Source organism: Anguilla rostrata, chromosome 3 (assembly GCF_018555375.3).
Source record: "Anguilla rostrata isolate EN2019 chromosome 3, ASM1855537v3, whole genome shotgun sequence".
Taxonomy (NCBI): Eukaryota; Metazoa; Chordata; class Actinopteri; order Anguilliformes; family Anguillidae; genus Anguilla; species Anguilla rostrata.
Window position 1 is genome coordinate 16,822,763 of NC_057935.1, and position 143,228 is coordinate 16,965,990.

General features: G+C 44.9%; 5 protein-coding genes across 10 annotated transcripts; 3 read left to right on the forward strand and 2 right to left on the reverse strand.

Moving 5' to 3' along the window:
- Positions 1-977: 977 nt before the first annotated feature.
- Positions 978-16,500, reverse strand: tgfbrap1 (transforming growth factor, beta receptor associated protein 1). Of its 2 annotated transcripts, none has more exons than XM_064326520.1 (12): positions 16,345-16,500; positions 14,639-15,353; positions 12,998-13,192; positions 10,451-10,605; positions 9,872-9,954; positions 8,685-9,026; positions 8,067-8,124; positions 7,730-7,873; positions 7,384-7,530; positions 7,112-7,271; positions 5,501-5,934; positions 978-5,070 (listed from the first exon to the last, which is right to left on the reverse strand). In XM_064326520.1, the coding sequence occupies exons 2-12, from the start codon at positions 15,324-15,326 to the stop codon at positions 4,882-4,884; spliced, it is 2,595 nt and encodes an 864-aa protein (XP_064182590.1). In that variant the 5' UTR covers positions 15,327-15,353; positions 16,345-16,500; the 3' UTR covers positions 978-4,881. The 2 variants fall into 2 exon arrangements, with proteins under 2 accessions (XP_064182590.1, XP_064182592.1); XM_064326522.1 differs by having other exon boundaries at positions 16,265-16,500.
- A 1,110-nt stretch (positions 16,501-17,610) lies between these two features.
- On the reverse strand, positions 17,611-29,822 carry LOC135250329 (four and a half LIM domains protein 2-like). 2 transcript variants are annotated; one of them, XM_064326523.1, is made up of 6 exons: positions 29,747-29,822; positions 24,415-24,602; positions 21,937-22,111; positions 20,397-20,566; positions 19,655-19,841; positions 17,611-18,209 (listed from the first exon to the last, which is right to left on the reverse strand). In XM_064326523.1, exons 1-6 carry the CDS (start codon positions 29,784-29,786, stop codon positions 18,058-18,060), a joined length of 912 nt encoding a protein of 303 aa, XP_064182593.1. In that variant the 5' UTR covers positions 29,787-29,822; the 3' UTR covers positions 17,611-18,057. The 2 variants fall into 2 exon arrangements, with proteins under 2 accessions (XP_064182593.1, XP_064182594.1); XM_064326524.1 differs by lacking the exon at positions 29,747-29,822 and adding an exon at positions 25,712-26,554.
- A 15,559-nt stretch (positions 29,823-45,381) lies between these two features.
- On the forward strand, positions 45,382-107,658 carry LOC135250330 (cytoplasmic protein NCK2). Of its 3 annotated transcripts, XM_064326527.1 has the most exons (5): positions 45,382-45,569; positions 55,629-55,710; positions 86,468-86,709; positions 103,666-104,411; positions 106,139-107,658. In XM_064326527.1, exons 3-5 carry the CDS (start codon positions 86,484-86,486, stop codon positions 106,331-106,333), a joined length of 1,167 nt encoding a protein of 388 aa, XP_064182597.1. In that variant the 5' UTR covers positions 45,382-45,569; positions 55,629-55,710; positions 86,468-86,483; the 3' UTR covers positions 106,334-107,658. The 3 variants fall into 3 exon arrangements, with proteins under 3 accessions (XP_064182597.1, XP_064182596.1, XP_064182595.1); XM_064326526.1 differs by lacking the exon at positions 55,629-55,710 and having other exon boundaries at positions 45,383-45,569; positions 86,471-86,709; XM_064326525.1 differs by lacking the exon at positions 55,629-55,710 and having other exon boundaries at positions 45,384-45,569.
- Positions 107,659-109,077: 1,419 nt separating this feature from the next.
- otos2 (otospiralin 2) lies at positions 109,078-113,865 on the forward strand. 2 transcript variants are annotated; one of them, XM_064326528.1, is made up of 4 exons: positions 109,078-109,575; positions 110,041-110,117; positions 111,663-111,704; positions 113,248-113,865. In XM_064326528.1, exons 1-4 carry the CDS (start codon positions 109,409-109,411, stop codon positions 113,430-113,432), a joined length of 471 nt encoding a protein of 156 aa, XP_064182598.1. In that variant the 5' UTR covers positions 109,078-109,408; the 3' UTR covers positions 113,433-113,865. The 2 variants fall into 2 exon arrangements, with proteins under 2 accessions (XP_064182598.1, XP_064182599.1); XM_064326529.1 differs by having other exon boundaries at positions 109,231-109,523.
- A 3,647-nt stretch (positions 113,866-117,512) lies between these two features.
- On the forward strand, positions 117,513-121,723 carry LOC135250332 (augurin-A-like). The gene is made up of 4 exons (XM_064326531.1): positions 117,513-117,699; positions 119,246-119,293; positions 119,765-119,931; positions 121,243-121,723. Exons 1-4 carry the CDS (start codon positions 117,543-117,545, stop codon positions 121,390-121,392), a joined length of 522 nt encoding a protein of 173 aa, XP_064182601.1. The 5' UTR covers positions 117,513-117,542; the 3' UTR covers positions 121,393-121,723.
- Positions 121,724-143,228: the final 21,505 nt, after the last annotated feature.

The window sequence follows — 143,228 nt, forward strand, 5'->3', positions numbered from 1 at the left end:
CGGGACAATGGTGGAACTTTTGCGGGAGGCCTTTTTGTATTCCGCTGAAATCTCACACTTCGGCTTTTTTTGGTTATGCGCCAAGCTGTTTGGCACAATGTAATCAGTGCAACACAGCGGTAAAGGGAAACACTAAGAGTTATCACACATGCTTAAGCACCTGAGTTCTTGGCCTAAAGATCATCAATTTGCATTTTGTTTGGAATCTCTGTGCCGTGTATAGTCTGTGACTACATAAATTAGACAATTCTACAAAATTGACAAATAAATGGTTGACACAATATTTATTTGTGGGATTTAATATTGTGCAGCCATATAGATAAAGTAGTTTTAATAAGTTGTATGCGATTATTGAAAAGTTTCACTTCGAAATTATGTGCAGGTCCGGAAGATTAATCCATCCCATCCATCCATTATCTATACACGCTTATCCTGAGCAGGGTCGCGGGGAGGAAAATTAATATTTTTCAAAATGGTGATAAATTGCACACCAAAAAATGTGCTTGATTTCACGCCATTGATGAAGTCTCAATTTACACTGAGGACATGAAACAGTGATGCTGCAGTCAGAGACTCCCTAAGCCATTCCCATTTCTGTCCTCGTCACTCGGTCTCTCTTGACCACTAATTTTTGTCCTACTCAAAAGGCCGATCTCTCCTCCTCTTCCCACACTTCCCACAAAGATATCTTCTGATCCCTGAATTGTTCAGGAGTAGAAGTCGGCAGCACGCAGCAAGGTCAGTAAGAAGGCCCAGCTAGTTAGAACTAAGTTAGTTAAAAATAAAGCCGCAAGCAGCAGTTGGGGGTTTAAGCCTTTAAAGGCCTCAAGCGAAACACCAGGCCTTCTGGCGCTCCATCAAGAACTGCCGTGACTTAAAGCTGTGTAAGGCAACAGGGCAATGCTAACAAAGGCGTTGCGTGCACCTTACGAATACTTGGCGACGCTACAGGTAGACAAAAGTAAGGCGACAAGAAATTAGGTTGGGACAAAATAAACTTTGTCACTTTTATTGAAAATGGACTTTACATTTTGTACATTCCACCTACATTTGTATGGATTTACAAAGCAACACTATGTACTGTATGTCTACCATATGCATGCATGCATAAATGTACAAATATACGGTGTATCTGTACAGATACACATACACACCTACAGATATAAATGTAACTAGTTTAGTGCCACGGGAAGCTGAGGAGCGAGGAGGCATTGACGGTCAGACACACACTTATTAAAAATTGGGAGAATCATCCAAACCCACTGGAAAGGGGGCAGGGGAGTCTCACTGGACTAGAGGAACATTTCTGGGGTGGCAGCTGTACTTTAGAGGGAGGCTTTCTGTTAGGCCTGGGTAACTTCACGGAGGTTGGAGTTAAACTGTAGCACAAGCAGTACACAGACGTGCCGAGCCAGACAACCTCACACAACATGGAGGGGGAAGGAGAGTTATATTTTGGGCATACGTTTATTTTTTTGTTGTGTAGAATTGCGACTGAAGCACTGCTCATCTGGATATTGTAGTTCCTTACTTCAGTACAATTAAATTGGCCAGCAGGGTCTCATTATCCCTGTTATATTAGCCATTACAACACAGGAGTAATCTGCATACAGGATAAGCATAGAAAAGAGGCTGCAAAATGTGGATTAAAATGACAACCATGAAAAAGCCTGGGTAATTTTTTTCTTCCCCCCCCAAAAAAAAAATCACATTTGATGAAAGACAGTATTTCTCTTGCAGAATACTATAGACCAAAATGAGCAGGTTGCCAGGATGAGCAGTTCACAGTACAAGTTTGATACTGTAACACAGACAGGCAGGTCACAACCATTTACACGTGTAACTGTTGAGGAACATCGAGCCTATCAAAAGTAGATAATCTCAGAATTACAGATGATTCTATCTTTCCCCCAGTAAGGACAGGATGCTGTTGTTGACATCTAATAAGAGGAGAGAGATTGGCCTCAAGTTCATTGTGCGCATAAGTGCCACCTTACATTGGCAATTTCTCCTCCTCTCTGGAGATCTACACAGATGAGACTGGCCGTGCCACTGTGGTCATCATACTCCACTTTCAACGGCCTCAGGACATCACAACAAAGAAGAGCCCGTTGTGATCACTCCGACACAGCTGCGTCCCACTCTGGGGACACACGCTTTCCCAGCACAACGCAACCAGCAGCTAACCCTCCCCACCTCATTCCAAGCATAGAGCCAAAACCATCTGCACAATGATTAAATCAACACCTGAGAGAGCTGATGTGTGTCCTAGGCTCTGTACCCAAGAGGGACAATCCGCCAATGAGTTAAATCAGTTTTACTGCTATAATTGTGTGAGGTCACATGACTGTGCTTGATGATCTAGGATCAGTGGACCCCTGGAACTGCTGCCTGGAAGCAGAGATTTCTGTACTGGCAGTGGCTCTGATGTCACAATCCAGCAGACATGTTGAGAACACTGGGGCGTCACCGCTCACTGTAACTGTATTCTGATATTCTGCCCACTCATAGCTTCTAGTGTTAGAAAAAGAACTTAACGCACATGATTAAAAAATATAAAATATGTTCATATATACACATTCAAGTATCTGGGAGCAGTTTTTTCTTACAAAAAAGTTTTAAATGCCAAAGCTTTACACTTAATACATCTCATCCGTATCAAATCACATTACAAGTCTGTTTTTCAATGATAAAGCCCACCATTTAAAAACAGGGTTAAATGTCAGCTATAATGATTAAACCCTTGCATGCAACACAGAACAGCACACCAGAGCACATGGTCTAGGACAGAGATCCGCAACCCTGGCCTTGGAGAGCTTCAGTGTGCTGGTATTTGTAGAGAATTAATTGATCCGTTAAAAGTGGTTGAGTACACGGTTAACTCACCTGGGTTCTTGGGGCTGATTATTAAGTGAAAACAAATACCAGGAGACCCTGCAACTCTTCAGTACCAGGGTTGCAGACCTCTGGTCTCTGACAAATGATATGGAACTGAAGAACAGAACACTGAAAACTGTTCAGACACCATACACTGTAGTGGGGTAAGGCTTTCACACAAAGCGAGGCTTCTTACACTGACCTGTTCAATCTCACGGCGTCATCAATCAGGGAGCCTCCTGAGGCTGGAATACTAGCTACCGCTAAAGCAAAGCTTTACTTCCTGTTCAAGACAGGAAGTAGGAAGGTGCCGGACAGGTACAGCACACACAGCACGCAGCACAATGCGAACCTCATGGGTAATTGAGTAACGCTGGGGTAACCGCTATTCGCTTCCAAACACACCAGCTTTAAAAAGATGCCAATTCTACTGGAAAGGAGGAGGGGTTGCGGAAGAGGGTCGCCAGCTAACAACCAGAGAGAACGGGGCTACAGGTGGAAGATCCAAGTTACAAAAAGAGAAGGGGGCTCTGGGATGTCCATGAATCTTCCCTCATGGGCTTGTGCTCTTCAAATTCCTCCTGGCAGAAACAAGTCCGAGCTGACATACACCATATATCATTTCACACAAATGAGAATTTCATCATTTAGAGGCATGGTTAATTATATCTTTCCATTGCACATTAATAAAATAGAAATAAAACATCTGATAGCCTTGGTATTTTCTAAAAGCTCCAACATAAGAGCTACAGTAGACACTGAAGATATCTGGAAACCGCCTGTGATTTGTAGTTTTCCCTCGTACTGATACCACTATCAAGAACTACATTTCCCTTTTTCTCCTACTGTAAATACAAAATGGCTGCCAATATAAATGTGTGTACTGTAATGTTGTGGTTTGAATCCTGAATGAAAGTCTGTTGTAGGTACAGCTGAAATGGAAAGAATGTATTATTTAAACTAAGCAAGGTGTGGAAAATAGCCTGTTTGCTAAGGAAACAAATACGTTGAAGTTAACCAGGGTGCCTTTCTCAAATACAGCAATAATTACTCGTTTAACTTAAAAATTGCACAAACGTTTGGCACCTCTCTCGTGTGCTTCCCCAAGTGGGGTAAGGAGTGACAGAGATGCGTTCAAAAAGATGGAACTGTCCGAGCCAACCATTCTGACTCCCAGACCAGTAAGGCTAAAATTTAAGGAACATCTCCCCTTTTTCACATCGAGTTCAGCAGACATCCATCCCAGTCCAGTGCATCTGCAATTTCCTGCAACCAAATCATTAACGGGGTGGAAAAAAAAAAAGAAAGAATGCATCGACCTTCTCCCCAATCTGGACGCAGCTCCAGAACCAGTGATAACGGGTATGAGGGAACACGGAAGTGGTTAGGTTTAGGATGAACAGCCGGAGGGATACAGTGGAACCCTCTCCCGAAATCTTGAAGGGAACATACGGGCCTGTAAGCGCTCAGGAGTGGTGCTTTGCCAAAGGTGTCTGTGATTGCAACACAGCCGCGCGAGAGGCTCACTCACTCACTCCGCCAATCCCAAGACAACGGCTGGCGGTACAGCCACGGACAAGAGCTATAAAGGGAAAGACTGAAGTGTAGAACTACCACAGCCCTTTGGGTGCTTAAAAAGCTTTATTTTCAGTTTTTTAAGCTTTACGTTAAAAGTTTGTTTTCTTTGTTTTTCTGCCATTGCGTTTGATGGAGGGTTTTGTTTTTTTTTAAAGAACAGTATTCACAGTTTGTCTTTCGGCCTTAACCATTGCCTGGAGAGATAATGATGGACAAACAGCCCCACACCCTCCTGCACTCACACAGAATGGGGTCTGTGTGTGGGAGGGGACAGCCAGAGCGGCGTTGTGTTTGGCGCTCTGCGGCCGAGAGTCTCTGCTGGGCGGGGCCTATGACGGGCCTGTGCTTATCTTCCCCTCCTCTCACGGCAGTCTGTTCGGCCCTCTCCTGGCGAAGGTGGGCGGAGCACGAAGTGGGGGGCGGGGCTCATGTGTGGTTGCTGGGATTGGCGCTGGGCCTTTTCCTGGGCGAGTCTCTGGCCCTCTGGGCGGCGCAGTGCGTGTGGACGGGCACGCCCCCCGGCAGGCACACGCAGTCCGGCTCGGTGAACGTGTTATGGCACAGCTGGCATCCCTTCTTCTCCGACACGAAGACCGGCCCACCTCGGTATTTCAGCTGCGGCAACACAAAATCAGAAGCCATTTTAGTTTCACAAAAACTATTTTTCATGCAACCCAACAACGGCATCCATTTTAGACTTAATTGGGAAGCTGTAACACATAAAGGCTGCAAGAAGTATAATGGGTAAGGAACTGGTCTTGTAACCTAAAGGTCACAGGTTCGATTCCCGTGTAGGACACTGCTGTTGTACCCTTGAGCAAGGCACTTAACCTGCATCGCTTCAGTATACATCCAGCTGTATAACTGGATACAATGTAAATTCTGTGTGAGTTGCTCTGGATAAGAACGTCTGCTAAATGCCTGTAATGTAATGTAATATGTAATAAGAAAAACCAACTGCAAAAGGATTAAATCAGCTATAAAGTGAAGTGCAGTAACCGGAGGAGAAGACCATCAGGAAAATGGCCGCCGTCCGGGCGCTCACCCTGTCGTGTTTGAGCAGCAGGTTCTCGGCCCGCGCCAGCCCCAGGGCCACCTGGGAGGTGCGGCGGGCGTGCATGGCGCCCCTCAGCGCCCCGCTCAGGAAGGGGCGGAGCAGCTGCAGGGACCAGCCCTCGGGGAGCAGGCGGAGCACCTGCGCGGCGTCGAAGGCGCCTGCGTGGCGGTTGAGCAGGTCCACGGCCGCCACCGTGCGCTCGTCGCCGGGGGCGTCCGGGTCCAGGTACACGCCCAGCAGCAGGTGGAAGAGCCGCCGCCGGTGCTCCTCGTCCCGGGAGGCCGACGCCCACAGGCAGTAGCCCTCGGCGGCGGGGAAGTCTTTCAGCTGGTGCACCAGGATGTGCAGCGCCTTGTCGTGCTCCTCCAGCTTCCCGTGTAGAGTGGCACGCTCCAGCAGCAGCTCTGTGTCCTGCAGCTTACCTGAGAACAGATACAGGACAGGGTTCATCTCCATGACAACACATAGGGCAGGCATCATCTCCGTCACAACACAGGGCAGGGATCATCTCCGTTACAACACACAGGGCAGGGTTCATCTCCGTCACAACACACTATAGAGTACTGGTGATGCACACGCATCATAGCCGATACTGGAGAAAGCATCATCACAACACTGGGGAAAATTTCACAGATCCATACACCGTGGGCAACACATGTACTGGTATATATATATATCAGCGTTTTTGTTTTGTGCCACTTCCTGAAATAGAGAAAAGTGATCGGACTAGTCTAACAGTAGCGAGAGGCTAACTAATGTCATTCTATCGTTTATGTCAACAGTGTTTGTTGATGGAGGTTAGCCGAGCCACCTTTCCTTTTCGCTTGGATACCAACGACTGTCTCCTAATAACTTCAGTCATGCGGGTACAGACAGAAACATATTTTTCCTGTTCCCAACCATGTTTTATATCATCCTATGCATTAAAAATACAGGCCAAAAGAGTCTAATCTAAGACTGGTGGTGTACACACAGCAGGACCTGCTTTTATCTGAGGGAAAATATTTCCCAGCCTGTCTGCCTGTGGGCTCTCGTCTGAATGCCTCATTCTCTGTATCTCTGACAGTAAGAGGCAGTGGTTGTTTGCATTTCATAATAACAGATAAAAGAGCACCGCCTCAATTAACCAAACTGCTGAGTCACAGATAATAAAGGCCAGCAGGAATCTGTCCGTAAACATTTGCATTTCCTCGCGTGCGAGCTTACGCTCAATCTGTGCGAGTGCACCATGACGTTCATTCACACGACACATGGTGTTGTCTTCTAATCAAACATCCAAAACTTGCCATGAAATTAGCTTGCGAATGTCACCTCCAACAAGTGCTGTACCAGGTTCCCTGTCGTTCTAATGATCGAGCACTTTTTGTGCTTCCTAAAATTGGGCTTGATTAATTCTAATGACAAAATAGGGCTGCAACTGGCAGAGCGGGACTGTCACTCACCCAGTAACAGTCGAATCTGGCAGATTGATTGGCTGAGTGTTGACTCCCAAAAACTTTACTGATTTCAGCGAGAGCTTGATTGACTGGGAGTGGCTGTCGCTCACCCAGCAACAGCCGAACCTGGTAAACCGATTGGCCGAACGTGACCAACACTCACCCAGTAGCAGCTGGACTCTGTACAGATTGGACTCCTTTAGCAGCTTCTGGAGCTGTTCCCGAGCCTTGGCCACCTCCTGGGCCGGAGAGGGGCTCTGGGAGAGCAAACCCAGCACTCGATCCAGGTACAGAACAGCCAGGTGTGTGTGGAGTTTCTCTTTCTGCAGGGGAGACAGATATAACACATGTAATATGCATATATACACACCTTCGTACACCCATGTAATAAACGACTGGATGAATTGAGCCCAGCCTCTGCAGCGCAGTCTTCACCTGAACTCTCCTTTCCAGAACAAGGTGCTCCAGATAGAGAAGTGTGGCCTGCTGGTACTTGTGCAGGTACTTGATTATGGAATCTGGGTTCATCTGGCCAGCCTGGTCATCGCTCACTGTTCTCCTTGTGAAGATCTGGACACCCACCTGTACAGAATGACCAAAAGGCAACCATTCCGCCATTTAAAAATATGGGAATTTCTATTCTCTCTTGACTTAAGTTTTGCATTACTTAAATTCAGTGTGAATCAGATTTGGTAACGACATGTTTGTTTACAAGTTAAAACTCAACCTTTGAGTGCAGAGTCAAACCTATCAGAGGTTACACAGTGCGCTGAGTACAGACCTTCTGGTCCTTCTGTAAGGCCCATTCTGCGTATTTCCACACCAGGTCCAGGTTGGGGCAGAAACTCAGGAAGTCCACAACATACTCATAGAGATCGGAGCGGGTCGAGTCCTGAAGGTCTCCATTCACGACCTTCACCCATAGCTGAGGCAGGGAGATAGAGGGAAAGAGAGAGACAGAGAGAAAGAGAAAAAGAAAGAGAGAGAGAGACATATTTTACTTTGCCGAGTAAGTAAACCACACTAAACTCCAGCAGAAAAGAAGAGGCAACAGTACTGTTATTTTCTGAAGCTGAACATAACAGTCCAGACGCACAGTCAGGGAGTAAGTTGCTCACCTGCAATGCAGCATCATCCTGGCCATTATAGCGGTAGAGGAGTCCAAGTGCAAAATACCTGACAAGCACAAAACATAGAAAAATTAAAGTGAATATTAAGGACCAGCGTATTGTTTAGGCACAAGTGTGATAGATCAATTTCTCAGGAGCTACAATTTTTGCCATTATGACAAAAGCTGATAACCAACCCTGAGGAATAACAGAAATAAAAAGTGACCAAATTTGATAGATAAGCTGGACTTCACTGTGGCAAATAAAGTACATTCATTGAGGATATTATATTACAACAGGGCTCTACTCATGAAAACTGATGTGTGCTAACTGGAAAATAACTGGAGCACATTTATTAAGTGAAACGCATTTGTGTGCTCCTAAGGAGCACGTGTTCTTTTGGAAAAACATGTTAGCATACAGCCCTGGATTACAGCTGCGTGCATTAGACATTTACAGTATATAGAGAAGAATAAACAGTAATAAAAAATGGATACGAAAACAGAAAGTAAAACACAAATTAAACGACGAGTGAAACCAAAAGTGAATGAGAAAAAGAAAAAAAAAAACCAGAGCGTGAGCTGGCCGACATCGCCCCCAAACCCCCCAGCCAGCCGCAGTACCCACTTGTGGTGCTTCTCCAGCCAGGGGGCGCTGTCGGCCAGCAGGCAGGCGTTCTCGGAGGCCAGCAGGTCCAGCAGGCTCTCGTGGTCGGCCTCGGCGTACAGCTTGAGCAGCGCCGTGTCCACGTCCTCGCGGCAGCCGTTGGCCACCTCCGTGCTCCGCGCCTCCCGCAGGTAGCTGACGAGGAACAGCTTGCAGCGCCGCACCTTCTCCTGGTCGCCCTGCGCCAGGTGGTTGAGGTCGGCGAACTCGTGGAGCGGCGGGTGGCAGCGCGTGAACGACGACGAGGAGGGCAGCAGCAGCGGGTAGAGGGAGATGAGCTCCCGCACGTCCAGCTGCCCCTTCCTGTCAAAGGGGGCAGGCGGATCAGGAAAGACTGGGGATTGACGGTGAGGTGGAAAAGCTAAGGCCAAACTCGCATCACCGGATTCTCAACCAATCTTGTGGACTTGATTAGCAGCACCTGGTTCTAAGTAACTTCTTAACTGATACAGAAGCAGTAAGGTTTTAACTTTATCACTGACAGCTTCCGCATGTTCTCTTATTTATGTCTGAATAACTATTAAGGTTAAATCTGTTATGTGCTGTTTGTCACAGGAGGTTACATTTATCTACTAGCAGGATTTGCTGAGGACTATATGAGGGTTAGCTATGTTATAATATGTAAACCCCTTGGCTTGAAAGAGAGTAGTTTCTTTTTCACAACACTGAATGAAATGTATTTGGCCACAGATTGTTGTGCTGATAATACACTATACATCTATCAGTACATTGTATGACCAGATCGATTGAAAATTGTTGCTGGTGTGACTTAAGGGGATAAATCTAAATTAAGTCAATTTTTATTTGTATACATCGCCTTTATCTACCTTTGCAGAAATGAAACATACAGCAGTATAAAATAAATGTACTGAATATGTTCTATTGGGTTGATGAAGCCAGTGTGAATGAATGTGTTAGCGTACATGTGGGAGTGAATTAGCACTGTAGCTAAGAGGGGAGGACTACATTTATAAATAGAGCTGATGGATTGAAGCTGACCACTGAGGGTCAGCTGGGTTCAGAAGCCGTGATTAAGAGAATAACTACGCCAGACAGTAATTAGGAACGTTTCAATACAAAGATCAGCGCCTCAATAGCAGTGAGCACGTTTAATCAGAGGATGAAGAAAATCGCCTACGTGGAACTACCTGAAATGCTCTTTCGCTTCTAAAAACTGAAGCTGTCCAAACTGTATGAATCCTGCCTGCTGAAGGATTCTTCTGTGCATGATCTGGAAAACAGAGACAGAAACAAGAGCAGGGGATAAATGAAAAGGGAGGAATGAATGTCAATCTCAAGGAATTCAGCATCACTGCTGGCCTGGGATATGTGCCACTGAAATTCAATATGTAGATCAAAAGAAAGAGTACAACAAGCCAAGCAGGTCTGATTCTCACCCAACAAATGAGTTCCCTGTCAAATCCATAAAAAAAACAGAATTGTCCAATCACATATGAGAGGCGGGGCATGGATACAGGTTTCTGTACTAGCCCAGTGATTCAACAAAACAAGAACACCTGTGACCATATCTGGGGGCTTCTATTAGCCAAAAGGGTAGTAGGAGTATGGGCGAAAGGGACAGGGAAAGCAGAACAGATGATACACTAATGCATTAACAAAGAGACGAATGAACGACTGGAACCGCACGGTTGAGAGGTGAACCACACGGTTGAGAGGTGAACCGCACGGTTGAGAGGTGAACCGCACGGTTGAGAGGTGAACCGCACCTGGAACTTGTCTTTGGGGATGTTTCTCCTCGCACCCTCGGCCAGAGTGAGGGCTTCCTCCACGCGGTGTCCCGCCAGCAGGTCCTGGATCTGTCTCTCCAGGGGCAGGGGCACCAGCACGTACACCGCCTTCGTCGACGCCAGCACCACCTTCCCTAAGGGGGGGCCAACACCCAAAAATGTTCAGCACACAGCAGTTCAACCTGTTCCAGGAGCAAGGCTCAACGCAAGGTGCCGACTCTCACCATGTCAACAGAAGAACAAAATGAGAGCTGCTCCATAATCATAACTCAACCGTTCTACATGAAAAGCTCATTAAAATATAGCATATATGACCAAGTATATATGACCAAAATAAAATGCATTTTCCAGACAGTGCAAAGGTGTGCTTTAGCACAATTTAATCAGACACATCAATTACAACTACAGGATTAGAGAGTCTGAATCATGTTTAGAGTGGTTCTAAATCCACTAACAGCAGTTGAAATGATTCCCTGCCTCCTGTCTCGGTGGTGACAGACTGTGTTTGGACCAGAACCATTTGGAGACAACAAGCGCCATTTTGGAGCACAATTTAGGATGTACTCAACTTCAGCCAGTTTGCTAGAGCATTGTGGGATAGCTCCATCTCATCCCTTTCACTGTGGGACTGGAGCATGACTACGCGTTTGTTACAGCGTCGTTTCGCACAATAACACTTTGTTCCGGTCGCGGTACGGAGGATCACTTTGCCCGCGCCGCTGCTCTGAATGTTCTGACCTGCTCGCTCAGAACACGAGCGTCTGTTAAATGAGCCCAAACTCAATGTAAAATGTTACGCTGACAGTAAAAGTAAAGCCTTTCATCAGTGGAGTACTCATTGGTGGCTGTGATAAGAGCATGTCATTGAGCCTTCATAACTTCATCAGAATTGCATTAGAGCAGAGATGATGCATGCTGCTGTTTTTTGTCCCTGAATAAATCAACAGAATTAGCACAGTACATCCATTTAAGAGATGCTCTTGTGCATAGAGACTTACAATGTAAGGGAACATAAGTGCACTCCTCCAGGTTATATAAACAACAGTGCCAGAGCTAGATAACCACACTCCCAGACCAGTGAATGTAAACGCACATAAAGAACAAAGCACCGCAATGTGGATCCTGAACAAACACACATTATATTCAAAACAAGCCATAAAAACATTTTAAAAATTTTTTTATACTTACTTAAATTACTACCGATTGGAGTTGGGACGTCGCTTTGGGTAAAAAACGTCTGCCAAATAAAATGTAATATAAAAGTGTACAGTGGCAGTGTTCCATTAACTGCCCTGTAGGTTATGATCAAGCTTTAAAACTTTACAGCCGTACAGGAGACTTACAGTGAGATACCGCCTGCAGAACAGGTGAACAGCACCACCACAAGGCCTGCACTGGTAGTGCACACAGAGGTGTGTATGGGGGGGCAGAGCGATAGCTATCAATCATCCTGGGCCTGCTCTTCTGGAGTCCGTCTGGTGCTTTGGCACAGACATTTCCAGACAGTGCCCAAGCACAGTCATAACGGAAATCTCTAGAAACTTCTATCACTGAAATAAAACCCCAAAGTGTTGCAGCAGAGCCCTTTTTTCCGGTTGGTTTCTCAAACGAATGCAAAATGGGGAGGGGGGATTTAATAACATTTTTCTTCCCCGTTTTCCTCCGAGAGTAATTGAATTTTCCCTTAACGGCGCACAAACTCATTTATCATGTACCTGGCCTGGATTCGCGGGGTCCATAAGCGGCACTGTCCGTTTTGATTTGCGCCCGCCCGTACGGTCCTGCACGGCCACGGGCCCCCCCTCCCCCCACCCCCACCTCCCGTTTCAGAAGTTGAGCAGGACCCGTCTCATTATGAACTGACCGGCCGTTTCGTGATGAATTAGATCTGAGCGTGCTCACTTCAGCCCGATCGGACGCCGCCCGCGCTCAGCGGGATCGGGCCGCATCGATTTTCACGCTCTGCAGAAATCCGCCTCAGCACTTTAGCCCGGGATCGATAGCGCGCGTCAGCCCGCCGTTCCGCAGCTGCTCTGGTTCTGTCACCGGCTTAACCGACTCACGCCGGAGCCGCGGAGTACACGCCATCCGACAGACGCGCCTTTTCGGCGACTTTGGCCGCCTTTGGTGTTTTTTGCGAGCCGTTTCCTTCTCTGTTTCGATTTTGACTGGCGTTTCAGTTTCACGTTTCTTTCTATCAAACAAAAACTGCAGCTATTGGTGTTGAGGGCAAATAGACCCTAACATACTACACACTATGAGGCTAAGAGGCTAGGCAAACTCACCACCATCCTTGCAAAACCAGAAAGATTATTAATCTGATGCCAAAAATAAATAAAAACAGGCATTTGAGTTTACCTGGACTAGGCTATGCTGTGATTCAACTTCCTACCAAAATAAGAAAACAATCGATAGCGTGATGGAAACTAGGCCTACTGTAGACCTTGGATGTGGACCAGGAAGGGCCGTGTCCTTAGGCCCAGAGAGAGAGAGAGAGAGAGAGCGGACTGGAGAAGCGGTGGGTACCTTCGAAGTCCTGCAGGATGTGGCCGTCCCTGAAGGACAGCGTCTGCTTGAGCTGCTGGTCCAGCATGCTGTGCACGGTGACGAAGCCCTCATCCAGCGCCACCACGTACGGGAAGCAGACGGCGGCGCCGATCACGCTCTCCGACCAGTTCACCGGGGCGCGCTGCGAGACCCCGTCCGCCGTCGCAAACATCCCTACAGGGGAGGGCGGGACATTTAGGCAGCGTCACGGAGGTTTGCTGTGGTGTTGTCTAGAGCCAGACTGATATATACATATCAGCCAATATTTGCATTTTAACTATAACAGTATTTGCATTTAACCATATCTGTATCATTAACAAAGATGAATTGTGGACAACAGTGCAGTCTGCAAGTACCTGGACAGTGACATATTTTCATCGCTTTGACTCTGTACTCCATACTTGAAATGGAACAATGAAAATTAGGGTAAGGTGAAGACTGTCAGCTTTAATTTGAGTGTACGTAATTCCATGTAGGAATTGCAGCCCAAGAGGAAGATTAACATCCAGCTGGTCTCGACAGTGCTGTGCCATCAAGGCGTGGTAAATACAAATCTTCAAAAAAATGAATGCTGTTCTTAAACTTTTTTGGTGCTATCGAGGTAGGCCTAACTGGCTGAGTTTGTGGTAGACCACTGAATAGCTGCCAGCTGGCTCAATTTGAGAACTCCACCCAATAGCGAGCTAACAGCACTAGCAGAGCAAGTGAGTCACGCCCAAGGTAAAGTTAGCGGCCCTGCTAGCCAAAACGGTCAGCAGTTCACTGACGTTTTTGCTCATCGGTTTTCCAGCGGCTGGCTGGCGGATTCAGAGCGCTTTCAGAAAGACACCCGCTAATTTTCCGCTTCTTTATCACAGATTATAGTCAACAGGCTACGGCTGGACCTCCGCTCATTTTCTCTTATTCACAGCCTATAGTAAACGCATTTCTAAGCATAGAAACAAATACAGTGTTACTTTTGTGAAAATAATTTTTTAGGACAATAGAGAACATCTATGAGGGCAAGAGGCAGATGCTAATACAGAGATTCTATGCTTCTTGCTTTACATTGTGTCACTAATTGACTGGAAATATTGATGCTCAGTAAATTGATTGATGTTCAACACAATGATGTTTACACTCAGGTACCTATATTCAATGTAAAATTGGTTTACATAATGTTAACAATGTTAAAATATTCTTCAATAAAAGTTTTTTGTTTAAGGAAGCAGCCTTCTGATTATCTTTGCATCATCAATGGATATTCTGTGTACAATCCACACAGAAAGTCTTGATTTTGTTTAATCAAGCATCCCAGTACTTCTGACAGCTCGAAGAGCCTAAGTTTTTCAATGGGTAAATCCAATTTCACTGCAAAAAAGCTCCTCAATCCTTAGGCAAGCTGACAGATGTGAAGCCTATTTTAAACCAATGCTTATTTTAGGCTATACCTGTTTACTACAGAGACTAACACTTGACATGTATTGCGATTTTACACATTTTAATACTGGCAATGTTGTGTGATGTGCAAATTAGCACTGTTTTGCAATGAGTCCATATGTGCAGCAAAAAGAAAAAGGATGATAATGTTTTCCATTTCATTCCACTCGGGTCTAATTCCCATGGGCTGTTGGAACTCACCCAGGCCACCAGGGGCGGCTAAGAGGAACTCCTCCCTCCCAATCCTCTTGACGATGGGCTTCTTCTCCTCGCTGTCGTAGGGGAAGAGGTCCTGGGAGGCCCCCGTGTTGTAGTTGAGGATCATGTACTGCGTGGAGAGGGCGAGGCACAGGAAGTAGCCGTCCAGGCAGACGGCGCATGGCTGCTCGGGCGTGGACACCTCCTTGACCATCTGCACCCGGTCCTCGTACACCATGTAGATCTGCACCGTCCGCCGCTTGGTGGCGATCACCCCCAGCTCCACACAGAAGGGGTCACCGTTGACCGGGTTCTCGTTGACGCAGAAGGAGACCACGCCCTTGATCCGGGCCCCGCCCGAGGACACGGCCTCCAGGTTGACCATGTCCACCACGGTGACGGTGTTGTCGCAGAGCACGATGAGGCGCTCCAGGGCCGAGGCGGCCTTCAGCTCGTTGACGGGCTTCTTGAGGCCCAGGCACTTGTGCAGCAGCTTCTGGGCGCAGAAGGCCAGCTTGCCCTTGGGCGTGGTGCGCTCCTCCAGCAGGAAGTGATGTACGAAGCAGTCATTGGTGCCCACGTACAGGTGCTTCCCGCAGCACTCGATGCACTCTATGTTGATCCGAGCCTTGTCTCCCATCAGGAGGTCCCGCTCCACGGCGGGGACCAACTCGAAGGCTTTCACGCTCATGCTGAACTACGGCATCTACTGCAGGGGCTGAGGGACAAAAAGCACACACTTTAAAAAACTCTAAATCTAATCACATTTGAAGCGCTCACTCAGAGGTTTCTGCTTCCCCATGGACTATTATTTTTATTTAATTTATTTTACAGCATGCAAGGAAAAGAAGATTACTTCAGGTCTGAAGAATGCAGATCAATTACATTTAAATTCAAAAATGCCCTTCTCATGTGCTTTCTTGTTATATCTCAAAAATGTATTTCTTTCCAGTGCATCCATCAGATGTGTTACCCATTTGACAGTATAATCTCAACACAAAACAGCAGTCGAGCTCATATTGCTTTCTGAATCGGTAGGTGGGAACTGAGTGTACCTGACAGGTGATACGTGTACCGTTAGCGGTAAACATTGCAACGTTAGAACACTACACTGCGTGGGCAGGCAAATGACAAGCAACAGTCGCTCACTTAAATCACACACAAGTATACCGTTAACGAGCTTAGTGGATCAAAACAGAAATCCTTGCGAGTCAGATACTGTGCAAAATTGGTCCCCTGCCAAAATACTTAACTGACTCAGCGACGTTACTCCATTCAGATGTCTATACATGAAATTGTGGCAGCTAGCTAGCTAAGATTAACTGACAAGACTACTATCGCCATACAGGATACGCTAAAAAAAAAATAGCCGGGTCTTATCAACAGGCGTAGCTAACTATCTCAACGAGCCAACTCTACTAACGTTCAACAACTAGCTGCAATAATATGAACAGGAATAACAAAGTTAGCTGTACGCCAAAACATGTCAGTACCAGGGAGGTAATAATAGTAGTAATCGTTTCCTATACCAGACGTTTGACAGTGGAGCTAGCGAGGTTGCACTGGGCTTGGCTGACTGTATTTATGAAAGAGCCTAGCACACAGCTAGCGTGATGAGTGATAACCGACAGTCACAACTGAGCACTCCTTGCTAATGTTATTCGTTCAGTCCACGGACGAAGATGAAATGTGCTGAAACTGTTTCGTACCCCGGCCAGGCGTCTTGCGATGCGCTTTTCAAGTGTGGTTAGTAATGTTTTTTCGGCCTTTCCTTCCACAAATCCACTCCCCTTTTCCCAAGTTGATACCGCTGCACTTCCTTCTCCAGTGTCTGTGTACATCCGGTCATGTGACTGATCGTGTTCTCCGCTACCATAGATACTTGCGTATGTATTATATTTATGTGTTCCAGGCCCCAGAGGGTCCTGCGTACACGGCCACATTGTCAAGTTAGATTAATTTGGCAATATAAAAGATATAGTCTAATGGTAGCTTCATAAAATAAAAACAATGTATATGCGTACAATTTCTGCTGCATTGAAACACAAATTATGCATCCTCCTTGGCCTTCACATTTGGATTTATCAGCGCCCAGGTCTCATTTTCAGAGTGGATACTAGGGGGTCGCCTACCCCATAGGGAAAAAAATACAGGCGTATAATTTATTTACTTCAACTTCCTGCAGTTATCATTTGCCCCATGGGTCAATAGTTTACTGATACTATTGAGAAAACAAATATCAGAATTGAGGAAGCACACCTGTCAACAATACACGTTTTGAAGGTTTTGAAGGTGAGAGTTATGGAACCGGGCAAATTCCATTAAGGATGATTGCAATCCCTGGAGGTCAAGGTGAGGATCTAACATGAGCTGTTGGCACAATCCATGTGTCTGTTTGACTTCGGATACATAACTTAATATGTGATCATCAACTAAAAGAGCTGGCATCATCCAATAGAGCTCCAATAAAAGTGTGATACCTTCCCTTGGCTGGACTCCTTTGGTCTTCTGGCCAGCGTCTCTTGTTGAGCAGTGCAGTCAATTAAGGTTGTGGTTGGAAACCCAATTAAATACCTATTTCAGGATTATCAGTACTCCTGAAACTCTATTTGTTAACTTTCAAAACTATTTAGACTCTAAGCATCACTGCGCCGTGCTGGTAACCTTATAACCAAAGATATTCGATGTATTGTGTATTCTCAGTGAATCCCCTAGGGGGCGCCAGAGACCAAATGGTTTATAAACCAGGACAAGTTAAGCAGACTGAGGTTAAATCCAGCAATGGAACGTCCACTGGCAGCAAGAATTTCCTTCAACAAAAAAAAAAAAACTGAAATGACATGTTTAATTTAACAATATAAAAGGCATTTGCTATGTGTCTCATTTGAAATGCATGGTAGATGTATAGATTATGCCATCTTCCTAAATCTAAATTAAAAATAAGGATACAAGTAAAGGGAACACAGCACTCGGTAGACTGTCGAGGATTGTTTATTGTTAAAATGTTGATATTTAAAATACAGATACATTACCTCTTATGATGTTAGTCACAATGTGAGTTAGTTCACATAATAAAATATTGTTCATGTGAAACTGGGCATATATGAGCTTTTTTGATCCTTCATAAATGACACCCAGAACATTTTACTTGTTAAAACTATTAAATTCCATCTTTCCATACATTTTATATCATATGTTTGATTCATGATTAACACCTCAAATACATCTTAGCCATGCATGCAGACAGCCATCAGCATTGAAGCTTCATGAAGACGCAAACCTTATTCTTAAAAAATGATACATGGTTCACTGCCATAATATAATTGGTTAGTGGGAACAGCTTTTTGATATTGGCTTTGGCTTTAAAATTCCATCCATGCTAATGTGTGCTCTCAGTTGGTCCCAGATAGGGAATGTACTCCTTATATGTCTTTCCCACATTCAGGACACAGGATGTCATCCCTGTCAGTCAGGAAGCCACGCCCAATCAGTGACATGGCACACTTCTTGCAGTTGAAGCAGTCGTTGTGCCAATGTCGCTCCTCGAACGAGATGTACTTGCTCCCGCCCAGCCCTGCAGGGGGCGCAAATGAACAAGAGAAATTGTTGAGCACCATGGCCACTGGATGTAATAAGAGAGAGTGAGGTATAATGAACCCTGTAATGGGTGAACTTACAGCAGGCATGGCTATACCTGTTTCTTATGGCTTGGGGGTGGGCGGGGGAGTAGACTGCCTACTCCCATGCCACAGACGATCATGGACGTAACACATGGATTTTTATTTTCTTTTTTCCCCTCTGTTTGGCACCCCTCATTTAAATAGTGCCCTAGGAGGTGCCCTTGCTGTTTATGCCTAGGACCAGCCCCGAGCTACAGTAAGCTGTTAGTCATTGACTCATTTTAACCAAACGATTGTTCAACTATGTGAGCAACTGGTATGATATAGGACAGCTCATTTATGGTGTGATAAAACCTCACTCACCCATCATTATTATGTTATGAGCTTAACATAATTAACCATATCAAGTCACGAGAATTGTCATCTGCTGTTTCTGTATTTTTCAGGCAATGTTTTGGGAGAAATATGCAGGCCATATGCATTGAGTAAGGCACAAAGCTCATGACCTCTAGCATGGTTTGAAATCTTACATAGGGAGCTCAGGTTTTGTCCTTGGGCCCAAATTATGAATTCATCCTGAATATGAGAGAACCTGGGTAAGGTTTATTGCTTAGCACATAAATAAAAATCCATTGGGTTTTAAGGAGCACGCGTAGACTTACTCCACTCAAATCTCACCTTAGATACCACAGCTCCTTCCTCTGCTGAATTGCAAAAAGATTTCATTTTTGATATTATGATACACCCTCCTTGGATCAGCCCTACCATATTTCATTAGGACACTTTCTTTCTTTCTTTGCCATGATATCAGGAAGAATGAAGTTCTTAATTTTTAATATTCCTCTGCCAAACCCGGATTCCCAAGTAAGTCCTGAACCTCGCAGTTCAAAGCTAGCAGGAGAAGATGAAATCTGTTTTATTGAACAGGGCTTTAACGGACATGACAGGGACTCTGCATGCATTGCACTTCTGTTGCTGAAGGTGCTCGTATGGGGGACTGAAAAGAGGCTGACAGAAACCGATAGGCAACTCCCTTCAGAAATTCTCATTAGTTCTACTCTCCAGAGGGACCCTACTGGGGAGTGGACAAGTAGAAACAAAAACAAATAGAAAATAACTTTATTATATTTCTATATATGGGGGAGAGCATGTAAACATAAACTGGAGAGCCACAATAATTTCTTAAATAGGAAGGGTGAATTTGAAAGGAAGAAATCATACTTATCAAATCATCTAAAGAGAAAACATTAGCAATGTTTACCAAAGAGTGTTTTGAGCACAGAGGCCGTGCATGAGAACCTCAGCACACCAGGATGGGGGAGTTCCATTGGCTGAATCTCAGATGTACTGCTCACACAGGGCGGGCGTTGTGAGGTGCAGCGAGGGGTCGCGGCCTTACCGCCGATGGGGGTGGAGCAAGAGGTGCACTTCTTGGAGTGCAGGTTGCAGAAGCAGTTGAGGCAGTAGACGAAGTCGTCGCGGGAGGTGAAGCGCTGGCCGGACAGCTGCTGCTTGCAGCCGGTGCAGACGAAGCACTCCCGGTGCCACGGCTGCTCACGGTAGGTCACTCCTCCAGTGGTGATTGGCTACAAGGGTGAGGGAGGAAGGTGGGGCTTCTTCTTTATCACATTACTTAAAACATGTTGTCTAGAAAGACTTTCACAGCCTATTTTTTACATACAATGTATTTATACAGCTGGATACTTAACTGAGGCAATTGAGTAAAAGTTTCAGACTCGAGGGTACAATGACACAATCACAAATGGAGTTTGAACGTGCAACCTTTTGAGTTAAAAGCTCAGTCACCTTGGTATTACACTTTCAAACTCGCAATACAGACACTGCAATCTCTGTTTCCATTGTTGTGAAATCACAGGTGTCTCACAGACTAGATTTCCTTTAATACTCCCTCAGTAACCTCAATATTACTACTGGCTGCTACCTATTGGGTAGCAGACCTTAAAGTCCCACATTGAGACAATGATGAGAAATATGTATATATTCTTATTTTTTACTACTGCCAGGAGCTTCTATTTTTGTGGTGATCCTATCTATAAAATTTATGGCGAAAATCTGTAAGCCATAAATATTAAGGGAACCACACGCGGGATATACTTTTCTGTGCTGTTAGAACGGCTCACCTTCTTGCAGTGCACACACTGCATGGCGAACTGCTTCTCGTAGCACGGCACACAATAGTTGAAATTGTCCTTGGGGATGAAAGTCTTGGTGCCGATTGGTTGCTGGCAGCGTTGGCAGCTGAAGCAGGTCTCATGCCAGCTGTTTCCCTTGTGCTCCATCTTCCTGGAACCTTCCGTATCGAATGGAAGGAGGAGGTGGATGTTTAAAGGTGGAAAGGAAGTTTGGTTTTGGGAAGGAGAGAAAAAATCTTCATGATCACATCACTCCTGTCACAAAAACTTCCACCGAATACATAACGTTCTGCTAATTCAGCTCAGCCATATGTTTTGAAAGAAGAGGAGGAATGCTCTTTCTGTAAATAACCAAAATATGTTCCAGAACATTCTGCAGCTGCACACAAAGCAAAACTGAACATTACACTTAGCATGTTGCTACACACATATACTGTACAAACATAAATGAAGGCAACAAAATCTTATAATCTTAAATATAATTTACTCTAGATATGGGGTGTTTTTCAAGCAAATAAATATTTCCGCTGCATCACAATGGCAGATGCTGGCTCTCATCTTGACACGAAGACCCAGGTTTGCTAAAAGCACAGCAGGGGAAGTATGGATTTTTCTTTTCATTGCCTCAGCATCTGTATGCAAGTAATTTCAGGAGTTCTTAAACAGGGTGACAAATATGAGAACAGTTTATTCAAGTAATTCAAATCATAAACAAAGGAGAAAAAATGAAATGATCAAAACTGCACGTGATATGTTTTTCTGCTGTTTGTAGGTTTAAACTTTGCTTCAAGAAATTCAGACACAGCTGGAAAGACGGTAGAAGATGGTGAACAGGAAGAATTTCTCCTAACTTAATAGCTCTTCTCGAAATGTCAGAAGAACGGATTAAGTCAACACACAGTCGTACGAGCGATGCAATAATCAATTTACTTAGTAAAATAAGAAATGTTCTTGCCTTTAGCCTAGTTACTGCTTTATTTTATTGCTTTATTTTATTTATCTGTTACTGCTTAATTTAATAAGTTCAGATTTATCCATTGCTAAATTCCATGTGATCATCATTGACAAATGAATGAATGAAATCCTCGTTGCCCTGAAGGGAATATGTTTTATGCAAGAACCTGAGCATACAGTTAAGAACATGAATCAAGGCTGAGAATTCAGCACAAAAAATTCAAAATAAGATTAGATAACATATTTTTTAAAAGAAAATAACCTCAACAAAAGTAAATGAAATATTCCTACAATAACAATGTTTAGAATGTTAATCAATTCTTCAGTAACGCAATTCATGGATGAGCTGGATACTGTTAAGAATGAAGAGGTAAGTGTTTGAATTGTCTGTGGCATTTGATGTCTACGACCTAATGGTAGTGGTTTGCTCCCCACCAATAATGAATGGGAACAGAGGTCATTATGAGGAAATAATGATCGCTCACTGACCAATCAGAATCGAGTATCCAGCTAAGTTGTGGTAAACTCCGTATTTCTATCCACCCTTTGCTCATTGAGACCTGGCTTTACCCACCTGGCATGATGGCCTTCTTGCAGTCGTGGCATTTGGAGGAGTACTCGTTGGAATAGCATTCAGTGCACAGCACCTGGTCGTCCTTGGTGGAGAAAGGCATGTCCACCAGGGGCTGCTGGCATTTGAAGCAGTGGAAGCACTCCTCGTGCCAGTGGCGATCCTTATAGGACAGGTCCTGTTAGGGGGGGAGAGAGTCAGCACAAGCAGTTACGGTCAGGATCCATCCGCTACTTGTCTCGTGACCGCAAAGGCCTGGGGGGGGGGGGGGAATGGTCCAGCTCATGACTACATTCAGCAACTGCCTAAATGATGAAATGTGAATATTTGTATATCACATACTACCTTTTTCAGCCTCCATTTTGGCTCCTGCTTGTAAATTGCCTTTAGGTGCCAGAGGTGCTGAAGCCACAACATGAATTACTTTTTGTATCACATCCCATTGAATATCAGTCAACGGTGACACCGCACCTTTGGGCAGAGAGCCGGTGATTCTCTGTGCCGCTCGGTTCCCGTCGCCTGGAGGTGCGGCTGCAGCCGCGATGCGTTCACGGTGCACGGCGGTTAATTATCCTCCACTTCAGATTAATGAGAGCAAGCTGAGCTCTCATTAAAACCCATGACCCCGCGGGCGGGGGTGACGGTCATCCTTTAGATGGCAGAGCCACCGGCGCCAGTGGGGGGGGTTCAGGGGCCCCAGCCGAAGACGGGGGGGGCGGGGAGACGACCCGGCGTCGCGCGGTGCTGTGCGGTGCGGCCGCGGGCGTCCCCGCGGGGCGAGATCCGGATCTCATCACGGGGGCCTAATGACCGTGTAATGCGAGGCTAACCGCCGCGGCGTCGGAGGGGGCCGGTCTAAATGGGAAACAGCCGAGCCGGGGGCCGGCCAGCCGGAGCGCGCGGCGCAGCGGCGGGACGGAGCTCATTACCGGCGCATTCCGCGGCCTCAGAGGAGTCTTTAGACAGACGGGTGCGTCGCTCCATCCATATGGAATGCGATTGCTATACGTTTGTACCCCAAGAACAGCCTGCAGCATCCCCCCCCCCCCCTCCCCAACCCCTACTATCTCCTGAAAGCAAATTCGCTTTCGGCGGCTTTTGGGAAATGGCGACTGTGCCTTCTAAACCATGTCGGCAGTGTCCCTCATTTCGGCGGGCACCGCCACACGCTGCCGCCTATCCGCTGGCTTCGATACGTCTGACACAAAAGGGTTTTTAGAGAATCGCCTAACTGCAGCTCTTTATCCTTCCATCACAGCCGTCTGTCTGTGTGTTTGGCCCGGATTCAAACGAATCCCTTTTTTTTTCGCAGCGTGGTAATTCATTAGCGAGTAATTTCATGCACCAGGAGTCACTCCTTTTTTTTCTTCCCCCCCTCCCCACCCCCTCTCGGAGGAGTCGCTGGGGAAATCTGGCAGCTCTGAGGAGTGTGATAATAACAGCGAAATATGTCTGCCGCAGATCAACTCGTCCCCGACCCCCCCGAGGGGCAGGACCCCTGCTGGGATCATCAGCGTGGCAGGCGAGAGCGGTCGTTCCCCCAGCCAATCACCGCCTCAGGAGCTTCTGACACTGTCGCATTTTCAGGGCCTGAGGTGACCGGGGCTCGTGTCCCCGACAGTCAGCTACCCCGCTCCGCTTATGGCAGCGCCAACGTGAGAAAACGTTAGCGTGTGAAAAGATGTGCTGTTCCCCCATGCCTTATTGTGATGTAGACTAACACATGTTGAAGTAATGAAAGTGTTTTTTGACACGTCAAAACAATTACATGTAACTAGTGCAGTGTTACATTTGACTTACGTGACTTATGCCTGTGGAGTGCATTATTGATATCAATCTAGTGATAGTGATATCAACATTTTTTTTTTTCATCCAAACTTTTTGTCTTGCAACTCAGCTTTGTCTTGTAGCATCTTGTGACCTACCATTAGTTGCTGACCCTCGGTTTTGGAAGTATCAACATAGAGATCCCATATTTGATCCGAATCAATGCATTGACCACAACCCTATCCCTAACACTCCATTGCAGAGCACTGATTGAAGCTCCTCCCCTCCACTTGGCAGATGAACACAGTGAAGGAGAAGAAGCTGGCTGAAACTTTTCTGGTCCGTGATATTTTAACAGTCGACAAACCATAAAACAAAAGCAGAATGACATATTAAGACTTCGATAAATCATATTTTATAATTGCGTTTCTTCAAGTTTTGACTGGTATCGATCAATAAACAAATACATACCACCTTGACAATGAAAACTATATGTTTTCCGCACAATTGTGGTTTTATAAGTTGATTTTGTGACATAAGAAGTATTCAAACTGTTTTCGCAAAGAAAAAGGAACTGTTTTTTTTCACAGAAAATGGATGAAAATTTATGGTGATAGTTGGCTGAATGTAGGCCAAGATGTGTGTAAAACAGGAAGCAGAGAAGAGAGAGATGAAAAACATCTGGCAGCAGTGGCTGATGGGAGGCGGGCTCACCCTGCAGTTGCAGCCAATGGGCTTCTTGCACTCCTCGCAGGTGTAGGAGTAGAGGTTCTCGTAGCACGTGACGCAGTACGGGTTCTCCTCCCGCAGAACGTACTTGCTCCCAAACAGGGACTCCTTGCAGTAGTGGCAGTCATACCGTTCCGCCATCTTGGCTCTCGGAAGATTCTTTCTGCTCGCACCTGTGAGAAGAAGAAGAAGAAAAAAACTTCAAAGAACTCACATATTTTTAATTTTCCCCCACTTCCCTTTTAATAACGTCACATGCGGGATAATGGCTTCACACATTCATTAACTCAAGAGCTCAGGGGAAATCTTCGCACAGCACTTTATGGCTCGATTCAGTTATTGTCCAATGGGCATGACTTGATGTGTTTACTTTTATTAAATCCCACATTGTAAATGCAAATTTCTATGCCTTGTCAAATAGTACTCTGTAACATTGTCAGTATTTCTTCAGCTATCTATATGGTTATTGAATTTATTTTTCCTTTCTGGTCCAGACAAAGTGCAAGATAAGAAGATGAAATTTTCTATGACATATAGAGATGGTGGAAAACAAGTGAGGAACCCATTCACAGTTAACATTTATCACAGTTTTGCAAATATAAAAAACTTATAAATGAGGAAGAATGTCAATTGTAATGAAAAGCTTGTCTTGTCTTGTGTTTCTGAAAAGAATCCAATTATAACAGCATTAGCACAGGTTTACTGAAGTCCCCCATAGACTAAAATAACAGCAAAAAAGTACCCTAATCCTTAGAGAATAAATTGTTTCTGACAATGTAATGCTCTGATTAAAACCACATGTACTTGTGGTCTGATCACATTAGTTTTTGTGTCTAATTACATCAGAAGCATGTGCAATATGAGTTTTTCTGCAACCCCCTGCCCCCAACACGCACAAACACACACACACGCACACACACACACAAACACACACACACGCACACACACACACACACGCACACACATTTCAGCAGTATAGTTCTGAAAACATCCTATAAAACTCCAAGAAACTCCAAGAGCTCTCTGGCATTACCATGTTGGTGACAGCATATCATATCAGACCAGTCAGTAGCATCACTTACACTTATCATCACTGGGATGAAAGCACACGTTCGCTACACCTAAGAGAGATTACAGGCATGCATTCTGGGATCACGCCTGGACCAGTGGCGAGTTCGCTCAGCCTCACGTTCCTAACCATCGCTAAAACAGAAGCAGAAGGTGGCGGAACATTCCAAAAGAGGGAGAAGGTGACGGCGTGCCGTTGCCGTGGGCTACTCACGCGGCGCAGCTCTCCTGTGTCTCCCTGCGCGGCTAAGCCCTGGCGGTCGCACCCGCGAGTCCGACCCAGCGAGGCCAGCCAGCAGGGTGACGGGCCCCCTGCGTGTGTGTCCCCTCGGTCCCCCTCTGCCTCGAGCGCTACGGACAGCAGCTCCGCGGGCTGCAGCTGACTCAATGTGCAGCGCTAGGGCAGCGCGGGGCTCAGTATCCCGTCCATGCTTTTACCATATAAGGAGGCAAAAGAGCTAGGAAACTTCTTTTTTTCCCCTTGTTCTCTCCCTCTTCCTCTCTCACTCGCTCTCTCTCTCTCTTCTGTCTGCTGTTTTTTCTGGCTGTCACTGCCAGCACACTCCAGTTTCTCATTCTTGCTTGGTCATTCTTCCAAATCAACAAATGACTTCCTGTACTATTTTCATCACATTTCTACATTCTTTCTCCCTAACTCTCTCTCTCTCTTATGCTCTCTTTCTGTCTTTAGCATCGTCACCTGACAAACACAATTAGTTCTGTGCCAGGCCTTCCATGCTAAAGGGGTAATATTTATATCTATTTGCCCTCTGTCACACCACTGCTGTCACCACTCCACTCAACTCTACCTAAACGGCAGAACTCCAGTTTTGTTTGGAGTCACATCACACAGTACTGGATTTAGATTTGAGAACTTTTCCCAATGCACTAGTAAGGGGCATTGAAACCACAGAATGTCGCTATGTAATTCAATTGTACTTAAAGAATGTATGCTGTGTAAGTCACTCTGGGTAACAGCAAATGGTCGCTTCTCGGGATCATCCGATGTAGAGTCATACAAGTCAGATGATCTATGCATACACACACACTCACACACATTCACATACTGCACCATTATATCCCAACTATCCTGGATTTTCCATTTCTAGTATTTTCCATGACACCCCCCACCCCCCCCAAACAAACAACAACAACAAAAAAAGATAAACACTTTTGAAAAGTGGCCCACAGCTGTTGGCTGGATGATGTCGTGCCCCTGCTTTGTGGTCCCAGCAGCTGAGGGGTGAAAGTGATTTAGTAAAAGAGTATCAGACACCCCCAAAACCTGCCCCCCAGCCCCCTTCACCTCTTACCTGACCCCCGCTAGTCTCCTACGGTGCAGCAGCACTTACACCGCACCCCTCTCTGTCATGCTCACCCACAAAATAAACCCCCCAAAAGAGGCCACTGACTAAGTATAAGGGAATAATTGACTAAGGCCACTGACTAAATATAAGGGCATAATTGACTAAGGCCACTGAATAAGTATAAGGGAACCATTGCAAGAGTGTGTGGGATAGTGTGCCAGGAAAGATAAATTAGTAGATGAGGAATTCCTGTGAAATGGAGTTAGATTCATTAGATGTTCTATCCCTCTCATCTGCTAGGTTCCGTCAATAATATAATTTAATTATGCTCATTTTTCCATAAACTGTGGTAAACAAACCTAGCAGAAAGAGGGCCCCAGTTTTTTCAGTTTGCTGGTAGCAGAGGAGTCTGTACAGATTTCAACAATATGTGAACTATTCACCTGCTAAAATAAATGTATGTCTTGAGCGCAAAGAAGTATTGAAGAAATGGTTTTAAAAATTCAGACCTGGCCTATAGCTACCACATGTCAGTGTCATCTCAACACTGCAGCTTTCTTGGCCGTATGATTGACATCTGTGAATGGTGTCATGTGCAGGGACAGATCATGTGATCAGCTCACGTGAAGGAATAAATCCTTACAGTGCCCACAGAGAAACAGTCCTCGCGCTACAAACACAACTCTGACACCTGAGCAATACTCTAGATCACTGGCTAACATTGCATTGGAGGATCAATGAGTCACTGAACACCATGTTCAGGCCCATTTATCTGTGATATTTTACTGAGAGGCACTACTGGCTGCATATTACTGAAGCATTTTGTCCTTACTTAGGTCAAGTAATCTCAAGTAAGCTCAGCATTCATTGAAATGAACTTTACCTATCATTAGCTGCAATGAACTGCTAGTTTTGTGATGAGGTTCTGAATGGGCAGGCCTTCAGCACTGAAAGTTTGTGATTTCTGTGTGACTCCAAACCGTGTATCTCCTTTTTATGGCTATAGAGCGCCATGGATTACTGCCGAACACTGCAAATGGAAACTGCATTGAATGGCACCTTAAATGATTCTACCATTACAAGATTTTAACAGGAATCACTGGTTTTACTGAATCCTATACTGGAAATGACTTGTGTGGCTGTGTTGGATTGAATACAGCAGAACTTATTAAGTGCAACAATAATGTTGTAAAACAAACTTGCAGGAATCTTATTATTAGGTATTATTCCAATTTGCTGAATAGTTCCTTTGTTATGTGACCCGACGTGATATCAGAATGTTTATTAGATTAATTCTTTGGGTGTTTCAGATAATGAGATTTGTGAAAAAACACTTCTGGTGTCCTTCTCCTCATGGCAACAATTACCACTCCAGGAATTTGACAATTATCTTGTGCTAATTTTTACAGCTCGTTTAAAAATATCTTCAACACGATGAGCAGCCAAGCCTCAACTAGGTGGCAGACATTTTGATAAATCTCATTAGTTCTTATCAGGCTGTGTTCTGCATTAATCAACTCTCCTCTTTGTGCTCTCCTGAGGTCTGGAGAAATCAGAAAAAACCTAGACTACAGATGCCATTATGTGATTAACAAATACTCCCAAACATTATAGTGCACACTAGTTTGCAAATGCAAATACTTCTCAACTCAAATTCATTCCAGAAAAGTCCTCTCTATCCTGCAAACTTTTTGTTACACCCAAGACACCAAGCACACTACCTGCACCCCCAGCCTTGCCAAAGCACCCCAACCCCAAATCCTGAATTCCCCCTTACATCCATACACTAACACTGTGTGTTGTGCCTTTGTATCTGACTCACCACTGCCAGACACTGATAAAAATAAGACATGTATAAACCTTCTGTCCGTCACTCCCTCGTGTTTCAAACTCCTTTCATCTCTCATGCAAACAACTGTGGTTAGTCTCTGTGCTGCATGGCATTCTCAAAGCAAATTCTTTGGTTTGCTTTGTCCATCAAAGAACATGCAAGCGCAAACAAAAGTTTTTTTTAATAGGAATCAGAGGGCGTATCAGTATAGCTGATTAAATTAAACTGAGAAACTGTCAAAGATGTTCAGAGAAAGAATCATTGCTCAATCAGACGTTTGACCCATCGCGGTCGCTCTGCAGAACGGTTAAAATAAATCCCCGGTCTATTAAAAGCCCCTGAGAGAGCCGTGTTCATTCATTCATTCCTGCCTGAACTGCTGCAAGCGCTGTATTCTATGGAATTATGTGTGAGCGAGGAATGAGAAATGTGCAGGAGAGGTCAAGCTGTTTCTACCAGAAGCATTTCCTTCCTCACTATTCTCATAGCTGCGATATCAAATAAGTAATTCAGAAAGACACTGAATGGCCTTATACAAAATATGGAGTCATACAGCCAGCAATTATATCCGTAAAATGTTTTTAAATGATTTGGAAGTCCATATTAACACTCAAACAATATTCAAAAATGGAATCTTAGTGTAAGCAAAATGATACACACTGAAGACTGAAAATTTGAGGAAATATATATTTTTCATGATAAGGCGATATTTCATTGAATTTTATTAAATTAGAAAAATTAAATCTCAGTGAAACAGCAGAAGAGCAAAACTGCACTTTTTTTGTAATATCAAACATTATTTATCAGCTCTGACCCAAGCAAAATTGCTTTCCATTACTTATTTCTCCAGGCAACTAAAACTCACAAAAGAAAAATAAATGGACATTTATAATGCTGTATCAACATCATTGCATAGGCTGACTGAAACAATGAACTGCGTATTGCTAATGACAAATGGAATGGTATATTACAAAGACCAGTTTACCCATAAAAAAAGTTCTCATCACCAGTTAAGTGAAAGCATGCAGGCACCTGTACAAGGAAGCAGATGGCTAAGAGTGGAGATGAGAGATGGAGAGGGTGGAATCGGGGTAAGGCAAGCTGCACGTACCTTGCTGTTGAGGACTTGACTGAGGGTGGTCCCAAAGCATGAGCTCTCTCCTTTATTGTGTCACTCCGCCGATGACCCGGCTAATTGGAGCGTCTGAGGTGGGACGGTCACTCATTATCTAAAGGGACTATAAATATGGCATTGCCAGGAAGCTATCAGATGCAAGCCGACTTTCAGCCCCCGATGGTGCCCTTTTAAGGCATGATATTGTGTGTATATGTGTGTGAGTGTGGGTATTTGTCTATATGTGTGCATGTGTGTGTGTGTGCATGTATGTGTGCATGTGTGCGTGTGTGTGTGTGTACTGTATATGTGTGTGTGTGTGTGTATGTGTGTGTGTGTGCGCGCGTGTGTGTGCAGTATGTGCGTGCGTGCGTGTGTGTGCACTCGCGTGCGTGTCCCTCACTGTGCTGATTAAGGTCTCATTATCTGCCGCTCTTGGAAAGGGGAGTACGTGGGAGCCAGATAGCAGGAGGCTCCTGTTTCTCACACTTCATCCAGAGAGAGGTGTGAAGATCGGGACTGAGAGCAAAGGGACCGGGCCTGCCTCCTGGAGGGGCCAGAATGTGTGCTAGTATTCTCCCAGTGTCTGTGACAGTTAGCATCTTATAAAGAAGACCTTGGTGTCAGTTTCACAGTTACACCAAGGACAGCACAACAATAGTATGCCATAACAAACTTATTCCACAGGAACACTGAATAATTCAACAGAGTAAACGGACTGACGCTGTGGACCACGGAACATGTTACATTTACTTATGGCCATGCAAAGATTTATGGTCATGCATTTTTTATATAAAAAATCTCACATCCCTCATATGAACAGTAAATGTCACATAACTGAAAGCCTAATAAAGTAAAATTCAAAGTCCCATATGACAGTGCCATGAATGCTCCTGAGAATTCAACTTATTGGTGATAATGACTATTTGTCTGACTCCAATAATGTAATATTTACGATGGTCATAGCCACCACCTTTGTGAAAAGCTATTATCATAAAGAAGACAGTGTGCTGTTTCCACTAGTTCACATCAGGACCTCAAAACTGCACTCACCAGACGTGGCCAGACAGGGGCGCTCTCCTCACTACAGCTCATCTGTCCTCCAAACTTGATCAGTTTCAAAGCTGTAGGCAGAGCATTGTCGTCAGCATTTGAGCTGCGGGATTCGCATCTGTTTCCAATCATACCAACCCACATTCATTCAAACCCCCACACTGCTTCACCATCAAGAAGGTTCCAGATTCCAGAAGATTTTGTGATCAGGGAACTGAATTCGTAACCACAACGACATACGTTCAAATCCAGGGGCAGGCATTGCTGTTATACCCTAGAGCTGGGAACTTTCAACTAAATTGTTTCCAGTGAATATATCCAGCTGAATAAATGGATAAAATGTAAAGGCTTTACAATTCTCCTTAAATACAGGCATTTCTTAAGCAAATAACCCATGTAAAGTAATAACGTTGTGTATATATAGTGTAATACTAAAGAACCCAAGGCAGATCCAGTATCCTTGTAACATTTGGATACAAGATTTCATTTCGAGGAGGGGAGCCCCCCTGCCCATACAATAAATAAATAAATCTGAAGTGCTGAAGTGCTTTCATTGTTTTGATTTGAGTTCTTTCTCGGGGGTTTTGAAGAAAGAAAATGGAGTGCTACGTGTGATAGCAGCACTGAAACAGCAAGGCTTTCACTGACGTAGCCTCCGCTAACTGTTTAATACAGAGACGAGACACAACACACTCAAGGAAAGGGCAAACATTTATTGTCTGCATAGCTTTGTCTAAGCACTGGCCCGGACTGAAGTCTTGGACAAAGAGAGCACTGTTTTCTGCTGTTTGGTTGTATTGACGTATTTTCGTTCATGGTGTTTTGACATTTTTAAAACATCAAAACATTGTGAAACCCCTGTATCTTTTTAGCGCCTGAATGCGCAAAATTACATTCTGCAAACTCGGACTTCAGCTCCTCACCTTGTGTGTGACAGCCATAGAATGCTTTTGAAGACTTCTCAAGGCATCGTTCTGTGCAATTATGTGTTTATAGAACATGCTTCTATTCTGAAAGCCTGGATTCAACCAAGATATGTCCTAAAAATAAAGGCAAGTTTTATCTTTTTTCCTCCACAAATATAGTTTGATCAGGTGATTTCTGAATTCACCAAATGGTGACTGTGAAGAAAAATATTAATCTTTTATTCATTTCTGAGCCAAAGTTAAAGAGAAAACTTTATTGAATCCAGGCCAGAGTGTTTTATTATCTTGACCTCTGACCCAGACATGACTGTGTGCCATAAACATGATAATAGTGCAATAATAAAAGGTTTATATGTTATTCATGATTTGCTGCAAAGCCACCTTGGTTATCCTTCTTTCCTGCAGAATTTGATGTGCGTGAGAGAGTGAGCTCTTTGAACATCCCGTGTGGAAGCAACACACTGGTTGCATTCCTGAATGAAGGCCTTTGCTCTGTAGTGAATGATCGCCTATCCGTCTGGATGCTTCATCCTCCAAAGCTTCCACATTAGATGCAAAGACCAGCCTGTGACTTCCAACCCTATCTGATAGCTGAGTCCATGTAGGGTGGGAGGCCCCTGGGAAGACCAGTTCGTTCCTGGAAGTGGTGGTGATGAAGGAACGCTCTCTTCTCTGGACCAGGCTTTGGTGCAATTGGCGCTGCAGTCCTTCAAATTAAAAGTTAAACAGAGGCGATGGAAGATCACACGATCGCTCCACTCAAGCGACTGCATCACAAAACTGGGAATGTTCTACTCTTGAGGTGCACAATTAGATGTCATGTTGCTTTAATTAACAAATATTTGAGCCACATTCCCGAACTCTTGCCTGAAATAAACGGCTGTTGCAAAAATAAAAAAAATAGAAGAAAAAAAATGTTGCATGGTGCCACCGATGGTAATTGCAGTCAGATGAGATTAGTATCCTTGTTTTCTGGAAAAATGGCTTTCTCTTCTGATGGGATTCAGACCAACAGTAGAAAAATTCCTGGGCCCATTAATCTAATCAGATTTTACTCTCACCAACCTTTCATGCTGATCCCAATAACCCTTCGCCTTCCAACAATCCCACTGTCCAACAGGACCTCAATTGGCGTTCTTTTTAATGAAACAGAAGAGATTAATGAAAGATTGGAGGATTGGTATGGGGGTTTGGCCAAGGGTACATTGTACTGTAAGATTTACATGGTGAAAAAATATTTTAAAAACTATACTCAAAGCATGATAGTACCATACTTACAGGGACTAACAATGATCAGATGAAATAGATATTAAAAACATATAATTTATCATAGAGGTTGAAGATTCACACTTACACCAGGTGCAGTTACTTTCAACATGGATTACTGAATTTCAATAAATATCCCGAATTTACAGAAATTAAATGCATTTGACCAACCCTGATATATTTTATATTGTCCTGTATTTAATATGTACTGTAAGGCAGCAGGGTGCATCATACAGGAAGGAATACAGACACAGACACAGGTAATTGCAGGTAAAATACATTCAGGTGAAAGATCAACAATGGAGCTGTAATTTAATGGGGAAAACCAAACGCCTGTTTCCCAGGCCAAACTAAACTGATGACAACAAGAAAACAGAGAGCATTCAACCTCGTCTGTTCAGTAAGCCCCGCAGTTCCGCAGAGTTTGCTCTTAAATGCTGTTGAATAAGCTGATGACCTTCACCTCTTGGTGGGACATTGCAGCCGGTCAAATTCAAGGAGTCATTTTGTTCTTGGATGTGGATTTGGGTTTTGAGCAGTGGCATCGCCAGTCGCACGTCTCATGGGACTGTGTGTGTGTGTGTGTGTGTGTGTATGGGCACACGTGCATGTGTAAGGAATAAACCACGACAAGCCACGTGGTTCTCTTGATATATACACACTCCCGAGGTGGTAATGTGCTATAATGCATATAGGTCAATGAATCACGTCAGGACTGTAATTTCATGCCTTGGTTCCCTTACGTTCATATCATCTCCCTTTTCCTCATCTCTCCCACACTGAATATCCAGCTCAAAGGCCAAGGCTGGTATGAGGCCAGAGCTGCAGTGCAAGGCCGGGTGGTTTAAACCCATCCAATCGGTGGAGAGAGCGGTTTGGGCAGATTGGCACTGCTGCTGGACGCCACAGAGGCAGAGATGGCTCTCTCAGCCAGCTGATAAGGGCCCTGGATAGGGAGAGCGGCTGTGAAGAACAGAATAAAGGAGGCCTCTGCTCAGGCCGCGGTGCTGCTGACATGGTCACGAGGAAAGGTCAGACCAGGCCGACCTATTTCTTGTTGCCAGGCGATGAATCATTTGTCCTGGTGAGGCCTTTTTGCCAGGCTGGAGAACACAGAGACACCCCGGTCGAAAGAACGCAGCGATAAAGGTGCCAGACCGGGATAAAAGCAGGGAAAGGTGCCACTGCCTGGAAATATGGACCCTAAATAACTCTGAGTACAACAGCATTTTAACTTCACTGGAGACTCAAGCTCTATGGTTTAAACTTCTCTTTACTCATCATTCCACTGCTTTCAAGAGGGTCTTTTGTGCTGACTAATTTACAGCATTAAACTGCTTATCTAACTGGCTATGAAGCCAGCTAAAAAACGAACGATACATGTTTATCTTAATTTGCAACATGGGGCCACACTGCATCTCTTTTCATTTCCCAATCAAAAGCCTGGAAGGGCACAGCGCCATGATCCTCCCACCAATCAGCTCTCAGCAAAGTCCCAGCTTACATCAATGAAGCCACACCGCCAGAGCCTGACCTCACATACCGAGATTCACTGCATTGAGGAGTTACAGGTCGTACCGATGCAATTTAAGGTGATATTTATTGCAGTGAAATTCACTAATCTGTTTTAATGCAAATTAAGAGCCTTGAACTACAGGACTGAATTAAATAATTGCGATGGTTGGGGGGTTTAATTACATACTTTAATCCCATGACCTAAACGCACAACCATGAACCATGTGTGCAACCCCGTGGGATCGGAACACTTAGGTGTAATGAAATGTAATAAGTTAAATTCCAATTATGTGATTACTGAGCTATGAGCTTCAGTACACAGGGGAAGAAACAAGACAGTCCGATCCCCCTACACAGTAATGTCGGTCACAGCCAGTCAGTAACCTGCACTCCCACCTCAACTTTGTTTTAATCCTGCACACATATTTCTTAACCTCAAAAGTTGGCTGTTTCAAGCTAAAAGATACACATGTACTGGATTGTGTTCCTCCTGGTACCTCAAGTATGCATAGCAAAGAAAATTACATGAATGTACAGTAGGCAACTATTGAAGCCAGATAGGTTTGCCAGAGGTTTGGTTAAAATCAAGCTGTGTAACTGGATTGTATGAATGAATGAATGAATAAATGCTCTGCATAAGATGTGTCTGCTAAATACTGAAATGCACAGTAAACATATCACTATATTTTCACAGAGGTCCCCAAACATTACAGGCAATAAGGAACCCTTAGGCCGTGTTGTCTGGTGGTGATAGTGAGCAAACGTATACGTGAAGAGTCACAACATAAACGTGATGATGAGGGAAAACTATGCTGTTTTTCCGCTGTTCATGTGACTAAGTTAAATTCTGGCCTCATGGGTTTAATAGTTACAATCAAGGCCCAATTTTCCAAGAATATGTGCAATAGAGTCTTTTGAAAGCCATAATTTCCAAATGAACTACTGTTGTCTAATATTACTAATTTGGCTGACACTAAACATGAGGCTATTTACACAGCACATATTAACGTATTACCCATTTACAGTGTCTTGCAAAAGGGTTCAGACCCATTTTTATGCAGTCTATGGTTCAGACCCATGGATGGTTTTCACATTTTTCTAGATTTCAAATGATAAATTCACAAATCAAACATTTGAAGGGTGAAATTGGTTATATGTCAGCAAATATATTTTGCCTGCAAGTAAACCAATTCTACCCTGCTTGTTTTATGAACCACTATACAGATGAGAGTTATCTTTCTGTACATTGCAATGGTTGCAAATAATTAATTATCTCATCTTGTGAGTCACACTTATCATTTTATCGGGAGAAGTTAAAGCTGAGGACTCAACTTGAGCATGCCAGTGCAGACAGCTCCTGTTTGTTTCTCTTAATGCCTTGTGCTCTTGTTTCCAAGAATCTATCTACGCTGAATCAGGTTAACTTTGTTAGTAGATGTCTTGTCAACTACTTACAGCATCATAGATTCCAGGAACAAGCCTTGCTACCTCCCTGAATCCCACATATTAATCATTTGGTACACAAAAGACAACATTTTCATCTCATTTTGAACATAAGAACATACGAATGTGTGATGATTAGGATTGGACATTCAGCCTATCCGGATAATACAAATCTAAGAATTTATAATGATGAGAACAGGTAGAGGTATGCAACAGGTATGAGGTATGCACTGCAGAGAAGAGGAATGAGAGGTATGCACTGGAAAGAAGAGGAATGAGAGGTATGCACTGGAGAGAAGAGAAATGAAAGTCAGTCAGAGCAAGACGGAATACATGTGCGTGAACGAGAGGGAGGACAGCGGAATGGCGAGGATGCAAGGAGTAGAGGTGGCGAAGGTGGATGAGTTTAAATACTTGGGGTCAACTGTTCAAAGTAACGAGGAGTGCGGAAGAGAGGTGAAGAAGAGAGTGCAGGCAGGGTGGAGTGGGTGGAGAAGAGTGTCAGGAGTGATTTGCGACAGAAGGGTACCAGCAATAGTGAAAGGGAAGGTTTACAAGAGGGTAGTGAGACCAGCTACGTTGCATGGTTTGGAGACGGTGGCACTGACGAAAAGACAGGAGGCGGAGCTGGAGGTGGCAGAGTTGAAGATTTTCGTTGGGAGCGACGAGGATGGACAGAATTAGCAATTAGTATATTAAAGGGACAGCTCAGGTTAGACGGTTTGGAGACAAAGTGAGAGAGGCGAGATTGAGATGGTTAGGACATGTGCGGAGGAGAGATGCTGGGTATATTGGGAGAAGGATGCTGAAGATGGAGCTGCCAGGCAGGAGGAAAAGAGGAAGGCCAAAGTGGAGGTTTATGGATATGGTGAGGGAGGTGGTTGGTGCGACAGAGGAAGATGCAGAGAACAGGAAGAGATGGAAACGTCTGATCCGCTGTGGTGACCCATAACGGGAACAGCCGAAAGAAGAAGAATAAGAAGAACAGGCAATTCAGCCATCTAAGCTTGGCCTTTACCCACAGACTCCTTGCATAGATGCTGGGTCGAACAGCCTCAAACTGGACCTTCAGAGCTAGCTACCCTCCATAGCACATCTATCTTGCAGCATCTTGCCTAAACTGCTTTGGCACTGTAGTCCCGCATAACAAGGGCTATGGGATCCATGTACTGGACATGGAGAACCCCAGTGTGACAGTTGGGCCTTGGGTTGATTGTAAGGCAGTGTCTGAATTTAAATATTGAGCATAGAATTTAACCAATGAAACAACTTGGTAAATATTGGGTTTTCAGTCTCATTTGCATATTTGGGTAAGGCTGATTGGTAAGACCTTGATCCCAACACAAACGATTTAATTATGTAAAATGGCAACAATTACAAACAGCATGTTCCTACGAATGTCCTTTTCTGCAAACTCACTGTTCCTATGCTGACCAATCAAAGCTGATCCCAGGAACTGATCTGATTTTCTAAGAAATTCTTCATCCTAATTCTTTTAAATTACTACATTTAATTTCACGATAAACCTAATTTTCTTATACTTCTGCAAATTTACAACTCGCAGCATTTCAAATACAAGTAATTGTCAATAGATGGGGTGGCCCTTATCCATATCATTCTTATATATAGCACATATGTGGTAAGAGCAACAGCTCTGAAACCCACACATTCACTTTCCCTTCATAATCCAGTGTTATATAACTCCATGTCTGGCAGCTTTGAACCACCCAAACAGCAATCAGACAGATGACCTTGGGGTCAGCTACAGCAAGTTGCCATACCCATACCTTTCCTGACCCCTGACTTTTCCCATATTTGTTCCTATACAGGGTAAACATGGTTATAAACCACTGGTCTGAGAGCAATGACTAACAATTGAAGTTATTCTATTAAAAACAGAAGACTTTTTGGAGAAGACCCTCCAGGACAGGATAGGAAAACTTGGTCTCACTCTTAAAAAAATAATAACTTAGCAAAACAACAAAAACTTATTTAAACCTTTGCATTACTAACTAGTTCCATCTAATGTCTAACAGTTTCACTACATCCTCAGTGTAGGACTGTAGCAAGCAGTCGTGATATCAAGGCAGCGCACAACTTGGATCACAAAACGTATTAGTATAACTGCTCCCTCTGGCGTTAAGTATTGCAAGTTACCCTGATGTGGGTAATGTGGAAATGGGTTCGAACGACTGGATCGCTGAAGTGATCCAAAGCATGTGAAATTATTCAAAACATCGATAAACTATGACCATTAGATATAAGACTATGACCAAAAACAACGCCCCAACTGTAGAGACCCCTTTGATAGCACTCAGCCATGAGCTCCATAGCCGCTATTTGCTTTAAACAGTACATTTTATTCAACATAATTATGAACATTAGCCAGAAATGTGTATATACGAAATAAACATTTAGCTATAATTAAACTTAAATGTGGGATTATAGCGCCCTAATAAATACAGTATGTACATGCAGTGCACAAACATTAGAGGGAGGCAGAGTTCCAGAAAAAAAGAAAAGAAAAATTAAAACGGCGAAACCTTGGCCACCACCAGTTTTTCCAACTTAGCTTTTTACATCAAATTGGCGGAATCACCGCATAGCTGACGAGTTACATTTAAAAGACAAGTGGTTTCTTTGACGGAAATGTTTTCTATTAAAATACCACAATGATAGGGTATACATAGCCGAGCTTAAATGGTGATATGCTGTATTGTCTTGCTCACACAGGTTAGCCTATTTCCTCGGTTACTCTTTTCCTCAATTGGCGTTATACCCGTACAAACGTCGGTTTAGGTTACATTTGCCAGATTACGCTATGTAATTCAGTTTCAGCATGGCAATCCTGGTTGCTACGGACTTGTGCGCCCTATAATATATTATGTTTATGCTATTATGGAGGAGGCAAAGCTTTCGACTGTTCGCGTGAGGTATAAAGGAAGTATAAAAAACAAGTAACTTCAACAAATTAAGCGCCTTTCAGTAAATACCGAGTCATTTGCCACATAAAAATAAATAATTAACAAATACTATTTTCCACATGCTAGTACATTATTTTATCTATGCCCTTCAGATAGCCACAGGTAATTGTAGGCCCACTCCTATTTTACGGCTCGAGGGTTTCTCTAACAATCTGCTTGGGTGACTGCGCTCCAATCTTGACTAATGGATGTTTTTCCAAATTGGCCTCCTTTTATTCATTAAGAATTTATTCACACAAGAAGATCAACTGGAAAATATTAACTCCGCAAAATACGTCACACAGATGCAAACCGTTCGCCTTTCTCTGCAGTCCATGTTTCGGTCTCACGCAGTACCTCCGAAAATTTTGCTTTCATGCTCCACTTGTATTGTTTTTTGGTAAATTCTTGCTAGGTACGTATGATTAACACCATTGTGATATTTGGAGACAGCTCAGTTGAATTTTGAATGTTGAATTTTTACCAGCAGTGATCTCTAAAGACACACATTTTCAGCTAAGCATGAACCTTCTTTTGGAGTTGTGGTGTCACTCTCCTACTACAGAATTACAGATGCTGGTAAATTATGCCACAGTATGTACAGCCCATGCTGGTGAAAACTTGGTGGCCCAGCACCCAAACAGGTAACTTCACATTGGTGATTCCTTTTTTCGCTCCCTGTATTATATCAAAGTGAGTAGTAGCTCTGCAATCTCTACACAGTCCCTGTAGTAGACCTACACCACCATAAGCTAACTCTTGAATGGAGATATCAAAGAGTCCTGGCTGACCAAGCTACAAAACAAATGGTTTTCAACATAGAAAGTGATTAAACAGCTGATTAATTATCGTTAATGATGAACCCATTAGGCCCGGCATAATTCTGAAAAATGCGCACTGTTCAGATCTGCTAATGGTCCCTTAAATCAATTACTTTTGTCACTGGAAGGTTATTAAGCCTGTGCATAAATCATTCAGAATATTCATTTTTTGAATAAGTGTAGTTTTTCATCATAATCTATTTTTATTATTTTACTCTGGTGGAGTTCAGGTGGTTTTCATTATTGATTTTGTTTTATAATATTAAGTCCTCGTTTTGTTTGTGTCACCATTCTTGGCAAAATAGCCAAGAGCACATCCCCATTCAAAATACCTCCTGGGAATAGAGAATTACCAGCTTCATGTGAATGTAACACCAGTGGGTATGCTTGCACTGTGGTAAGACTGCATTGATGTCATAGAAAGTACATTCAGTACATTGCTGTCCTTGCTGTGCTGACAAATGCCAAATGAGCTCAGAAGCAGGGGTCTCTGTGCCAGGCGTGCTCTCTGAGCAGCTAAAACTTTTGTTTGTGCCTTTTTCTGACACTGGAAATCAGTTCTGTAAAAAAACCCATTAGCAGTTCAATATCAGAAGTGAGATATTCTGGGACCAGTCCAGGCATTGCTGTGGGTGTTACCCAGCATGCATTGTGCCCCTCTGTGTCCTCTGGGTGCCAGCCAGAGTACGGGATTATATCTGCTAACTTGTACAGTATAGTAAGGTATCCTTGGTTTTAATGTGCGTATCTTAGAACCAGAGATATTTTGATATTTTCATTCCTCAGTCAAAGCATAACATCCTGTGGGCAGCTTTCCTTGCAAACTTCAGAGCACTGCCTTGATGTATGACTCTGACTATCCAGTAACAGTCTCAGCAGCAAGAGCTTGCTGACAGCAAAATGGAGACAGCTGTGATGTCTTCTGAACACGAACAGCAAATGTAAACAGGCTCAGGAATTATGCCTGTTATGTGCGGTTCTCACAAAAATTTGGTTACACGAAGAATAAGCAGACACAGCCTCACGTTTGCACGTGCATACAAAAGGGATATTTGTAAATAGGCAGACGGCTTAAAACGTGAACACCTGACACCACTCTGAAGAGGTTTCCTTTAGTCTTTGGTAAATTACAATTAAAGAAAGATTAAATATTTTTATGTTCAAGTCTACAAGACACCATATGTAACCAGCTTTTCAGTTGCTCAGTATTAAAATTAAATAGTTTGGCAAGCTGTTTGCCAGTCTGCAGAGTGGGCGACTCTCAAGCTATATAAGAAACCCCCACTCTCCTCTGAAAAAGAATAGCTTGCCAATTCATATAAGTAGCATAAACAAAATAAGGTAATGTATGTGATCGTGCGTATTCTCCTGGTGAAAAAATAACCTTTACTTTACAAAAATAATTGTCACACATTATTCATGAGATATATTTTGGGTAATGGAGCTGGAGCTCAGAGTTCATTCCTGTATCCTTACGGTTAGCTTCTCTCCATATGACCCAAATTGGCTTTCTCGCTTTGACATTCATTAAGAAAAAGAAACATGGCCACTGTGGACACAGTGCAGGCTGCCAAGAATCCCAGCCCAGCTGAGGTAAGGTCAAAATCAGTGGAACAGATACACCAGGATGGAATTAAGTGCAGTGGGCAGCACTGATACCTCACAGCAAATCCAGCCTGGGCCTTTCTGTGTGGAGTTTCCATGTTCTCCCCGCGACGGCGTGGGTTCCCACAGACCATGGTGAATGAATGATGTGTGTGCCCTGTGATAGACTGGCGGCCTGTCCAGGGTACATTCCTGCCTCTCGCCCAATGCACACTGGGATAGGCTCCAGCACCCCACACAACCCTCCCAGGATAAGCAGGGATAAACAGGCTAACATTGGCAACGTTATGGGTCTAGGTTTACTATTGCCAATTTTTATACACTTCGAAACATATTGTAAACAACAATATTTTCCCAAAAATTTATCAGGGGTGCTAAATGACTGCCAGGTACTGTAACAGCATATCATTTTCCCTAGGGTTGAATCCTCCCCTCCCTAGTTTAGTACATATATGAGGTCACCGATCACATGACTCCACACCCCAGTACCACTGGCAGTTTGGTCCACGTTAATTCCAATACAAGTCCTGGAACACTGTGTTTGCTTGTCTTTCCTCTCTTCATTACAGTATAGTGAATCAGCATGCATCTAGCATGCTTCTCATAGCAAAACATTTATATATTACATATGCAGACCTGCGATAGGTTAGCAGCCTGTCCAGGGTGTATTCCTGCCTCTCACCCAATGCATGCTGGGATAGGTTCCAGCACCCCCCTGCGACCCTGTTCAGGATAAGATAATGGATTGATATTATATATGCATTTACATAGCCAAACCCAGAGCATTGCTCATATTAACGCGAGATTTATAAGTGGGTTGAGATTTAAGATGCAGCCAGCCTGGCAGGACACCATGTGACACATCAATCACATGTATTCTGCTTGGAGGCGATCCAAATCTCTTTGGAACACCCTGCACTCTACTGAAATTTAACAGGACATGACCCAAAACTTCTGTTAACAGAGTTACAGAGGTGAAATTATGTCATCTTTCTGATATCATAACATTAAGATTATCAATGTGATATCATACAGCGCTCCCCTTTGACCTCAAAAATGAGTGTGCATTTTGGGTCTGGCTACCAAAAGGGTATAATCTAATGAATAGGCATGTGTATGTGTATGGACAATGTAATTGAATGAATAGAAACCAAATCATGGGCCAAGTAGCTTCCACTGTCCAAAATGGGACTTGCCATACATATATTCACTAAAACATATAGGCTGGCACTTGTTTGTTTCCTACAATAATACATTTAGCTTTAATTACCCCCTTAAAGTCAAGGAGATAAATGTTCAGATACAGTTCAATTCAGATAAAATGCATAAGAAAAAATAATGCCTTCATACAAATACATATTGTAGTTATAATTTTGTCATGCAGGCGTTTTTAGACCACAGAAGTAAACATTCCTTCGATTTGATTTGCTGGGATTGGACCAGTAGAAATCGATCCACCCCTGAATGCTTAAATTAAGTAAAATGTGTGGTCTGCTGAAGGGCCCAATAACTTACCTCAGAATCAGAACATACAACCATCTGGTTACAGGCCAGTGCATGCAGTATTTGCACTAGATGAAAATGTGAACAGAGCCTGGACCCTGCTATTGTCTTGACCCCTCATGATCTCTAAAGAATCTGTTAATATAAGCTACAGTTGAAAGATTTTATATGATTTTTAGCATGATCAAATCTGATTGGTTCAAGCAAGTGCAAGCTAGAGTGACAGCCTGATCAGATTGATAGCTCGGTAACATTACACTACAGACATTTAGCAAATGCTTGTATCAAGAAAGACTGACACAGCTAGTCTTGTTTACACAGAAGAATATCCATTGATACAGGAGATGTACTGAAGAAATTCAGGTTACGCATTGTGGACATGGGAAGAACAGCTGTGTCCTACAGAGACACTACAAAACTAGTACATTAACCACTTGCTATCACAGTAAGGTCTGAAGGACCCCAGTAATCCTGTGTTGATTCATTACATAAGCAGGGGTGACCTCAGGTGATCAGCATTGGCACACACAGGTACATCCATTTAGAGAGCAGTGGGGGTGAGGCAGAGGGAGAAAGAAATGAATAAAGGGGAGAGGTAGAAACGAAAGCCCCTTTGCCATGAGCCAAATGCCATGACGCAGAGATGGACTCTGACTCATGCCAGTCCCTGGCATCTCTGCATAGGACGTGCTGGTGCCCTTCGGCTGATATTGAGGATCCGGCTCACTTTCATCTGATTTCAGGCTAAACATGGTGAGCGCAGTCAATACCTTTCACTGCACCCAACAAAAACACATACGCACGCACACACACCCACCCACACACACACACACAGCAGCATCACACAGGCATCAGACAGCACCCTTGCAATGAGTGAAACCCCACAGAGAAGACTAACACATCCTGCAAGCATGTGTGTGTGTGTGTGAGAGAGAGAGAAAGAGAGAGAGGGAGAGAGAGAGAGAGAGAGAGAGAGAGAGAGAGAGAGAGAGAGAGAGAGAGAGAGAGAGAGAGATAACGAGCATTTGTGTTGGTATGGGTAAAGCTGTACAAAGAGAGCTTTTTTACAGGCACAGCTGAACTGTAATGTATGTTTTTTTTCTGCCTGCAGTAGCAATGTTATGTTTAGCTGCTCTGCATGATGAGGAGTCAGTCAGTCAGAATCAAACTACAACAATCTACAACTCTGCCCATCCATTTTAGTTTCATTAATTTATCAGCTGATACAACATTCATGTGCATTTAAGATGAACATCGATTTTGATTTAATGGAGTGACTTTTACCATGGGAAGATTTTATACTTGATGTGATATCATTATATGCAGGGCAAATACTGAACATGAAGATTTGTGTCTATTAACTCAAGTAACAGGACAGGCATCTTCGCAACATCTATTCAGGGACACATATTTATTAGTGGCTTCATTACTTTGACCTTACTTTCCTCCCCTGGTTCATGCCCAAGCCTTGATTCAGCCAGGAGCTCCAGGTGTATCACCCAGCCCCTCTAAACTGCACGAAACTGAACTATACAATTTGGACTTCTACCAGTTAGTTCATTACCTTGACTGTAATCTGTTCAACCCATTTTACTTGCTGTGACTGATCCCTTATTACATTTCTGTTACATTCATTCTACTGCTACTTTACACCAGACCAGCAAGCAGAGAATGGGCTCTCTCTATAGCCGGGTTCCTCCCGAGATTTCTTCCCATCAGGGAGTTGTTTTTTTTCTCGCCAACATTTAAAGGTTTTTCTCCACACTGGGAGTTTTTTTTTTTTTTTTTTTTTACCCCATGTGCTTGCTATTTGGGCATTCAGGCCTGGTTTTAGCTCAGGTTTTGCTATTTTTCTGCTACTCTGTACGGCATCTTTGTGGCCATTTTCTGTAAAAAGAGTTATAAAAATAAAGCTGATTTGATTTGACTATTTAAATTTTTACAGAAACTAAATATAAAGCAAAAAGAGCAATAAATAAATAGACATGCAAGCAGTCCCATGCTAAATATTCAAAAACAACCCCCTATTTGTTAATCAAAATGAGACCCTATTTAAACATGTCCCCTGTGCAGTGGTACTGTTCTGGCACCTCCCACTGCAAATACTTATTAGCAAGGCCAGGAACAGTGTACACACCCAGAAATTACACTCCAATGTCCACAGTACTGCATAACAGGGGAAAGGAGAACCTTCAACACATCCTTGTCAACAGGTACTCATTTAGACGCCATGATGCATTGATCTGCCACTTAAGTTTATACTTACTTATGCATCAGTCAAGTCATTTGTGTCCACTCTTAGACTGTACAGACTCAGGTGTAAGTATAAATACAGGGATACAAAAAGCATGTAGAACATTATTAAAAATGTATAAAGCAATACGCATTTATCCAGTTTCATCTCACTTTAGCTCATTTTAATACTGCATTGTACGTAGTGCTTTCAAGAAACACAACACAAACGCACACACACACGTCTCCGGGTCCTGCTTTGGCAGCGATGACGTCACCGAGCAAGCCAGTGGGTTGAGCTGAGGGTAGTGAGAGAGAGAGAGAGAGAGAATCTGGAGTTGAAGGGCCTGCGGAGACAAGGAGCAGAAAGGGAAAAAATCGAAAAGGATTTCTGTGTGTCAAGTGTTTTAATCACAACTCGACTGAACTGCAGACCTTCATTTTGCGTACCCACCCCCCTCCCCGTGCCCGACTCGACCGGAGTTACACCAAGGTAAGAAACTGGGAGAGAGAAAAATGGAACAGATTTGACCGTAAAGTTGGTGCGATCGCGGACGTGGAAATGCATGCGATGCCTAGCTTCACCTTGTTTTTGGGTTCATTCAGAAATAGTCTTCAGCGGATGAAAGATAGCTACATTCGCTTTTAAGATGGGAAATGCATATTGTAAGGAAACAGGGCCCCGAAAAGGCTTGGGGGGTCGGACCCCTGTGCTGTTCTTACCCATGCGGTTGACGGTTTCTCTTGCTGGTCGTTCGGGGCTTTGCTTTTGCTTTGTGTGCCTGTGTGGCTACGGTACTACAATAGATGGGTTTTGATACGATCGCGACGATGGTGTTTCCCTTTCTTACAAGTAAATCGCTCAGACATTTCTGCATGACCTTTGATCGGCTTTAAAATACATATTAATTTTTTTTTTCATTTGTTCTTTTAATATGATCGATAGGCTATCCTCCAGATAAAAGCGCACCAGTTATATGTCACGACGTGCTTGCCAACTACGGCTTTGCACACAATGAAAGCTCAACGAGGCTAAATGAAATTGCACATTTTTACTGTGACCATACGCTGTTGTTATGTTTGATCGATCTGTGATATACTGTTTGTCAATAGCTATTGTTTAGCGCGGTTTTGAAATGATAATAATCAAACTACTGTTGGTATTCTTTACAACTTGAAAGATTTTGTGGTGTAGCCTATGTCCAGCTTTGCATTGTCGTTACCACAGTGCTACAGCTATTAGTTTACGTAGCCTACTTGATAATTAAAAGCAAAGGTCTATACGAACTGAAACCGTACTTAATTGATGTGAATTAGGCTGCCGTGGACTACTTAAAAAAGAAAAACAATAAACAGACATTATTTGTATACCTTAATAGCTTAACACGTATTATCAGTTGCGATCCACTGCCACAGCACCTGCCTGACCCCTTATTATTAATTTAGCGAATTCTTAAACTATATTCTGACACAGTGCCAAGACTTGTATTATTTATGTGACTCCGTGGCGGTTGCATGTGTGTATCTGTACAGGTGACATACTTAATCAACGAAAACCTAAGCTACTCCCACAAAGTGACCGCCAATCGTAGCTTGTTGCGAGGACCACATTTCACAGCAATAATTGTTATGTCTTGACAGCAAAAGCCTATATATTCGTTTATGATTTCAGGTCGACGTTGTGCTTGACTTATAACTGTGATGTGTCGTTAAATGGAGATTGTTTGCCTCGCATGCTTAAGGATATGCTGTGACTTCAGGGGAAAAACAGAACTACAACGGGAACAGCGCATTGAGATTTTGGCTCGTGTAGTCCTGAGCGGAACTTGATAAAATAAATATTAAGTTCAGGTAACATTCATGCATTTCCCATGCAACTTTGCCTTGTACTTGTCACAAGAAATGAAGTGTCTTTCTGAATTCCGAGCTAGATTTGCCTCAAGAGAGTAAAGCAAAGTCGCCAAATGCCTTATTTTTGCAAGATAAGTCTGAAAGTCATTAAGCCTATTATTATTGTTGGTACTGTTGTTGCTGTTGAATGATTGTCTTTATTGTTTTTTATAATGAGTAATATTTTAGTAATATTTCAGTAATATTTACCTTTTCACCTTCTCTTAGGATTTATTTATATTATTTTTGCTCCGCAGAGTAAAGAGTAAGGTTCAACATGATAAATTGCTGTAGAATTTGTTGAGCTGAGGGGTATAGTCTTGCATCCATATAGCTACTGTATGTTTGATTACGATTTGGGATTCTGGGACTGTGTGAGCATTTGGAAAATGGCAGTCACAATGGTTATTTTGTTTGCAGACTTATACAAGTAACATTTTTGACTTTGAACGCTTTAAAGCTCTGGCCTTATCTGATTAAAAAAAAGAAAAAACAGAAACGTGAGCAAAGGTCAACTAAGGGGCTAGGCTATATACCTGGCTAACCAGGTGACTTTAGTGAGCAGCTACTGCTTATCAGAAGCACATCAGTGGGGTCACGCCCACTGCTAACATCTCCATGGGAACACAGAGCACAGTTCAGGATTCGGCTTGCAGTGACACGCATTTGAAATGTGTGGGTTGACATTTTCTCCACTGTGTTTCCTACATGTACAGTAATTTCTCCCATGTCTGTTAAAGGAGCTTTTTTTCCCCAAGTGGTAGTACCTCCCTGCGTACGTAAAAGCTCCCGTGATTTGAGATTTTTCCCCAAATGGTGATGCAGGCTGCCACTTCCTCTCTGGGTGTTTTTGTGTTCCTGTTGGTTTGCTGAGGATGCTACCCTTGCCACCACTGATGCATTCTGCTTGAGCGTGTTATTCTGAAGAGCTAGAATGGAGAGAAGGTCGTTCAAACAGGTGACCAAGGCCTTAATAATGACCATACGTGTTTAGATGTGTTGTCGTGAGTCACCATTGCGGTTTCATCATGGCAACATTTCCCTTCCGTGTCCAACGGAGCAGGTGGACGGACACTTCCTGGCACCTGTGGATTCGGCTGCCCTTTCACAATGCGAGCTTGAACTCAGTGGGTCTTTCCTGGGTGCTGTCCGAAAGCCTTGCTTTGTTTCTCTTATCCACAGTGGTAAAATGGGAGAAGCTCTTCGTTCACAGTGTGTGAAGAAATCTCTGCATTTGTCCTGCCTGTTTTGTCCTATGAGCCAAGTTGATTTGGTCATTCTGTCCGCATGTCGCAGTAGGTAATAGAAATCCAATAAGTGAATGGGTAAAAGAGGACCTGTGTGCGGTGGGTCGAAACAAGGCCACTTAGCAAGTGGTTCTTTCCTGGTCGGCCGCAGTATCGGACTCCGCCGTCCGCCGTCCCATGAGGGCCTCCTCCCGGTGACACTTCTGCATTTATGAAAGGGGAGAGCAAATTGAATGGACCACAAATCGCGAATCTTAGCGGAATCTTAAATAAGTCTTGCGGGCCTCTTAATCCCCAGCATGCTGCCCGTGGCCAAAGGCTACGCCTCGTAACCTCCAGTCCTGCACGGGGACGGAACAGAACGGCATATGGCGCGGCAGTTGAAATGCATCGTGGGAGCTCGTCTCACCTCCGCTGATGCAAACAGCTGTGTTTTCTGTTCAGCCTCCCTGACCCAGAATAACATTCCGACTCCAGGGTTGTGATTCCTCCCTGCGGAGCTTTTGATTGCTTGTAAAACTGTTTGCGGAACTTGGCTTTGATGATCGCAAGTTGTGGCCCTCTGCTTCTGCCTATCAGGCTCCACTCTGGGGTGTTGTTCCAGAGTCCTGTGTCAGCTTATGGCAGCAGCCACCTGTTTCGGAACAAGGTTGGTAGCTTTGCTTTACCTGCTGCACGTTTTTGTGGAGGTCCACATACCCCCAAAAGTGCAGGGTGCTCTGACACTTTCAGCTGACCACCGTGAGAGGTGCTTTCTGAGATAAATATAAATGTAAATATCTGTGCAGTGCCTCCCCTCCCTTTTCTGACTGCATGGAGGTGGAGCTTGCCATGACCCATAGCCAATCAGAGATGATGACAAACTGCTCTTCAGGGAGGGTTAAAAATGCTTTGTTGTCAACTCCAGTCTTCCAACAACCTAGATCATAGAATAGGGAGCTTCAGTCCCACATGACTGAGGATCTGACTCACAAGGGTCACAGTGAGAGAGGAATGAAGGTTTTGAAATGCACTCTCAAATCAGAATGGATTATGCTAACATACAAGAGCAATATTAAATTGCAGGCAGTGTGGCTTTTGCTAGAAACAGGCTAGTTTGCTGAGTGGAAACATTCTTCTTGGTCGTATGCTAACCTGCGTATGGTACAACATGGTCCAGCTCAAACTGATATGCATTAGGAGTGTTATTTAACATCTCACAAATACATTTTTGCTGATGCCATTATCTGTGCATTAACATAATTGACACTTAGACACGCATGCATTTACATGCAGTGTAGGCCCACACACATACATTTATGAGGTGTTGAGGTGGCTGAGTTTATTCTGGAGGTGAAGATTGATCAAGGCTAAAGCAGCAGTGCTCTTCCTCAAAATCAGTTTCAGACATTCTTCTACCCAGGGGTGGGGCTGACTCCTTATGAACCTCTTGTCATCAGTACTAGATATATTTCTGCCCCTGATGACACCGGCAGGTCCTCAGGGAAAATAAATAAAATCAAGCTCATAGCCACTAGCAGCGAGTGTGTGCTGACACGCTCAACTGACACGCTCAACTTCTGCTTTATGTAGCTCATGCCAGCGTCTTTGCCTTGAGTAAGACAATACTTCTCTGTTCACAAACATGAGTTTAGAGCAGCCATTGTAAGGGGTATTTACACTATTATTCTGCACTCTGTCTTTCTGTGTGCATTATTTGAAGCTGTAAACATGACGTTGGCCTAAAACAGAAATGTCGGTGTTATTCTTGGATTTGTGAGCGCAGCCATGGTGGCAGTTCCATGGAAGTTCCTTGTGCTTACTGCTGAATGTAGGCTAGACAGCTGAGGATTTCCCGAACACAACCCATGTTTTGGGACCTCGTCATCCTCAAACACAAGCACGGTACCGCTGATGTTAATCACCACTGTGTAAACCCTTAGCCTATGAAATCCTCAGAGCTTAGAAAGTGGGACTGCATGGCCCTTTGTGTGTACGCATCTTTGTTCACCTTCGCAACAGGGAGATGAGACGGGAGGGCAATGGCGGAGGATCTTGGAAGCGGAAAGATCGTTTATTAACGGTGTAGGATACGGCAGCTACTTAATTTTTCATTAGACCTCTTGCTGCCTGGAGAAGGGCACAAAGGTCTAAAAATACACCATGTTAACAGTGAAAGATCTGCTCATCAGACACATTCACATTCACTTTTCCTCTGAGGCTTTCCCCTCCTGGCTCTCCATAACCTAAAACTTTGTACAGAGACCAATGATGTTTGGTGGCGCGTTAGTTACACAGAGCTGCAGGTCAGACCTGCATGTTTATGCAAGACTCGAAAATAAATGCAAATGCTGAAAGATAATGATAATCAGCCAAAATACCATCCCCCCTCCCAAATCCACAACCAAGCCCAAAAGAACCCCATACTCCTGCAGTGAAGTGGCATGTCAGAAGGATGACGTTCATTTGGCTGCATGTAGGTTTCACCCACATAATAATACAATATACACATATACAATTTTAATGCTCAGAAAATGTGGCTTCTTCACTGAAAACAAAATCACAGCTGTACTGCACCGTTGGCTCTTAAGCAGGTCCTTGCATGGAGACCTCGCATGGTGGTGCACCCAGGGGTGTGATGTTACAGTGAAACAGAAATGTAGGGTACTCCCTCATTTGAAGCCATTGGCCATTGGTGAGGCATTACTCTGCCCACAATCCAAACTGTAGTGGCTAACCAGAGTTTGGGGAAAGAATGTGCTTCATTTGCCTAGTGTTGTAGCAGAGTATCGTAATACATGCTGACTCTTTACATGGTTCAGTTCAAATTTGACTCTTCAAAAATCTCTTGGAGTTGTTTCAGTCTCTAAGATCCTTACTTGGCTCTTTCAGTTGAGACTTAGATGTATTTTAAGGCCTCAATAAAATGGTATAATTATAGTATTTAAAGACTTGGCTGGGTCTTGCATGCGCTCAACGTATCTGCGGTTTTACATTACTTGTCGGCTATTTCTTTATCCCCATAAATGGTTAAGGCTGCTTGTTTTGATCAACCACATCGGTGGTTACAGGAAATGCATTACATGGAACAAATAAAACAATGAACCCCAAAGAATAGTGAAGTAGATACCTTCTGCTCATGACTCTAAACCCCGAAGGCTTTCCGATTGGAGTGCCTACAATTATAGTACTGACATAGGAATGGTAAACATCTCCATCATTATTTTCTCCATGTACCAGAGCAAGACTGAGTTAATCTGCAATTAGGCTAGATGTGGAGGTCGCATGCACTTTTCTGGGTCAGCCAAAATCACAGTAGGGTGTTGATCTCAAATCTGCTCTGCAAAGGTTACCTTTTGAGTTGTTTGAAATGAACTGCCTGTGTGCTCCCTGTGTGCTTGTGTATCATCTTATACAACTTTCATTCATATTTTCTGTATTTTTTCTAATTTTCTGCTAGTCCCTATGACTGTAAAATAAACTTCTTTAACTGTTTACTCAAGGGTAGTTTTAACTAGCCTATCTGCAGCTTGGGAAAGTGAAATCCTTTTTTTTGTTTCTTTGCAAATAAATAAATAAAATAATCTTTTATGGCTTCTAGGAAAAAAAAAAACCTCAAGACTCAATATGCAAAGAAAACAGGAAGTGTTGCTTCAAAATAAACTTTTTTTAGTTTGTGGCTGAAATTACTTTTGTGACCTCTCACCCCTGACGGAATGGAAAAAAAGAAAAAAAGACACAGATCTTTGAAATTTGGGCCCCTCCTACTTAATACAGGCATAAAGAATGGGAACCTTGGAAGATTCGATAGAAATGCTAATTTATCTTGGAATAATTGTTTACCTGTGAGTTCGAGAGCAAGGCCTTCCGTGCAGACGGGACTATACTGCTGCGATTGCTTATCTCCACTGAAGATAAAAGGTTCCAGTTTTTAAACAGAACTTTCTCAGGACTTTTCTCAGTGTGGGAGAATTATGTCCTTAGAATTCGCACCTGAACAGGGAATGGTTTGGGTATGTTGTATCCATTAGAAAGACACATGTTATATATGTCCTTAAAACATATGGATGGAAACGTATATGTTGATGGGAGTTCAGTGGTAAACTTTGGTTAAACCAAGTTGTATTTGTATTTGTGAACTATTTTTCACAAAAAATACAGCCTACAGCCTTATGCATGGAGCAGAGGAGAGGGAGGAAAGGAAAAAATAGAAAGTGGGAAAAATAACAGACATTGGAAGTTGCTACAAATTATGATCGCGAATAAGATTGATGACAAAGTGCACAGCATCCAAACAGTCAGGGTTGCGTGGCTTTCCCTGCGGTATACTGTCCGTGACCTTTCTAAAACCAAAATATCAAGGAAATGGGACAACCAAACTGGATTACAGTCAATAGCGGGCTACAGCTAACCTTTTAAGAAGAGGTCAAGCCTGTCAATAAAAAAAGAAAACCTTTCTGTAAATTCAGTTCTGTATGGTTGTAGAATGCTAACTCCAGGCACGAGGGCACGTCCACACCTAACAGGGAGAGCATCTTGTTTATAAAACAGCTCATAGGCCTTACCTCTAGCTACTACTCCACTGTAGAAATTGAGGTGCCAAGCGTTGTCAAACAGGTGTGCCTTACACAGCTAGTCTGATTTGCAGTGGGAAAAAGAATAGAGATGGACTCCTGTCGCCTACAGGTGTATCATGAAGAGACCCACAGCCCTTCCATGGGTTAACCAGGCAATGAAATTGAGTCAAATATTTTTAGCTAGCTTACAGGTGAATTGAGGCGGATACCTGTAGCTGTTCACGAGTGAATGAGATGGAAACCTTTGGCTACTTTCCAGGAAGAATAAGATAAAATGTGGCTCTTTACAGCTGAGTGAGGCAGAAACCTGTAGCCGATCCGCTAGTAAATGAACTGCACAGCAGGCACAGTAGGTGTTTTACGGGGGAATAATTGAGACGCCTCAGGCTGCTTACAGGCGAACCAGGCCCGGTTCTGAGTACGAGGCACGGGTGAAGGAGGTGGGGGGAGGGGGGGTGACGGCATGTGGTTGTTTGCACCGGAGAATCGCCCTTTCTAACGACGAGTCAGCAATCCCACAATTCCCATGGTGTCATCCCTTGGCGCGACTCCTAATCTCCTTTAAGAGAGGAAGAGCAGATTGCTGGTCTCTGGCCTGGCACGTTCCAGCACGCCTGCTTTAGATCTTCTCTCGCCGGATAGTGACAAGAACTGGTGACACCACTTTCTGTAACCGTCTTCAGTGCCCTTGCACAGGAGCCCAATCCAGACATGTGCAAACTGTGTTACCCTGCTTGGTTACAGTTCCTTCCTTGATTTATGGGGCTCGGTATTAAAAAACGGCGCTGCTTTTGAAATGACGGTAATGAGAGTCTCTCTCAGGAGTGATGGCTGAAGCGACCCGCGCTTCGCGGCGACGTGGTCCGCGGCGTTCTGCGAACCGAGCGGCCCGCGTTGCGTCATCCCCTAACTGCTGACAGTGATGTTCCTCGGGGGAAGCTGAGCCATGTCCTGCCCTGCTAAGTGAATTGTCTGAACGCGCAGCCGGCTACTGCGCCCTCCCGCCGTCACAGTAATCATTACTAAGTTACAACTGTGGAACATTTCTCATACGCCTCCTCCCCTTCCCTCCCAGCCCCGATCTCTCTTCCTCCCCACAATTCCTCATGCCTTTTAGACCTAGGCGTACCTTTCTGTTGTACTAAAAAGGGACAAAAAAAGGATTTCACTGTCACCGTCGGACATGCAGCCTGCTATGCGATTGCCTACCTTCGGTGGATTTCTGCCTCATAACTAGAACTAAGACCCCACGTAAGGGCTCAATCGCTTTCCTCTGGCTGCTTAACCCATTTTAGTTTTTATTTGTAGTTTATTTGACAAGGTCAATGCACGCTATTGACATTTCCGTAAATGCGCCAGAGTTAGCCAGGGACGCTAATTTTTCGTCTGTGGGCCTTGGGCTACGTGTTTTTGGACCTCGTGCGGTTCCGGTCCGGACGCCCAGCGCGTCAGTCGCCGCGGCCGTTAGCGCGCGGCTGCGGGTGTTCCCCTGCGGAGGCCGATGCGGAGGCGCTGCATGCTGTTGTTGCGCGAGGGGGGCGTGGCGCCTGCTGCCGCCTTCCAGAGGTGCGGGGAAAGTCAGCGGGGAGCTGGCAGATCAAAGAGACCCGGAGATCAGCCGTGCTCTGATTCTCGGGATGCCGCAAACGGAACTTGCACTTTTGCGCTCTCTCTCATTCTCGCTCCCGCCCTCTCTCTGTTTATCTCTCTCTGTATCTTTCTCACAGCTCCCTGTCTCGCTCTCTCTCACACTCTCTCTCTCTCTGTTTCTGTCTCTCTCTCCCTCTCTCTCTCTCTCTCTCTCTCAGGCGATGTTCACTTCAGGGAGTGGGTGACACAACAGCTGAAGGATGGCAGTTTTATCTGTCACAGTGAACAGTTTACGAAGCTACTGGTTGTGAGTCAAAAGGGAAAAACCCATTGCTGGGAGGCTGGGGTGGGGGGGTGGGGGTGATGTTGAATTTGCTCGGCTCCCTGTTAGGAGAGGAAATCCTTCTGTGTTGTGTGGGTGGATCGCAGTGCTTTCCAGGAGAGAAACAAATGCAGCAAGGACCATTTCAGATTCGGCAGTGTGTGTACGTGTGCGTGTTCGTGTGTGTGTGTGTGTGTGTGTGTAAATGTGTGTGCGTGCGTGTGTGTGCACGTGTGTGTATGTGTGTGTGTGCGTGTGTGTGTGCGCGTGTGGGTGTTTGTATGTGTGTGTGTGCGTGCGTGTGTGTGTCTGTGTGTGTGTGTGCGCGTGTGGGTGTGTGTGTGTGCGTGTGTATGAGAAATATTCCAGGCTATAGGGTATTTCTGCAGCAGGCCAGTTGAAAGCTCTGTGATTTCACTGCACCAGGAGTGGTAAAGTCGTTATGGAACAGCAGTAATTTACCGTGCTGCTGATTTTTCTGATGACTCCTCCTGTTCTTCTGCAATGGGCTTGGCTGCTAAATGCATTCTGGGAATACATTTAGGCAAATTTTCCATTTCGACCGCTCAGTGGCATTGATGAACAATTAAAAAATAGAAAATAAATAAAAAAGCACAAACATCTGTTTGGATTACTTTCAGTTGTGTGAGATGAGAAAATCAGATGCTAGCGATAGTCATCTGGGTTTGAAAATTTTCTCATTTCAGCTATAAAGTAATCTAATTAGGTCTTTCACACAAACTCGGTACGCGCATTGCAGCCGCGCTGTTTTGCAGTCTCCTTGTGAAGTAATTTAATGTAATTGCTTTTAGGAGTTGCAAATCCCTTCCAGACACGTATAAGCCTTATTTTGCTCGTGTTTCTTTCCGTGATTATGTGGCACAACAGAGTGCCTGAAAACGCTGGGGTGTTATTTGGTGACAGAAGGATTTTCACTGCGTCGACAGACTCTGGTCCCGAGAGGCGGATGTCGCAAGGAGCCGGATAGCTGCGGCAGCAGATGCGCGCTGCATTGGATAACTGAGAAGGGTAAGGCCGTTTCCTTGGGCTGCTGATAACCACGGCTCGCCGTGAACCGGACGGGCAAATCCGGCCGACCCTCCTGAGACGCCCAGGTTGCCACGAAAGCACCTGCTGCCTGTGGAAATTCCCTCCCGAATTTTCATCTGTCGATCACCAAGCGGGAGAGCGTGAGGGGCAGCTCTCTGCGTACAGATGTTCCGTCGGACAAAATGACGAAAACCTTTTTTTTTCGTTCGCTTCTTTAAAAATGATTGTAACGTGCGTTTACAGCGTTGGCGGGCTGTCCTTGTTTTTAATTCGTTTAATTAACAGCGCTGACCTCTGTGGCCGTTCTGCCCTAATCGGACCATGACAGCAACGAGTGTGACAAAGATTTCCGGCTCTGCGTGGCAAATGCGCAGTTATCTCTTAGAGAACACAAGTCCCACTCTTATCTTATAACTGCAGTACGCGTTCGTCTGAAAGTACTCATTCATTCGCGCTCCCTCCCTCTCGTAAAGATGCCGTCATCAGATTTCTTTCCGAACAGTGCCTTATCATCTGGACTTTTCTGGGGTTTACGTTCACTTGTGAAATCTGCTGCTTTTTGACTTCAGGTATGGTCGGCGTCAAGTGATGTGATGCATCAGCTGATGTAGTTTCCTTATGGTCTGAAGTGTAGGCTGCGGACTCCACCCACGTAAATCAAAGCAAATAGTTGCAACACTTTTTAAAATGTATTTTATGGTCAGCAGTTCAATGACATTGTGCTGGGGAATTACTTCTTGTGCAATTGTTTCATGTTAAACACTCCTGCACAGTTTGTACAGTCACATTATATGCAACGAGGACTGACGCACCAGTCTCTTCCTCACACTGCTTTTAAACATGGTTCAGATTCTCAGGTACAGGTTAATCATTCTCAGCACAGGCTCATAAATGAATCATTATGGCCCAGATCATGCTTAAGACACTGTTCCAGTGTGTAGGTGGGGGCCCAGCTTTCCAGTATGGAATCACGATCATGCCAGTACCCAGTGAGGGTGGCAGCTCCTCAGGGTGGTGCATAATCGGCAGTCTTGTCACCCATTTTGGAGTTTTATCAGCAGGATGTCTGTGTCTCGTCAAGTGCAGTGATCTCCTCTAGCCAATCACGTGTAGATCTGCCTGCTCAAGCTGCACTAGAATTGTACTCCTCTGATGTAACGTGTAAGCTCAGCTAGAGGACTACAGAGCTACGAGGAGCAGTGGCTACATAGCCTATTACACAAGCGGCTGCGTGCATATTTCCCAGAGAATGGAGAGTCTAATCTAGCCCAATGTGTTACATTCAAATGTGTACTTGCACTTACTCTAATGGGGGTTCGTTTTCTTGCCTAATTTTCCAAGTAGATTAGGTAGAGTCATGCTCATTAGGAACGTCTATTAAAAGACATGCCATACCTGACGTGAAAGGTTGTCAAAGGCAGGGTGCAAGAGTTCATCACTAATAAAAGCCATTTTGGAGGCTTTTATAAGCTGGCAAAAAATCAAACTTGCATAAGCTTTACAGTAATAGAATGTGACACGCCTGCTCTAAGTGCACTCTTCTTGTGTGATTACGGTATCTTTTTCACACACACACACCCACACACCCCACTTTTGTGAAGGACAGTTCTTTACCTTTCAGATCAATTTTTAAGAATGTTTTATCAACATTAGGCTATGTATAGCCACATTCCAGATGCCTGTAGAGCTGTCACCAGTCTCAGTATTCATGGCAAAAGTAGCTCAATCACTTACTCCAGTTGCAGTTTACTCAAATACTTTTGTTTTTAACAAAGGAGATGGTGGAGTACCTATAAGCCATATTTCTCTAAAGGTGACCTTTTGCTGCTTGAGAGAGCTTCATCCGCTATTGAAGCTACAGCTAGTACTATCACCACATCTAGCCTACATGTAGCCTACTCTTCTTTCTCCAGTCTGTCCAATGTCTTGTCTTGTTATGTCACTTCCTATTTTGTCCTGTCCTGCTGGGATTCAAACTTGTTTTCTCAGAGCACTGCGGTCACTTGTGGTCTGTGAATAGGTTTTGCATTATGTAACTCATGAGGGATCTCTGTCACAGAGGATGACAACAGTTGGGTTTTCACCAGAATCATGATCAAGATGGTACATTCCCTTCCTGGGGAAACGGTGACCTGTGGATTTTTAGGAATTTCACAAGACTTTTATTTTTATATTTTTGTAGAATTTTATTTAATTTCTGCCATGAAGTTGCAAAATGTTTACAAAATTGAATGGTACACTGCACCGATGGGGTGCTTTTTTCACGATTTATGTCTGTGAGGGCCTACACAAGGCTACCTGGTCATGTTTTATTCAGATCTGGCTAGTTCTAAGTGCTGAGAACTGTAATGTACCCCCCCCCCACACACACACACACACACATCCTCCCCAGGCTTATATGTCCCAAGTGGGTCAGGGGAAGGACAGGAAATGACCCCCAGAGGGTCTCCTTAACCTCTGCACAGTTCCACATTCCAAATGGGCCTTGGCCTAGGCCAGTCTCTTTCAATGCTTTTCCCTCTGTTATTCCCCCATTTGCAAAGCCCAAACACGCTCGCATTACAATACTCATCACAACCGCTGTCAGTGCAGGAGAACAGAGACAGGCCTGTGCTCTCTTCCGAAGCCGCTCGTTCTTATCGCACAGCTGTTCGCAAGTCCGGCTCACGCAGACACGAGTCAGCGGAAGGCACTCCACGTGCAGCTTGTCAGACGAACATGCTTGCGCCTGATGGGACAGTCGGTCACTGGTGCGTTATGTCATCTTCGTGGACTGACACTAGAGGCAATTGTGCATTGCGTTGCAGAGCCGCAGGGTTGCAGGCCACAGTTGGCATTGGCGTGATCCGGATTCAACATCAGCATGGACCTCCTCTCAGAGACATCCAACCGCAATAACTGACACATAACTCAATCCTCCACATCCACCGCACAGGTGTTCGGTCCGGGAAGAGGAGGCCACACAGGTCACAGCCATTTTACAAACCGCTTGTAACACCCATCTAGCCTCTAACCAAAAAGGTGAAAAGGTTGGATAGCTATTCATTTAGAGCATTCCTCACATTATTTTCTCACAGGAAATGCACACGATAAATAATCTCGTTCATTTCAAGAACATCCAGATTTGTACTCCTTTTTGTTTATTTTCTGTATGGAAATTTCAGACCTTTTGAGTCTCTCTGCGACTCCCAGCTGCGCAGTGAGAATCTGTTGCTGATTTGAAAGGGGTTGGTGGAGATGAGTGGGCTGTCAGCACGGCCCGGTTCTCCCCTGAACACCCGTCCGTTCGTTCAGGGCAAGGCGGCATGAGCTTGAGCGAGATGATTCCCCGCTGACGCTCCTTATATCCATCTCCATCACGATTGCTTTCCTCCTTTACTCCTCCTCCTCCTCCTCAGGGCTCACTGTCTTTTCCTTTCCGTATGCTGTGTCTGTTCACTGGGCCTGCAGCGTTTGCTCGGCACGATCGATTCACCGATTCAAACTCTCTCTCTATCCCTTTCCAAACAGAATGACAGGAGGCTTATTTGCTTTAACTAGTCTGTTTTTTGCCAGACAGAATTATATTTCGGCCATTCAAGTGAACTCCGATTGACATGAGCTGCATTTTTTTGTGCTTAAATAGTCGTATCGAGTTGCAGTGCGTCAGGTGGGATCATATTCGTTCTCAGTGGACAGGTATTGAGCCCCACGCCATAACCTCGTCCGTGTATCAGTGTGCTTTTCCCGATTAGGCCAAAGGTTCACATTTGTACCGTTTAGGAACCGCTCGAAGATGTCATTCACTTTGAAAGGGATTAGTACATCTGTGGCTGGCGAATGGTTGCTGTTCAGGTTGCCTTTAAGATACTTTTAACAACTCAAAAATGCTTTCTATATTTTATAAATGTTTATTATTCAAACCTATTTTTATGCTTTAAATTGTAACTATAAAGCAGAGGTTTAGCCTGCTTAGCTGGCGACAAGGTAAAATAAATGATAAAGAAAAAGATAATCAGCCCATTTTCACTTTTCTGACCTGTAGGAAGTCTGCTGCCATGCTACATGTTCACGGTGCTCTGCGAGTCTGCCTCCTGCTCTTAGTGCTGGCAGACCCTGTACATCTGCTGCTGCTGCTACTGCTGCAGTTTGGCTCCTGTTTGAAGATAAAAGAAAAAAGAAAGAACTCAGCTGGAGTTATGGGGCGGTAGGGGGTTAAGGATCGAAGGAATCGCAGCCCGCTGTGCCATTGGGGGGGGGGGGGGGGGGGGGGGAAGAGAGAGGGGAAGAGATGGCACTTCCCCGTCTCTCTGGATCTTTCTAGACGGCGGCCCTACGGCATTCCAAGTAGCTTCTTCCTTCAGAAGCATGCGGCCCGCCTATTTTTACCGCCTGAAACGAAGCCGTGGACGGACCAGGAACGCGAGCGACTGTTCTTTTTCTTCTTTCAGCTCGAGGCTGGCGAGCGCAACTCAACCGTCAGAAAATGGCTGTAAATCTGGGCTTCTCAGCATCCCAGGGGTTCGCCTTGGCACAGTCCGCGCACGTTATGTTCGTGTTTTTCAGAAGCGTGTTTGCTTAGCGTTCGCAAATTCTTGTGTAGACAGTTTCTGTTCCTAAAAAGCCCTTAATTTCATGGCTCTTTACCAGCCCTGTTCGGTTTGTATTACGTGACCATTTGTGCTGCTTTTTTACCCAACTCGCTAATGTAGGATAATGCCTAGCTTGGATGGCAGTTCTGTCTACCAAGTGGAAAATAGCTTAATGACTACAGTGGAACGCCAGCTATTACAGTGGTGTGAGCTATAATTATTTTAGCTGGATCATTTTTGTATTAAAAAACCCAACACAGTACTATACGGCATAGATTTATTGCCTGCTGTTTATTTCAGATATAGACCTCATTATAATTCCTGGACAGGGTTTTGCATATTGGTCCTGGCAGTGGTTCCGCAGCAGAGAGTTGGCCTACTGTTTCTATTTAGACTGGAAGCCATGTTGGAGTGCGACCTTGAAATTTCCATTACGACCGACTCTTTCTCCATTTGGTCCAAATGTCATGTCCTGACCTGACCAGAGGTTGGTGTGAGAAGCCCTATTGTCCGTGGTTATCATGGTTTTTTTAAGGGGTACGCCAGCATTAGTCAGAGTTGAGGAATGTCAGGGTACTGGTCTTTGGTTGTATTATACACATTTAAATACGTTTACTTACATAAGTTATTTGGATGCAAAATAACTTGAATATCAAATTTGGCACTCTTGAAGTAAATATATGCTTGTTTTTTTTGTATTTTTATTAAACTTCAGTTGCTCTCCCTGGTGTGTCTTTATTTACCCAGAAGGAACTGTAGTTCTGCTTTCACAAAAATAAATATAAAAATATGACAGGGTTCAATATTTCCACAATTCAGCACTGGGAGCCATAAAATGCTTGTGCTTTAAATTAAATTCAATAGCACATCTCGAGCATTGCATGGCTTTCCTATATCAGTAATGCAGGAGCCTGCCCCAGCACAAGTGCAGTTTAAACACTGACTGAAAACCTCCATTTTGCGTCAGGTGCACAATGCTGGACAAAGACATATGATATCATCCGGGGGCATCTAGCCTAGTGTTTAACAGCACCTTGTCTGGGTGACTTACATAGCACTTAAAGCCTGCCATTACCAGGCGATCAGGCAAAGTCCATGTTTAACTTCCCCCGTATGGACGTTCGGGTGTCTATGCAGTCCCTCTGTTCAGTTCCAAGGCTCTGGTTTGGAAGGGTTTTTCTGACATTGTTACTAAAGTCCACACCCTCTCCTGGATTCATACGATACCATACGATATACGATACCAATTTAGTATCAGTTTGCACTGAAATTAATTTTGCATCCTCAGGCAGTTCCATTCAAGAGATTAGCCTACACACAAATTAGCCTAAACATAGTTACACATATGACACTTTTTATAGACGTACATAACACATCAAACAGTCATGACAAACATACATATCACATTAGGCTATATCCTCTGGATTCAGATCTCACTTAGCAGCACACTGATTTTGGTTTAGCAACAGGATAGACTGAAGTATAAAAGAAGTCTTCAGCTTGTTGCGTTTAAATTGAGGGACTCTGAATCGCCTATTAGAGGGCAGAAGTTGGTATTCTCCGTTTATTGTGGTCCTGCCTGGGCAACTCCTAGAGAGTTCCTCGGGACGTTTCTGTTTCAAGTTGAATTAGGGAAGTTAGCGCCAATTGGTTCTCTAAGGGCGCATCGTGAATCAGGTCTGTCAGCCTGGTTGTACTGCTTGCAGGGATTTCTCATGTTTGCTACTCCTGAGTATACATTCAGTCATTCATTTCCAATGATGGGCACACTGAGGAACTGTGCACTGTGACCCTGATGTCCTGACACTTGTGGCTGTGCAATATCTTGGTCAGAGAACGAGGTTTGTGGTTCAAATTGTAGGAAGGGAGCCTCCAGATTACACTTACTCAATGTAGGCTTTGATGTATAAATTGATAGTATTTTAAAATCTAATTTTTTTCTGGTTTGTTAATTGTCTAAATGTTTGGTAGAAAAGAAGCAGGCAGTGAAATAAGACCTGATGACAAGACAGAGATAACATCATGGACTTGGCACATCCATTAGGACCTGTCAGCTTAAAACAGGGCTACTAAGAATGGAACACGATCGTGCAGTAAGCAGCTAGTGAGCACGGGCGATAAATCCGCCGGCGCGTTGACACTGAGGCACAGGGCGAAGAGTGAGCCTTTTTAGGGCGGGGAGCGCGCACACGCCCTGCGTCCGCCTCTCCGGTCAGGGTGAGAGGCACATAATAAACCCTGCATTGTCCGGCAGTGGCCTCGTTCCTGCACACTCTCCACAGAGGGGCTATTTCTGTTAGCACAGGCATCTCGCTAACGGAGTTGTGATTCCAGCACGGCTTAGCTGGCCATCCCCCAAAAAGCAATGGGGGGGGTGGGGGGGGGCTCGGGCTTCTGTATGTCCTGCGTCATCGTTATGGGAGAACGGTGCAGCACCCCCCCGCCTGCCCCCACCTCCAACTGTTTGGATAACCTTTCCCTCTCTGCTTCCTGTTTCAGTCCTGGGCCTGCCCCCCCCGCCTCACATCTCCAATCCGTTTTAATGAAGCTGTGCCTTTGCGCACATTTCACAGTCGGGGTTCGATGGCCGGTGTTTTTTAATTTTTTTTGTTTGCTGAAAAGCGGCATTATCTGCGCTGAGCATGATGGGTGGCTGCGTGCGTCCTCTCCGGTAATCACACGTCTGGTTTACATCAGACGCGTTAAGCGAAAACGCGCTTTGAAAGAGAACAAAGACGGGTGGGTTTGCGGTGGGCTCGGAGTGACGGTGAAAACGCAGATAGAGCGGTTAGCTTTCCCGAGAAATGTAACGCACATTAGCATGAAAATGAGCTTTTCTTCCTGGCAAAACAAAACAAACCAGGAACAAAAAAAGTCCCCACACAGAAACGAGCCTTTGGGTTAATCAGGGCAAAGTCGTTTATAGCTCCAGTTGGCCTTCGGGGTCAATGAAGTGGAAAGCAATTACTGCGCATTGCTTTGTGATAAGGTCATGAAAAGCGTCCTGTCGCCCGCCTTCTCCGATTCTCTTCCACAGTTTTTACTTCCTGGTCTCCTGCATCATTTAGCTTTGCTTCAGTATTGTTCCAGTATTCAGAACAGGCTTGGCACACTTGACTGCAGCTTCTTTTTTTGTCCCTGTTATCTGACTGTTAGTCTTGTTCTCAGTAAGATACAGGTCTAAATCCCTGACACAAATCATTCAGCACGCCAGAGTCTCGAGCGCTAATCCTCTCACTGTTAAGTGAGGTAAATCACTTGTATTCATTTGTCTGGACTACGTAATGACATCTGGCCTTGGACTGCAGCTAATGTTTGCGGTGATACTTCAGTAGAAACTGTGAATTTGTGATTGAGGGCTGTTCTTGCCAAGAGAGACAATTCAATTATCACATGCTGTATTCAAAAGCAGCCCATCGCCAGAGCAGGGCTGGCTGTTGGTGTGATTTATGGTTATTTCTTTGTTGTCTGTCCTGATCAATGATCCGTAACAGTATAAAGAGTTTTCGACGTATTCTCAGGGTTTAGATCGACTCTGCTGAATCAAGAATGCATTCCCTGCACTTCTGATATCTGCTGTTTTTTGTCAATGATTTTTTTCTTCGGGTTCACACGTTCTGTATTGTCAGCTCTTTGTATCAGTGACTGTTGAATATTGATCATTTTCTCTGACTATTGATACTGGTATCTAATGCTAGGTCCCGTTCTCTGACGAATACTCTAGCTGCTGTTCATGATCTCTGACAGTTGATACTGGTTTCTGGCTGATGGTCATATTCTCTGTTGGTCCTGTTCTCTGATTGTTGATCCTCTTTATTCACTCTTCCGCCACTTGCCATTTGAACCTCAGAAATATAGATATCAGAGTTTCAGATTGACTGGTCACCAACATGGCTATGATACTGAAAGTAGCATGAGCATATTAAACCAGTCGTATAAAGAAAGGGGAGAACAAAATTAGAGGCTAATGAGATATATCATTTGGAGAAGCAACTTTGGACAAAAATGAATGTGTGTTCTAATTGGATCCCAATTAACTGGCTATCATAGTTGAACATTTTAACATCATCTTGAAGTTGATACAACCTCAATTCCTGATAAATTGGTATTTCTGGGGCTACTAATGTATGTAACTGCCATGAGAGGTCATTCTGTGACAAAGGAATGATGAGAGCAACTTTTTGTTTTGTATAGGCCTAATACAAAGTGAAGGGAACTGGATGTACAGCAATGAGTCCAGTAATCAGTTATGCAGTTCGGTATTCATTATATTTAAATATACACAAATGAAGAATATCCGCTGTCAAAAAACTTTGAAAAGTCATTGATGTTTAGAATTTTCCTGAAAAAGAGTCTGAGTCAAATCAGTTCCCTGTGCAGTGTGTTGTTATTCATCCGGAAAGAACTGGTCTCACACAGTGCGTTTAGAAAAATAGAACATGGTTCAATAATTCAGCTGTTCTGCCCTGGGAGCCGGTATTATTTATTATTTTTTTTCAAACAAATGCAATTGCACATCTCTAGCGGTGGGTGCCATCCGTATCCTGGTGGAGCAGGAGACCATCACAGATGCCCAGTTTGAAGAACTCGGCCGAATGAAAACATTTATCCATTCCGCGGCAAGCGGGCGGGGCCCGGCAGGGGCTATGACATCATCGGCCGGGGGAGAGCGTTCAGCGTGCAGCTCGCGCGGGTGGGTGACACGGGTAGCAGGTAGCAAGCATGTAAGCGCAGCCAGCCATAACCATGGCGGGGGGGTAGGGCGGGGTTTGGTGATGACATGATCGTCCTTCTTCCCGCGCGTAGCGACTGGCATCCGCATCCGCTCTAGGGGCCGGATCTGCCGCTCGATTGGGCCCCTTGCCTGCTGGGCCCCCCCTGAGGCCACTGTACCGACTCTCATGAGCGCACGTTGGCCCTGTCTGTTGCTGTCACAGGTTTTATTTAGACATACTCACACGCTGCGTTTGTTCGGGAGCTCTTCTCGGTAGCGCACTGCAGGCATATTAAGAAGAGCGCAATATTCCGGAATCATAACCCCTGTCAGAACGTCAACGTTTTCTCATATTAATGTGCAGCTGAATGTTTAAAGCCGTGACGTGAATATCGCAAACGGCACTCCGCTGTCGCTCTGGGGCGACGCAGCACATCGGTCAAGTAGAATTACGAACCTCATTGACTGCTGCTGTGTCCTCGGGCCTTGAACACATCTGGAGTGCTACCGAACGACTTCGGCCTGTCAGACGGGTCCGAGCTCCGTTATTTGTTTACATTCTTCCCGCTGGAGTTAAGTAGCTGGCGCTGCATTTCATTTTGACTCTCCTTGTTTACACTTCTGCCTCCAATTATACGTTTTTATTTAAATGCGTGGCTGCCTTCTACCGACACGCCTCGCTTCACAGTGAGAACCCACAAACCCGTACCATATTTTTTTGCCTGCTGTAGATTTTTTTTCTTTTCATTTTAATGTTATTCACACTGCACTGGTTTTCCCAGAGCATGTTTTTGAATTTGTTTTATTTATGACTTATTAATCAATTCACTAAGAGCAATCCCATGTGAATTTTGCCGGGAAAGTTTCCTGGCAAGTTGAAACCTTCCCCCGTGGTTTCACTGGACAAACCCCTTGGATATATATTTTTTTCTAATTCCCAGGATTTTGTTTAATTGACATATTACTATGTAAAATGCATTCGATGAATATTATTTCCGCTCTCAAGAGTAGATGGAGTTTTTCCCCCACACTGGTGAAGAGGGAGGACTTCTTTTTTCATCAGTCATGTCCTTTTTTTATGCTCCCCCTACCTTTCCCCCCAATTTGGAATGCCCAGTTGTATTTATCAGCCCTTGTTACCAAATCCTCCGCTATTGATTCTGGAGAGTACAGAAAAGCATGTCTCTCCTTCTCAGCATGCAGTGCCAAGCACTTCTCCATACAGGCCTAGTTCTGTGCTTCTAGCTTTGTTAGATGCACTTACATGTCATTCACTCTGGATAACAGCATTGCTAAATATAGCTAATACTGATTTGCATAAACACTTGTAGCACTGTGCTTTAAAGTACGTTACTGGCCCATGCCACTTCTGAACGACGGCATAAAGGAGTGAGTCATGACTGCAGTGATTGGGAGACGGTCACATTCATGGCCGCTTGTCTTCACTGGAGGAAACAGCCGCGTGGGACTAGTGGGAGGTGACCAAGGCCAAGGTTTTCAAATAAGAATACCTGAAAGATTTAAGATAAATGAATCCTGTTTGAAGTAAAGGTGCAGGGAAGAAGCGTGCGGACTCTTCCTTCTGTCCGTGCTCTCTGGCCTGATCTCTCTCGCATTCCTTGGCGACGGAACAGACCATAATAAGGCAAAGAATGGCAAAGAAAAACACAAAGTGCTGCCAACCTAATGCTACTTAGATTAAATGACCACCCTCCTTTGCTGCAGCAGCACGGAGAGCAGCGAGCATTTCCCGCCTTATGAATGCTTCCAGAATGTTCCGCCTCCCCTGCGTTTGAGAGGTCTCCCCGTCAAGGATCGCACCGCTGCCCAGAATCATGGGTAATTCTGTATCTGTACCTTTCCACGGTGCGTAAATGTATGGTGACAGAGTATTTCTGTCAGAGAATGTTCAGGTTTAATTTGCAAGATCTCGCAAAACATTTAACGTGCTCTGACTAACAGGGTGGATGAACTGACTTGGCTGTGTCTTGGAACACAGACAGAAACTTTGAAGCTAGTTTTACCTAGCGAGTACTAAATGAAAGTGTCATTATTTTCATCCAACACTACACATTTGCTTAACTTTTTATTCATTATTAATTTATTAATCAACTATAACATTAGCTTTGACCCATGATAAACATCAACGGATGCTGGATATTTTCCCTGGTGATGCTCTGCCAGGCCCGTACTAGCCATGTTCAGGTCCTGTTTGTTTTGGGGGTTTTTTCCTTCGGTCTTGACTTCAGCAAGGGAAATGAGTGTTCAGTAATTAATATGTTCAATAGTTTTCCAACAGAAACATGTTGTGAGACCATGTATCTCCTCATTTGTTATTGTATAATTTGGACATTTCAACATTTTGTTGACCCATCTGGGACAGCGTCACTGTATAGTTATGTAAAATCTTCTTTGCTATAAGGTGTGACTAGTTTTGATGTTCTGTTAATATCTGTTACCATAGTTACATTGATGACTCACCTAGGGGCTGTGTAAAACCCTTCTTTGTTATAATAGGTGCAATAAAGGTACTGACCCCTGTTGGGGTTCTGTTGATATCAGTTACGATAGTTGCACTGACTTCATCGACTCCTCTTGGAGCTATGTAAATCTCTCTTTGATATCATTGCAGTGAAGGTGCTGACCCCTTTTTCAGTTCTGTTTATACAGTATCAGTGACTTGTAGGAGGGAGGGTGCTGTGAGAGACTTAAATGTGAGTTACCAGCTCATAGACTGCATGCAGTAAGGTTGTGCTCAAAATATCCATACGGAAATGTATCATATATCATAAATTGTTTTTGGTTGCCATTTAATGATTCCTTTAAGTCACTTTAGCTTTTTTTTTTTTACAATCACTACTCAATTATGTTTTTCTCAATTATATCTCATTTGGTTTTAAAATCTTCCTTAATGCACATACCCATGTGTATTGTGATATGCAATATATAGTGACCCCTCAATGTCAGGATATGTGAATCCCCAGTCCAAACTTGGGAGGGAGGGAGGAAAAGAGAGAGAGAGCGAGAGCATGAGAGAGAGAGAGAGAGAGTGAGAGTGAGAGTGAGACTAGCAGACAGGATGCAGTGAGAGAGGGTTTTCCCAGAGGCCTGTGCAGGTAAAGGTCATTCATGTCTCATTGTGTTATCCCTGCCGGGTGATGTCCAGTCCCACGGGGAGGGGCGCCTGCACTGCTTTATTGTCAGTTCACCGACAAAAGACATTCATTTTACAGGCTTATTTCCTGGTACAAGTGCATGAATTGCCGTGAAGCCCTTTGCCAAGGCGGACACCCACAGTGTGTTGATCCTTTGACACCTCGTGTTTAGGGATAGTTCAGTGAAGGAAGTAACAAATAGAGGCAGAGAGATAAGGAGACCTTTCCCTTCCTCAGTTTTTACTCTTCTCAAGCATTGCTCAACTACAGAGACGTTGAGAAGAACCAGGCAGTTTTTTTGTGGGGTAAAACAGTCCTTTTTGGTATAAAGTCGGTGCATTTCAGCCTAAACCTTACTGAGATTGGTTTTAGATTTGCTATTGATTCGATTTTGGCAGGCAGCCCTCTTGCCCACTGCAGTAAACCCCCCCCCCCCCCCCACCGCCCTCCTCCCTGACTCCGGCGCTTTGGCTGAACAGGAAGCTCACGGTGCATGCCCGTGGCCTGCCGCCCCAGAGAGTTCCTGCTGCGGGGGGGGGTTCGAAGAGGAGGCGTCTTCATGACAGCTGTGGAGCGGAGCAGCGACCGAGGCCGAACGTGACTGAGGCGTGGAGCCGCGGAAAGAGGGGTCCCCGGGGCCAGCCTTTGTGCTGTTTCTCAAATAAAAAGAGTACCCCCCCGCCCCCCCACCCCCTCCCCACACCCGCATACAAAGCCTTTAAGCCCCCCGCCCCCCAAATAGCCGACTGCCCGTAGCCATGACAGGCCTTCTCCAGAGGCTTCTCCTGCGTGAGCTTATTTATCCCGGATCTGCCCATTAGAGAAATTACCGGCGTGGCTTCACGGTGCTCTGAATTGTTCAGACGCGCGCCTCTCGGGAAATGAGTTGAGTCATTGGGGGGGGGGGGGGGGGGTTTGGCGAAATTGAAGGTGAAAAGAGGTCCTCAGTGTGGATCGCTTGGGCAGGCCGCATTTACAGCGAGAGTAACAGGATTTCATCCCGATTTCTGTCAGTTTGATTTGACTGCCGGTACTGAGGGATGAGCCGTTGACATGTGTGTGTGTGTGTGTGTGTGTGTGTGTGTGTTTGCGAGCGTGTGTGTGCATGTGTATGTGTGTGTGGAGCTTCAGGAGAAAGGAGTGGAATGAGAATAGTAGTAGGGAGTAGGGAGCATATGTAAAACTGGTCTATGGAAGTGTGTCACCCTGCCTCTTGGCAGCACACAAACATTGGAGACTCCAGCCTGTCCTTCAGGGACACTGTCAGGGGTTGACTGACAGCAGGGCTTGAGAGGACATCCCTATGTCCCCTATTAAACCAGGAAAGGAGACCGTGACAAGCGAGTAGAGAGGAAGGGGTGAAATGGCATTGCTGCACGCATGCTTTCATATGTGTACGTGTGAGGTATTTTTGTGTTCACTCATGCGTGTGTATATGTGCATTCGTCCGTGTCTGTGTGTGTGTGTCTGTGTGTGTGTGTGACTGGGGATGAAGTCTGTAACTTTGCACAGGCATGCCACACTGCTGATGCAATCATCTCTGCCCTCTGAACCACCAGCTGGCTTGAATGGCACAATGCCGGACGTCTTAGTGAGTCTACCAGGTAGTGTGTGTCTGTTTGTTTTTGTGTGTGTGTGTGTGTGTGTGTGTGCACTTGTGTGTATATGTGTGTGCGTGCACGTATGTGTGTGTGCACGTGCGTGTTTGTGCGTGTGTGTGTGCGTGTGTATGTGTGTTTGTGCGTGTGTGTGTGCGTGTGTATGTGTGTTTGTGGGTGTGTGCGTGCGTGCGTGCGTGTGTGCTTCTGTGTTACCCTCCACAATGCAGCTGGGATGGAATTGGTGCCTCTGACCTCATCCCATTGGCCGAAGGTGCTGCCGGCTCTTTGGGACGCATTGGGGCTGGCCTCGGATGGGAGGCATCGACTCTGAGCTCGTGGCTGTTCTGCCATTAAGATTCTTTGAGCTCAAAGCGCTGGGGATGTGCTGAGATTTATTGCGTTGCGATGAGGCGCAGGGATGTGCCGTCGCCAAGGTTGCGTGTAGGTTGTAAAAGCGCACGCTGCGAATGAGAGCGTGTGCGTGTGCGTGCGGATGCCTGCGCCGAGGGGGCGTTTGATCGCATCGTCTCCTCTGAGCGATGTACGGGCGTGTGATCTCACGGACGCTCCGCGCTTTCCCGGGAGGAACTCGAGCCGGAAACATCGTTTTCGCGATTGCTCGTTGACATGGCGCTGGAAAGCGAAGGCCGCGATTGATAAGAACGCAGCGCCCCCCCCCCCCCCCCCCTCAAGTGTGACTCATGCGGTCTCATCTCCTCTGCCGACGGCTTTCCGTGCAAATTCAACCCCCCAGAGCTGGTGTGCTTCTGACGATGGGGTGGGGGGTGCGGGTGGGGGAGGACGGATAGCTGAATCGTGCAGCTGCTGCTGGGTAGAGCTCGCAGATCCCCCCCATGGGGGGACCCCGATCTCACGTGAGGAAATTTCTCCCGGCTTCAGTCATCAGCGGGTGCCTGGATTCGGCACGGTACGTGCTGTTCGGTGCGGGGGAGATCGAAGGAATCTGAGACACGGTGTGTCGTGATTGCCCGCACGAGCCTACCCAAACTAGCCTGTTTCCTCTCCTCCTCTATAGCTCACTGAGGCAGTTTGGCTCCCTGGGGGGGAGGGGAGGGGGGGGACTAAGAAGGTGTAAAAGGGTTTGCGAGCCATTTTTGTGGCGGGGGGGGGGACACACGAGACTGTGGCTTCTCCACGGAAACGCCTGACAGCCTATTCCCTTCCTCAGAGAGACGATTCCTGAACAAGCTGTTGGTTTTGCGGAGGGAGACTGCCTCGTAGGGTGAAGGGCTGTATTGTGCAAAATGAATGGAGGCCTGTGAGAATTCCGGACAGATTTGAGGAGCAGGTCCCGGGCAGGCCTGCGTGTTTTGACAGGTGGTTAGCCGCCGGCGTAGTCGGCAGTTTAGGTGCGGCGTAACTGTGACCAGCGGTTGACCGACAGGCTCTTAGGACGAGCCCGGGGCCCTTTCGAAGACAGGTGTCAAATGTGCGGAAGCTAACGTCAGGTCTGGGGCGAATGGTTGGGGTAGCCAAGCCATTGACAGGAAACTCACTTTCGTAATAACTCCACTTCCAAAATGTACTCTGTTTCCAAGGAGTTTTTGTAGGCAGTCTCGTATAAATTTGTCTTTGTTACGCTCCATCTGGTGTGTTTAACACCGCTGCCTTCTCGTTTACTGCCCGTCCTCACACAGTTACTCGCCTCATTTACCTCGCTGGTGTAAATTGAATGCGATTTGCTCAGTCCAGGAATCAAAAACCTGTTTTTCCTACAGTGCGAATGGTCAGATAACATATGCGGACTAATTACCTCATCTAGCCAAAAGAGAGAAAGGCTGGCACATAATTTGCTGGGTGCACCAGAAATTCTTTCATTCCTTTTGACCGAATGAGGACAAAGCTTGGCTTGCGAGTCCTGTGTCCAGATATTGCAAGTCAGGCTTGATGCACAGCAGGAAAGGTCTTTTAGCCTCAGTGTGATCAGTGCTTCTAGTGCATTCGCATCACGTCTGGAGCCATGGATAAAGCATAGCATGATAATACGGGAGGTTTGGCATGTAATAGCCTAATGCTGGGCAGATTTGATCATGGTGTGGTTGTACAGGGGGTACAGATTAGCATTGGAGGCGGCCCTGCTGCCCATGTCCACAGCCAGACTATATCCAGGGTGTGACATCATTATGACGGGTCCCTTTTGGCCCGTAGCACTGTCACCCTGTCACAGTATCACAGCTCGTCCCCTGGTCTTGGGGGCTTTAAACTTAGCCTGTGCGCTAATCCTTAAGTGGCAGAGGGCCCTCTCGTGCGATCCTTGGGAATCTGTATTCCGTAATCCCCGAGAAGGGCTGCTGTTAATGCAGGGGCCTTGATCAGCCACGCCCTGCATGAGCCCCACATCCCCCTCGGGAAGAGGTCACATGACATCTGCTGCGTTGTCTTGGTTACCCAAGCACTCTGAAGGTTCCTCTGAATATAGCTGGTTATCAAAGCAGTTGTGGAGGGTCTGTATCTCATTTGAAAGTTACCCCAGTGGGCAAAAACTGACCGCAGAGTGCTGAATGCTGCCCCTAGGTCATAATCCGCACCATCAATTAATTTCTCGTCTAATGAGCATGCTGTAATTGCTCTACCTCTGAGGTTGCCGTTACACACACACATCAGCTCCGGGGGGAGAGTGTGACCAGGAGAGAGAGCAGGCATCCTTCAAACTGCAGGAGCTGCTCGCTGTTTTTACGTGTGTGTGTGTGTGTGTGTGTGTGTGTGTGTGTGGGTATGGGTGTGTGTGGGTATGGGTGTGTGTGTGCGTGCGTGCGTGTGTGCTTTTGTTTGGATGTGAGTGTGCGTGTTTGTGCGATTGCGTTTGGGTATGGACATTTTTGTCTATGAATGTTTGCATGCGTACGTGCGTGTGCTGTTGAGATCTAGCCTACTCGACTCCTAACTTAAGAGCACACGCGTGTGTTTTTGTGTGCTTGCGTACACGCGTTCCCCTCAGTGCTCAGCCGTCTGCGTTTCTCCCTCACCTTCCTCTTGGTCGAATCAATTAGTGCAACCTAATCAATTCTAGCTCAGAAGAGATATGCAGATGACGGTAATGAATTTCGCAAAGAAGTCCAAAGGGAATCCTGTGTGATTCGGTCGGATAAGCGAGGGAATTACTGTTATACAACCCTCTTCTCCTATCTTTACTTATGCATGCAGATTTATTTCTGCCCCCCCCCCCCCTCCGCCATGTCCCTGCTGTGTTACAGGGTGTATGGAAAGGGCTACGGGCTTTGCCAAGGTTTTACAAACTGGTGGGGGCACCTAAATTAAATATTTAGATAAGGTGTGGTACCAGCATGGGGGCAAAATATCTTTGCTGGTTTCCGTGCTGCGCTGAATCGTTTATTCCTTTATTTATTAGTCTTATTTTTGGAGAGCTGCATATGTTTACATGTCATGTCTGCGCGGATAATGGTGATTTTTGTCTTCGTGACAGACCGTAATACAAGGGCCTTGATTCGCAGAGGTAAAAGCAGGCCGTCATTTTTTTTTGCGAGGAGCTGAATGGATTAGATTAAATTTGAATATAATTATTATTATTTTTTTCGGTCTCTCTCGTGGAGGAATGAAGGAGTGAATAGCAGCAAACTTTAAAAAAAAAAAAATTTTTTAGACCTTGCCGTATTATTATTGTATTTTTTTACTGCGCTCTGTACTGCGACGCCTATTGATCGCAATGTCAAAATGTGACTAGGAGTCAACCTGAGGAATAGCTTTTTTTATTTTGTGTGAAATCAGAATCCATAGACTATTTCAGCGTCTGACAGGCCCCTAAGATTGACCGCGCTTCCGCTTCATAAAGACAGACTCCCGGGCCCCCTGCTTTTACTGTTGCCGTGGCGCTGCTGGTGGCGGCGAAGAGACGGAAACACGACGTAAATTTACCACGCTGTTGCTTTGTGTTTTCCCCCTTTTTCTCGCCTGTTTTGAACGTCTGGTTGTATCGTCGCTGCAACCTCCGCCTCTTTTCTGGAGAGCGCTGACAGGTGTGTGCTCTCTGTCCACGGCTGCTGCTTCTTAGCAAACCGCTAACTTCTTGCCAGTCAAGCTCAGATGGAGAAGAGTAGGGAGGAAGATAGCTCATGTGCGCCTCAGCCGGCGGACCTCCGGGCACCCGATCGGCTTGAGGGGGTCGCTGGTGTCGTCTCCGGCCGACCGAAACCCTCCCATCTCCGGGTGGCACTAGAGAGCATTTGTTTATAACCCGGTCGGCACTGCCACCCTACCATGGTATTTATAACGCTTCTGAGCAGAACTGTACCTCTGAATCATAGCTTTTTTCACTGTGTGAGTCAGCCCTCGCAATTGTTCCTATAGCTCTAAGGGGGACTGGGGTGATTAATTAATGTTTATTAATGACACGCCGACCCAGGGGGGGAAGTTTATGGTGAATTTTTTAATGGTGTTTCTTTTTTATTTTTTTTTCTCACAGTGTAATCTCTGAGAGCATCATTAGCCTGATATGCAGATGTAGTCTCTTCACGCCCGTGTAGGTTTCCGCTAATTGAATCGGTTTAGGGAGGAGCGACGGTAACGCGCTCGTGTCGGTCGTTACGAGCGTGACGGCGTGCCGAGCTCATCGGCGGGGAGGGCGGAGCTCCGGTCCCCCGCGTCTCCCTCCTCAGAGCGGCTGCGCGACGCGGGTGGGAGCGAGCCGGAAATCTCGTTAGCCGTGAAATGGAGGACGCGTTCCTGTGTTGTGTATCCGCTAGTGGGTTATTTTGATTGGTGGGGTATAGTGATTGGTGATTCATTTGGCGCCTGCGTGTATGTGCTTATTTGGTTGAGTGAGTTGACCCTCATTTCATTCTCCAGCGATATCATATGCAGCGGTACGGAGTGGTGATCTCTCTCTCTCTCGGTTCCGAGCCCTCAAAACTCATTAATTTGGCGAAAAGGCCTCTGCGTGTGTAAGGGGTGAGTCAGCTTTAAGCAAAGCACTTAACCTGAATAGAAGGTTAGCTGCGGTTAGCTAAGACTCTGTATCCATGGCTAATGTGTCAAACCTAAACTGTGTAATTGGCTTCCATTGTCCCTGAATGGGGAGCCTTCTGAGAAATAAGTGATGTTTCCAATGTAATTTTAATCTGAAGTGCAATGCAGCGAAGGCCCGCAGGGGACCCCAGCTGTGCTGCTTGCATCATTAGGCCTACATTACGCACGGGGGGATGCACCGACTGCGCTGCGTACTCAAATATTCTGTTATGTTCCGTTACAGCTCATAAGCTAAAATATTTTTATTTTTTGTATTCTGTTACAGTCCATGCTACGATAATGTTTTACAGTGTGTATAGTGCTGCTTAAATTCTGGATATTGAGCCCCTAGGACGACCAAAAATATGGAAAAACAGATGTGAAACAGAGGTGAAATGGTCCAGATTCTGGGTTAAACACTGGTGTAGTAGTATGGCAATCTAGGTTGCTCTGGTAAAGGCACAACTGGGTTTTGACAATGAAGATGATGGATTAACATCAGAATCACTGGACTGAATCTCATAAGCACATTGTAGGCTGTTCATTAATGTGCGTGAAACAGTTTGGCTTACGTTCCTTTTGTCGCTTAGAGACCACAGCCCATATTTGGCTGCTCAGTTGTAGGGATGCACATTGTCATTACATTTACATTAGCCTACATTACAGGCATTTAGCAGACGCTCTTATCCAGACAGAGCGACTTACACAACTTTTACATATCATTTACATTGCGTCCTTTTATACAGCTGGATACATACTGAAGCAATGCAGGTTAAGCACCTTGCTCGAGGGCACAAGAGCAGTGCCCTACCCAGGAATTGAACGTTTGCCCTTTCGGCTACAAGCCAAGTTCCTTATCCACTCTGCTGCACTGCCGCCCAAGTGTGACTGCAGGCAGGGTTGGGCGTGGGCGTGGCCCTCTGTGGTTCGTTCCGTCGACGCTGAGCTGACCGCCATCCCCATCCCGTCGCGCGCCGGCTCAGCGTTGCCATGGAAACGCAGCCAACAGTTTCTATTTGCGCTCCTGGGGGGTTGGGCGTGGAGTGGGAGGCAAAGGGGAACTAAGCCGCGTGTTAGAGTAGGAGCCGGATGCCTGGTTGTGTTTGTTTATTTGTGTGAAATCGAAGTTTTTTTTTTAGACGACGTCGTGCGGCTGAAAGGAATTTTGAGGCAACGAGCGGCGCTATGAGAGAAACCCAACGAAGCAGAACGACATTCCCCACGGATTTCCCGCCTCCTGCGTTTCCTCCTCACTTAGCTCCCTCTCTCTGGGGCTAATGGTGTGACCCCTTTTAACAGAACCTCCTGAGGAGCTGTGGAGGTGCAGGGGGGTGGGCTGGCGGGTTTGGCACGGCCCATTTTGGGATGGTAACTGGGCCTGAAGGCTCGTCCGTGGCTCTCCCACCCCTCTCTCCTCTCCTGTGCGCTGCTTTTAAAATTCACCAGTGGAAATAAAGCAGCCAGACAGATAGCTCTCCAAATATGCAGGCTACCGTGACGCTGAGTGCTTCCAGAGGTCTTTAATGGAGCCAGGGCGGTACCGGGGGGTCGTGCTTGTTTTATCTTGCGGATTTAAAGAGCGGAACCGAGCAAGGCGGGCTAAACAAGGGTAGAGATTGTTTTTTGGGCTTTATTTATGAATAATCCTGTACGTCATAAGGGGCGTCTGATCAAAGCCAAGAAACTCTGGGGTATTTAGACAGGAAAAGGGGAGAAGCCCCGCGATGCAGGGGTTTAAGGGAGGAGCCGCGAACGGTATGAGCGACTGCCGTATATTCCGCTGTCTGATCCTCTTTCTTCTCCTCTCTGCCTGTGGCGGACTCGTTTTCATTTGCCAAATGCAATTCTTATTTTATTATTCATGTACCAGTCCCGGCGACCTCTCTGCTCTCGCGCCCGCTCCTAAAAACCTGAACCCGCTCTTGCACCCGCTCGAGCCCTACAGCTCCTGCAGGGCATTAAGGGCCTTGGTCACTGTCGCGCTCGGGAGAATCTTTCCCGCCATCCCAGCTGGATCAATGCTAATCAGTTTCTCCGAGATGCTGCCTGTAATTGGATTCCCGGATGAGTTGTTGAGGGCGTCCAGACGGATTGTGATGTTTCAGGGTTTGGGGGTTTGGGGCATCTGCTCCCCCTTGTGTCTGACTGAGGATGAAGAGCTTATCTGATGGATTTAATTAGGACTGTGCGTGAGGGAGTTTTTGCTTCATTCCAATTTTTATATGATATTTTTTGTGATATTTATGAGCCTGTTGGTAGTTGTCATTTGGAATCCCAGCAGGCTTTGGGGGAAGTCTTTAAGTAGATTTGTCGAATGCGGTGGCTGGAGGGCCTGCATGACAATCCAGTGGGATTTGTCTGGTGTTTATCGTGACCTTTGACCCCAGCTTTCCAGTGCTGCCTTCCCTCTCAAAGTTCTGCCTGTATATGTGTGAGGCATAGCTGGGGACTTTGAAGATTTTTGTGGCCTGCTTCTTTAATAATGTTTTTCCAGTGGGCTGCTGGACTTTCCCCAGGGGCCTGCTTTGCGTTATTATTGCTGTTGTTATCATCTTTTCTTCTTTGACTTTATTACTGACACTTGTCAGCAGTTCAGATGTCATAACAATGAAAAAAATAAAGACTTTTGCTAAAGGAGGAGATGAAACATTAAAAATGACATTTTGCTCTCTCTCTGGCAGATGTCTGTGGAGGGTTAATATAGCTCAGTTTGGGATTTCCAACACTAAACCCTGTTCCTGTTGATGGCTTGAATCACTGGCTGGTGTTGATTAGCCTACTGGTCAGTGGTTTTCTCCTCCAAAGTAAAAGATAGAGGCGCTGTGCCATTGTCATAGACACATGATGAGGTGTCTCAAAGGCAGCTATGTGCTTTTGTTGTTGATGTGAATCCGGCTTGTTCACTTGTGATTTTTAGAAATGTATATATTTTACAGGTTTAACTGGTATTTTTTTCAGAACAACTGCTTGTTGTCTTTTTACATCCTATCCTATTTTACAGAGCAGGAGGAAGTTGTGTGCTTCTGTTGTTGGAAACGGAGTGTTAGGGAAGTTATGAGTGTCCCTGCTGTTTCATAGATTGAAGCCCTCCAGTTCCCACTTACTCCCATCAAAAAACCAAAATGGAGAATCTGCTTTTGTGACACATCAGAAGGAACAGAGCCAGCTCCGCCTCTGTTTTCCCAGCCCCACCCTCTCCTACTGTTTTGTCACAGAAGAGGGTCAGGTGGCTCTCCGTTTGTGGGGGTGGAAGGAGAATGTGAGTCCTTTGCTCATGTTCATGTGTCAGATCTTAGCATGAGGTGGCATGGCAACCACCAATACAGCATCTTTGATTGTCTGTTCACCAGAGGTTTGTGCCAGTATAAAGCTAGCTGTAATAAGAACCACTGCTCCGTACAGATAAGCAGTGATTTAAGCAGGTCCCATGTCTTCCTCCACCTTAAAATCGGTACTGTTAATATCATCGGAAATCATCAGCGCCCCAACAGTGGCATACACTAACTGTTATCACTGCTTCTCAAATCTTACAGTGTAGTTACACTAGCCATGCAACTGTATTGTGAGTCCTGAATCACTGAATTGCCATCTAGATCCAGCATTGCGCTGTGAAACACGTCAGGACGTCACACAGGCTGAAGTAGTTATCACGGAACTCGACAGGCCTGCCACCGCGCCGTCAGGACCGCTCAGTGCTCGTTTATGTATGCCTGAGTGTGTCTGAATGAGTCTGTCAGCATGAGCTCATGGCTCAGCTCTAACACAGAACGCCCGCTGACCATAATTCAATCCTGTAGGTAGCCTAGTTGCGTTTCAATCACCAAAAGGCTTTTGGAATTTCATATGGATAATTGCTTCGTACAAACACTGATACTGAGCGGGTTACCTAAAGGCTGTTTGAGTCACTCACTGCCTCCCCCACCTCACTGTGCCTTGCATAACTGTGTTACCGCTAAACTGGGTCAAAAGCTATAATCTTTCTTTCATTTTTCACTGTAGTTCCTTTCATTATGCTTTCTAGGATAATTTGTATTCATTTTTTTCCCCAATCTGAACTTTCTGCTGAAACAGGCTTACATTCTCTCTTTGTCAAAGCCAGTTGTCTGAAAGTCATGGTGTTGCACGTTTTCAGGAAAAAAAGAACCTCAGTGTATCAAGTTCAAAATTGGTTCTGAAGAAATAGCTTTTCCCCAGCTGATTCCCTGCTGTCGTTTTTTTCAATTTTATTTTTTTAAATTTGTTGTGGGGCAGGGGTTCTTGTGTCAAAAAGTCACCCTTGTAGCTTTCCCAAAAAGCCATCTGCGTAGAGTTTAGACGGAAAAACTTGGGTGGTTCTGATGTCACCTTGGTGTCGGGCCTGGGATTTGGATTTGGATTTGGGGAGCGTTGGGGGCATCGTTTTTGGAATGCGGCAAGTCACCTCCTTGGACCCTCCCGCTGCTTTGAAGCTGTGACCTTTGAACTCTCTCACAGTAGGCTGTGGGAAGTCCGGGGTTACTTGGGGAGAATGTGAGCGGGATTACGTTTGACTGGCAGATTAAACGGAAGGGCAAGCGTGTTTACAGGTCATTAACTGCACAGTGGCGGCCGGTAAGCTAAAAATAGACGGGGCGGAAAACTTCCCTTTAAACTGGTCATTGGTCTCAACCTGTTTTCATTCATTTTTCAACTCCTACTGGGTTAGAATACTCACTCTCCCATATGAGGTTTGCTATTTAAAAAATCTAGATCAACCTTTCTGAATCACAAGCCACTGAATCGCTTGACGGCGAGTCATTAAATCAGTTTAGATTTTCTGTGAGTGTGAGTGTGACCTTCTTCTTAACACTTACGCGGAAAAAAAACCTCAACATAATTGCATAATTGTAGGGGAGTGGCTTTAAACCCGCATTGTGTTGACACTTACAGATTGTTGAATCCCTGTCAAACACAGCACTTCCTCTGTGCAGGAAAAACAATTGTTGTGGTTTGTGTTTGCACAGATATGAAAGAAGATTCAACAGGATTTGTTTTCTGGCAAAGACGCTACCGTTGAAGCAATAATATTGCCTGAAGTGGCATTTATGTTTGCGACCCTGTGTCTGATAACTAAAAGAGTACTCACTCTCTCTCTCTCTCTCTCACACACACACACACACACACACACACAGTGGATCCCTGTGGGGTTAGGGGAACAGCCTGGCCTGCAGACACACTGCAGGGCATAATTATAATTGCGCTGCCTGCTCTCCTTCTTTGGGGCATAAGAGCTGTGTGTCGGTGGGAATCGCTGTCTCTGTGTCTCTGTGCTGTAGCTGAACTGTGAGGCCTGTCTTTCAGGTGTGCTGCTTGCACTAATACCCCACTGTCACTCTGAACCTCCACTGCTCCTGCTCTTTAATTCCCCACTCAGCTCCTCTTCTCTGTATCTTAAACACCGCACTCTACTGCTCCTCTATATCTTTAATGCCACACCCTACTGCTACACTCTGTATCTTTAATACCCCACTCTACTGCTCCACTCTATATCTTTAATGCCACACCCTACTGGTCCGCTCTGTATCTTTAATGCCACACCCTTATGCTCCACTCTATTTCTTTAATGCCACACCCTACTGCTCCACTTTATATCTTTAATGCCACACTCTACTGCTCACACTCTACTGTTCCACTGTAGGCTATCTTTAATGATCTCTATTATATGACTGCAGTTCCGCTGCTCTACTCTAACCTGAATGCATATGTATTAGCTATAAGCGCACCGCACTAATGTGTCAGGTGTAGCATTTTCCCAGTTGCTCTTAAAGGTCAGAACACTTTTACTTTGGTCTTCCCCCTCTGTCGCGATATCCTAATTAAGGCTCCGTTTGAGTCCCATTTTAAAAGTGCCGAGTGCCTTTTAGCACACTCATTTGCATGTGAGAAATAGGCTACGCTCTGCTGGAGATATGAATCTTAACCATCAGTAATTGAATCTTTGAGCTGAAGAAGGTGTGTGGCTTGTGGTTAGAAAGTGGTAGGAAAAGAGAAGACGTAAATGTGTAGTTTTTTTTTTTCCTTTTGTAGACTCCCCAAAAATAAATAAATAAACGTTAGAGTGAAATTGAGGATTGGAGCAATTTTCAAGGGCTCGTTTTCCTTCATTAGCTGCGCCAAGCCGTCCGCGTCTGGGTAATGAGTTCTATTAGTGGCTGAATCTGTGTCCCTTCTGAGTGTTGCTGAGGCTACTTGTGTTGTGACAGGGACCGCTGTCCTGCTTGGATAATGGGGACTGCTTCTCAGGATTCCTACGCGCAAAGGTCAACTCGTACTGCTGCCTCTGCCATTTCCTGCTGTTTCCCGCTCCTTCATCCCTCCACCCCTCCACACGTCCCCCCCCCCCCTCCATCAGGTCGTGTCTTTCCCAGTGGCTGGGGTCAAAGGGGTTGTCAGTCACGTGGTTCTGCAGGCCCAGAGTGCACTGCAATTTGAGAGCAGATGTACACAAGCACAGGCTGTGCCCTGCTGCTGTCCTGTAAACTGACACCGTGAGTATCTCAGCAAACACACACACACACACACACGTAGACACACGCACACACCCACACTGGATCTTAAACTGACACTATGAGAATGTCAGCGCGCCCACACACACTCGCATGTATACTGATGCAGCTCTAATGCACAAAGATATGCGCGCACGTACCTACATATGTTTACAGGCATTCAGGCACTCATACAACACGAACGAGTGGTACTGTTATACCTCATCATCATCTTACTCAGTGGGGGAGCATTTGGAGTGCAGAGCGAACCTTTTAAGTCAGCACTTATGGGACCTGATGGACATAGTGACTAGTTTAAAGGTTTGTGTGTGTGTGTGTGCGTGCGTGTGAGAGATAGAGAGAGAGTGCGAGTGTGAGTGAGTGTATAGAGGAAGCAACGGAGGGACTTGAGAACGGGTGGAAATTTATTTACTTTAACGACTGTTTATTTTATAAGCCCTCTGTGGTATTCATGCATTCGTGTGCTTATTAGAAGCATCCTTTACTTAATGTGAGCTTTCCCCTCGTTAAAGGTGGGAAACCTGGCAGCATTAGAGAAGTAGGCTATGGACTGCGAACATTTGCATTCTGTCCACAGTTGGATGGGCTGTCCTCTACGGCTGCTTCTCATTGGCAGGACAATAGATGGAGAATAGAAAAGAAATAGCACATTGGCTGGACACAGTCACCAGGGATCAGAAATTAAATTATTTTTGGTTGTGTGTTGTAGCATATTCAAAATTTATTTGTGCTTGTATTTATCCTTATAATGTGGAGTGCATCTCTGTTTCATTTCTCATGGGCTTACCACCCCTACACGCACACACACACACACACACACACACACACACACACATTCAGACACTCATGAGCACTCCTGACCCAGTCTCTCTGTTAAATGGAGCATAACCTATATAATTCCTGTATCCACATTCCTCATGGGTGAGGAGAGGTGGAGCCTGGGGCTGGTCCACCTACCTCCGATGAAAGCCCCGCCCCCTCCCCAGCCCGTGGACCACGCCCCCTTCCCACTCCAGACTCCCATTACATTAAAGTCTTAACAGCCGAGAGCCAAAGTCCAGATCTGATCTTAATCTGCCGCTCTGCAGTTTGTGGGGTCAGTCGCTGAAATGAGCAAGGTCAGCGTGAGGTCATCGCCTGTGGTTAACATTACATCCTTTTATCCCGGGTTACACTTCACTCGCTCGTGCAGTCGGGGGTTTACTCTGTGAATTCACGTTCAGTAAAATGCTGAAGGGTAGAACCGTAGCTCACCACCCAGCATTTGAATTTGCGGCCTCTTGAGTTATAAAGCAGTTTCGTGGTTAACCCAGAACCACCATCTGCGGTTGCAGAAGTGTGTCTTTCTGGTGTCACTGCGAGAGCTGGCAGTTAAAACTGTTTTACTTTTAGGGGAAAGAAGGAGACGGTAAAAAGCAAAAGATTTACTTCCCTCTGTTCTTGTGCTGACAGATGGCACTTCATTCCTCTTCTCTTTGTGAGTTGCGGCCGCTGTTGGTTACACTGAGAGTGACATCCACACAGTTTGTGCCACTGTGTGTTGTAAATATTTAAAAACGACCACATTTCTTTTGGTTCTGATGAAAGATTTAGCTAGTTTAGCTAGCTCCTCTTTACGACGATGTTTGCTTCTTATGCCTTGTCTTCTTATGCCTTGTCTGGTCAGCCATTAATTTTAGCACGTACAAATATTCAATTAGATGATGATGATGATGATGATTATTATTAGTGTTTAATGTTCTTTAAATTTTCCTTAAAATTGCTTTGCTTGTTAATTATTGCAGATAAATTACTTGTTTATCTTGTGCCTATTCATTTTTCAAACCTGCTATCTGCCCAGCATAGCCTTCTTTGGTAAAATCCAGTCCAATGGTATTTTGATTTGACAAGCACTTGAAATGAGTTGAAACATTTTCTAACAGTAGTAGTACTCAGAGTTTTGAACACTTATCTTCAGGTTCTTAAATAATATCGCCCCTTTTAAAGCCAAGTTCAAAATTGTACAATAGAACAAGAGAAGCCATTCAAACTCGTTTTCTGTCAGATAGACTTGTCTTTCAGAATTCCTTTCAGTGGTGTAACATCCCTTCACTTGACTGTTTAACCCGTATTGATGTTTCCTTGGTGGGAATATAACCGCAGCATAGCAGAAAAATAACAGTAGTGCCTGCGAGCAGTTTAGCTGCTGTTTGGCAGAAGGACAGGAATGAAAAGTTGTTGGCTCATTATATCTTTAACACCTGTGTTCAGTGCTTTGTCACTGCTAGCTTTTTTTTTTTTTTTACATTTTCATTTAACTGGATTTATCCATAAGATACAGTCAGGGCGGAGTACAGTTTTCTTCACACCGGGCTTGACATGAATATTTATGAAGCTATATGAAAAAAAAAAAGATTTGTTTGCTATTCGTAAACTGTTTGTATTGAAGTGACAGTTTAAAAACTGCTGAATCCAGTCGTATAGGAAATGAGCAAATGTGCTGGGTAGGGCTGGGTTACCCCCCTCCTTCCTGTTGTTTTGATCTCTAATACAGAAGCTCAGCTCTGTATACTGATTTATTTATTTATTTTTCTTTTTTTTAAATTTGGTCAAGCAAAAGCAAAAAAAAAAAACCCTCAGATAGGATTACAGCACTCAGTTGGAATAGAAGCCTGGTGTGTTGTGTCTGATTATCCAAATCTCGAAAACGCAGTCCCAGACACATTTACGCAATTACATTAATTTGAGAAACGGAACACAATGGCTTGGCTTCTCCCGGCAGGGGGGCTGGGCAATCCTGCACGGACTGGAGATTCTCTGCTCGTTCGTCCTTCACAGCGACCCCTCCGATTTCCATTTGATGTCGCCGTACCCTTTTCTGTGAAAGCAATATGACATCATCTCCGAAAACTAATCAGCTAATTATCTTTAGTGTCATAGGCTGCAGATTTATGTTTTGCCTGTTTCAACTGCGAGCTTCAATGTCAGCCTGACTCATAATGCAGAAGTAGCCTACTATTCGATTTTGTAACTTCCATTTCCGCACATTTGTTTATTTTCCATTCCGTTAAGTGATTGAGAATCAAATCTTGATTTTTCTTGATGTTTTATTTTGTGGCGGGGCTTACTGACTCAACATTTCAGTGCGGTTTCTTTACTTTTAAGTTCAGTGATGTTAATTATTGTTACTTGCGTAGACATGAATTCAGGTATGCACAACGGACACATAAAACAGAATGCGTCCAGATTGTATGTCTTGGTGTAGCCTAATTAGCGGACAGCTTGCTGCTCTGCTCAAGGCCGCAAGTTCTTAAGCTGTGCTGTTCCAACTGAGAGAGGGCTTAGTCACTGGGACATAATGGTGCATTATCCTGAAGAGTCATGGGTGTGTGTGTGTGTGTAAGTGTGTGTGTAGGTGTGTTCGTGTCTGTGTGTGTGTGTGAATGTATGTGAGTGTGTGTTTGTGTGTGCGCATTTGTGTAGGTGTGTGTGTTTATGTGTGTGTGTGTGTGTGTGAGAGAGAGGCGTGTAAATCTCAGGTAAGAGTGATGAGTTCTGTCACTTAGGGCAGTGCTGTCTAGCCACAGTGCTCACAGGAGACCCATTATTTTGAAATAGAAGGGCCGATGGCTCAGAGTCGCATATCACAGAGGCGCTCTGAGCACTTGTCCAGGAGAGGTGGCCTTCCCGTGAGATGAGACCCTTCCTGAGTCGCGCGCCGTAAGCCAGTGTACAGTTTTTGCGCGGCGACGACTGTTTTCCACTCGCGAGAGAGGGGGAGCGCTTTCCGTCACGCATCACAGAACGAAGTGTACAGCGTTAGCGTAGCAGCGACTGCTTTCCCCCACAGAAGACAGAGAGTGGCGTCAGGGTCGCGCGGCGCTAAGAGAATCGGACAGTGTTCGAGTGGGAGCAGCGCCGGCAGTGTCACGATTAGCGCTGCTCTCTCTCTCTCTCTTTCATGCGCGGTGAGCGGAGGCCGCCCCCGGCGGTCTCTGAGTGCCGGGACCAGCGCTGGTGTCAGGGCGATCGCCTGACAGGAACAGGAAACGGGCTGTCGCTGCAATAACGGCGTGAGGTCGGACCTCAGATGCGACGTGAGCCGGGAGTGAGCGCTCTGCAGAAGGGCGTTCTTGCGTTCTCTCTTCCTCTCTCTGTCTCTCCCACGCTTTTCTCACTCACCGGCCTCCCCCGGTTTTCTACTTCCCTGTATCCCTACCCTCCTCCTTCCCTCTACATCTGCCCCTCTTTCTCTCCCCCCTCCCCCACCTCTGCCCCCCTCCTCCCCTCCCCCACTCTCCCTCCGTCCGTGTTTCCCTCCCTCTCTCCGTGAGGCTTGGGAATGCATTACCAGGCCTTCCGCTCTTTCACACGGTGTGGTGGAGGACACATCCCTGCGTTTGTTTTATCGGTTATTATAAGCCTGTAGGGCCGTATGGAGCCGGCGGCTGTGGAAGCTCAGAATATCTTGCGTTCACACCGCTTCAGTGGCCCCGTTTCCTTCCACCAGCAGCCATTTGTACGGAGGATTAATGCGCCGTTGCGGCCCCTGTTATTTTCGGGAACGGCCCGCCCTCCTCCTCCCCCCCCCCACGGGGCTCGCGGCGGCTCCCCTTCCGTCTGCTTTTGCCGCCGCTCGTGTGCCACTTTTTTTTTTTTTTTTAGGGTTTCCTTGACGCCGCTCCCTTGTTTGTCTGGAGGATCGTGGCCCGAGCGCGCCGGGCTCGCTGGCTCTCGCCAGTTAGCACCGATTCCAACCGTCGCTGCCAAGAGCGGCTTTTCGCGGCGGGGAATTAAGACGGGCGGGGAATATGGGGCTGCCAAGGGAACATCTGTTCGGTTTGTGGGCGGCGGGGAGACCGTGCAGATGTTCTGAGAAACAGGTGCACCGCGGATTGCTTGTATACGTTCGGAATTTGTATAAATATAGCGGTTTTTTTATTTGTTTGGAATTTTTCTCGTCTTTTTATTTTAAATACAGACAACAGCTGTTAAGACATTCCAGTGCTTTGGCAATACACGTCTTTAACAAAGGGTGGCTATCGGCAGTCTCCATGAGAAAACAGTTGGAGGAAAAAAAGGAATGTTTTGGAGAATGTGTTGATGTGCGGTTCATCTCCAGGGGGCGATAGAGAGCCGTATGTTTTTGCTGAGCTGAGGAAAGTGCATTAACAACCCCTCCTCCCTTCTCTGGTTGTGTTTGTTCCAGAAGGACTCCATGAAAGATGACAGAGGAGGTCATCGTCATCGCCAAGTGGGACTACACGGCGCAGCAGGACCAGGAACTTGACATCCGAAAAAACGAGCGCCTCTGGCTGCTGGACGACTCCAAGACGTGGTGGAGGGTGCGGAATGCCTCCAACAAGACGGGCTACGTCCCGTCCAACTATGTGGAGCGCAAGAACAGCCTGAAAAAGGGCTCGCTGGTTAAGAACCTGAAAGACACACTCGGTAAGGGCCGGGAGCCGCACGCGTGTGTGTGTGTGTGTGTGTGTGTGTGTGTGTGTGTGTGTGTGTGTGTGTTTGTGTGTTCTTTATATGTGTGTGAGGCCTTGTAATTTGCTTTGGGAGGAAGCCAAATCGTAAATGTGATTTGACATGGATTTGCAATCTTCCTATATTGAGGGGGGGATACCTCACCTTGTGCTTTGCGATATTGCTTCCTGACATCTCGTGAGGAAAACAACAAGTCTGAGAAAAGTCCTCTGAAACCAGCAAACCAGCGGTGACAACTGGTAGTCTCCTGCGTGTGAGTCATCTGCTGTGTGAGTTCAGACGGGGCCAGGCTTGCTGTGAAGTTTGTCTTGTCTGATGTCTCGCTGTCTCCCCTCAGTGTTTATTTGTTGTGAGATCAGTGTATGATATGCTGCATCTGAGCTGTAGGGCTGCACACCGTTTTAAAGACTCCGATATGATCTCAGCACCCAAACAAACAAACACCTCGCCATGGTCCTCGGTGCCTGTCAAAGAGGAGCGAGTGTGCATGTGTGTTCGCGCTCCTGTGTGCTTGCTTGTTTGGGTGTCTGTCTGTCTCTGTCTGTCTGTGTGTGTGCGTGTTTGTGTTTGTGTGCGTGCTTGTGTGCATGTGCATCTGCATATGCTTGTGCGTGTGAATCTGCATAAATTTTTCTGTGTTTATGTGTGTGTGTGTGTGTGTGTGTGTGTCAGTTCTGTGGAACGTTTGTTGTCCAGCAGCAGTAGTTGTGGTGCCTCTTCAGGATGGCTGGAGAGTAAATGGGGCTCCAGCAGTTGGAGCAGGTGTAGCGTGGAGCCCGGGCAGAATGGATGAGCTCATTATCTGCTCTGTTTCAGCAGTAGTCTCTGGTAGATCTTGGCCCTCGTCTGCCTTGGTTCTGATTGGTGCAGGCCCTGGGGTGTGAATCTCAGCTTTTGGCACCTATCTCAGTGGGTATGTCCCCCCCCCCACACACGGCCATGAGTCAAGGCACTCTGTTCTTGCTAATGCTCTGTCATCGTTTCTCCGGGGTCCCAGATACTTCAGAGTACGAGGACAGTGGCCTGTCCAAATCCTACACAGCAGCAACAGCGTGCCTCTTCCCCAAAGAATCGGACATTGATTTCCTGTTCAGTTACCTTTTTCTTTTTTTTCGGTCTTTGTTAAATGCCTTTTTACACACTCTGCTCTGTACATATGATCCATTTTTCTCCAGATCCATGTACCTGGAACAGAGATGTCTTTGCTCTCTGAAGTTAACCAGAGTCGCTCACAGTGCACGTAAAGGCACTGAGCCTCATTTTCTTCTTAATGTGTCCGATTTAGGGACTGATATCCATCCGGTGGCTGTTGGAGACAAGCCAGCAGTTATAGCAGCCATGTCTGATGTGTGGGGAGAAATGCCTTCACCTTACAGTGAGGTCTGAAGCATTGGAGCGAATGTACAGAGGTTGATTCAGGGCCAGGGCCAGACAGCAAACCAGCGAGACTGATAGGTACCTGTCGGGGCTCTGCCTTTAATTAATGTGCGAAGCCTTGAAACCCAAACAAACACATCCGAGGAGAGAAATGATTCGCCGGGCCTTTTGTCATGTAATTATTCTTTCGGGCCATTAATCAGGAGGCGGGCGAAGAGCTTTCCCATCGGTCTTTAGAAGCTGCCCCGCTTGAACGATTTGGCGAACACGTTCCCGCCGCCGGGGCCCACAGAGGAAGTGGCTCACGCCGAGCTTTACCGACCTGTCTGACATGGTACCCCAAAATCATAACCTGGTAAAGGAACAGCAGGGCTCTCCCCAACAGGTGTGCGATTTGTGGCCTTTTCAGCCAGGTGAGGGGCACCAGCATCATAGTGGATGGAAGCGGGAATCTCTGGGTCGTAGTCGCAGTCGCAACGTTCGGATTTGTCTAAGGTATCTGATGAAGGGACTGTACCGTTTATACAGTACCGACACAGTTGTGGGACTGTACCGTTTATACAGTACCGACACAGATGTGGGACTGTACCGTTTATACAGTACCGACACAGATGTGGGACTGTACCGTTTATACAGTACCGACACAGATGTGGGACTGTACCGTTTATACCCAAATGGAGATACCTCTCCCAATACTTACCTTAGAACAGTATGGAATTTTAATGAAAAAATAAAACCATTATGAACACAGTTTTTTTTGTTTAAAACCATGAAGGGGTGAATTCAGCGGAGTATCGTCCATCGCAGCGGTTTCTCTTCAGACTGCCCCAAGTTTACAGAAAGAGGGTGTAAATATTTAAAGACTGAGGGTCCACGCGCTTTAAAAAAAACCCCCGTGGAGAGCAGAAATCTTCCCTCCAACCAGCAGTCGCTGGAGATGAACACACGGAGAGAGAGAAAATGCGCTGAGCCAGCGGAGCTGTGGCGTAGCGGGGGCCGGAGTGCAGTTAAGGGCCCGGAACAGACAGCGGCGCGGCGGGGCCCTTCTGCGTTCCGGCACGTTCTTTTACCCAGCCTCCCGTTCTGCCCGTCGGAGGCGGAGCGTTCTGTTTGCGCCGCGTCCGCGCAGAGAGACGGTTCCCGATGCGCCACGCGCAGCCCGGTCGGGCCCCAACGGAGGCGGGCGTCTCCAGCGCCGCCACGCGCCTTCGCTCGGCGAAATTAACGAGACGTGAGCGGTGGATACCTCGCCCCGCCGGGTCGGACGAGCGGGGAGCCGAAGGAAGAAGGCGCTCTCGGCTATCCCCCCCGCGGAGTTTAATGAACTATCCTCTGTACCCAATCACAAAAAAAAAATTGGGTTTCTGGTTAAACGGACTGCATTTATATAGCGCTTTTATCCAAAGCGCTTTACAATTGATGCTTCTCATTCACCCATTCACACACACACACTCACACACCAATGGTGAAAGGCTGCCATGCGAGGTACCAATCAGCTCGTTGGGAGCAATTAGGGGTTAGGTGTCTTGCTCATGGACACTTCGACACGCCAAGGGCAGGGGATCGAACCGGCAGCCCTCTGACTGCCAGACAACCGCTCTTACCTCCTGAGCTGTGTCGCCTCTGGTTGGCGGACGGCTCGCGAGTTTGAAGACGTGGAAGCTATCGACAGAGCGGGGAGTGAGCGCAAGTGGCGGGTGATTGACGTTTCGCTGCCTGTGGGCTCGCTGCTGTGCGATCGATACCTAGCGAGCACCCTCGCGTCTCTGATTTGTGCTCATCTCATTAGCAAGAATCTCAAGGTCGCAGTCGTCCGCTTATAGATTACCTGTAGCGGGGATTAAGAACCCAGCGGAATACGATTGGGCGGGACTGGTGATAGCATCTGCAAATGAGAGAACTGGGGAGGGCCCAGCGTGTCCCGTAAGGTTTCGTAAGGTACCGTTGTAGCCGTTGTGTTCTCACACGAGGGTGCGTAGCCCGGTCACATCCGCTTTTGTATTTTACGAAGTCTTAACCAAGTTTGACAGTGAGAGCCCGTGTTGCACAGTCCCTTTAGTTGGTCACCTGTTATCCCCAATATGCACCCACCCACGCCCGTTATTGATGTTAGCAAAAAAGTTTAAGAAAATCACTATAGCGGCAAAATCTTTCCGCATGTAAGGAACACATTTTTAAAAAAGCATGTAGGTTGTGTTGTTTTCAGGAAATGGACTATGGTTCTGTGTAGGGCAACGTGTATGCATTCTTGTACAGTAGGAAAAATACATCACAGATGTAAAAATATGCTTGTTTCACATTTGTGTAGATTTAATGAAAATTAATATCAAGGACTAAGCCTATTACTGTTGTGTTCAATGCCAACTAAACATGACATCACTTTTCTCTCCCAGAAGTGAATGCTAAGGTTTGTGATGTCTACCTGATACAGTCCATAGCCTGAACTGGAACAGGTCTCTGTTCTCCACCTCAGTGGCTCAATACATAATTTCAGAACAGCTCCCCTTGTGGCAACAGTAAGAAAAGCACTCTCTGTGGAGTTTTATTCGAGATTAAGAAGGATTGAAAAATGTGTGCACACATATTCAAAATTATGTGAAAACTATTGCCCTTCCTGAGTAATTACACCGATTAAAGCTGTGTTCCTTTAAGTTGTGACATTAATGAGCACTGTGATTGCCCCCTGTGTAGTGTAGAGCAATTAATATTTTATGTTTTCATCAGATTAAAATGTGATTAAAATATCATTCAAGTTCCCCCCACAGGGCCGTGTATGAGAAGAAATACGCAGTTGTTAAAGATTTGAGTTGAATGTGTGTACATGGCTGTGCATCTTGGGTTTATCTGTTTCTGATGATCAGTTTCCATAGTGAGTTAATGCTATTAATAAGGCAACAGTGGGGAACTGCAGAATGTACAGTAAAATATCAACATTCACAGGCACCTTTAAGTGGAGAGATAAGCTGGAAAAATATTCATATTCCTAAATATCAGGAGTTCAGCAGTGCAGAATATTAATTTCTTCAGGTATTGCATCTGTGTCCTGAGTAAATGCAGTATAAAATGGCTCTCTGTCGAGCAGGGATTCTTTTTTAATACTTCCCTTACACTTCAGACGGCGGTCTTCGTCCCTGAGGCTCCAGCTACGTCAAGTTTGAGAGAGGAAATAAAGTGACTGGTGAAATAAACAGGGAGTCCCCCTGGGATGAGAGCCTGCGCTATACAGTAGCCCTTTCAGATCCCTCTCTCTCTCTCACTCTCTCTCTCTCTCACTCTCACTCTCTCTCTCTCTCTCTCTCTCTCTCTCTCTCACTCTCTCTCTCTCTCTCTCTCTCTCTCTCTCTCTCTCATTCTCTCTCTCTCTCTCTCTCTCTCACACTCTCACGCTCACTCGCTCTCTCATGAACACAGAAAAGCGTGCAGTCTCTGTCGAACACACGCATACACACACACAAACACACGCTCATGCACATACAGAAAAGCAGGCAGTCTTTCTGTCGAACACACACTTGCACACACACACACACGCTCACACACACAAACATTCTCTTTCTATCTCTCGCTCTCTCAATCAATCCCTTACTTTCTGTCAGTTCTCTCTCTTTTCCACTCCCCCCCTCCCTCTCTCTCCTTTAGGCCCTTCAGAGATATTTTTACCTCACTAGACAAATATCAAAGTGTGCTTTTCACTGCAGAGTTCTATACCCACATAGCTGCATTTCAGCTTTAAAGTTTATATAACAGAATCTTCTGGAAGGGCAGCCCCCACATAGGGGAATTTGGGCTGGGAAAAAAAAAAAAAAAACTTTTTAGTAGATCTGTTCCTAGCATTGATTTCTATAAACAGTATATGCTTTGCGGAAACCTGAACTCGGGGGTGACTTTCACCATGCAAATTGTTCCTTTGGCTGGATCCTTACCAGAGTAATTCAGGTAGAATGTTGCTCAGGGATAAAACTAAAATACCCCAACTGATATCACAATGCGCAAGTCGATTTAGACTCTTCCTTACACAAAATATTTTGAGAAAGTGCATATGGTAGCGTGCCCTACTCCTACTATTTATCAGAGAAGGGGTGGCCTACAGTTATGATAAAGAATAGCAGATTGTGAGAGAGTATAAAAATAAAGGAATAGAAGTTGTTATGAAAGGTCATAGTGGAACACAGGAGGTAACTAACATGGAGGAGGAGCGAGCACCCTGCTGTGGAGATGGGCAGGGAGAGCCAGGGATAACGGATGAGCCAGAACAAGGTCATGTGTTCAAGCAACTTGAATCCCTGCCCTGTGTTTATGTGCGTGCGTGTGTGCATGCCTGTGTGTGTACTCTGCATGTGTATTTGTGTCTCTGTGTTTTCATATGATTCAGTCTATGTCTTTCTGTATGTATGAGTTTGTGTGTTTTCCTACATGTGTCTATCTCAGTGGGTCTATGTTTCTGCTACTAAGGGCTTTTATATTTTTCCCTGAAAGATCTCTCTATGGTGAGAGGGTGGGGGGGTCAGTTCATTGCTGAAGTGATGACTTTTAAAAACTGTGGGCAGTTGCTAGGATGCCTGGAGAGATTGTATTCTCTTGAAGAGAACAGTCCAGAAACTAATTTCCAGGGCCGTGTGTTCTATTCCCCCCCTCAGAGTGGTATTAACCTACTTTAGGACCGCACTCTCTCAAACTGAAGCAAGGCCCCCAGCCCAGCACTGTTCTCACACCCCTCTCAGTTAAAACCACGTCCATTACGGGCCACGGTCTCCTTCCTGTGAGCCCTACACTCTGCACCGCCCTAAATTACAGCAGGCCCGAGGCGTGGCGTCTGACATCGGCGCGGCCCGCTATCGATCAGAGTATTGACCCGTGATAGACTTGCGCAGCCTAATGCTAATGGCCAGACGTTACCCCCCCCGACCGCCCGTCGCATTAAACGCTGCATTGCAAATGCGGCTCAGTTATTTTAGCCAGCGTGTTAAAATAGCATTGGGCTGAGCGCGGCGTTCTGGACAGAGGCTCGGAGGTTTGGGCATGTCGCTCGTGGTGCTCAGGGGCTAGGGTCAAGGAGGTCCCGGCAGAGTGGAATCCGTTTTTTTTTTTTGAGGCTTAGCCGATGAGGTCGAGGCGCTGGAACGCAGAGGGCCGTGGCGGCGTTGGTGAATTCCCAGCATCCCCCCTCGTGTCCGCGGGGTCACCTTTTCTCTCCCGCTGTTTCGCGGAGGCTCCTAAAATACAAATCGAAGCTCGCGTTTGGTAACAGCCTTAAATGCCTTCCCCCATGACAGATGGTTTCGATGGAGGGCGCACCAGGAGGCCCAGCATTTTCAGGCCACCTGCTAAGCCCAGGATGTTCCAGGTGCAGTGTCTTCTGGGTAATTCTCTGAAGGTCGTCAAGACTGGAGCACTTGCTGGGAGGAAACTATGCAGACTTGTCAGGCTCTTATCCGTGAGGTGCCTTCTGAAGATAGTGAGGTTGAATCCTGGGCAAATATGACGAGGGCTGTTTGCTCTACCACATGCTAGAGACTATGTGAAAGGCCCTGGACCGAGTCAAGCTTTGTGAGTTGACAAAACTTAAATAAACTGACCGTTTTTCAGTCAGTGTCAGTGTAAAACTTTTTTTAAATTACCATGCGTATGAGCAAGTTAGCAAGCTAGCTTGATAACATTAACTAGCTAGTCTTCGTTTTAGCTAGTTTGCAGCCTTGTTTATATAAGCCTGCTAGCTGCCTTGAAAATTCAGCAATAGCCCACTGATAGCTGGTCATTCAGGCTCAGTAGTTATGAATTGTTACAACACTTCTGTTGCGCAACGTCAGCTCTGAAGTCGCAAGTCACGTCCGTCACCTTGGTGTTGCACTGCGCTGACGTCGCCCTCAGAAAGTGTCATCACACAAGTAATCCTTAAAAAGCCCACATAGTACTGCAAGCTCTCAACCTCTTCTTTCCTCTCTGTCCCTAAATGCTGATTGGTCGTTGCTGGGGTTACACCCCCCCCCCCTTCCCCCAACCATTGTGCACTGGTTCTTCCATGTCCCCCAGTAATGAGGTGCTTTTCTCTGGAACACGCTCTGTGACAGAGTGCTCTCAGAGCATCCGCTTGTTCTTTGTCTATCCGTTCACTCAGGCTTTTAAGGAATATGCATCTTTTGTGTTGCCGATGTCAGCGGGATGCCCACTGCATGATAATGAGATTGTGTGCGTGTGTATGTGTGTGTGTGTGTGTGAGGGGGGGGGGTCATTCTTTCACTCAATACTTTCTAGACTCTAAAATGGGAAGTTGCAGGCAATTTCACATACTGAAATCATGACATTTTAAATCACCAGACAAGAAAGAAAGAAATAAAAATATGGTATTTCCAAGAAATGTACTGGACAAGTCCTGTGTGTTTTATTGAATGCGCAGGCTTCACCTAGTCTTTACACACAAGTTTTCCAGCATCCCCACGGGCAGAGAATTGTATAATGGATATAATGGAGCTCTTACTTATGCAACTTTGGCCGTGTTCCCCTCATGCAGGAAGTAACCTGGTGCTACACGAGGACAAGAGTTTTTTATTTTTTTTTATTTTTATTTTTTATAAACTCCTCTGAAATACACAGGGCCGCTTGCCAAGAGTGGGCCCCCCAATACAACCAATTATTACTGCCAGCTGAGTGTTTACAGACTCACGCTCTTACTGCACTGCTCTGAGCAAGCACGTATGGAGCCAGGACAATATTTGGCAGACACTGGAGCTTTAAACAGGCAAGGAAATGCAGAACAGTTAAATAAATAAATAAATAAATTAATAAATAAATAAAATGAGATCACAAGCATGAATAAACAAATGAATCAACCCCCAAGATGACAGTGGACTGCCATTAGGGTTTTAATGATGTGCCTCCCTCCCTAATTCATGGCCTTCTTATCTGTCACCCTGTAAACAAACGTGACTTGTGGACGGAGGTCTCTTACTGAGGCGCCTCCATCCCCTGATTAATTAATTCGTTAATAGACGCGTGTAAGTAGATTAGCCTGAGCCTCCTGTGTGTGTATTGTTTGTGTCACGGCTGAAGACCCTTCTCGTTTATTTGGTCTCTCCCTTACTTTATCGCTCCATCATTTCCTGTCCTGTCCTCTCATCTCCCAGAGAAGCGGCTTGTGTGAATGATGTGTCACTAAGAGCCTGCATGTTCTCTCTCTCTCTCTCTCTCTCTCTCTCTCTCTCTCACACACACACACGGAAGTATACACACAGCAGTCTGAAGTGTTTTTTGAGTGGTGTATATTCAATCCTGCACACAGATCTTGGAGTTCGAAACCACAGTGCTTACAGTTCAGATGTGTGGATGGTGGATGTCGACCAATTCCACAGTTCAAAACCGGTACGCCCGCCAGATTACCCCCTGTTACAGCCTGTGACAGTTGACAGACATGTAGACATTTTGGGTTTGGGGGTTTCTATTTAAGTTGCAGACGGAAGCTTCAGGAAAGAAGTTGGCACTGGAGCGTACTTATAAAGCTCAGACTCCCAGCCCTGCACTCTCACTGACCGCTGAGACTGCCTGTCATAATCATCCTGCCCCGCTTTTGAGTGGACTTGTCCAGATGGACGCTGATGTGGACTGTGGAAATCAGCGGTCCTTCTGCCGGCTCTGGGGAGTGCTGCGGGGGGAGAGTTGGGCTGGTGGCTGGATCGGCAGGCCTGTAGACTTCCCTGATCTCCTGCCAGCACGCCCCTCTCTAATCTCCGGCCCCTTGATATGGAAATACGGGCTCCGCACAAGCCGGTCGGCCTCCGTGGGCTTCGGACGCATCCATTAAACCCCGCCCTTCCAAGCCATGGCACAGGCTGTGGCCCTCTCTCAGGGACACGGACTCTCATTTTCATATGCATGTCTGTCAGAACGTTCCGTCTGTATGTCAAACTCCAAACCCCCTCTGTTATTTTTTACTGCGTTCACAAAGCTAGTTGTTTTCCTCTCTACGGTAGGATAGAACTTTGTGGATGTCCACACGAACCAGTCGCAGGGTTTTATTTTTGTACTGTCCTTGTTTTTGTCATTATTCTATATGTTGCATTAGCCACTAGGCTAAGAGTGATGTGCTGCCTGCCTGTATTAGCTGCTTACATGGTTTAGTTTGGAGTGTTACTCTGCGGGAATATGAGGGCCACTTTTAGCAAGGACATTTCGATGAAAGCATGAAGAGCATCTGATGAGTCTACTTGAAAGCAGTGGACCGTGCATATAGCTTCTAACTTTAGATATGAAGCGAGCCATTTTCTTGTATCTGTCACCAGTCCTCGGTCCTTTTAGAAGCTGCCTTAAAGGATTGTAGAGAAACATATAAAAACGTATTGAAATATTGCAGTCATGTAGCAATGCTGAAATGACTGCGTTGACACACGTGTTGAAAAGAAAGGCTTAACAGTGAAGGTGATGAGTGTTAGCGTGGATGTGGTTGTGGGCGTGATGAGATATAAGTATTGCGAAATGTTTGGATTGAACAGGAGTGTGAGAGGTGTGTCTCTTGTCAGTGCGGATGATTAATGTCTAAGTGATAATATGTGGGCGACAGTATGAATGATGAGTCTGGATCAGTGGGGTTGGAGAAGGGGGCGGGGAAAGGCCACTGAATAAAAATCACTTTCTGAACAATAATTGTGTAGTTATCTACAGTACATTCTGGATGATCATCGGTATGTCTAAGGACAGTCATCAGTACATCTAAGGGTGGTCAGAAGTACATCTAAGGACACTCATCTATACATCTAAGGACAGTAGTCTGATCTGTGACTGTTATGTTCATTCAGATGTTTGTATAAATTCCAGATGCTCAGTCGCTGATGGAGTCTGATGATGTGCTGATCTGATATGAGACTGACACAAGAAAGGCTAGTCAGAGACCTTTACACAGGCTACAATGTATGACAGAAAAAAATCTGTCATATCAACATATGACTTGGAGACGCGGCTCTGAAAGCTTCATTAACTTGTCTGTCAGCACATGGAGAGTGTCTAGCATATTTCTTGCTGTGGGGTAGACTTCTTGCATTTTCTGCCCAGAACAGAGCCCTGGCACTTTGTTCGGATGGGTTTTGCAGGTAAGGAGTAGAGAAGAGCGGATAATTGGCTCTTTATTAAACAATGAGAGCTCTTGGAGTTGGGGTTCACTGTGCTGTCTGTGTTCAGACACAGAGTGAGGTCTAAACTCCAATTAACTGTGATGGAGATTACCAGGTCCCTACACTCTAGAGCACCAGCCCCCTCTGGACGCCAACTAATCTTACTGTCTGTGCAGTTTAGAGCAGGTAGTTTGATGGCCCTATTGTGCCATTGTTGCGGTAGGTCTGTGTTTCTGTGTCTCTGATCAAGTGTCCTTTCCTTCAAGAAACTCTTTATGAGTCTCACCAACAATTCAATTTTTAAAACCCTTCACATATAAGAAATTTGCTGTAACTATGTATAATGATTGATCGATCACATCTGATATTAATATGGCTGCAGTGATGCGTAGTGGTCCGGTGGCAGGAAATATAGACTGAAGTTTGTGGATTAAAATACCAGATGGGGAACTACAGTCGTGGGGCACTTAACCAGAGTGTTTTCAGTGAATATTCAGCAGTGTAAATTGGTTTAGTTGGTAAGATAAGCTGTGTAAATCACTGTGGATTTGGGGGATCTCCTGAGAGCATGAATGGTAATGATAGTTTAGGTGTGGGAGAAAAACTGTCATCACTGGAGAAGCACACTGGCTCCCCCTGTTGAGTAGGCTATGTTGATGTTAGCTCCTGTAATTAGCGTTGGAATGTTTTAACATGGGCGATGCGAAGCAGTGCTTGAAGTCAGGCAGAGCTCCCAGGGTCTGTCACGTTTTTATAGCATCCTTTTAGATTTTTTTTAATTTTTTTTTTTTAGTTCTGCAGGTGTTTAATTACACAACAAATGAAAGTTATTTCTATTGGCGCTACATTTTCATGACAATGTACCTTTATTGCTTCGTTAGCAATAAAACAACTGAACTGCACAAAAATTCCTGAGTACTAGTGATGCATCAGCAAGCAACACTATTATCAGTTCAAAGGATGTGAAACTGAGTGGATCTGTTTTTTTTTCTTCTGAGAAGTCATTTCAGTTTCTCTTGTGCCCTCCATTTGACCTGGTCTCATTATGATAAGGGTGCTTATTGTTATCTGGGGGATTGTATTCCACTCAACTATGAGTGCTACAGAGCAAACATTTCAGTGTTAAATTAAGTTTTGACATAGAGTACATATCACTCTGATAGTGTACGTTTTGTGTGTGTTCGACCTGTATAAACCCGGTCAGAGCTGAAGTAACGCTGAAGTACTCACAGTTTACAGGGTGTATTAGGGCTCTCACTTGTCCCCCAACTCTCAAATATACTTTACTTAAAATATAACCATTCGAATACAGTATATTCTAAAATGTAATATTTAGATACAATTGGAAAATACTAGCCTACCACAAGCCTACACATTTAAAATAATTGTTGTGTGTGATGGTCTCTTGCTGTTCAGTGGGTAATGTGTGTGTGGATGAGGCAGAGAAAAGCATAGTCATGTGTGGCTGTTTATACACAGGCCATGTGAACTCATAGTACAGGGTACAGTTTACAAGTGGGCTTCAGATTGCTAGTCACCATTTCAGATCCATTTTGCAACTTCTGCAAACTACTCTGTCTGTTAAATCCTCTCATTAGCTGCACGGAACACTTTCCAAGCATTCCTAGATGTTAGGGAGACGTGCTATAATCTGCTCATTGACGGGCGCTTCAGAGTTTCCGGTCATGATGCTGCAGCTTTAGTGTTAATTGGCTCATTTGGGAACAAATAGCTTCTACAGAGAAGGCAATTGTTGCAGTAATGAGATCATGCGACAAGGGTGAGTGACGTCCATTACGGCTCTTAACGGTGGCCTCCCACACCATCCCACAGTATCACGCGTCTCCTAATTGCACCAATTGCTTTCTGCTTCGCTATCTCCTGACTGGTCTTTTTGCGTATTGCAAAAACTACTCCGTGGGGTGCTGTCCTTCAAAACAGTGTGCTGGGATAAACAGAACCGTGCCTCTTTCACCGAACCAAACGTGGCACCTGTTGATGTGCGGTTAGAGTGGATTCGTGCTGGAATGCCCTGGCAGGCTGCGTTGCCCTTTGCCGGGCATTTGTCTCCGTGACAACGTGCGTAGCCGTAGGCTCTCTGGTCTTGTGGTTCTGCGGTGCGGGAGCTGACCGGCTGAAGTCCGGATGTCTCGCCGATGGTTTGGCGTGTGGGAGGGGGGGGGGGGGGGGGGTCCCGTGATAGTCCTGGAGGTTCTCCGTAACGAGGTGATCCGGTGTCAGAGCGCCGCTAATAAAGATGTGCTGTTGTCCGCCGCTGTGCGCCGCAGCGTTTGCGTCTGGTGACTCACTGACATTTCGACCGTCGCCGTCCCCCTGGCCTTTAGTCTACCCAGTGACAGTTGTGGCATTTCATAAGACATTATTAATCATCCATGTTTCCCCCACAGTGTTTTGTAGCCGCGGCTGAAAGAAATGTAAAATAAATATATAAATAAAAAATTCCACAATCGTGTCCGTAGTTCTGTGTGCCCCTCCTGTACCGAGTGGTAAACCCATGCATGGGATGGTTGTTTTTTATGTTTGAGATTCTTTGCTTTTTCCCTTGTGAATACATATTGTGCTACCTAATCAGCTATTACCATATCTGAAGATGCCTGAACTTATGTCCTTTTTATGCTTTTTCACCCTTTTTTGGCCGAATGTAGTCGAATGCACCGTCATATGGATATTAGCGCCCATTGCTACAACCTAACCTCCATTATCGAATTAGGAGGTTACAGACAAACATGTGCTCTTCTCTGAAGCATGTGATGTCATCACCACCTTTTTGCGTGCCATGATTCAGAAGTCTGGCTGGCACAGACTTGAGTCAGAGGAAGACATTAAGGGTCTGATTTTCTAAGACCTTTAGCATGTGCAAAACCTTTTAGCACATGTAAAACTAATGATACAATCAGTGATTGGTGGAAAACAAATACCATGACAAATTATTGGTCATGTTATTGGTTTTGTGTGCCAGGTTGTTTTCTGTGCCAGCCTGACTTGCAAAGGTGCAGGTCATTGGATAGACTTAAAGGTGCCAGATCAATCAGCAGAGTTTTATAAGTGTCGACACTTGAGCCAAATGTTGCCCTGTGGAGCTGATGGCGAAGGTCAGTGCTGGTATGGGTCGGATTCAGTAACAGACCATGGAATCCATCCAGGATGGGCCTATCAGCACCCCTCAAGATATAGCCTATCTTAAGACTTTCAGACCCGTCTTGTAAGATGTGTGGAGACACACCATTAAGATGCCTGTGCAGATTAATTTGTGAAACTCTTTAATTCCCAACTGATTTATTGATTGATTTGCTGAATTTAAGCTGTGGCCTTACTGTTTGTGGCATGGCGTGTGCTCTCTTCTGCTTTGGTATGATTCCTTTGGCCCCTTCTGTGGAAAGTGCAACTGTTGACTGATGTGTAGCTGTACGGAAGCCCAGAATATTTCAGTCTGTGGTGCAGCACTCAGTCCCGATCGAGCTTTTCCTCCTCCCACGGACGTCTCCTGATTCAGCTGAAGGTGTGAGTCCGACCCCGCTGGAGGAGGAAGTGCGGGAGCCGACCCCAGCTGCAGCATTAGCCAACATTGAAGAGGCGCGCAGGGATTTCTGACTCCGCCATTTTGGTGATAATTGGCTGATTGATTAGAACCCCTTTTAGCTGATGGGCGTAGAGCTTTGAAGAGTTGCTGCCGCTGAAATGCAACTGTAGGGAAAGTGAGGGTAATGGATCCCAGGACAGTGTCCAATTCCCTACCTTTCTTTATGGCTGACATGTTCTGGACCCTCTCCGCTCAGCGAGAGGGATTCAGCTCGTAAAACGTATGCAAATGGAACGCGTCCCAAACGTGTGCTGGTGTGATGTACTGCCAAGGGGACTGGATTTGCATCAAGGAAGGCCTGCTGCTTCAGATCCAAGCTGGGGCACCCTTGAGCAATGAGCTCACCCTGAATTACTTCAGTAATAATGTCAGGCTGTGAAAGCAGGCGTGCGTAAAAGCTGTGTGGCAAATGGATAGCAGCATGTTAAATATAAAGTGTGCGAGTGAGTCATCCAGGATAAGGGGTACGCGCTGTAGAAATACAGCACTATGATGGTGTTCGGTTCTCTTTATGTTCAGTTCTCCTCTCCGCCTCCCGTCGTTGTTTCTAGACTGAGCCGGCCTCTGATGTGCGCTACATCGCCTGGGTAATCAGCCCTGTCAGCATTGCTGATCTGCTTCTCCTCGCTGCTCTTAAGAAGCAGAGAGTAGCGCCGCTCCGTGTGAACCTGATCGAGCTCCTCGGTAAAACGTCCCTCCTACGCCAAAGCGCGTTCCTCCTGGATGGTGTTTCGCCGCCCGCCGCTACTTTCTGGTCCGCTGCGCCGCGCGCTCGACGAAGCTGACGGCTTTGCGGCCGCCGGGCTTCGTTCGGAGACCTTGTCGTCCTCGTAGTGTTGACACTGGCGTGCTGCTTTCTGAGGCGCTGAGAGAACTCCTCTTGTCGGCGCTGAGGGCAGATGTGTATCTCCGCTGAGTATGAAGGGCCTGTCAGCCTGCTTTCGGGTGAACGCGAGGCCTTCGACAGCAGCCGGAGTTTATATTGCGCTCCCGGTAAAGTCTTCACTTCGGTCATTGACTGATGTCGTTAAAAAAACTGCGTTAAAAACCCAGGAACTGTCGAGGCGAGTGTGTCATCGCTGCGTCTGTCCATAAAAGTAAATACAGAAGCCTGCTGGCGAGCTCGTGAAAGTTTGGGAGTTACTGACGTGATGACCGCGGCAGAAGCTAAGTGCTAGCATTCCACGATCCTTCATTCTGCCGCGCTCTTTCTCCGTCTCTGTCCCCGTATCTGTCGGCGGTAACGGAGCGCGGCGAGGCCCCCCTCTGGCTGCCGGGCCCTGATGTGCAGGGCCCTTTGTGGAGGTGCCAGGTTTCGTCCTGTTCCCGTCACACGCCTCGAGTTGACGCTTGACGCTGACAAGCTGAGCGCTTTAAAGGAAAGCTCCCCCCTCCTTCTGTTGTTGTGCACGGATTCTGAGTCAAACACCGGCAGTAAAAATAAACCAGCGCGTGCGTGACGTGCGGAACGGAGGATGTGTCCCGCTTGCGTCCCCAGTCTCTCGTGCTGGCACCTGGGCGGAATTCGGCTTGACGAGCCGCTGCTGCGCTTGACAGGGCAAAGGCTGCTCTGTGGCACCAGCGATCGATGCTTCTTCGGCTGACTGAGGTGGTCTGGCGCCATGTCGTTCTGGTAACAGCAAGTGTAGGTCGCCGTATGGCTGTGTGCTGTGTGTCTACTCTTTAGTCAAGCCTACTCTTCCGGGCCGCAGTAACGTTCTGTGTGTGTGTGCGTGTGTTTGTGTGTGTGTGTATGTGTGTTTGTTTGAGAGAGAGCTATCAGATTTTGTGTGTCTTTGAGAGACAGAGAGAGAGAGAGAGAGGGAGCTATTTGATTTTGTGTGTGTGTGTGTGTGTGTGTATGTGTGTTTGTTTGTTTGAGAGAGAGATATCAGATTTTGTGTGTCTTTGAGAGAGAGAGAGAGGGAGCTATTTGATTTTGTGTGTGTGTGTATGTAGCAGGTTGCATATGCTCGTGCTACTCTTTTCTGAATGATTGCGTGTGTTTATGTAAATACCCGGTGTGATGTCACGCTGCCGGTCTCCCCCTTGGTTTTGTGGCAGTTGGAGGAGGGTAATCGGGCTCCACACCGGGGTTCAGAAGGGCTCGTCCTCAGGAGGAAGTGGAGGACGCAGGTCATTGGTGACCTTTACCAGCAGCCTCACACGTGGCCACAACCTCTCAGTTCGGTGTTTGTGAACGATGCCAGGACTGCTCCAGCGTATTCCCAGCACTAATCCACATCCAGCGCTCGCTTCATCTCTGCGTTTTATTCACTCATTACTCAGCTGTTCCTAAAGGGTTTACCTATGTGCTGGGCCCACAGTGGAGCCTGCAGCCTCAATTACACTTCTGCCTGCCCAACCTCTGCCTTGCCTCTGTTAATATCCTCTAAAAAATTCAGCCGCTCACATGAATGCTAATGAAGCACCTGTGCCCTCCTCCGTTCGAATGCCGGGGGAACATTTGCATTTTTGTTTAGCTGACAAGCGGGGCCTATTTTGAGCTGTTCTCCGCACTTATAATCGTTACGCAACCTCGTGCAGTTGGATGAAGAGGTTTTCTTTATTGCTGTGTGTGTGTGCGCGTGTGTGTGTCTCCGTGTGTGTGTCTGTGTCTGCATCTGTGTAGGTGTATGTGTTTAAAAGTTTGAAAATGTGGTATAATGTTTGATGTTGTGCATTAAAGTGAATAAAGAGAAAGGTATGAAAATGAATAAACAAGTTTCCATCATTTCAACGTAAGGCTCACAGTAATGAGCATATGAGCCTCATGATCTCTCTCTCTCTCCATCTCCCCTTCCTTTTTCCTCTCTCCCCCTCCCCCTCCCCCTCCAGGCCTGGGCAGGACGAAGAGGAAGACGAGCGCCCGCGACGCCTCGCCGACGCCCAGCACCGACGCCGAGTACCCGTCCAACGGGAGCAGCGGGGCGGAGCGCATCTACGACCTCAACATCCCGGCGCTGGTCAAGTTCGGCTACTGCGCGGAGCGGGAGGACGAGCTGACGCTGGTCAAGGGCACGCGGGTGGTGGTGATGGAGAAGTGCAGCGACGGCTGGTGGCGGGGCAGCTACTCGGGCCGGGTGGGCTGGTTCCCCTCCAACTACGTCCTGGAGGAGGGCGACGAGGCCTCGGCCGACCCCCCCGGCTTCCCGGGCTCGCGGGCGGGCGGGGGGGCGGCGCTGGCCAACGGGCAGGGCGGCGGGCGGGTCCTCCACGTGGTGCAGACCCTGTACCCCTTCAGCTCGGTGACGGAGGAGGAGCTGAACTTTGAGAAGGGGGAGACCATGGAGGTGGTGGAGAAGCCGGAGAACGACCCCGAGTGGTGGAGGTGCAAAAACGGGCGGGGCCAGGTGGGCCTGGTGCCCAAGAACTACGTGGTGGTGCTGAGCGACGGGCCGGCCCCCGGGGGGCCCGGCGGGGCCCCCCACTCCCCGCAGATCGGGCACACGGGGCCCGCGCGCACCGGCAAGTTCGCCGGCAAGGATTGGTACTACGGCAACGTGACGCGGCACCAGGCGGAGTGCGCGCTGAACGAGAGGGGGGCGGAGGGCGACTTCCTGGTGCGGGACAGCGAATCTTCGGTGAGTGCGATCGGGTGTCCAGGAGGAAGGGGGGGTGGTGGTTGGATCGAGCTTTCTGGGGCGTTATTGGGCGATGTGGCCGAGAGGGTGGGGTCTGAGGTTGGGCGGGCGGGGTCAGGAGCGTTGAGGGGAAGAGCATTGTGCCTCTGTGTATCGGGGAGGGAGGGAGGCTTCCTGGGACAGGACAGAGAGCCCACTCTGTAGAGATGGGATGTATTTGGGGGTTGTAATGGGATGGGGGCAGTACCGTAGGAGAACAAAGGTTTGCTCTCTTAAAAAATCATTGTATGCTCGTGCCATGAAGTGCAGAGTGAAAATGTCACCTTCAGCCCTAGAACTACAGAATGAAAGCACGCTTGCGCGTGCGGAGAGGAGAGAGCTATGCGTGCGGGTCGTTTCCGGGCGCTCGAGTGAGGGTCACCCGGCCCCGTGTGCGGGGGTCCCTTCGGAGAGAAAGCCGAAATCACGCAGACGGGTCGTAACCGGCCTTCGCTAGACTGACAGGCAGCGAGACCAACCGCACGCTCTGGCCCCAGGCCAGCCCCCAGGGCACTGCCTGTGAGCGCGGCCGACACCTAACACCAAGGTGGGCGGGGTCACGAGCGGGACGCGGCCTATCGCGCAGGGGCATTAAAGAGTTTCCCTTGCTTTCTGTGCTGGGGGCATTAATTTTACTCTGTTTCAGCTACATCCCGCTCAGTTACCTTTGTTTTACCTCCTTGCACTTCGGCCAAGGTAATAATGATCATTGTAAAGCTTTTCATTGTATTCATTTTATTGGCTAGACTGTTATCTAGGACACAGATTGTTCAGCTTACATTTATCTAGCATAGAATGTCTGTAAATTGTAAAGCTTTAAGTGTAAAGTGATTATTATTATTATTATTATTATTATTATTATCATCCATTTGTACCGCTGTTGAAGTTAAGTACTTCGCCCTGCAATAAGTTATAACAACAAATTGGTTCTAATGCTGAGCCCAACTGCTACTCATGACCTGCTGGTTACCTGGTTTCATTCCCTTAACAACTGCCCTGTTCTATTGTTATACTATAATTCAGTTTGCCTCAAAGAGATTCCAGTATTTCCCACAAAAACCGGAACCACATTTGCAGTGTGAACACATGGCGCCCCCTTTTGGCCGTAGTACAGAATAGTGTCTTGACAACCATTCCCAAACTTTTCTTTTCCAAGCACCCCTTTAGAAACCAAAGGCAATTTTCGACTCCAAGAGCAGATATCATAAAGCATTTTGTTATCATGAAAATGTCCTTAAAAATAGAGATTAAGTATTTTCTTGAGCTGTGAACTTGTAAACAAGAGTCAGGTTTCAGTCACAGGTGTCTATTGATTTACATTCAACCACTCTCTCCCTCCCTCTCTTTCTCTCCCTCCCTCCCTTCCTCCCTCCCTGTCTTTCCTTCTCTCTGCCTCTCTCTCCCTCTTTCCCTCCCTCTCTCCCTCTCTTTCCCTCACCCTTCCTCTCCTTCTCTCCCTCTCTTTCCCTCACCCTTCTCTCCCTCTTACCCTCCCTCTCTTTCCCTCTCCCTTCCTCTCTTTCCTTCCCTCCGTCTCTCTCCCTCCCTTCCTCCCTCCCTCTCTTTCCTTCTCTCTGCCTCTCTCTCCCTCTTTCCCTCCCTCTCTCCCTCTCTCTCCCTCTCTTTCCCTCTCCCTCCCTCTCTCTCCGTCTCTCCGTCTCTCTCCCTCTCCCTCCCTCTCTCCGTAGCCCAGTGATTTCTCGGTGTCCCTGAAGGCCCCGGGGAAGAACAAGCACTTCAAGGTGCAGCTGGCGGAGGGGGTGTACTGCATCGGGCAGCGGCGCTTCGGCACCATGGACCAGCTGGTGGAGCACTACAAGAAGGCGCCCATCTTCACCAGCGAGCACGGGGAGAAGCTGTACCTCGTCCGGCCGCTGCTGTGACCCCGCCCCCACGCCCCGCCCACGCCCCGCCCAGCGACAAGCCTTAGTTCTGGACTTTTCTCTTCGCCGAGCAGAGCGTCTCCAGGACCCCCCCCCCTTCCCTGTACACGCCCGATTTCAGTTTTAACCCCCCCCCGGGTGGACGGGGCCAGAGCCACGATGAGCCTGCTTCAGAGTCCGCCTCCAGGACCGCCTCCTCCTCGGCTCCGTCATTGGCCGCATTTCGTTTCATTTAATTTCATTTTAAATAGTCCACGCCTGTTTTTTGATTTAAGTTCATTTCAGCCTTTCCCCCACGATCTGATATATTTTTTTAAAACTATAGAAAGGTCTTCACCAAGTGACCGTTGTTCGCAGTCGCTCGATGCCTTGTCTGGTGACATTTGTTCTCCGAGTTGGAGAAAGCAGAGAAGGGAGTGTTTGTTGAACGGAGGGAAGAGAGAGTTGTGTTTTTTTTTGTTTTTTTTTTTAAATCCCCCATGATTCCAGTATTATCCACCTCCAGGTTCTCTTTGTTTCAAGCAGGTTTCTGTTACTTACAGTTCTTCTGTACCGCAACGCGCATAATCAGAATCTACAGGATCTTCTACGTGCCACACTGACCTCTGCGGTGTCCTTCCTGCAGGGTCATGACCTCTCCTCTCTGGGGCTGAAAGACTGCAGCATGACCGAGCGCTTCGTCACACCCAGGTTTTTACACTTCAGATATAGCGCTTTAATATACCGAAAGATTGTAGGGAGGAATAGACTTCAGATGTAGATAGAAAAACGAATCAAAAAATAATGATACGAAGAAGTGTTATTTTGCCAGAGTGGAGGAGGAGCTCCCTCTGGTGGACTTTCAGAGGAAGTGCAGCTCAAGCCCAAGCTGAGGAAGTTGAATGTTCGTCGACATACAACCAAATGTGCCACCCGTGATCTGCGCGTCTCCGTGCTCTACTACTCCCGCCAGTTCCACAGTTCTTCTCTATTTAACTCTCAGAGTAAAAAAAATGTATTTGTAGCATATTGTGGACACTAACTCAAGATTAGTAAAAAAAAAAAAAAAAAAAAGATATGGTTTTATTTGCATCGGCGATGTCTGTTTACCAATGAGCGTCTGTTGATCATCTGATTTCTGAGCTTTTTTAAGTATAATGTCTGAATGTTATTGAGGATCGTTATTTAATTCCCATTTCCACTGTATGTATATTTAAAAATAATAAGAAGAAATAAAAGGTGCATATATAAATCATTTAGATCTGACATTATGGTACTGTACCTCTGACAGTATGCTGAGAATGGAAATACTTTTGTTCAATTAAACGTTTTGCAAAACAACTGAATGTGACAATGAATTTTCCCTTTCTTGTGAATCACGGCATAATCAACCATTTTGTTAGATACCCACAGAAATACACAAGTCATCCATTTTATTTTTTCAAGTAGTATCATCATAAGATGGCTCCGTGTATTTAAATGCTTCTGTACCATCCCAAAACATTTCTATATGTCCCACATGTACATGCATTAATGTGTCTTCACCAACAGATGGCGGTCATGTTGCAGAAAACCTCAGAGGATATTGTCTGTTTAAATATGGCAGTTTGGAGACTGTTTGTCAGTACTTTATTTCTTGTCTGTTTGTGACAGTAGATTATCTGGATTCTGGAACAGGGGTGTGAGTCATTCATTTACAGGTTGCAGGAGGAACTAACTGCAAGTGCTATGCTGTGGTGTGATTTGCGATAGAGAGTGTGGTGTGTGATGAAGATCAGTTACCACAGCAAGATGATATGCATCGCAGTGAAAATGTTTCACAATCCACAAACTGCCATTTTGCATGGAAAAGAATGGTGTATCTCAGAACTGTCACAGAATAACAGGTGTGTGTATGTGTGTACGAACATACAAATGTTTGTGGACGTGCGCACGTATGTGCATAGGTGCACGTGTCCATGATATGCTCTGTAGGCTATAGCATTGTTGATGATTCCCCCATCACGTTTAAAGATCTCAGTCAGCCAGAGTATTGATTCTGTAATTGTCAGTGTTTATGCTGTTCCACTAGTAATCGTTTTTCCTCTCCATTTCTGCTTCTCCAGGATGCCAGAACTACAGCACCATTCTTCCAGACCTGATGGCTATTATGCTGTGGCCTATTCAAGAGATGTGCAAATCATTGAAAGCATGTCATGTTTTCACAAAGAGGAGTGCATTATATGTTGTCTAGATGGTGTCCTGGTTGCAGGTTGCTATGGCAATTTCTTATTGCTTTGCAGACCAACAAAATAAATTGCGTGTAGCAGACAGTCCTGCTTGCCTTTGTAAAATTCTGGGTGGCCTGTTGTTTTTATACATGCTGATAACTAATGAAGAAAGTAATGCTTGGTGCCAATTTTAAATAGTTGCAGGAGAGATTTATGTATTTATTTTTTTGGGAGGGGAGGGGGGTCGTATGCAAGTGGGGTTCATCATCTTGCGCGTTCTGGTAAAGGCAGATTTTAGAAGCACAAAACATTTAGCAGCATGTGAAATGAATTCTAAAGACATGGTAGTAGACGTTAAAATAGTTTGAAATGTTGCATGAGTACAATGTTTATGAATGCATTACACATCGTTAACATTTTCAATGACACAATGCATTACATTACAGGCCGTTTAGCACTATTATTTAGAAATTTAGCATTGCATACAATTATACAGCTGGATATATACCGAACAAATGCAGGTTAAGTACCTTGCACAAGGGTACAACGGCAGTGTCCTACCCAGGAATCAAACCTGTGGCCTTTAGGTTACAGTACCAGTTCCTTACCCATTATACCACATTGCCACCCCCCGATCTCAGGTCCCGACCTCATTTCCGTGGATCACGGCTGGGAATCAGTTCTGGGCTGTGGTGGTGGTAGTGGAGGAAGGGTGGAAGGGAAGGCTGGGGGCGGTTCACAGCTTGGACAGGTCCCGCGTCTCCGCCGGGGATCCGTCTGGCTCCCGCGGAGCGGACTCCTGCCGCACAAAGGCCCCTTTGAGAGCCGCCGGCGGAGGTGCTAGAAGTGGAGACGCGGTAGGAAAATCGGCAGCGGGGTCTGACATATGGGACAGACCTGTGAAAAACAAACAGCCCGAGCGGGCTCTTCTCCTCTTCCCTTGGGTCCCGGCAGAGCTGCCGGACCCGCCGACCGGAGAGGACTGCAGACACGGCTTGCAGGTAGAACCGCACGGAACCGTCCGGAAACCGGCTGTGCCAGAGCAGAGCCCAGGTCTGCCGCAGACCCTGTGGAGTTGAGAGTGCTTTTTTTTTTACTGTCCTTCACAGTTCAGGGATCGTAGCTAAACTCTGCTGTTGTCTTCTGTTTGCTTTGATTCTGGTCCTCCATTCTCCTTCCATCTGTGTCTCTCTGTAGCCCACTTGTTTCTTACTCACTCTTTTTTTAGATTGTCTACAAGATCAGGTGCATGATTATGGGTTTTTTGTTGTTATTGTTGATGTTGCTGTTATCCTTCGCAGTTCCATTTCTTTTATTCTTACTCGAGGAACTACATAAGCATTGGGAATATGCATGGTTAAAATATTAAAGTGTGTCACAGTAACAACTTGAATTTGAAAATTGCAAATTGAACTGAGCCGGGGTTTTATACTGAGTGTGTGTGTGCGTGCGTGTGTCCCTGCGTGCGTGCATGTGTGCGTGCCTGTGTGTGTGTGTGTGCATGATCCGTCTCTGCAGCCCTTGTGAAACCATGCCTCGTCTGTGTGTGATGCTGCTGGGGTGTATCTTCCTGCTGGGGCTCTTCTGTCTAACGGGTATGTGAATTCCTTACTGGCTGCCTCGTTGCCGCGGGAGATCTGCACCGGTTCACCTCACCTCCCCATAATGACTCGCTCTATAATCTGACTGCAGACAGGACACCTGTGACACACCTTTGCATTGAACTATTTACATACATATATATATACATATATATATATATTTGTACAAGGACACGCGTTTTCAATAAAACATGAGGTCAAAGGGCAGACTGTCAGCTTTCATTTAAGGGTATTTTCATCTATATCCAGTGATCTATGTAGGAATTACATAGCCTTCCACCCCCATTTAGGGAACCAAAAGTAATTGGACAATTTGGTTGCTCGGTCATTTTTTCTTAACTTTCCTATGAAATATAATTGTATATTTGTGCTAATTGTTATGTGAAGTGTGTGTATTTACAGTGTATTGTAGTAAATTCAGTGTCCGTAAGGGTTCCATCACCAAACTTTTATGGGAAATCCTGGCTCTCTAGAGCAGTGTGTGAAGTTTTGATGTACTGATTGACAAACCAGACTGGGCAGGCTTAAAATCATGGTAACCTATCAAAAACAAAATGTAATGCGCACAAAACAAACGAATCAAACAGAAACGGAAGTTCTGGTGCCAGGCAACAGGCGGGTCGCAATAGGAACACCGTTCAAATCCAGGTTTAATGCTCCTGTGTAAAATGTCCCTTTTACTGAAATCTGAGTTCCCTCGTCCCTCTCTTGTACGCTTAAGTGCGGCGGCGACCCTGAACCGCTTCACCTCTGATGGGCGGAGCTCAGAGCCGTCTGTGGTGACTCACTGCGTCCGCGTGCCGGGTCCCTGGAGCTCAGTGCCTGCCTGCTGATGTCTGGCCCTCCGCTGCCTCCCCCTGGGGCTTTTAAAAAAAAAAAAAACATTTTATACGATGTGAAGGCATTAAATGGCAAATGCGCACTGACCATTGCATGCATTTCCTCTTTGCCTGTCTCCCAGGTGACCGCCCTCTCCTCCTCCTCCTCCGCTCCTCCTGGTACATATTGTTAGTTGAGGAGGGGGGAGTGGGGGGGGGGGAGGTGAGAAAGAAGCAAAGACAGAGACAGCCAGCTACTTCAGCTGCTTACAGGCTAAGAGTTTTGTGTGCACCTGCAATCCTTAATTAAAGGAAGGCTGCAGGCTGGTGTACAGATGATACAAATCAATGAATGATTAAAAGGATCTCAGGAATTATTGTAGCTTAACTATTTCCTTATTTTAGATTCTTGTGCATGTTTTTTCTCTCTTTCTCAGCGTGAGAATACTGTAGGAAAAGTCCTACAGCAGCCAAAACTGGCACACAGCACATCTGTGCGTTCAGCATTCTCTGAAAAATCCAATGTGGAGTCAGGGATTTTAATTGTATTAGCATGACAGGAAACACTGTATGTACTGTTGCCAAAAGAGTTTAGTAAAAGAAGATATAAGACCAACCACCCTATCCCAGAGTTCGTATAACATGCCAATAAAGAAAATAAAAGTGAATTTTGATAAGACGGCACAGAATGGTGACATCTCTCTCTCTTTCTGAACTGCAGGGGCAGAGGATGCTGGGAAGGGTGCAAGCGAGGAAGGCCAAGGTGAGCTCTGAGTGTTATGAGACTGCTGCTACTGGACTTGTAGGGTTTGTTCATCTGTGCATTTGCATGAGAGAGAGAGAGAGGGGTAGAGTGTTTCTTTATGTGCTTTATTAATTATTATTTTCCATTAGTATTTCTAAATCCCCAGTCAAAGAAAAGTTGTTTTCCTGTGTGGTTACTGTTTATTTGTGTCTGGCCTATAGTAACGCATGTTAAATGCAGTGTACAATGCATGTTTTCATTAATACTGCATGCTTTGGCAATACAAAATGTACTGTTTTGTCATGCCAGTAATGTTGTGAATCGAAGAGAGAGAGAGCGAGAGAGAGAGAGAGAGAGATGGAAGGGAGAGGACATTTCCCAGCTGGCTGTAGCAGCAGCAGCAGCAGCAGCTCAGCACAGGACCAGCACCTCTGCTCCCCTTTCTGGCCGTGTTCACGGGTCACTGGCTTGCATTACAGTGGCGTTAAGTGCAGAGCAGTGTACCTCACGCCCTCTCAGAGGAACGCGAGGGCCTCGCTGTGGGCTTACGTAACTGTGCACTGGGGGTGTTAAGGATCAATTCACCGCCCGCTGACTGACCTGTCCGCAGAGTTCTGGTTCGGATCTAAGTGCACCAGACACAGGCTTTCACCTTCAGAATGTTCTCTGTAAAACATTGTTTGGTTAAGAGGTAATTTATTGGATATTGCGGAAAGAACATTGCGTGAAACGGTTGAATTACTGTGTGTTGTCCTATAAGTAGTATGTTGGGAGAGTTAACCTCTTCATACAGATGCCAAATATGGCTAGTCCTCGCCCTTTTAGAGGGTGTTCTATCTAAGGCTTTATTATATTTATTACATTACACATTAACTTTATTTGGCAGATGCTTTTATCCACAGCGACATACTATAAGTGCATACCGAGGTCCTTGGAACAACTACAAAACAGGTCCGATAAGGTACAAGACTAAGGAGTTTTAACATGCAGTGAGGGAAAAGGCAGGAAGAGTATTTTCAGTATTCTGCTCAAGATGGTGGGACAGTTTGATTGGACCCTCAGACAGGCACATTGTGATCAAAATGGCCATAGGGATCGATTGCTACTGCACTTGCCCACAGCAAAGACTGTATGCGTCTGCATGCATTCATTTCACGCTCTTCAATGACCACAAAAGGGCAGGCTGTATCTCCATCCTGCCTCTCCTCCACCCTCTGACCCCTGCCTCTCTGAATATGAACAATGCCTGAGGGCGCATCTCAAGAACAGATAGCAATTAGCATACGCTAATTTTTTTGTGTTTTGCTGGCAGATTATTTTAATGTGGTACAGAACTGTATTTAGTGTTTATCTTTGTTTTTGTTCAGTCTCATTAACTCGAACGTCCTTTCTCTCTGTCTTGGTTTAAAAAAAAAAAAAATGTTTTTTTTTTTTTATGCCACTGTTGTGTGTCACTGAGGGTTTGTTTCAGATTGGCTTGCTTGATCTCAGGTCAATCTCACAATGGCCGCTGGCTTTATCGCTGGCCCACTCATTAACTGTGCTGCCTCCGGCTCCTCAGCAGAGACCAGGGACAAGCGCAGCATGCCCAACTGGAGCCTGACGTCCTCCGACTTCTTCGCCTGGGTGGAGAACCTGCGAGCGCACGCCGGATACGACCGCATCGAGGACCTGGCGCGGACCTTCTGGGCCCACTTCCCTTCTGCCAACCAGCTGGGCTACGACACCCCGGATTCTGAGGAGTGAAGAGCAGATGTTAGGATTACCCCTGTCAACACCCCCCCCCCCCCCAAAAAAAAAGGCCAGGGGTGCAGCGTGCTGTTTGAAAAAAAATTATAAAAATATACAGCTATAAATATACAGATACATCTTCATCCTGGTGTTTTGTATGCAGACACCGGCCAAGTCGTCATTGGTAAATAAACCTGTATAATCACAAATAACTAATCTGCTTGTTAATTGTACACCTTTTTTCAAAAACTTTGATGAGCAGATTTGTTTAGTTCTTTCTTAAAGCTACTATCTTAAAATGCTATTGCTTTCCTGGTTTCACAAATTGTAAGTTTGTTAATAGCCCAGCCCAACATTTTAGTGATAGCTCTTCACTATAAAAATAATAATAAATATTAATGGTGACATGCATGAATGAGCTGCATTGAACCACTCTGTGTCACTCTGATCTGATGGCTGTGAGCCTGCTCTTTCAATGTCTCTTTCTCACCGCTCAGAAGAGGTTTTTATTTCTTCTGTTGATCCACAATGTAAAGCCAAATTGAAACATTTTGAAGATTACTCTTCAATGCTTTATGTAGATGCCAGAAATCTTCTGTGCCACCCACATCAAAAACAAACCAAAAAAAGAACTGAATGACAGGCTAAAAGGGAGCACTTGATGAAACATAACAGATAATGGCAATTTATCATCGACCGTATCATACCACCTGAAGTAAATATAGCTCCTTCTGTCAAATCGCATTCCGTAACGTCGTCCATTGATGTGGAACTGTGAATGCAACAGTCTGCATTCTGCACTCACAATGTTACTAACTAAAAAATGAAGTAGTTGGATTTGATTATTTTAAAATAACTGTAAAAACACATTCACTTTACATTAGCTTCTGGCTGAAGAATAAAAAAATAATATAATGGTTGTGACACAAGAAAATAATGTATTTTCAGGCTTTGTGAGTATCTGCCCCTTCTAAGAGTCTCCTGTTTATGTTGAAAAATACAGGAAAAGTAGAAGAAGCAAAGGGCAATGTGTGTTTTCATTTGATTTTCTCAGAGATATGATAATATTAAGAACTAAAGGCACAGGGAAGCACATTTTCAAGCAAACTGAACAAATCACCCGGATAGCACTGCTAAATCAAAGGTCTCTAGAAAATGCTTGTGATGCTCTCAGCAAATGCTCAAATCTCATGATGCACACCCTAAGGTCCTCAAAGTGTAGCAATGCAACTTTGAAACTTTGATTTATTTACTTATTTTGGATGAATTATTTTGTAACAATTAATTTGTTCCAAAGAAAACAATTAAAAAATACAATATTCCCATTTTTTCTCTTTACATGTACTGCCCTAACTTTTATTCATGGTGGAAAATGATTCCTGTCCTTAAACACTAATTGTTTTCAGTAGGATGTTGCACCTTGGCCAAAAGTGCAGAATTCTGGGAAAGAGGTGAACAAGCTGGGCTTGTTTTGAATGTGATGCTTGCTGCAGTGAGTTTCCTAGTTCAACCTTTACATGATTAGAAATAAGTGCTGTGTCCCATCCTGTGACTCAAAAACTGCTGGTCTCCTTGATTTATACTCACACAGGTAGTGCCAAACCAAAGGTTTGAAAAAGCATTTGAAGTCATTGAATAGAGGCTAGCGCTGTGTGTATGTACGGGGGCATAGAAGCTAACTGAATCTGGAATTTTGCTAGAAGACTAGGCCACCTCGCTTCAGGGAGAAAGCCAATCAGCTCAAGCATGTTTGGTGAAAGTGGAAAATTTTGTCTCCGGCATCATTCCAGAATATTCCTGAAATGGTTCATTGAGTCCTATACTTCTCCCTGCCTCTAGGGAATTACTGCATTTTGATCCCTGCTCTTTGCACTTGTGTTTGCTTTCTGAGTCACTCTGGACAAGAGCATCTGCTGAATGCCTGTATAGTCCAGTAAAGGTTCAAATCTAATGACTGAGAAGGCATTTTCACAAACGGACAGTATTGGTAGTACTATGCTCCTCAAGCAATTTGGACACTCATTTTTTCATTCTTTGTTATTTATCAGATATTCTTATCCAGCGTGTCTTCTCTGTAGGAAAGAAATCATGTGGTGCAGATGATCATTCAGTTTCATTAAAGTAGCAGCTGACAATGGCTTTAGCTTCTAACTACACGAGTGCACCAAAATAATTGCCGAAATGCCAAAATCTGTCTTTGTTATTTCTGTTTGCGCATGCCTACCATTGTACTGTAATGCAATTGATTGAATCCCATTGCTTTTTTAAAAACGAATTCTCCAATAATCAATGTTGTGAAGAAAACAAAAAAGAAATACTATATTCAACATCCCAGCCGCCACTTTGTTGACATACAGAATAGAATATAGGCCAGCATCAAATCTGTAACTGTGTACAAAAGCATTAGGTGTACTGTAGGTGCCTGGGTAAGTCCAAATCCTCAAAAAAGATGAACTGTTGAACAAAGCTGACAATCTCAGTTTAAGGCAAAACCCATCAGTGGCAACACACAGGGAAAATGATGCCCAGTTTGTATTTCTTTTTGCGAGGGAGTCCATATTCTTATTCAGTTTCGATGCATGAATAACAGAAATATCCCCGTGTTGATTTAATTCCGTTACATGAATAAGACAAACAGTGATCCCATCTGTTGATTTGATCGGGGGGGGGGGGCTATGAATAAATCAAATCTGGGTCCCGTGCGCTGGCATGATTGCAAATCGCGAATGAAAACAGCCAGTGATCCCACACAATGATTGCATTCTGGGCATGCGGATAGACAAGCCACCCCCATACGGGGAGCTGCTGTATTGCTTGAACTCTCCGCAACGCTCTCATGATATTCCGGTAATTTCGTTAAGCAGACAGACATGGCTTGGCACGGGTTTTCCTATTTCTACAGCAACAAGATTAATGCCCGGCCTCGAGCCAGCAGTCCTCCGTTACCCTTGGTATTAATCCCCGACCCCCAGCCAGCAGTCGTCTGTTACCCTCAGTATCAACAGAGAAAGAGTCCACCTCTCTGGTGTTTCTGTGAGACCTTTAAATGGCAGAAGGAAATGGAGTTAAAGGAAGGAACCTAACCTTTATCACAAATGTGTGTGTTACATTTTATGGAGCTGTCTTCCTCAAAGTTTTTAATCATCCTGCTTCGAGCAGAAAATATGGTTGCTGGGAAAGTTCAGTATGCCGCAAATTTGAGCCCTGTTTGCTCAAAAAAAATCACTTCGAGTCCTATGTGCTGCATGTAGCCCTAAATGACAGGCGATGCAACTGAATATGATTTGGCCTAAAGCTTGGCGAACAAGTAAATAAATAAATGAATAAATAACCACAACAGCAGGAGTTAGATGTCCTCTGTGAAAAATGAAAATTTTGGAGCACAGCCAATTAAATCCTGGGTACAGAACGTTGGCTGGCCTACTTGTTAGGACTGGATATTGTTGCTGATTTATCTGAGATGAGAGTCCTGCTGTATTTTGCCTATAGGCATCCACATGGCAAGCTATGCAATGAAAATGTTGAATGCACAGACTTAATAATACCCACAACACTCTTTGAATCACTTCTTTCTTTTGAGGTCTGTCTCTGATTCATCGTGGACAGAGGGTAATGTGATAAAAGCCACTCCATTCTGTGAGAACACAAAGACAGAGAAATTCATTTCTTCAAAGCCAGAGAAAGAGAGAACGGGGGGATGAGTTGTGTGCAGTTTTCTCTGCTTTTCATCTGCTGTGTCTTTATGTCTGTGAAACTGAGCACTTGTTCCTGAGAAACGTGAAACGCCGTAAAGATCCAGTCACACTCTGAGATAGAAGCCTTTCGACTCTTAAAAAAAAAAAATAGTGCTAATAATATCAGAATTTGCAGTGATGTGGTTCAATCTGAATTTTGTCAGCAGGTTGTGTAAGGCTGGAGAATTCTGTATTGAATAAAATACAGAAATCAAAGTTAACTTAACTGAAGCTTGGGACCCCCCAAATAGGCAGAACACTGCATGAGGAGTAGTGGAAAAAGCACACAGGCAGACACATGAATATTCACTCTGAGGAGACTCTGCACGTCTCGGGTTGGTTGGATTAGCGTTTAGGGAATTCCGCCGGCACCCGCACGTTTCCTGTCGGAATGTTTGCTCGGCGCTCCTCTGGGCTCCCTCTACCCTCCTCCCAGTTCCAAAGTTGCAGCGAGCGCGTCCACGCGGAGAGGGAGACCATGGCTTCTCACAGTCCCTGTCTGCATCTGCTGGTCTTCACCACAGTACTCACCTTCCTGGCTTTTACAGGTAACCGGGTTTCCTTCTGCTCTCTCTCTCCCTTTCTTTTTTCCCCCAGTGTGTGTCATAGTGAGTGCGCTGAGAAGCAGGGAAGTTGAAAAGGGAGAGCTGGCTCTTTGCACGAGAAAAGAAGGGATTCTCTCTTTCGCACGAGTAAGGCAGGAGTTGGGGGTTTGGGAGGGAGAACGGGAGCGGACAGGCTCATGTGGTGCCTGAGTGTCGGACTGTGAGAGAGGTATGAGGGAGCTCCCCTTGCATTTTATGGGTCTGGACGCACTCCTGCACCCAAGCCGATGGGGTCTTAAGACATCAATATTTGCCCCCTCCTCCCCAGCTCTTTTATGAGGGGAGGAGTGGAGGCTGAAAGTGAAAGACAAGCAAATCAGGTATTTGTGTCAGGAGAAATGGTTGTGTGCTCCAAGCCTCTGAGGAGAGCTTCGCAACTCCCTGTAAAGCCCTGCGAATGAAATGCCTTGCACATTCGAAGGAAATTCTTTATTATCTGCAGAGTTTGGGCTCATTTGAGATTTTCTGTTTGCTCTAAAAACTTCTTGGATTTTTCCTCACATACTGCAACATACTGAGAGGGAGACTGAGAGATTTTTCTTAAGCATATTGCCTTTCAGGAGAGAGTGAGAGAAAGAGAGAGAGTTTAAGTGTGAGGGACTGACTGATAAAGATGGAGGAGGAGAGCACCTTTTCTAGCTGGCTGGAGCAGCCAGATTTTTCCACAATCATACAATGAAAAAAAAAAAAGTTTCAAATACGTTTTGGCTTAGTAGCATCAGAGTGAGATACATTTTGCAGCTGCCTGCTGAAAGAAAAGTCTACCGAAAGTTCCAGACAATTAAACGCCGTGGGGAGTACGTTTCTTGTGCCAGCATGTTCAGACAATTTCAAACATCTGCGAGCCGTTTCCACGACCACCCTGTGCATGTCTGACACAGTCCACTGGAGGGGAAAAAACCTGCACATGGAAACTCTCTCAGCTTGGCAGAGCCGTTTGGCCTAAACCCTAAACCAAAATATAATTATGGAGTTTTGTTAGCACCACTGTGCACAATTGGCTTTAAGCAACTGCCCCTTTTCGGGAAGGCTTTGCTTCCTTAAAGGGGAGAGAGAAAACTAGCGGCACGATATGTGGCCTCCTGTCTCAAAATGATGGACAACCAGTGAGGCACGTCATTAGTATTTGTCATTCAACTTGTACTACAGGTTTATCAGGTTTTTAAAAATATATTCTGTATTTAGATTTTATTCCACTGTTTTAATTATATGTCTTATGTGCCGTTAGTTGTTTCATTGTGAATTTCTTTAGCAATATTGTTGTACAGTCATGCCAAGAAAGTGTTATTGAACTGAATTGAGAGAGAGAGAGATCTTTTTCCTCTTCTTATGTAGAGTTCTGAGAAGTTGCAATGTACATGGGTTAGCTGAGGATAGCGTTTGGCAGGTATATCAGCCCACATACCAGGCTCTTACAGAGTTTGGTTGGTTTCAATATAAACTTATTTGGAACCATTCCAGAAGTTACCTTTTCTGTTTCCTTCTACAGATGTTTCCAGTGAGAGCAAACTTCAGAAAATCCTGAAGAAAAGAGAAGGTATTAAACAGAAGAAAAAAGTTTTTTAAAAGTCTGGAACTCATTGTCCTCACAAAGTGCATGTGCACCTGTCAAGTAATCTTACTAACAAATGCAACATTGGTCAAGCTTCACTGCAATCCTCAAAACATCTCTATGCCCCCCCCCCCCTTCCAATCCAGCCACCCACACCCCCCTGGGTGGTTCTCTCTGCAATTAGCTTGATGCAGTCTTGATTCCCTGCTGTTTTGGGTCTCAGATGGGGCTTGTGACAGCCAGGGCTAGAGGGTCATTGTCAAATTGTGTGGTATTTATAAAGTGCTGATGACGGGTGGTGGGCAGGGGGGTGCTACAATCCCCTAATCTCACCACCGGAGGGGTGGTGACGTCTCCCGTGGTGTTAAATCCGTGGCTGCGCGGGCAGACTGACGGGTTCGGCGGCGGTTGGAGTTTATTTCCGGTTCTGACCCCACGCCGTCTCTCCTTCCCCAGCTCGGCCCGAGGCGGCGGCCTTGCCGGAGGCCGTCGCGGTCGCGCCCTCCAAGGCCAAAGAGTTCCTGACGTCGCTGAAGCGGTCCAGGAGGAACATCTGGGACCGCAGTCGACCCGACGTGCAGCAGTGGATCACCCAGTTCATGTACATGGGCTACGACGAGGCGGTAAGTGGAGGAGGCTAATGCTACGGTCGAACACTACCCAGAATTCAATGCTCAGATCCTGTCCCCAGTATGGCTGACTCTCATTAAACAGTAGCATATCAAAGGTAAAAACTGTGACCAGTATTCAATGGGACTCTCAACAAGCACTGGTAAAACTCAAAAGGAACAGAAGGAGCGAATGCATCGTCAAAGTAGTGTCCAGATGGAAAGTGATTTAACAGGAGGAGCTGAACAAAGGTCCTGAGTGTTCAGATGTGTCTCAAATTTCAGAAATTGTGGTATGAGAAAAGAGGGGGTGGTTAAAAGGAGTCCCATAAAGAGAGAGGGAGTCACATAAATCCCCTCAACAAATCTGAATTGGATTCCTGTACAAAATTCAAGCAGGGACACGTTTAAATTTCCTGGCTTTGTGCTAAACCCCGGTGCCCTGTCTTGGCTCGGGGTGAGATCGTCTACCTCGCTGCCGCTGACAGTTAGAGCGCGGGATGAGCCGTACGATTCGCTCGCTCGGCAGCGCGGCCAGATCGGTGCCGTGCGATCGCTCTAATGGCCGTGGCCGGCACACCTGAGACCCGGCGACCGCAGCTGCGAAGCCGGCCGGCTGGCCGGTCGGGCGTGGCGGGCATCCCCGAGGGTCTGGCCCCCCTGCCGCTCGTGCTAGCCGTCATTTCCGGCAACGTCTGTGGTCGCCTTTTTCCGATCTGCGGTCTCCTTCGCCCTGGAGCTTAGCGACACAACTGCCTTCTTTCTCTGCTTCCAAGAAGCTTTATTAAAAAAACCGTGGTCTTCTACCGACAGAAGACGCTCTCCCGAAGGACTCACATCGCTGACAAAAGCGAAGCTGTATAGCACAAGATGTCAGTCCTTTAATTGTATCTCTACTGGTGTGATTGTAACTTCAGATAAAGAGAACAATCTAAGCAATAGAATTCTCCCCATTATGCAGTATTCTCCAATTGAAAAAAAAAACCCTCCATTCATTTAAATGATAAATAGGGGAGGAATTAGATTGCAGTGACAGTGGATCCTCACAGTGCACGAGTGCTATACACTTTAGCACATTATGGGCATTTTTTCAGGTATTGAATTGAATTTCTGAACTGAAATTGGACTGACCCTAACCCTATGCAATATAGGTTCCTTTATAGACTAATGCACAATTAACAGCTTGTTATGTGCTGGAAATAACCCTTAGTTTGGGAAGCCCTGCCCACAGCAGACTCCTGGATCTTAAGGAAGCATAAAATGTGACTGTATCAGACTGTATGGCAGAGCACCGCTAACTGTCCACACGATTACGTTTGTCCGCAGACTCTTGAAACCCACCTGTCCTATTGGATGGACCATTTCCGGTCAAACGACCAAGGTCGCCAGCACCACTACGACGAGAACTCTCCCATTGGACCCCGTGATTCATCTTCTTACCGCCATGGCGCCAACGTCAACTATGACTATTACTAGACTCCCCCCCCCACCCCCCCGACCAAGACGGTGAAGACAGCTATGCATTACATAAGGAGCTGAGCCCCACCATTGCAGAAGCACAGTACCCACGTCCCTGACCTTGCATGCCAAGCCTATAGTACCAATGCAGATGTTGCCATAGTCTGTTTTCTACCGGCCCAGAATGCCTGAAAGTCCAATGCATTATGCAGTCTACAGTTATAATGTTCCTATTTCTACAAGTGCTTTTTTGTATACAACGCATTGTGTTCAGTAAAATAGGAGAGTTGTGTTGTTGTGGCCTCCCCTGAGTCAACAGAATAAACTTAGAAGTGTTTTCCTTTCAAAAGTGCCATAAGTGTCCTCGACAAGGCCATTACGTGCCCATACTACAATAAGATAGCGGAAGCCAATTCATAATGCGGCATATTGTAGCAAATCCATTGTAGCATTTGTAGTTTTGGTACACATACCTGTATACCATAAAACATATTTGATTTTTTAAATATTTCATAAAATATTTTTCAATATTTCATTAAAATAGCATAATCCACCAAATGCTCACACATTATATAATCAGGACTGTTGTACATGGCTTCATTTAAAAAAAAAAAAAAAAAAACTATTGTTTTTGTCAACATCTCAGTTTTGCCCACACAAACACATACCGTATGCACACATGCAAGATTAGGTGCTTTCATTCATTGTCAATAACCTTGATCCATTGTCGTGTCTCGTAAACAGCTACGTCTGCCATTGTGATTATTATGCAAACTATATTCAACACTCCACATCTCTCTCTCTTTCTCTCTCTCTGTCTCTTTGTCTTGTGAACAGGGTCTCTCTCTCTCATTGATGCCCATAAGCATTCCTTACATTCTTTAATGGTCACATGTTCCTTCCTTGACAGATTGTCTGCAACGACCGGGTGGTCTGGTGTTCCCTGTTTCTGTCTTCCCTACTTCCTTCCTCCTGGAGTGATGGTATGCACTTTTGACCTTGGAGACCCAGATGAAAATTTTTTTTTAACTTAAATACAGAAACAATTTAAGACCTGAGAAACCAGGGGAGACCAGTTTAGTGTGCTTTAATTGCTCAAAAAACTGCAGGCTAACAACAAAAATCTGTGCACCCTGTGGCTCTCCAAGGGCAAAAGTAAATGCCATCGCTCTAGGAGGCTCCAGCTGATAGGAGTTTCCAGGTGGCATAAACAGTTTAAGAATATTCATAAAGGGGTGTTTCCAAGGGCAGAAATTTAATTCCCAACAGCATTGCCCTCTCATAAATATTTTTTAAGTGCATCAGATTGGAATGTTTCGGCTTCAATGATGCAGAGACAGAACAGCCAATGTTAGGAAGACAAAGCTAACCATCTGGTTAGTCCTAAGAATCTGAAGTTCCAGTCAACACATGATGTGTTTAAGGAATTACTCAGTAGCAGGGCAGAGTTTTCAGAGCTCAGCTTCTTGTTTCAACAGAGACACTGTGGAGAAGCTCCGACTTTACTATACCCATCACCTCACTTGGATATGAGACATGTATCTAGACAACTGTGAACCAAAAATGATTAAATTAAATGTCAGTGGAAAGTTGGCCAAATTGCCATTTAAAAAATATAAATATGACTCACTTATCACTGCTGAATGCCATGTTTGAATGCTGGCATCAACTGTTCTAATACATTAAAAGAGGTTATGAAAGATAGATTGGTAGAGTCTGATGCATTTCCTTCACAGAGCAGCAGTCAGAGATCAATGAAAGGTGCTATATATCTGCAATCAATCATTTTTGGTCACAGGCATTATCTGAAAATGAAGGCCTCTGTTACCCATATCAATGCAATCAAAGACAATCAAAGTTCAATGTGTTATTACCCACAATTCCTTCCTTCACCCACAGACTGTGCCTGCTTATTTATTGCAATCCTGAGAGGCAGTCATGCACAAAGGCAGCCATCCTTTGTGCACTGGACCATCTTTCTGTTTTCCTCACAGTCTTGTTCCAGATTTACATATGGGCCAAATGGTTTCTCAGTTATTCCTCTTGGCAAAGAGAACAGCAGAGAGAAATACATTGATTTTTATTCTGTATTGTTGTGTTGTGAGAAAATCTGATGTATTTGGGTTAGTTCAGGATCACATTTGGTAGCCGAATCCCAGCTCACCACCCAAGTTGAGTGTAAGGAGTCCAGCAAATTGCAATATAGTGTGGTTCCCTGAAAGAAGCAGCGGTGGACAATCCAGGTTAAGAAAGTCAGAGTCCACCCCAGTATTTTGTTCCAGTCACCTAGATTTGCAAATTAGCACAATTCTTCAGCCATTAGAAATAATTAATTATTGAAATCAGTTGGCAGAGTTCATGGGTGGAAGAAACATATGGCAGTCTTTGGACTGTGGGAGGAAACCAGAGTACCTGACGGAAACCCACACAGGCACAGGGCGAACATGAAAGAAGAAATGAAAAACATGGAGGAGCGGGGCAGAATGCAGAATAGTCAGAATAGTCATCGCTGGGGCCTTCACCTGAGCCTCTCCTTATTACTTTAAAATCCCCCATCTTTGGAGACAGCAGAAAATGGCTATACCATTCCACAGTGGAACCCAGAGCTCTACCCTCCCTCTAATATCTGCTTTCTCATTTCCTCCCCCCTCTCATTTTGTGGACAGTCTGCTGTGTATATCGTCTGTCTGCCTTATTAAGAGGGTTTATTTGTGCTAGTTTAAATAGCCATCATGATTTAAGGGGCAGGCTACTTAGCGAACGGTAGGGAAGACCCTACTTAGTGAATAGTGGTTCGTAATAATAGGAGTTACTTACAGTAAGCACACATAAATGACAGATTATTCCCTCCCTGCTTGTCCGGAATGAAATGCATTACTGTTGGGGAAAATTAAACTGCACGACTGAGGATGGAATTCAGCCAGTCACTGGCACGCCCACTTCTCACCTGCTGTGTGAAAAGGTCCTTTTCAAACTTCTATGGTTTGTTAGGTGAGCATTTGCCCTTGTGTTAGTGTAGAAAGGGTTCTTAAGTTTAACTTGGTACTAAGATTATACATTTAGGAATAACAACAAAAAGAAATGGTTTATTATTATTATTATTATTTACTATTACTATTATTACTACAAGAAATTGGGAATGTAATGCACACATTTGATTCTTGCAAACAACACTGGAAAGATGTCCTTTTTTGAATATTATCTTCAAACAAGAAAGTAATTTTCATTTCCCGACATTGTTCGTTCTCTCACATGTGCTTAAGAGGGGAGAGAGTTCACAAAAGGTATGGTTCGAAGCGGCGATTGCTTTTCCTTCAGGCAGACAGACTGAAAGCGGAGGAGCTGATTACATGATCGTATATGGACACAATGCCATGTGTGGCCGTGTCTATAGCAAACAGAAGTTCACACAATGAATCCTACTTAGATGACGATTATCGACTGGACAGCCGCTCAGACACATTGTCATTTTGAGGTAGTTCAATGTACAGTTTAGTTTCCACTAGCAACTATGTATGTACTAAAGTTCAGAGAGTGAGAGAGAGACAGACAGAGAGAGAGAGAGTGTGTGTGTGTGTGTGTGATAGAGTGAGAAAGAATGAGTAAAAAGGAAATGGCCCTGGAGTGAGAGAGAAAGAGATAAAGAGAGTGTTTAAGTGTGAGTGACTGATAGATATAGATGGAGGAGAGCACCTTTTCCAGTGGAGGTGGACCAACAGCTGCTGCCAACTGTGTGTTCTAGTGTCTTACGAATAAACAGTACAGAGGACATGAAGCAGCAGGACCACTCACCAACCAATTTGCCATCTCAGACCAGCCCATCATGGATCTGACTGAAATGGTGCACCATGTACTCGTTAGCTGGGAAGGAAGGGTAATGAAGGCTAATGAGCGAATGCTTTGAGGTTTGTTTTGCAACAAAGGGGAATGACCAGAAAAGGCAGGCATGATCAGTACATCTGCTCACTTTATCTCTCAGTGCTCCCATGCATCCCATTTTCAGGCAGGTCTCTACTAGTGGCTTGTTTTGGGAGCTTTCTGAAGCTTATCTGTTTCCCTGCACTGCACTGTTGTATACTAAAGGGCAGTCTGAAGTCAGCAGCTAATTTAAACCTTGAAAGCTAGCTTGGTACATTAAAGGAGGACATATTCAGGTACAGCTCTTTAATAGCCAGGGAAACAATTAAAAAAACAAAAAAAACAAAGATCACATATTTCAGCAGATACAGAAAAAAAGATATCAATGATTTTTTTAAATGTTATGTTAATGTCAACATGTGAAATTTACAGTATATGACAACTAATCCTCAGGTGCTTTAAAAAATGAAACCCGAAAGAAATCTATAATTCATCTCTATATCCTGTGAATCAACTGTTAAAACGCAGGGGATATAGGAATGCAATGCTTGTTCATTAGCCCGAGGGAAAACAACAAAAAAAAAACAAGCATGCAGCCTTCATTACATGGGGCATAAAACAAAAATGCAATGAGAGGGGAAAAGAAAAAGAAAGGTCATTGATGGATAAACACCTGTAGCCTTCCCTGTTCACTTCAGATATAATCTTGAATTTCAGAGTTTCATTGATCCATTGTAATACATTTATGTTTGAGCTGTCAATCACGCTCCCCCTTCCCCTCCCCTGTGCCAACAAACCCCACATTTTAGTCACTTGTGTAGACTGCCTTTCAAGTCCCAAATTCTGAAAGCACACCATCTGAAACTAATTGCATCTGTGTTTTCTTCTGCCTTTATAGTGGGGTTCAAAGCACGGTATTGATCCTCACTGGCATGTGCATCTATACGTTTACAATCAGATCCCAAGACCAAAGGCTTATGTGATAAGGGGCTGGCATTTGGTGAGGGGGGGAGAGGGACTTTTAACACAGCGGGTTTAATTACCTCAGTTTGTGTGCCATCAAAACTCATGATGAGTGAGTTTAAAGACAGTCCTGATTTCCATATGGGCGAAATTCCAGACAGATCTTCCTTCAGAGGGGCACTGTCTGTACCAGCACAGATGGATCAGCTTTAATTAGTTTTAATCAATTGTGCCGTGTGATTGCATACTGGGGGTGGGGGGCATTGCAGACCGACTATCATGGACAGAATGCATGGATTCTTTTTTTTTTTCCCCTTCATTTGGAAACCCCCCTCTCTAGGATTCCACCTTTGTTGCCTGTGTGTAGAAACAGATAGCGAGCTTCAGACAGGCCATTGTCATTCTCCCGCGCCTTCCGAAGTTTAGCGGCTTTGCATATTTGATTCGTGGATAGGAGGGCAGCGCTCAGATGAAATGGCACAGATTGAATTACACCCTAGTGATCTTCCACACTGCATGCACTGTTGACACCAATATTTTTTTGAAGTCGTTTTTTTTTTTCCAGCAACTGCGGTTGGGGGGGGAGGGGGGAGGGTGGGCCATTTTATGAAAGTCACCTTTTAAATAAAAAACATAGCGTGAAGAAGGAATGCTGAAATGGGCCTTCCCTTTCCCCGAGCACGAGGAACTAGACCATTATTAAACAGATATGGTCGAGGCAAAATTATCAGTCTGTACACAGACACACAAACAGTCATCTCTTTCAATCAAAACAGAGATTTGAGGCTTTGAAATATATTGAAGTCAATTACTGGAAAGGGGAAGTAATCCTATCAAAAGCCCCGCATAGGAATCTACACCGCAGTCACCCACTCCCCCTAACACCAGGAGAAACACCCACATATTTCAAATTTCACCTACCCAGATATACAGATAATGTAACATATGAACACCACGCCATGTTTTCTTTTCCCAAGGAAGGTTATTCCTGTTTAATAATCCAAGGGGATTGTTCTATCCCTTTCATCCAAATATAAAGTAAATTTAGCGAATAGAAGATGCAAAACGAGGTAAATATACGAAGACAGGGGCAGATATATTTTGTCTTACATGAACTCGGAGACGGAGTACCGAACGCGTGTGTGCGTGGCATGCCTAGGCATCGCGGCTCCAGGTAATCAAATGGAGGACTCTCCCTGCTCTCTAGCAATTGCAGGTTCTCTGCTGGTGGCATTTTAATGGTGTGATGGGGTCTGAGAGCTGCAGTGAGTTGAAGGAGGAGTGTGTAATTAAAGTTATCCAGTCAGCCAGCCTTCTGAGCATGCCTATCTGGAAGACCGGACAGCCTGGCTGGATGTGCACGTTTAGCAAATCCCTGAAAAGGCTCGGAAAACACTGTGTACTGTAATTGCTCCTGTGTTTTAGCAAAGACCACCCAGACCAACAACTAATCCTATTAGAGGCTTGGGACACACCTTAGTTTTCATGCTCCTCGGTGTAAAGTAAAGTTTACTGGTTGCCACTGTCCTTCTCCTAAAGCAAACGACTAAGGGCTCCAGTCTACATTAACATTGCAAAGTGAGTGCTACCGTTAAAAGCAACTTGGCCACTAACAGTCATGATTGGTCCTTGTGATGAGACTCTCACCACCTGCCAACACCCCCACCCCCACGACATACACATTTTTACACATGGCAACGCCGCCGCCTGGCCAGTCGCCAGCTACAGGGGGTATAGCCAATTCTGGATTTCATATGAAGAGGCTCCAGTCGCAGCTTGGCAGGGTCTGATATTTTGCGCTTTGATAATTACGACGCAGTCGCCGTGGCAGCCGCGGGGTGCGCCGGGGCCTGCTGCGCGGGTGGCACGTGCGGGGCCATTCGCGCCACCCCCCCCCCCCCCCTCTCGTGATTTCCTCGGCCCATCAAACGCACGTGGCGAACCGCGCCCCGCGCGGAGTGGAACGCCCTGCTGAGAGACGCTTCCAAAGCCGCCCCTTCTCACCGCGGCGGATGCCCTCATTACACTGGGAATCTGAATCCCAAGGGCTCGGAAAGCTCCAACCTGCCGCTAATGCTAACGGCACAACCGCACCGTCAACTTTCTCTGCTGCAGGGCATCCTACTTTGTTTCTAAAATAGATGTGTTCTCCTGTACTGATTACAGATTGTACTTGTCTTGAATGGCAAAATTTCAAACGGGAACATACAGGTTAATGACTGGACCGCCTTGCGGGGAATTCTATACTCTCGGAGAAAACACTTCATTGCAATAAATCATGATGATGGAGCTTTCTCCAATGTCTCCAGAGGGCGATAATCTCTCGTTCAGCCAACGCATTCTTTCCTGTTAGAACACTGCACTGTTTCTCCTCTGACAATAAACAAATGAAAATGTGGGAAAAAGGTCTGCTTTACTTAACAGTTATACATGTGAATGTGTTTGTGTACATTTTTGTGTGTTTTTTGAGTGGGTATGCAAGATTGTCTGTGGTTTGGATTCAACCAACATTTGTACTTAAGTTATAATTAAGAGCAAGAACTATTATATTTTCTTCACATACAGTATTAGGTGTGGGCGTTAAGCACCGACTAAAACTAACCCACCAAAGTTTGTGAGGAAAAAGTGTCACACTTACATTTGCTCGGAGGTCAAAGTTCAGGACAAATGCTTATTGAATACTGGTCTATCTGCGTGAGTGCGTGAGCGTGAATGCCTGTGTGTGCGTGTCTGGTGAAAGTCTGTGACCATTTTTAACAGAGACAATGAAGTTGCTCTCACCCCCCACCCTTTTAGTCTTCCATGTCCCTGTACATATAAACTCTTCTGTCCTGACATAATCAAGGCCATCTCTAGGCTCCCTTGTGAAAACAGAAAGTAGAGCCTCACCTACCACAGCATGTGCTCAGGGCAAAAAGAATGGGCTTGTGATGCCAAAAAGAACAGTATAATACGTTCTCTCCTGCTGTCACAAGACTTATTGTGCTTACCCCACCTACCAGAAGGCTCTTGTCTGGAACCTATACACCCAAAATATAAATAAAAGAAAAATAAACCCTTCTTAAATGTACACATTCAGATGTTCTGTTGTCCTGTGGTGAAAAAGGCAGGCACAGTTATGAATGCCATTGAATAGATAGACACAGGTGAGGAAACTCTTGCTGCAGCCGACACACTGGTCGGCCTCAGCAACCACATGTTCTCATACTCAACCAATCACATACTGTACACACATCACTACATGCATGTCCAGACGTACCTAAAGCAGATCCATTCAGAGCAAAACCAAAAATAATGACTTTGCATATTCTATAATATATTGCACTTAAATACATCAGTTGTCCTGACTGAAAGAGTGCTTTTAATAGAATCCCTCCCCCCAAATGTTCAAGTCATAAATCCACACAGCTGGGAGAATGACAAGCACAAGGATGCCCTGGATCATGTGGGGTTTCTCCGCAGGTGGATGCCCGGGATCATGTGAGGTTTCTCCGCGGGTATCCCTGGAGGTACAGGTTGAGACGGTAACAGAGTCTTCCCCTCTGCGTCCTATGCCCGTGAATCTACAGAAAAAAATCATTTCTGCCTCTCTCTCTCCACAGCAGGGTAGATTAGTGCTTTTTGATTTCAGTCAAACGGTTAAACAGTGTAGGCAGGTTACCTGGTTTCTTTTCAATAGGCAGTCAATTTATGCCTTGGAAGCAAGTTAATAAGTGTTTTTTTTTTCAATGCTCTTAATGCTAACATCAATCACTTGCTTGGTCTAAGTGCCACAAAAAATCTACATGTAATGTGGCCCTTTGGTGTTCCAGAGTTGGAGGTCCCTGCTCTGCTTTGAGGTGCAGTGAATGAGGACGGCGGCTGCCTGGCTTACGTGAGTGGCTCCCCCTGCACGTCTGTAGGTTAAAGTTGCTGACCACCCAGCCGTCATTCATGTGCATCTGAGCACCGAACAGAGATCCTGGCTATCCTGACCTCTGCTCTTTCCTGTGGGAGCAGAGGAGAGATCGGAAAACAGCTCACCCTCTGATTCTTGCCCAGGAAGAAGTTAAAAGCCAGGATATATCACCATGACCAGTAGACCTATGTTTTTGTGATATATCTTGGCTTTTAACCTCATTCTACCGGGGATTACCCCATTTATGAAATGTTGAGGATTGTTTTGTGGTATCCTTTCATTAATGGGGTAACCCCCTTTGTCACCACGGATACAGTGTTTTTTGAATAAATAAACAAGTGTATAAACAGGTGACTGCAGCAGCCCTGCATATGTATACTGTGCTTACACAGTAGACATATACAGAGCTATAGCAGATGTCAAATATCTGTGCAGATACATCTTGATGGAGAGCATGCTGATGTTAGCATTAGGACAGATCAATTTAATTTACTGTCTTTTTTGACTTTCAGCAAATGCAAACATTTCACTTAAAACATGTTTTTGTGATTAATAATTCATTCACTGTATGTGACTGACTGGCTGCTGTGGTTGGGGTGCATTTCTGCTGCCTGTGCACCCCAGTTACTGTGGTCTCACATTGCTATCATGTTCATTTAGAACTTACTGTAGAACGATAGAATAATTCAAACTTCGAGACGCTAGCCTAAATCATAAGTTAGCATTGTGTCTCCCCATGTTAATTCTATGGATAATTCATTGTCAAAATTTTGAATTTTGAGGTCTCATTCAAATTAAATAAAGTCTACATCGGTGAAAGTATAAAAAACATGCATGTCTCAAAATGACCAACAGAATGAGGGTGCTGTGTCAGGACTCACTGGATTTAAACTGAGTTATGTTTGCGCAAAAAATATATACATTTTTAATGCCAATTTTTTAGGAATTGAATTCCACCTGTGAAATTGAATTGAGTGGTTTTGAAATAGAGATATTGAGATTCAAAAATCACTGTTTTACATTGGAGAGACGACCAACGTAAACATCCTAAAGAAACTTTTTATAATATTCTTAAGAAACCTTCTTTGGTCAGTCATGTTCCCTATTTTTTTCTTAGGCTGATCAAGAAATATCAAATGTAATGCAAAGACACTTTGTTCGATAAGAAATGCCAGTGTATTTTTTTCAAAAGATGTCATCTACTTGTGGCAGTTATTTCACTTCTGACATTTTCCCCTGCTCAAACAAAACACAGAACAGAAAGAACAGCTTTGACAAGTCATTCATTTGCCAGTTTATAATAATCCACTCGAAATGATGATTGTACAAGGCAGATATGACATTTTGGGAGTTTGTTGTTCATGAGAAAAATAAATGTGAAAGGGGAGCTATGCTGACACAAATTAGATTACAGTGTAAGGTAATGGTTGGGGAATTGGGCTTGCAACTTAACTAACTTAACTGTAACGTAACTAAGATTGTAGTTTTTATTTACAGGTGGGACACGGCCATTGCACCATGTTAAACCTTTGCTGGGGCACATAAAATGAGCAGAGTGTGGAGTGGTGGGGCAGAGGTGGGTTTTGGGGTTGCAGTAGTTCAGGCATTGGGCAGTCAGGTCACAAGTTCAGTTTTCCTGATGGCATCTAGCATTATGCAAGGCACATAGCTTACTTACCTCAGTCAATATCCAGCTGCATAAACATACCTAAGCTGTGTAGCCTTGAAGCATATACTGTACATAATGTAGTCCATGTACAAGGGATTGTTGAGCTGAAAGAACAGATACAATGCTTGCATTTAGATTCCTAAATCCGAAAAGCTTCAGTTGACATTAAGAACTGACCTGAAGGAACACTGTGAAGCAAAATCAAATCAAATTAAGCCAACAATGTTTAACCAGAGTGGAATGCAAAGTCTTCTAAGGCTGGGGTTTGGATAATGTTTCCCTCCCCAGGAAGAAACACCCATCATATGTGGTTTATAATGGCAGATGTTGAATGTTTCCATTTTTGAAGAGGGGCTTCAGAAGGATTAATGCTGTCTCCAGCACAAAAGATTTGATCGATTTCTTTGCCTCTGATCTTCCATTTTCCCATGTTGGCTGGTTTTGAGGTGCAGTGGTATGTGGATGCATCCAGTGTTAAACATTTATCAGTGTAAATAAGTCAGAGACATGCTCAAAATAAAAGATTCCAATGATCCATGTTGAAGGAGTAAGGATGCCACAGGCAAAGAATCAGTGGAGTAAGAAAGAGAGAACTACTTCGTATGAGGGAAGGAAATGAGGGGAATATGAGGACAGAGGGGGTTGTTGTGTCTATGTTATTGTACTAAGATGGGCTCTACAGGTGTACAGAATTCTGGTTGGTTGTGGAACTCTTTGAAGTTGAACTCATTGTTCTGAATAAACCTGACCAAACCTCACAACAGAGAGGTGACAGAGAGGAGCTGCAGTCAAGCAGGTGGGATTTCTATCTGACTGGCCATGGGTTCAGTTTTGTGGTTATTCACATCAGTTGTTCCCTTGTGTGATGCATTGGACCTGAAATGCTTCAGTAAATGTTCAGTGGTATAAACAAATGATATTACACTCGACTTCTCGTATTACCTCGAAGCTGCGTGATAGGAAAAGGTACATTGAGAATGTTGATGAAAAAGTATTCCTGTATGATGACTGGAATGTGAAGCAGCTTTACACAATGCTTGTGCCACACAAGATTTTCCTTCACTTTGTATGATAATTTTATCCAATCACAATCCAGCTATGGGTGAAATTAAATCTTTGTGGCAGATGTACACTTGCTAGGTAGAATTTACAGACAAGAATGATAGATGGGACATGCAGAGAGAACAGTAATTCTAAACACAATGGCTTTCTCACATCAGTAAATTAGTTCAATAGCATGTCATGCTTTAACAAGACCAGGGTGGAAATTGCTAAGCCTTGAAGTACTCTAAATGCTATTACGCTCAGATATTACAGATATTACTGTAGACATGTCTATACATTTGGTGGAGGTAATGAGGTGTATATGATCATACAATTTCTTGATAAAGGTGTGTGTGCATGTTTGTATGTATGTGTGTATGTCTGTGTGCTTATGTGTACGTGTGTATCTGTTTGTGTTTGCAGTAACGCACATGTGTATTTGTGTGTGTGGATATTAGGGATGTGTCTGAAGCTGCGTACCTTATTCAGAACCACACAAACAAGGAACCCTGCATGATTCTACTCGATCATCAAGGCATGTATTTGTTATTATTATTATTTTTTGGCCGGGCCACAACAGCGGGGCCAGCCCTACAAATGCGAATGTCTGTGACTGAGTGACTGAGTGATGAAGTTACACCATTGGTCGGCCGAGTTATGAAGTTACACCGTTGATCGGCCGGTCCAGCCATATACTAGGTTTTGACCTGGTCTTGTTTGTCTTTGAAAGCGATATGTGGGCTACTATCGCAATGTGAAGGTTTATTTTAACAAATTTGATTTCTCACTAAATCTGTATTCTAGCCCTTTAAGGACTACCAGCAAACTCCCAATCAAAAAGTCTTTTAAATTGTCAGACTCAGACTAATTCAGAATTTGAAACCGTTGTGTGAAAGAAGGGGTTTTCACTTCACCCCTGATTGTTTTCTGTTGCGTCCATTTTCTGTTCTGTTGAAACAATTCAATCTGTCCTTCCACATGACTCCATGTGTGAAGCTGCCTCATGTCTCAGACGTTCACAGCAGGCTGATCCAATTAAAGCCCCACATAAGTACTCATGATCCCACTCAGATGTGTAGTGGTGGCGGCATAGTGTGCATCTGAAATAATTTTCTGAAGGTTTATGAAACCCACTCAGGGAATGTGTGCATATATGTGAGTGTGTGTGTGTGTGTGTGTTTGTGTATGGTCGGGGGTGTGAAAGAACGAACTTGTGGTTTTACAAAGTCACTAGCCACTCAGCAATTTTCACTGGCCAAACCAGTATATCATGTACCGTATATATATATATATTGGAGTATGCAACTGCCTGCACTTGTTTGGACATAACACTTTATTTGGACAGAACTATTATAGCCATCCACCCTGAGTAAGCTGTGTGCGTGAGAGGGAAAGAGTGTAGACAAATCAGTTTTAATCACTAGCCTACACTTAATGAAAGCACAGCCTACAACAAAGCTTATCTTTACGAAACATGCACTCCAGGATTGTTACAAAATCAGCACATAACAAATATTTGCCATGAATATTCTCCATGTATCAGTGCAGAGAACAAGGCGTACGTGTATCCACAATGTTAAATAATGGTGTAGAAATGTGTGCAATTTTGCAATCGAAAAAATGTATATATTTTATTACTCGCCAATAGCCTAACTGAAAAGGACTGGCTATATCGGATGATATGAAGTATTGTGTAAATATAACGTGCTTATATTCATTTAATAATGTCAATGTTGAAGCCCCGTGGATGCACTTTTATTTATTTTTTTACTTTGACTTTAGTTTTAAATAGCAGTTGCAAAATACCATTGGTGGTGAGAGGAAGACAATTCCGTGTTTTACAATCACAACCGCAGAATCAGAATCTGCGCCCTCCACTAACGTGGAGTGTGACTAAACAAAAAGTTTAAAGCCGCTTTGAGTACACACAGTTCGTATGCGGCACCATGTGATTCGATTTAGACCAAGCTTGACTGAGGAGGCAAGACACAAGAGAGCAAACTGGACGGGCCAATGGGATGAGCACTCAGCGTGCACCCAGTGCTCATGGGAGTTTTAGTACCATGTATCATCACCTCAGATTGACTTCATTATTTCAGATGCCTTTTGTAAACTACAAAGATTTCTTTTCATAAAAAATGCTGCCATGGTCTCCCGCCAAAGTGGCTGGTAAGAGTGATGGAGTTACATGCCACTGCCGAATTCTACCCACATTTGGCAGGTGGAAAGTGGTAGTCAAGTCCTGGAACAGACAAAAACATACATTTATTAAAATAAGATTAAGATGGCATGTGCAGCAGACCAAAATTAATTGTTTAACATAGCCCCGACTCCTTCTGTCAGACACTAATCTGTGGTACTGACGCAGAGAGAGAAGGCTCAGCCAACAGTGGCCTGTGATGGTGACGGAATCACTTGCGACTATTGTTCCACAGACAGGTGAGCCGGTGAGATGGCGCCTAACAGAGGCGTCACTGAGGTTTCAAGTCCTGGATGTTAGCTTGGTGCTAATGTTACTGCCTATTCTTAATGCTGGCTAATGGAGGAAGGCCCTCTGCATCCTCTGGTGAGCTCTATGATTCAGATGTTATACAGGAAGTTGAATTATTCAGTTGAATTAATTATTTTACCCTGCCTTCTTTAGGTATGGTTGCTCAGAAAAGAGAAGCCACCTCTTGTCCTCTGGACTAAACAATTGAGCCCTATTGCGGATACAGCTACTCAAGTCAGTGCGCATCTCGGCGAATGTTCAATGAATATCAACAATGACACATTATAAAACATGAAAAGTGGTCATTACAGCTGCAGGCTTGCGTGGTTACAAGATGCAGCAAAAGCACACTGCCTTCAATGTAAGGCAATTATCCTCATTTGGTTACAGCCTCTCCTTTTTTGTCGCCCCTTTGGAAACAGCAAAATTGAACAATTAGCTCTTGTACAATGAAAGGGCATGCCAGGCTAATAACTGCATTGTTTGTTTATGAAAAACCCAGGCCAGGTAAGAAGATGAGGCTCAGAAAGCCATGAATTAAATAACATTACAGAGGTGCATTACTGGAGTATTCAGAGGGGCTTAATTGCCATGAAATTGCCTCTGCAATTTTAGTTTTGTGTCTGTAGCAGTCGCCATCAGATTGCCAATTAATTATATTTTTCCTCACACAACAGCTTGGCTGAACACTCGATTCTGATTGGCCAATACACATTCCAAGGCTGTGCATTAATTTTCAATAAGGATACACCTTGGCCCTTTAACAGTTCTAAAATCAATGAGCTATGAAATCCACCATTCTAATGCAGTTAAACTGCAACATTCTTTAGATTTTGAATTAATGTTACATACATTACATTGCTTGCTAAAAATAATTGATTGCTCACTAAAAATGGTCGATTTATCAAAATTACTACTCAACCTTTTTGGCGAATATGTTGATTTTGAAGCTTGACTTAGGCCAGATCACCACCAGGTTATACATTATTTTCCAATAACAGGACAGCCTATCGTGGTTTAGTTGGTTCCTTCTGAAACCTCAATTATTACTTATGTGTAACGATAATCCAGGATGACACAAGAGACAAGGCTAGTTGGGATGTGTTTCTCCTTCTGACATAATTTCTCTAATTGGTGAATAGAAAGCTCGGCTGACATAAGGGTTAGAGGTGATAGATATTTACATTTTTTATTTATTTTTGTAACACATGGTGTCTCGTTGGTGGGAAATAAGAGGATACACAAACATAGAAAAGCTAGTGTACTTGCAAATTGCTGGCCTTCTCTCCTCTCCTTATCTTTACCTTGACCTCTAGTGGTAAAACATTATCTCTGCCACACTTTCAGTCCCTCACAGCAAGGCAAAAAGAAAAAGAAGCAAACAAGTATAACTCAAATACAACTATTACACTGGTAGTTTTATCAAGGGGGGCTATAAACACAATATGCACTGTTTCTCATCTTCATAAACAAGTCAATACAAACATTGATCTCGCACTCTCAGATTCATTCCTAATTGGGAGCCTGGGGTTAAACTGCATATGAAATATCATTCATATCACAGAGGAACGACAAGGAGATTTCACTGTATCAGTCTGTCTTGTTGTTTTCATAAATTATCTATTAATTAAAAAGAAAGACGGAAAAAACCTTCAAATTATTTAAAATCCCAGCCAAAGGCAAAGGTTCCTGCTCTGAGGGCTTTGGAGTGCTTTTCTTACTTTCTGACAGGCTCACTTCAAGGCAGGAACAGTTTGTTTTAGGAATCAAAAGAGGAGGAATTTTTGTATGATTGATTTCTTTCTATTAAAACCAATTTAACATGACATCCTGGTTTCTATTCTCTTGTCAAAAGTCAAACAGGCAGACTTGATATAATGCCTACTTTCCCCCTGTATATTCAGTTCATTAATGCATAAATGTCACTGAATTATAATTAACAGAGCCCAAAAGCCCAGCTGTAATTTATTTCATGATTTTCAAATCAATTGATCTCTGTGTCTGAAGGATTGGGAACAAAGTAATCTTTTGTCTTTTCTAGAAATATTACTAATGGTTCTTTTCAGCTTCTCTTCTGGGTTTTATTTTGGCATGACAGGGGTGAAGGGGGAGTGGTGGGTTTGAGCAGGGCAGAGATGAAGGAATATCACAGCCATATGCAACGGCGAGAAATGTAGACCCAGACTGACTCAGAATAGCGATCGTCAAAATCCACAAAAAAGGGAAGAAATTCACTACCAAGAACATAAAATTCCATGCGGCTGGACACTTACAGAGAGCACAGACACTAATTACTTTGCAAGTGTCAACCGAAAACAGCACACGCTTGCATGCATCTACAGTACAGACACACACACAGCCAGCATAATGTCCATTTGTCCGTTTAAATCTACAGAGAGATCAATTGAGGGAGATCGAGGATGGTGTGGGAAGCCAGAACACCTTGCCGGGTAATCGCTCAGAGGAGAAAATGTGGCTTCCCGAAGTTAGCGTGGACGCACCACTCCCCTCCCGGTGCTAATCCTGTCCCCCTTCCTGTAACAACCAAGCTCTAATGCGACAAATGCTTAGGCGCCAGGGTAACCGGACCATGCTTTTGACAAATGAAGACTGAACTAAAGTAAAGCACATTTTCTGTGGCTTGTTGGTTGCCTTTAGGGTGTGGTACCTTCTGTAGACCTATAGCATAATGTTCTACTTCACAAGCCATCTGACATGCTGCAGCCATAGCAACCGGATTTACGCTGTTCACTTCCTGGAGACGACGTAATAATGGGGAATCAGTTCCAGGTAGGTCTTCTATTTAATGGATTTATCTCTTTTATCAATCACGTCTACTTAGCCTGTGCCTGAGCCTGTGATTTAAAAAACGTGATGTGATGTACTACGAGTCCCTAAGGTGACCATAAAGTCAGAGCCTACCAGCTACTAGGTAATTCGTGGACAGTCAGCATCAGTGCTTATAAAGAGGGATATTTGGACATGCTTCCACTCATCACAGCACGCAAGGGGCCCGATGGGGTTGATATGAGCCCAATAATCCTCACTCTGAGGGTGCAAACCAGGAGAAAACAGGCAAACCTGCTCAGAAAGTTCAAGTGCACTGTTTCACACACCGTGATCAGCAGGTTACCTTTGTGGGCAAATGAACAGCCCATAACACATTCTGTAAATGAGGGGTTAATTCAGGGATCCTGAAACTGAGTACAGGAACTGGGGAGGGGGCATGGGGTTGGGAGGGGGGGGGTGTTCAATGAAGAACCCAGGTGGTCCCTAGCAGGAATTTAAATATATATATATATATATATTACTTGTCATATTTTAGACTTTCAGATAAAATTGTTAATTCAAAATGAAGAGTTAAATTTAAAAAGTAATTTTTTTTTTTTATCTTTTAGTGGTAAGTCTTATGGCCTTAAGCATTATTATGGCTGGGATTAGAGTTATTAGGGTTACAGTTATTAGGGGCTGGAGTTATATTTAGGAGTGAGGGAAAGGGCTAGTGCAGTGGTTAGATTTTGAATGACCCAATTTCTTTTCTCTTTTGGGATGTAATACTATATTACCTTCTGTATTTTGATTTGTTTTTTTTTTCATTTTTTTCACTGAAGTACAATTTTCATAGTAAATTTTTTCAAGGACATGCCCTTGTATTTCTTTTGTTGAAGTGATGCTATTTAGTTTGCTTTTCATCAATCTGAATTAAAAAAAAACCACATATTTAAGATAATTGTGCAGGCAGGGGCCAAGGTAAGTGTCAGAACTGAGGCAAGCTTAGGGTTATGTTTAGGACTTTTAGAAAGGGCTAGTGCATTGGTTAATCTTTGATTTGGAATGACCCAGATTTTTACATGATAGAGTGGTAATTCTAAATCTTTCAGCATTTTGATTTTGATTTTCAGTAAAATACATTTTCCCACAATGAATGACTTCATATCCATATCTTTGGACTTCATTTTATTGAATCAATGATATTAGTTTGTATTTTGTCCTAATAAAAATAACACACATTTATGATGACTCCTTGGGCTAGAAAACAAGTTTAGGGTTTGGATTAGGGTTAAGGCATAGGCTAAGTGTTAGGCTTGAGGCAAGATGTGTAAATATGAATGTAAGTATAAAGATTATGAAGTTGGACACCCATAGAAGCACCTCACAGTGGCGTCATAGCTACGTCTCCTCCAGCGTATGAATGAGTGCTCTGCTGTTGCTAGGTGGCCTCTCCCCTCCCCGAGTGGAAGAACAGAATTAGAGCAAATAAAAGAGACATTGTGTAGACGGGGAGACAGAGCTGAACAGAACCTCAGAATTATGCAACATATAGGTAGGTTACATAATTCTAATATAAAGGTTGGGTCTCAGGGAAAGCAGTTATGCCCCCGTTTTAGCTGCCAGAGTGCATTTTAAAATAAATTACACCAAGCACTTTTCCATTTCTAGCCAGTAATTGCAATAAATGACACCCTATCAAGACATACAGTAATAATAAGTTGCACTGTGGTGACAGCAAAGTCATGAAATGACCCTCTTTGTGCTTCTACACAATCACTGCGTCCAGAAATGACATGTTACTGTGGGGGGGAGAGGGGGAGGGACGACACCATACAGACTGGGCCATCCACAATTATTAAATGTATCTCTACTTCACGATCCAAGAGAAACTGAAAAGCCGAGTTCGTGGAATTACAAAGGACACAAAAAAAGACTGGAATGGAATGAAAGGGCTATAAATCACATGTGAAATGGACAAGGACACCCTGCTGGGATGATGACATGGGAACAGTACAACACACTGCAAATAAAATCTGGCTTAAGTGCTGCAGTCTTGAGACTTAAAATATATATATATATATATATATATTTTTTTTTTTTTTTCTCTCAAGTCCAAGATATTGACTTTAGTGAAATTCTCATGACTTATTGGAAAATCTTGAAATGAGTAAACCTCATTGGCAATCTTATTTAGCCAATAAGTAATAGAAATACAATTTTTAAGTCTAAATGTAAAACTAAAAAACCTTTTTTAAGATTGACTTATTTTTGTTTTTGCAGTGCAGGCAGAGGAAAGATATGTACATGGAAGACTCCTCCCTCTTGGGTAGGTTGCAGCACCTTGGAATCACTTCTCCAATGACCCACCATGGGGACTGAGGGACAAGAGTGAGGACAGAGCAATTTGTGAAGGGTTGATTCCACAAAGATGAAGTGATTGCTGGTACAGGGAGGAACAGGTCTCCCATTCCAGGTGAGTAGGTGATTTACACAGGGAAGCATCTTTCTAGTGATGAGTGAGCGCAGCTTCATAAAAAAAAATAAAATAAAAATAGAAACATTAGAATGGGTTGGACCGGTCAAATGTTAGCACTGACTCACTGACTTGAACACACTGACAACAAATCACAGGCCTGGAGGCAATCAGCAGTGTATTGTTTTTCTTCACAAACACAGATTGTCAATATTAAAAGCAAAATGAAACACCCCCAACTGTGTTTGTTAAGAAAAAAAAGTACACTTGCATTTAATTTCTTGCATTTGAAGTGTAGGACAAAGGGACTGAATTGAGGGCACTCTTTTGCTGGGAAAGAGTTTGTGATTGTCTGCTTACATTAGCACTTCATCTGTCAAGGGGCACCATTCTTGCACAAGAACTTTCCTTGTTAGCTTAGCTTCATTTCACTTAGTTTAGCTGACAGGCTAATCAACCAACATTAAAGACAATCCCAAGACTAGTAAATATCACTGCCAAAAGACCCATTAATCAGCAGGAATTCTCCTCCCTAATGCATTTTTGACGGTTTCATTCTCTAGCTGAATAAAGAAAAGTGGCAGAAGTAGTCACAAGTATACATTCAATCTTGATATCCCCCCCCTTCCAAAAAAAAAGTTTTTCTATACTGTAACGTTATTTTTCTTTTCTTGTGGCTAATTACTTGTGATTCAAATTATCACTTCTAAAAATATTTCCACATACTGTACACAGATGCATGGTGTGTAAAGCATTGCAGTACGTAGTACCTATCACATTGTTTTCATAAAATATATTCATTATCAAGTCAGCTTAAACTAATTCTAACAACCCATAGCTGTGTTGCTGTGTCTCTAAATAAGTCAAACTAGGCTGATATTTTAATTGATTTTGAAATGTATTCATGCCACATATTCTTCCGCCCCTGAATTGCTTCCAGTTGGATGAAGTAAATTGTTGCCTGCAAAGTGCCCTCTGTCTCTGTCCCTTCTATATACATTCAGATGGTTCATGGTTTCTCTCTGTCTATGTATCATGAATTCAAGGGTTTCAAAAAATCTCAACAACACCATTATTGCACTAGTGAATTATTGCCTTCTGTCTTCCCTGTAATTTTAGCATTGGTAGGAGCAAGGTAAACATGAATCCGGCACTCCCTATGCGTGCATTGTTATCAAGTTGGGCCTTTAAGTGACCTCATACCAGTGTAGAACACAATTTAAAGCAGAATCACACTGCACATTCCAACTCCTGACAATAAATGAGATGCTTTGGCTTTAGCTTTGTGCATCACCAGTGACAGTGTAATCATATGTGAATGCAACAATACTGAAATGTTTTTAATAATAAAAATATTTGCTTCATGAAGGACACAGGCTGCAATGGCTGAGGAATTCTAAAAGTGAAAGGCTGTGGTGTTTTTTAGTTTTTCCTGTGTATTACTGCTCCTGAAGGTTCAGCTCCTGTGCTATGTGTTGTTATTATTATTATTATTATTATTATTATTATTATTATTATTATTATTATTATTACAACAACATAAATCTCAGGATGTTTAAATCAACCCCAGGAACACCTGAGTGCCATAATTTAATGGTATAACATTAATTTAAAACAGCATTGAATACCTGCTATTCCCAAAGAGGGGACCACAACAGACCATTCCCACTGCTTTCCTCTTAGCATTACACACCACTTGGTGCAATGCTGTTTGAATCTCTTGTGTCTTGTGAATTGACGAAGATTTCCAAAATTTTAGGTGCACTGTTGGTAGACATGAGAGAACATAATGTGATAGGCCGTATTATCAAAGATTGTCTAGGGATTGTCTAATGTATATGTCTGAAACCCTCAAACAATCCTGTTTTTGTTCTGAAAGAAAACAAAAAAGCAATGACAAAGATATGCCACTTTACAAGTGCTAAGAACAGTTATTTTGTTCCAGTCCAGCATTTCAACATCTTAACACTTCAGTATTAAATTCAGCCACTTTTACTTTTGTGTGTTTTGTGTCATTTCAGAAGCATTCATTTTCTATTCAGACATTCTGGTCGCAAGCAACACTTCATTTTGCTTCTAAACTGCACAGCTCGAGGATAAGACACCTAATCCCTAATTGCTCCCAACAAGCTGATTGTACCTTGCAGCCTTTCACCGTTGGTGTGTGAGTGTGTGTGAATGGGTGAATGAGAGGCATCAATTGTAAAGTGCTTTGGATAAAAGCGCTATATAAATGCAGTCCATTTTCTTGGAATGCTGAAGGAATATTGGAGCTTGGATTCATAATTTCAACCCAAGCCAAAATAGCAACTAGAGGGATTTATGGAGAAATCATCAGACAGAATGGAACATCCAAAACGCTGCACCGTGTGGACGTTCAGCTCCAGGAATGAACACTCACGCATTCAAGTGTTCATCCCTGCTCATTGTAGTAAGCCACAAGGGTGGCTGTGTGGCGTTCACATTTTCAGGAGGCGTGCACATGTAACTACCCGCTATTTCCCCTCTCATTTGAAATTTCTCATTGTAGCTGAGGGGTACGTAATGAGCTCTTGGCGATGATTCAGAAAATCCTTTCCATTCAGGTATTTTAACCACATGGAATGAATGGAGACAATGGACACATTGAAAGATGGCAGCAAAATGAGAGGGTATCAGTGAATGGCAGTGTGACTGAGACCAGGCA

Excerpts from the sequence above, each read along its gene's own strand:
- tgfbrap1 (XM_064326520.1), bottom strand. The coding sequence starts at position 15,326 with ATGAGCGTGAAAGCCTTCGAGTTGGTCCCCGCCGTGGAGCGGGACCTC. Across the intron at positions 7,531-7,729 it reads CCTTACAGAAGGACCAGAAG|GTGGGTGTCCAGATCTTCAC; the intron begins GTCTGTACTCAG and ends CATTCTGTACAG. Across the intron at positions 5,935-7,111 it reads CAGAGTCCAGCTGCTACTGG|GTAAGCTGCAGGACACAGAG; the intron begins GTGAGTGTTGGT and ends ATCTGTTCTCAG.
- LOC135250329 (XM_064326523.1), bottom strand. The coding sequence starts at position 29,786 with ATGCTTTGGGACCACCCTCAGTCAAGTCCTCAACAGCAAG. Across the intron at positions 24,603-29,746 it reads GTCAAGTCCTCAACAGCAAG|GTGCGAGCAGAAAGAATCTT; the intron begins GTACGTGCAGCT and ends TTCTTCTCACAG. Across the intron at positions 20,567-21,936 it reads CAAGAAGGCCATCATGCCAG|GTTCCAGGAAGATGGAGCAC; the intron begins GTGGGTAAAGCC and ends TCGATACGGAAG.
- LOC135250330 (XM_064326527.1), top strand. The coding sequence starts at position 86,484 with ATGACAGAGGAGGTCATCGTCATCGCCAAGTGGGACTACACGGCGCAG. Across the intron at positions 86,710-103,665 it reads GAACCTGAAAGACACACTCG|GCCTGGGCAGGACGAAGAGG; the intron begins GTAAGGGCCGGG and ends CTCCCCCTCCAG. Across the intron at positions 104,412-106,138 it reads TGCGGGACAGCGAATCTTCG|CCCAGTGATTTCTCGGTGTC; the intron begins GTGAGTGCGATC and ends CTCTCTCCGTAG.
- otos2 (XM_064326528.1), top strand. The coding sequence starts at position 109,409 with ATGGGACAGACCTGTGAAAAACAAACAGCCCGAGCGGGCTCTTCTCCT. Across the intron at positions 110,118-111,662 it reads GGGGCTCTTCTGTCTAACGG|GGGCAGAGGATGCTGGGAAG; the intron begins GTATGTGAATTC and ends TCTGAACTGCAG. Across the intron at positions 111,705-113,247 it reads TGCAAGCGAGGAAGGCCAAG|CAGAGACCAGGGACAAGCGC; the intron begins GTGAGCTCTGAG and ends CCGGCTCCTCAG.
- LOC135250332 (XM_064326531.1), top strand. The coding sequence starts at position 117,543 with ATGTTTGCTCGGCGCTCCTCTGGGCTCCCTCTACCCTCCTCCCAGTTC. Across the intron at positions 119,294-119,764 it reads AATCCTGAAGAAAAGAGAAG|CTCGGCCCGAGGCGGCGGCC; the intron begins GTATTAAACAGA and ends CTCCTTCCCCAG. Across the intron at positions 119,932-121,242 it reads ACATGGGCTACGACGAGGCG|ACTCTTGAAACCCACCTGTC; the intron begins GTAAGTGGAGGA and ends GTTTGTCCGCAG.